A 116380-nucleotide genomic window follows, 5' to 3' on the forward strand; every position below is an offset into this window, starting at 1 on the left:
GGGTTTTTTATATTTTATTTTTGCATTCATGGCTGATCAGATGAATGATTCTTTTATTCTCGAACTGAAGAAGCTGCTGATCACAAAATTGCATTCTAATTTAAACAGAAAACATGAAGTGACTGATTTAATGACTTGTAGTTGGATTTTTTTGTTGTATTTTTTGAAAAATGTAAATAACGAAGAGGTTGCAGCTGAGCTTTGAATAAATTTATTGTTCGATTGATCAAATAAACATATCTTTAGTTTATAGCCTGTATTTGATTTTCCCACGATCCCACGGATACCGAAAGGGGCGGCAATTGCCATTTAATTGAATTTCTGTCAGGCCGGAGGCGGGCCAAAGACTTTTTAATTAGTTTTCTCAGTTAATTAAAATACTTAGCGAACAAAGACCAGATTTAGTTCCATACGCACTGAGGGAAAAAAAAAAAATAAATGAATGAGAAATGAACTAGGGTGAGGCCGTAACTAAAGCCTGAAAGCCAGCCTCCGAATGTCAAAGGCATAGACTTGTACCGCACCAAAGTCGGGAATTGTCAGTTTCTAGATAAACAAACGCAATGCACAGCCAATGCAAAAAATCACTTAATTCAAAATAAAAAATAAAAACAAAAAAAATGGTTAGAAAAAATATCAGAAATCAACCCACGACGGCAAGAACCGCTAGCGGACAATGACCATGACTGTTTGGACGGTTTTTCGTCGGGGCTTTGGGCCGGGGCTTGCGTTTGCGGTTCGGAGTGGTAAGTAAGACCAGCAGTCTGGCCAGTGGCCACTAGCATTACCGTTAGCCATGACGAATAGGGGGCACAGTGGTTCTCATGCCACAAAAACTATAAATATTTAGAAATTATTAGGCAAGCTTATTTGGAAATTTAGTTTATTCCTTTTCAAAATATTTTATTTGCTACAATATCGTATATTATATTTTTAATAAAATAGTACATTTTTATACAAAATAATATAATTTATATATACAATTTAATACAAAGAAAAGGAGTTTTGAAAGGAGTCTACTCACGTAGGTATTTATGATAAGAGAAAAGAAAAAATAATCAAGAAAATGCAAAAGAGGTACTAGGCATTGATCTTCTTATTTTTAATATCTTAGTTTTATATTATGAATTTATAAAACATATAGAAAAGAATTAATCAATGAATTAAAAATCTGGTTAAGTACTTAATAAACCCAACAAATAAATAGTAATAATAGCTTTTAATAATTTATTGTTCCGAGAATTATGCCATCAATTTGTTTATGTAATTTATGTCATAAAATTACTAATTTAAATACCTATATTTTAAAATATCTCAGCAAATATAATTATGGCAACTAATAGAGTTCAATAAATGGGTAAGCAAGCTGATAGCCTCGTCTAATTAAATAATAAAAATATAAATAGCCATCGAACAGCCATTTCCGAGCCATTAACATGATAATAAAATCACAATCCAGCCCAGCGGAGAGACAATTAAAGTGATGTGGCTAATGAGAAAATGAATGGGTTATTAAAATTCATAAGTATTTGTATCATTATTGGTCCGTATATCCAGAAACGTACAATGACATACCAGTGAGCCACCGTGCCACTGTCGCCGTCTTGGACAGGTGTGGTGTGAAGTTTAGACCAAGTTTAGACCGACAGACGCCCGGGGCGGGTAATTAAATCATTTGCCGGCCGTTTCACTTTTGGCCAACTTGGCAGCGGGGCGTTAACAAAAAAATATCAAGAGACCAACAAATTGTACTTCTTTTTTAGAAAATTAAAAAAAAACCTGGCCAATTATAAGTTTTCCAAGTCCTTCACGGAAAAGGACACTTAAGATACCCAGCCTTCAGTTTCAGTCGAAATGTCAAAGCTAATCGAGGTGTGTTTGAGGAATTTGTGGACTCAGCGGGTCACCTTCGCCAGGATGGGCCTGGAGCTGCAGCCCGGCAAGGGTCAGCGAGTCCTGCGATCTCCTCTCCTCTACGGCATCATGGTCCTTGCCACCAGTTTCGAACTCTGTACGGTGTGCGCCTTCATGGTGGAGCATCGAAATCAGATTGTTTTGTGTTCGGAGGCCCTGATGCACGGTCTCCAGATGATTTCCTCGCTCCTCAAGATGGCCATCTTTTTGTTGAAGTCCCAGGACCTGGTAAGCCTGGTGCGGATGATTCAGGATCCGTTTCAGGGGGAGGACATCGGACTGGATCAGTGGAGAGTGCAGAACCGCAGAGGCCAGCTACTGGCAGCCGTTTATTTCATGATGTGTGCCGGGACGAGTGTATCCTTTTGGGTGATGCCTTTGGTGATGACCCTGCTGAGATTCTACAACACGGGAGAGTTTATCCCAGTCAGCTCCTTTCGAGTGCTGTAAGTTCAGGACTCTTTTTCAAGGACTTCTTCAGCAACTTAGAATAATATTTGTTTCTTTCCAGCCTACCCTACGATGTCACGCAGCCCCACATCTACGCCCTGGACTGTGGCCTCATGGTGTTCGTCCTGATGTTCTTCTGCTGCTCCACCACAGGCGTGGACACCCTCTACGGATGGTGTGCCTTGGGCCTGAGCTCCCAATACCGTCGTCTGGGCCAGAAACTGAAGACCCTTTCCCAAAACCCAGATCCATCTCGCAGCGATTTGGGATTGAGTGAACTATTCTCGGAACATGCTCGTCTGCTCAAGCTGGTAGGATTCTTCAATGCCAGCTTCAAAGAGATTGCCTTCGTGGAGGTCCTGGTGATCTGTGTCCTGTACTGCTCGGTGATCTGCCAGTACATCATGCCGCATACGAACCAGAACTTTGCCTTTCTGGGCTTCTACTCGATGGTGGTGACCACCCAGCTGTGCATTTATTTGTTTGGAGCCGAGCAGGTGCGTCTGGAGGCCGAAGGATTCGCCAGGCAGCTGTACCAGGCGATGCCCTGGCAAGGACTCGGACCAGTTCATCGGAGACTACTGCTGATTCCATTGCAACGCTCGCAGAAGGACACGGAACTGGGGGCCTATTTCTTTCAACTAGGAAGACCTCTTCTGGTTTGGGTGAGTATTTTATAGCATTTTTATTTATATTTTTAGTTATTATATATATTTTTTATATATTTCATTTTATTTTATTTTTTTTTACTAGATTTTTAGAACAGCTGGCTCATTTACAACTCTACTAAATGCTCTCTATGGCAAGTATGAAACTAACTAGTATTTTTGGCGGCTATTTTGGATTAATTTTCATTGTTGGAAGGTTTTGAAAAAATTTGGTGAAATATAAAATATTGTTTTATATAAATTATGGAATTTTTTTGAGAATAAATATATGTCTACTTGTCTTAAATATGTCTAAAATAATAGCTACACTTTTCATTAAAAGTTCAATAAAAAGAGTGTATCCAGACACGTAAAAATGTAAGTTCCCTCTAAATATTTTACTCTTAATAGATGTCTCTGGATGCCTTCTTATAATATTTAAAATTTATTTACACTATTCTAAAAAATATATAATATTTTATTGCAATTCTTGTTTCTTATTTAAATTTTGAACGATTTTTCTTACCATTTTATTTTCTCCCTATGTCAGAGACCCTTTTTAAAAGCATTCCTCATAAAAAAAAACCATTTAACTTGTTTTTATTTCGTTTTTATTTAGGTTTAAAATTACATTTAACATTTCTCGTTTTATGTACACACACATTGAGCATAAAATTATGCTCAATTAGACAAAAAATAATTACATTAGATACGCGTATAGAGGCATACAGAGCACGCCATGGTATATATACTATTCATCCGATGTCGGGACACCTATAGAGTATATATCGAGTAGACTACTGGCTAATTTTAAGTATTAACAATCGATGCGAGACAAGAAGCAGACAGAACAAAAAAAAAAAAAACACACACTCTTGGATTAATGAATGAATTACGAATATTTTGTGGGAAGAAAGTGAAGAAAGATTTGGAAGAAAGACTTGTGGGGGTGAACTAAAAGAAAACAGAACTCTCTTTCTTTTTTTTGCTTTGTGGTAGCTTGCATTCATCTCGAAATAAAATAAATAAAATCTAACAGTTGGAAAACGATTGAAAAGTCGGAAGCGAGTCCTTTGAATTTAGCTGAGAGCCAGAAGGGGCTCCAGTTCCAGGGGATCCTGGAGCGTCTTCTTGGCCGCCACCTTCTTTCTGTACTTCTTCTGCAGCTTCGTCTTCGCCAGCTTGGTCTTGGCCTTCGAGCTGGCCTTGCTCTTGGCCAGCTCCTGCTCCTTCTCCTTCTCCCTGTCCAGTAGCTCCAGCTGCTCGAAGATGTTCTTCGGATGTGGATGGGAGTGCGGTGCTGTCGCGTTCTTCGCCGCATAGACCACCACGAACTGCGAGAAGGCCGAGTCGGCCGGCGTGTTTATGTCCGCAAAGTCCCTGAAGTTGGCGAACTGCTCCTCAGGATACGTGTACTTCTGGATGAATCCCTCGGAGGGACGACCGTGCCCGTTGTTTGCGTCACCGTAGATGTAGTCGCTGTTGTCCTCCGGATGGTAGGGCATCTCCTCCTCCGGATAGAAGGTGCCGCCGCGCAGCACCCCAAAGTCTCCGCTACCCAAGATACTGGCATCGAAGTTCCGTTGCTGCTGCTGTTGCTGATGCGCCTGCTGGGCTTGCTGCTGCTGCGGGATCGATGGCTGCTGAGGACCCAGGAGCGGCAGGGGCAGGGAGAGGGGAGTGCTCTCCGAGACAGGACCATGGCCGAAGTAAGGACGAGAGTGGCCCAGTGGTGGGGCCTCGTGGTAGAAGGGCGGATAGAAGTTCTGGGCCGCCTGGGAGTGCGAGTCGGCGTCGGAGGATCTGGCCAGGAGCTTGGCGTTCGGATTGGCGATGGGCCGGAACTGCTCCTCCTCGGGATCCTGCTGCTGGCTGGGGGACTGGAACTGCCTGGGCTGGGCCCTCGGCAGGATCGCGGCCTGCTGATGCTGGTGAGTCTGGGGCTGCAGCTGCGTAGTCGGTGGCATGTGGAAGTGCTGCTCGTGGGAGCGCAGCACTGTTATTGGCGAAAAGTCATTCGGCTCCATCAGCATGTCACTGTCCTCCTCCGGGAACTCAACTGCAAGACACAAAAAAAAAAGACAGTTTTTAAAAAGAGAAATCAAGGGTGTTCAATAAAAATCATCAACCACTTCTGGCCGCTGAAAAGGCCTCAAAAATACTGTCAAGAGGCTGTCGGAGAGACTTGCTTTCGGCCCGAATGTGAAATGTTTGACGTCGAGTGGAGAAATGGTTTGCCGGACATCCTCAAGTGATCATCAAGCTCGAAGTCTGGCTTCAGGCTGAGCAGGAAGCACGAAGATGCCATTTCCTACTTGATGGACAGGAAATTGGGGGCTCATAGGGGGTTTCTTTATATTTTTTTTTGAAGCTCTTAGGGCCATCAAATAATTCGACAACAATTCATCAAAAACCCTAGCTTACTGCCCTTTTCAAGTATAAAATAAAAATTAAATAGTAGGGGAAGTATTTTAAAAATCTTGCGAAGAAATCAAATGATTAAATTTTTAAATAAAATTAATTCAAACTCTCTACTTAACTTCTAACCTGTTGAAAAACCCCCCACAAAATTAATCCAAGATCGCATTCTTTTTGGCCACTTGGACGGCCAAGAAAAAAATCGGTTAACACGATGCGAAGTCGCCTGCCAACTCAATTACACTTGGCCAGCATTGGCCAGCTTTTTATGTTACTGATTTTTTTACCCCTTAACTCTATTTTTTTTCCCCTGGTTTTTGGCCAACAGTCAAATGTCGTATCGATAAAAGTCGATAATAATGTGAGCCGGGCAGCTGGCATAAATTTTGTGTGCTTTTCGGGCCGAGTTCTAGGCATAAATGTTTTGGCCCCAAACAGAGCCCCACCCTCTTGGCCGGGAGTATGAGATTTTTTATTTCAACACAATTGTGCCGGCTACTCCAACGCTTGTTGTTTATATATTTTTTTTTTTTGGGATTTTTTTTAGAAACATTTTTGTTAAAGTTTTCACTGCATGCAACACCCGCTGGTAGTTACATTTTTGCGACTGCGACTGGCAGCCGAACATAATGAGTTTGTTAAGTGTAATTGGTAGTACGGATACTTGGCTCAAAGCAAAAACTGTTTGATTTTTGGCTCTTGATAGTGAGCCGCTGCCCGAAATGGGTCAGACACATAGTGGGGCCAGAGCATAGATTACTTTATTATTATTTATTTGGTTGGTTGGTGGTGGCACGTTTTGGCCATTCGATTTGGCTAATTTACGAAATTGTTGCCGCTGCTGGACGGATAATCGATCACGGCCACAGGACAAGTCGAAACAACAGGACAACATTGTTTTCATTTTCAAAATTTACAAAATAGTTGCCCAATTTTGAGTCTTTCAGTCTCCGGAGTTCATCAATCATGTTGAACTTTCTCTACTCAAGTATCTTTGATTTTTTCCATTGGCCAAGTTTGTTTTGATTTCGTAAAGCAGCTAGTTGCCTTTAATTATGCATTTGAGCCACAGAAACAGTGGCTAATAAGTTCAAGTTTAAGAGAACAACTTTTCAAACAGAAACATTTCAATAAACTAAATTAACTTGTTGAACTGAAGGTGACATATGCCGGCGCCATAAAAGATAATGTTTATTCTAGAATTATAAACAAAATTCCAAAGATTTTTAGATCAAAAATGGTAGGGGGTTTCAAGAAGGTATTTTAAATATTTATAGAAAAAATTTTAGAAAAAATATTAGTTGAGGGAAATAATTGTTTTTAAAGAGAGAAGGTTTAAAGAAATTTTAAACTTTAATAATTTAAAAATTGTATTATTTTCTGTAAGTATTTTTCTATAGATTATATACTATATATTTATTTTGTTCCCTTCTATAAGTTTGTCAAAAAAATTAACGAAATGTAGTTGCCGAAAAACTGTACTCTGGTCTGATTTCTTAACTCTTTTTTCTCTTAAATATTTCTTTGTTTGCGAATTATGAAAGTGTTGAATAAAATATGGAAAAAAATATGAGAAAAGTAGAGTAAACCCACAACATGATGACCCTGGTGACGATGGCGATGTCGATGTAAATATAGATGTTGCTGCACGACAGCTGAGGTACCACGGGGCGTATGCGTTAAATTGAGCGCGTCGTGCCCACAGAAATTACAAAAAAAAAACTAAGAAATATATGTTAAATAAAAAATAAGAGACTATACCCCTGGGTGTGTGTTTAAGAGCTCTCCAATCCCCCAAAGTATATATGGAAAATATATACACATAACAGCGTTGTGCGATCACCATGACATGAGCATGTGTGTCTCGACACTTACAACGAAAAAAATTGCACATCGTCATGGGTCTTCTTCAGTTTCATGTACATGTTGGAGTACAGTGCGGTACGGGAGTATAAATGCGATGCTATCTGATTGCGATGTGGGCGTCAGCCGTATAATTAACACATTGTTATTGTTCGCTCTATTGTTGTGTTTGTTGCAATGAGTAATGGAGCAATGGGAAGCGTGTCTAAGTGGGCGTTAAATGGCCGCCTCAATGCGTCCATCATCATAATCATCATCATCATCATGGTCTCCGAGGTAGTCATTACTTTTATCATCATCGCCATCTGCAATCATCTTGGGCAGGCCCACTTATCGCGCCCCACCACCAGCTGTAAGTGCAACTCCTCGAAAAAAGCAGACTCTTAAATCAAGGCGACATACCTTTAAAAATATTACGATGTTGAATTTATAATTTTTAAATTAAAAAAATTATATTCTGATAAAAAAAAAGAGTAAGGGGCTCGATTTAAAATTCAAACAGGCATTAAAGAAATCAACTTTAATTAAGGTCTGACTTTGATTATAGTTATCATAACCGACCAGCCCACAAAAATATCTCCACTCGATCACTCACGGCACTCACTCATGATATTCATTCCATATATTTTTTGTCGAATTTTCTTATCCATTTTCCCCATCGCTTGTGGCCCAAACGCCTGTGGGGCACTCCCCACTTTTTTTTTGGGTGCACTGGAACCACTGGAGCCACAGGCAGACCTCCTCCCCTTTCGTGCCTCATTATCCGCACGGCATCTCCTGTGGCAACTCATCAGCTGTGGCATGAAATTTTCCGGCACTTTTGTGGCACTTACAGCGGCGCATGCGTGTAAACACAGATCAGGTCGTGGGTTGTTTCGTGTCTCGCCAGCTTTTCAGTTTCAGTTTTCAGTCTCTTGCTTTTCCAAATCCAACTTTTCCTTAGCAGCTCATAAATTTCCAAATCAAAAGAAAAACTTTAAGCCTTTACTTTCACAACAGGTTGGGGGCTTACATTTTTTATATTTTTTAATAAAGAGGTTGCTGGGGAATGGGTGAAAAAATCAAATCCCGTCAGTTGGTTGTCTGGCAGTTGACCCTTGTAAGTCAATGTCAAAAGTGATGGATTTTTCAGCTGGTTTTTCTTGGGTTTTCATATAAATTTGATTGATATTTTTGAAAGTGTGGGCTAACATATTGGTCCTTCGAGGCTAGTCTTATTCGTTTATAAGTTTCTGACACTTATGGTCTTTCATTTTAAAAATGATTGACTTGTAAACTTAAAGATACTTTCCTTTAAGCTTCTTGAAGATCAGATGATCTCTTATTTAAAAACGAAGCTGCAGAATCTTTCCTTTAAGATATAATATTAGAAATATATCTACACCTTACAGCTTCTTGCAAGTACAAGTCTTAACATCCGCCTAAAGCCAGCCCACTCATATTCATAATTATACTTTTTAATTTTTCGCCGCCTTGTGATTAAAAAGCTCCTAATTAACCTTTGCCATTTCGCCTCTAGAGTTGAGGGTGTTGTGGGTTTTTTTTTTGTATTTTTTACCATGACAGTTGTCGTCGTGTCGATTTGTTTATTTATGGGATCGTTCCAGCCGCTTGAATACATAACTAAATGTTTGCAATTAGCTGCTTTTTATGTTACATTTTAACGACAGCTTCACCCCGCGTGTGTCTCTATTTCCATTTGTCCAGTTTTTATGTGTTTTTTATTTTTACTTTTTTTTTATTATTATTTTTCCTGCAACTTCTTGTCATGTTTTCCGCATTGAGGCGAGGCAACCTTGAAGTATGTATGTAAGCTGCTGCTGCAGCAAGCCACTTCATTTGTCTTCATTTGCAATTCGATTGCACTTGACTTGCGGCCGAAAAGAATCTGGCCAGCATCTGGGCATTATATGGCTATAATGATGATGACTCAGCTCTAACAATTCTTAACTTTAAGCCGGCCGGCGATCCAAACGGTCAATGTCAGTTTTTTTAGCTTGCAGTTTTCGGAGACTTTGGTTAAAAAATAAAATACAAAAACGAAAACTTACAAGTCCAGTCGCCGTTGAGAATCGCATTTCAAGATAAACCACTTCGAGCCAGCACATGCTGACCATTAATTGTCAATAGTAATTGCTGGCAAAGATGCTTACACGATCTGCTGATCGGCAACACGGCGTATACGCGATGCTATAAATTATCAAAGGTTGTTGTTTTTCCACTGAGTGGGTGCGCTCGGTGTTCATTATGTTAGAATATATCGTTTCTATGCCATGGTCTGGGACAGCTTACTAGTGACACACAAAGACAAAAATTAATAAAAACTCCACAACAATCAACACACAACAAAGCCACAAAGCAACACAGCAACAGAGCAACAGCCAAACAAACAAAACATACAAATAAACTTGACTGCCATTTACGATGTACGATGTTTGTTGTGCGGTTTTGGGGCATAATTAAATTTGCATTTTTCTCATCGCCTCTGGTGGCTGCTAGCCGGCTACTAGCTGGCTGTGAAAATCCGTCGGTCGAGGTTGCCACAAGCGAATTGCTTTTGCCATTGGGTGGGGCACGCCCCAAATAATAAACTAAAAATTAAATAAAATATAATAAAAAGTGAGGATGAGCACAAGTACGATTCAAGATCTATCCTTGGCTTGCAGAGAGAGAAAAAGGTTTAGGGAATAATAAATATAATAAATATTATTATACAAAATAAATATGTATTTTTTCCTGTCTAACTCCAAGCTAGCCTTGAACTTAGTTTTGGTAATTTTTTATTTCTTCCCCAAAGACCCAGTCCCCATCCATCAAACGCTTCAATTGGGAGTGCTCCACTTGCCTTGATCCACTAGCATTTTAGCATCACTCCCTATAGCTCTAGAGTTTGCTTCCGCATTGGTCAGTTGATGTTTGATTTGTTGGCAACAAGACAACAAAGCTGCGGGTCAAAGGTGGCCCAGCCCATCTCCACGAATAGAATATTAATATTGTTATTAATAATCGAGGGGCTCAGGCACACTTGAACTTTAAAGTTCAAAGCAAGTGGATGACATTTAACTTGACCAACAAAGGCAGAAGAATTCTTCTGCTTGTTGCGTTTAAAATAAGCCAAAATGTCAAGCCGCCAAAAAAAAAAAAGAATAAAAATGAAACAGAAACGGAATCCAAAAGCTAAACAAAAGACTTAAGACACGAACGTGATTACAATTGCGAAGCCACAAGGACAAATGATCTAGGGGGTGGTTGGGTTGGTGGGTTGGCTGTTCGGGTGGTGGGAGTGGTTCAATTATGCGCTGCACATAACCCACCATCAAATCGAGTGGAGCAGAGTTTATGGCATGAGTAGCCATAGCCATTCGGCATGCAGATGGCAATTTTCAATTCGCCGCCAAAAACAAATGACATAGAATTAAATTCATTTCATTTTAGCTCCGACTCTGTCTTCGCAATCATTTAGAATGTCTTTGTTTTGTCGATTTGTATGTGTTTTTTTTGTATGTTTTGGTTTCGTTTATGGCAAAGACAATTATGGCAGAGAAGAGGTTGGCTTTTGATAAATGAGCTTGCTCCGATTTGAATAACGTGCTCTAACTTTAGCATTGGAGTTAATTTCAAGACACATGTCTCTCGGCAATTAGCCATCTTTTAGCCATGAGCCAAGTCAATTTGGTTTCAGTTTCGCTTTCAGCCTTTTAGCTTTTCAGCCATTTAGCCTTTTAAGCCTTTTATACTTTTATTTTATCGCTGGCTATGGTCTTAGTTAGCTGTGAGTTACAGTTTCGTGCCTGGAATGAAAACAACTTCGGAATGATCGCCGTCAGCTCAAAACTATGCATAAACAATCCGACTTTATGCACTGACTTTGTATAAATCTTCCACTCAACGGTGTGCACTGTCTCTGATTTATGGGTCTGGCGTAGTGCCCCGTCTTATAAATAGCATCCATAAAGTGTCGTCGTGCCTCCACCACCACCACCACCACGCCATGTCCCTTCTCTTAGTCCCCCCGAGCTCCAAACTGTCTCCGGCTACTGGCTTTATTTATGACAACTTCACTTCGCCGCCTGAACTTTAATTGAGTTGCCTTGTATCGTATCTATGTATCTTTGTATCTATCTTTCTTGCTGGAGAAATATGATAAATCAAAGTTAGTCACAACAGCCTTTAATCCGGGAAATAGATTATCTGTCTTATAAATAGGAATGGGTCTTGGGACTTGGTTCTAAAAATCTCTAAGGTCTCTAATCTAATATCCACAAAAATTAATTAAAATCTCCATCATAGACCCCAGACTTGATCAAATTTAATTATGGGTATAGCATGTTTTAATTCCAAGTACAGCCAATAATTGCTTTGTAATTATAATTACTTTCCCGCCCCAAAAACTCAAATCCAAGGTGACCCTAAACCCCTAAGCGTTCAGCTTTAGTTCCAGTTACCATTCTTTGGAGTTCTCCGCACTAGACCCTCGACTAACTTGGCTAAAAAGTGTTATCATTAAGCCGATTTTGACCCCGGCATTGTCATTGAAGTGATTCATTAAGCTGCAGTTTTACGCCAGACCGCGTTTTAGTTGTAATTAGAGCCCCCCGGGGCTATATATTTCCGGCTGACATCAGGGCTATTGTCTGGGTTAATGGCTTACAAAGCGTCAAGTGTTGTAATGGCCCAAAACGGCTATAAGCCCGAGGGCCCAGAGGGCAAGAAACCTTAGGAAATGGGGAATGTGTGTTAGCCATTTATGGTTTATGGGAATGGGGAAAGGGTAATAGCACCTGCTACACATATAGGGGGCTATTGGGGGAACTATACCCTAAACAGCCACGATCTTCGCCTGACATTGGCCATTAACCTGCTATCGATCGACTAATTGAACATGACATTTTCCAATAAACAACAATTACTTAATGCCTGACCTTAGACAAACTCCAATATTTTTTGTGGAGCCGAAGAAACGTTGGCTGTGAAAATGCCATAAATTATTAGCAGAGTTAACCTGTCGAACGATCTCTCTGGGTTTTTATTTTTTCACAATTTTTTTTCCTTCTCAACTTGGCGATGAGCTTCAATGTCAAAACCAAGCCAAGAACAACAATGCTAAATGTCAGACATTTGGTTCGTGTTCTTGGCTTTTTTTCTTCTACAGTTTTTCTGTTTTTTTTTTTTGTCTGGAAGTAGAAAATGATTTGTTATGCCTTTTCACGAACATCAAAATGCCATCGTATCGTGCCGGAGAACACACATCAGGCCAGCCACATCCATTCGATCTGATAAATCAAATTTGTTTCTCATTTAAAGGGTACTTGGGGCCAGATGGGGCGTGAAAAAGGCATTAAAAGATATATGTGATCTTTAAGTAATTAGGAATTATGGGGAATAAATTACATCAATTCTTTCCGAGTCTTAAAATAATAGAGATCCGTATCTGATGTCATGAGCGGCCTTGAATCGCTTTCACTTCCCTAATAGACTTTCAAAAAATGAAATAAAATGAAATCGAATCAGGAAGTTCTTTTTCTAATTCGCCAACAATTGATAATCCCCTAGAGCCCCGGCTCTCAGATCAGATCCAATCTGATTGCAGGGTATTATTGGCTGAAAGCCAAAAGCCCCCAGAGCACTTGATCTCCATTATGTGTATTTGTTACCATTATTAATCTAATGAAACTGCCAGTTAGTCACTCACTCGGTGTTGCTTTGGTGGTTCAGTGGCTCGGTGGCTCAGCCAGTGGTTGGCTAAGCGTTCAGTCAGTGGTTGCAGTTTTCCTGAGTGGCTCGGCGGCACTCGCAATAATAGCATTTAAATGGCTCTTTTAAATATTATTTATGACTCGACTAACTATTGCATGACATAAATGTGTACGACCCTCAGGGTCTTCCACACCACACACTATTTCTACACTATACTATATCTTTTAAATAATGAAAATAAAAGTGTATTAAATTTAATAATAAAAGGAGCAACCAGACAGACTTAGAGACAATTACCTTATTTGTAAAATTATGTTAGATCCGAGATTGCTGTGGCAATAAATTATTATATCGCAATCATTCTCGAGAGAACACTTTTCCCATCATTAAAGTCTTTGTCTTCTAATTCTTCCCTATCGCAGACTCATGATCATGAAGAATTCGTAGATATAATTATATATAATGCCGTCTGGCCAAGGACGGGCTAGTTAGTTGCGTTTTGTTTCTGAGGTTTTTCGCATTTTCCATACTTTGTTCTACTGGCTCACTGGCTGAATGAATGAATACCTGAATGACTCAATGACTAACTGACTGACTGAGTGAATGACTGACTGAATGAATGACCAAACTCAACATCATGCCCCACTGATCATTGTGCAGTGACTGAGCGCTTCGCTGGGCATCGTATCTCATGAGTGCCATTGGCACATACTATTAGATACATAGCTTTGGATATTTATTCTCGTTCAGATCGAATCGAATTCTCCAGCTCGGCTCGGGCTTCTGACTTTTGCAATAATCACCGAGCTGCGCCTTGGAGTGGGAGCTGTCAGTCGGAAATCGAGTTGGTCGGTCGGTGGGTGCGGTGGACTGCGGATTGTACTGTTTGGCTCCAAGAATCGATATCCCGACGATTTCATGTGCCAGTCAATCAAGTGCTTAGGCACACAACACCGACTGGTGTTGCAACCTTGTTAGAGTTGCTATTTTTTTAATAACAACTTGGAAGAACAGAGTGTGGGACTTTAAATACCCGGTACTTCTATTAGAACTTGAAATATGAGTTTTAAAGTAAGAAAGTTTTCTGCAAGATGGACTGTAATACCCGGTACTTGAGCTTCAGGATCTATAAGCTATAAGTACTAGGCCTGTTAAACTCCATCTACATCCATCAATATCCCTTTCAAAGTCAAGAACAATCTCTTGTTTCTAAAAATAAAGACCATTACCCGCACGTGCTGCATCATCCACGCCCAAAGAAATTCCGCGGGCTAATTAACGGGCGAGTAGAAAGGCGCTTTGGAATCAAAACCAAATCAAAAACACATCACAATAAATTCACAGACAATTGGCCTCTTTTAAATGTGCAAAATCCCGCAATGATTAACGATGCGGCTTTTTTTCACTATCCTATTGCTATTATTATTGTTATATTGTGTGTCTGTTTGGGGATTGTGAATCGATTGCCGGCGAGACCCTTTCAAAATATTTACAGACAAGGGCGCACGCGCCCTAAGATCTCCGTCTCCAATCTTGGCAATTTCTGTTTTGACGGTCAGCGGCAAGTGAAATGAAATCAAATCAAATCAAATCGAATCAAATGTAATGGAATACAGTTTCATTTTCGTTTGCGTTGTTGGCTTGCCTGTTTGTCTGGCTGAATGGTTAATTAGGTTGCAATTGCACACTTGGCGTATGCGTGATATATCCATGATAACTCATTCGCCCCGTTGGCCGGCGAACAGTAGTAAGCATTCGAGCTTTATTGGGAGCACTGAGTCAGCGGCAAACACGTTTCCAGGCCAAAAGCCCAAAACTGGCCAAAAACTCTGGCCTGGAACTGTGGGGGCCAGAGCCGTGGCACGTACAACGGACAGGCGGACAAACGGACAGTTGGACAAACGGACAGGCGGACAGTTTCGAACGTTATTCGCGCAATACGTTTTATTTTTGTCATTTTGGTCAACAAGGTTAAGGTTGAGTTGTCCAACAAAAAAACCAAAAATAAAAAGAAATGAGACCTTTAAATTAATTTATGTAATGAAGAAGTTCTGTTATGTTTATGGGTATATTTTGTGCAGTGTATCTAAGACTGTAAAATTTAAGATTTTATTTAATTTAATTTATTTTTCTGCAGATTGAGCTAGAAGACTTGCATGAATAAATATTTTAAGACTATAAATACCAGGTACTTGGAGAAATAAGTCTGTTTTATTATTTGTATTTTATGGATATAATTTTGTGCAGTGCATTTTAGGCTACAAATACCCAGTACTTTTGTTTTTTTTATCTAAAATGTCATATATCATATATATATACTTCTGAAGCCTATTTCTTGAGCTTCTAAGCATGAAATAAATACTCTAAAAAGTCAAGTATCAGAAGAATAATCTTTTATTTTTATATCTTATATTTTCTTCAGTGCATTTAAATAGAAATCCCGCTAGCTGACTCTCTTTTCTGGGCAATTACTCGGTTTTATTAACTCGCCACGTCTGAAACACATATAAGTGGCCATATGTATCTGATCCGATGGCCAATACCTTTTCCGCTTTGCCGTTTTGTCGCTCTGGCATTTAGTGGTAATTTGTTATGCAATTAATCTAATGGTCGAGCAGCTAACAAAACCAAGAAAAACACCAAATTGCTTCGAGCCAAAAAAAAACAAAAAAACGAAAAATTAAAGACCAAAAGTTGGCTTTAAAGTGTCGAGCTAAAAGATCTTAATTTGGTTTAATTTTCAATTTGAAACTGAGAATGCCAGGTGGTATAATATTAAAAATCATTACTATATACTACGGATGTTTCTTTTTTCTTCTTTTTCCATTTAATAATGATGTATGTTTTGGTCTTTGGAAACATTGTAATCAGAGCTTGAAGTGTGGTACTTGAGGCCTCAGGCCTAAGGGCTCCATTTGAAAAAAAATCAATTGACGGCCTGACAGCTGCAATGATTATAATGATGATGATTATAGGTGATTATGATTTGTTTGCCCAACGGTTGGCTCATCCTCCATACCATCTTCATCCCAGCATCCCATCCAAACTCCCCATTCCCCATTCCCAATCCCCAAAATTCCATTTCCAATTCCAAAATTTGAAATTTGAAAAAACCATAACGAAAACTGATTTCTGATTGATTTTGGTTCGAGGGCTTTGGAGTTATTACAACATTCCCTAACTGATCATTATGGCCATAACGCAATTTGCATTCACCTCTCCAACGATCCATCCATCCATCTATCTATCCATCCAACCTGCGTTTTGTTGTCTTTACAGTTTTATTATTTATTTTTGTTTCTCTATTTTTCTGATTTTGTTTTTTGGCTTTCGGGAAATGGAACTTTGGGGTGATTGATTGCAATGGGCAGCGGTGCGTGTCGAAAATGGCCAAAATGTCAAGTGGGCCAAACGCAAGCAATTACGCTGTTTAGGCCATTTTCCCCTGCGAAAGCCAAAGAAGACATCATTAAGTTCAAATTAGTCTATTGCCACACCATCCCCGACACCGTCGTTTTGTTCAACAAATTGCGCCAAATATCCGAACAACACAAAAGCCATTCCAAAAAAAAGATCAAAACTTAAATAAAACTAAAAGTTTAAGGCTTGTAACTGCAATCCCAGGCGGCCAAAAAAAAAAAAAGAAATAGAAACAATTTTTGAATGAAAGCGAAATACACAAAACGCAATTAATCAGCTGGAGGAAGTCATTGGTGTTGAATGAAAGTCAGCTCTACGAAATAGAGATACTCTAAATAATATAATTAAATATATTTGCCCATATATTCTATTTTTGTATTAATTTTAGACATTTAAACTATTTATTTATGTTTTTAAAATAGCCTGTAAGTTTTTCTGTAAAGCTATAAGGCTATAATTTTATTTTCAGGAATACAAATAAATGATTATTAATTAATGAAAAATTTGGCAGTACCAGGAAATAAAATATCCCATAAAAACTCTTGTAACTAAAATCTCCCGAAAACCCCTCCAAAAAACTAAAGTGTATTTTTTAGATAGGATTTATGTAAAAGCCAAAAAAAGCTCAAAATCGCACCCAGCATGTCGCACATTTTCATTAATTTATTTTAATGTTGCAAATAAAACCAATCAAGAAAATAAAAAATAAAAATATGCAAAATAAAGGGTGAAAAATAAAATCAAATGCGCCGCAGTGGGACTTTTGATTTTGATTAATTTGCGCCGCCACTTTCGCCCAATGTAGAGCAGTGGTTTTTTTTTTATTAATTTGGCCAACAGGCGAGCGATATTAATGAGCTGGGGCTATGGCTAATTATGCGGCCAAAAAGCCACCCACCCCCCTGGGATCGGATTATGTAAACGGTTTTTCTGGACCAGGCTAAAAATTGAGGATCGAGATATAATTTGCATAACTCGATGATCTATCTGCCGATCGGTTTAATTTTTGTCGAACTCGAATCGATTCGATTTCGGGTTGTCGCTACCGTTTGGCGATGTCATTTATTTAAGCCATTTGCCGCCCATTGGCCAAGTTTGTTCAATTGATTGATGGCGGCATTTCTTCTCCTAGCCTTTTATTTAGATTTTGGCTTAGATTTCGGATTCGAATTCGGATTTCGGCCAATTGCTTAATAAACCAATACGCTGGCAAATGAAACGCAAACACAGTGTAATTACACTTTCGGCGCAGAGCGTTTCCCATTCAAATTTAAAGGTTAAGACTCACCATTTTAACTTAACAGCCGTCCCAGCACAATGGAACTTTGGCCACCAAGCCATCGAATTTGGGGCTTTGTTCCAATTTTTTTATTGCTGGCAAAAAGGCGAAACGCCTTCGAGGCTCTTAACCGCACTAGGGGATTCCCATTCTATATTTAATAAATCTATTTAATTTAAAAATTAAAATTAGGTCAAGTATGCAAGATTTTAAATAAATAGTTCCCACAGTAATCAGTCGGGAAAATACTGTCTTTTCTTTATTAAAACGAAGCCCCCATCTTGGGGCAATCAATTCAGATTGGGCCATAGTGCCACCCCCTGGGCCACCTCTTGCCACAACCACAAACGCCCACAGTCACGCCCACGGTCATACATGCCACAAAAAAAAAAAAAAACAAAAAGAAAATATAAACCAGTAGTCTGTGGTATGATTTTTGTAAAAATTAACAAATAATAAATCGAAGTCTTTTTTTTCCTTTGAACACATAACATGGTCAGAGTCGGTAGTAAGTTGCATGCCACATCGATTTTATGGCTTTTGGTTGTGGCTTTTTTCGGCTCCGACTATTGCGTTATTTTGTTAAATTTTATTTTCAGTTTTTTGTGTCTTGGGGAGGCCTTTTCACTTATTATTTCGCATACTTGTTATTATTTCTGTGAGTATTATGCGCGCTCATTAAATTTCATTCATTGTGCAAATGAATGGCAATTGTTGTTCAGATTTAGCTTCGGCTTCAGTTCGCTTCGGTTGCATTTTATCGCCTCGTTTCTTGGATCATTACAGTGATCTGGGGGTCTGGGGGACTGGCGGTCTGAGAGCCGCCGAACTTGCCTCTAAATTGGGGGCGTCATCATCAAAAGCCCGATTGTTCAGCCCCGGTCATATAGTTTTGACAGGGCCCTGGGCTTTCGGTCGACTCTTCAGTCTCCAGCCTCCAGTCTTCAATCTTCGGGCCTTTGGGCTTTGGGCTTGGGGCCTGGGAAATTGTCACAAGGTAGTCTCGAATTTGCGGTCTCGTGATGCAATCGCCTCTGTGGTCTCTGACTTTGGCCCAATGAGTTGCTAAATATTGAGACACATCTGCGGTGCACAAGTCTCTATAGCTCTATAACTCTATAGCTCTATATATCTATGGCTCTTTATCTCTGAATCTGTGTATCTTACAACCAGACTTCGTGTCTCAATTGCCTGGTGGTCGGATCATCTTTATTCGAGGTGGCACAGTGGCAGCAGTGCACAGTGGTTGCAACAACGATCGTTGGAGCTTTTCAGATATATATATAAGCCTTAAGGGCTTTTAAAATTTAAGACATTTTATGTTAACAGATCATAGTTTATAATTAATAAAAATATATTTTCTATCAGAGTCCATCATAGAATTATTGTCAGAATTTTGTCATTCCTTCCTACAGATTCTTCCTGACTTTTAATTGGAATTGTATTATTAGTCTGTCCATATTATTCTTAACATATTGATAATAAATAAATGTACAGTATTATTCTTTACATAATATATGCTAAAACTTATTTACTTTTTAGGGAAAGAGTTTACATTTTTTTAAAGATTTAATAATTCAAACTGTAGTCTATCATGTAGTCCATAAGTTATACTATTAAAGGGAACTTGAGAAATATTTCCATTTCCTCTTTTAATACCTAAACAGTTTAAAATAATTTTCATTAAAAAACCCCCCATTTATCCACTTGCCTTGTAATCTTAAACACTTCCCCCTAAAATTCCAAGAATTACCATTGGATTCCCACTGACATTTCATGCCTTTCCCATTATTTTGAAACAAATGGCCGGGCATTGTTTTGGTTTTCACTTGACCAGGAAAATGTCACAGTCTCCCTCAGACCTAGTCCCAGTCCCGGGGAAACCTTTCCACAAAATGTTGCATGGCCTGGCGTGGCACGGTAAATGGCACAGGCGACAGCAAGCAGCTTCATGACATAATGACACAAAGAAACGAAGGGAAAATGTTTTGGAAGAAGATGGAGTTGTCTTGCCATAACAAAGGAAAATTAACTATGAAACACACATCTCAGTAGATATATATACGGAAGTTGGTTGGAAAATGCGGTCTGTGGGTCTGTCCATCCTACCAGCTTCAGGTCTGCCATCCAGTAATTGCTGAATTGCCAGAAGATGTTGTAATCCCCGGAGAGATGTCTCTGGGAAAATGTACACTATGGGTTTTGTCTTTCAGCCATTTCGCTGTGAGAGTGTGTCTCTCGGCTGTTGGTTGATTAATTTGTTGGCTTTCTTTTGGGCCTTTGTTCAGAGACGGCTTACTCAACTCTGCCCGACAAATTAACAACTCGAGCTCGAACATGTGAGATTTTAATTGAAACAGAAACTGAAACGGAAACTCGAAACTCTAAACTGAAACTGAAATCATGTTGTAATCGCTTTAGCGAAATACGATATGTGTAATTTTTGTCTATACTTTTTTTTCTCTTAGTTTTTAGATAGAATTAACCTTCAAAACGAGACTTGATGGAAGCCGAAAACAAAATAGATGGAGAGATAAAGTGAAAGTCTTGGCCACAAATCACAAAATCAAAGCCATTGGCCGGCAGCGGCAACAGCAACAGCAACAGCAACAGCAAAGGAGGCAACGGTTGATGACTTTAAGCCACCAACTCCATAATTCTCAACTCTCCGCCAAACAAAAGCTCGGCGAATAGTTTCACTTTCACAGCTGGCTAATTAAGTCACAGATACAATTTGAACTGCCAAGCTATCAAGCTACTGCCAGATACAAGATACAATATACTCGTTTGTAACTCACCATTATGTTGGACGTGTGCTTCCTGATCCGGTGGCTTGGCCGAAACCATCGAAGTCTGGGCCAAAACCATCATTGCCAGGAAAATGCAAATCAGCCAATGGCTCGCTTGTAATCCTCTGCTAGTCCGGCTAGTAGTATCTAAAGGTTTTGTGTTATCCGCCGGATGTAAAGTATCTGAGGCCTGGCTGCTCCTGCAGCTCCTTTTTCTTAAAGCCATCTTTCGGTTTTTAGTCTTTTTTTTTTTTTGGAAGGGAGGAGAGAGGGAGGAAATAATTCTAATAATATTAATATGATTTCACTTTTCTTTTTGTCACTTTTATCAAAAGGGCCACAAAAGCCACAGCTTCAGAGGCAGCTGCAACCAAAACAACAACAACAATAACAACAAACAGAGACAACTGCAAAGTGAAATTTCACTTTCGGGCTTTCAAGTGGACTTAACTTGGCTCAGTCAGGCTCTCAATTCGGTTTTGGGGTTTCGGTTCGACTCGAGTCCGAGTCCGAGTCCGAGTCCAAGAGCAAGTCTGCTTAGCCACACACGGATACAAGCACACATGCCGCCGCAGATACAGATACAAATACGGATGCTGGCTTACAGATACAGGTACGGATGCATAGATACAAAGATACAAACTGCAGCCGGAGGCAACTTGGCTGGCTGGGGTCACGCACTCTAAAGCCTGCTTGGTAATAAATACCCTCTAGCTAAACGGGTGTATTGGTCTTTAAGGAAATTATACATATCCTTAGTTAAAGGGATTCAAATAAAAGTTATTAAAATAAAGAAGCTACAGAGCCTAATCAAGAATAAATAGAAAATAGTTAGCAGACTTCAAAGGAACTGAAATACTTTTTCTATAGAATTAAATATTATTGGAATATGATTAGAATATTGTTTAATATTTATTCTAAATTTATTTAAATAATTATTATTTAAATTTTGAACTTAAAGTGAACTATAAAGAAAATTCCCTAAACTGCAATAAATAGGGATATATAAATTAGAAAAATATTTAAAAAACTATGTATTATATTTATTAAAACCGAATCATTCAGAACCAAAAAATTATAAATATTATTGATGAAAAGTTAAAATAAATAGGATTTTTTAAATTCTAGAACTCAGATTTATTTTTAGAAAGAGTGCCAATTTTAGAATTCTTAGTTGAATAATCAGAATAATAGGAATAATGTTGCAGTATTTATTTAAAGCAATTTCAGTAATTCATATATGTTTTTAAAATACAATATTTTATGAAAATTATCCTTGTTTGAATATCATTCCTTGAATAAATACTTTTGTAAAGTATTCTTAATATTTTATTTGGCTAAAATTTAGAGTAAGCATAGGCCTAAAATAAATTAATAAAACATCTAAATTCTAAAGAAAATCCCAGTGCTCTCAGCCATCAAGAAAATGATATGTTTTAAGCTGTTTAAGGAGGGTATTAGCCAAAAAAAAAAAACCAAAACATTGGCCGTTGGCCACTAAAAATATGGTTTCTAAGTTGTGGCCTATTGTGTGGCAGCTTGTTGTTGTTGCAGCATATTGTTGTTGTTTCTGCTGGTTGTTTGTTGTTGGTATTGTTGTTATGGCTGTCATCTTATCGGTTTCGCATAAAAGTCATAAAAATAAAATTTATTTTGTTGGCTGTGAGCAGCAGCAACTGCAACAACAAATTAACTTGACTTGCAGCCAGTGGTGGCAGCTGTTTTTTTTTTGTTTTTAGTTTTTGTATTTTTTTTTTATATCTGCCACATGCAACGCAAACACTTTCGCAACAATTTTATTTGGCCAGTTAGCTAGTTTATTGTTTTTTTTTTTGTTTTCAGTTTTTATTGTTGTTCTTGTTTTTATTATTATGATGTTGTTGTTGTTGTAATGCAGGAAACTATTAGCGCGGAACCACAACACACACATACACACACACACACACACTTTTGCAGAGAAATCAAATCCGAAAACAACAAAATTATTTCAATTCGAATATTTTTTTTGTAATTCATTTGCATTTTGTTAGTGTTTCGAGGAGTAATTATTTCAAGCACTTGTTTTTTTATTTCTAATTTTTTGTTTGCAGTTTTTAAATGCGGAAATAGTGCCCCATCAGCTTGAACACTTAAAAAAAAATGTTTTGAAAAACAAAAACGCAAAAAAAATGAAAGCAATGAAGCGAGGCGACAGGAAACGCGCGTGAAACGCGAGCCAAACGCACCAAAAAGGATTGCTTACGCGATTCGGGGTGGTAGGGGGGAGCAAGGTGGTGGTGGCAAGGTGAGGTGGCAAGGTAGTGCCTGTTAGCACTCAGTAGTCGTTGTTGTTATTGCTTTTTGTTACAGTTAACGGTGGCGGTTTAAATCGCGCTTGCGGCTAAAATCGCGACGTAGACCAAGCGCTCGCTTCAAGCGCCGTCGACCAAATGAGCGGCGCGCAGGCGCTGTGTAAACTTTTAAGCCGTTTACAGCTTGGCTAACACACACACTCTCACACACACACACACAGACGGTGCGGCCGAGAGCGCAAAGTGGCCAAAAGAGAGCGCCACTTTTCATGAATGGAGATCGCGCGCGATCCATCAGCTGCTTTTGTCGCCTCAGCGGCAGTGCGTGCCCCACAAAACCGGTAACTGTTGTACAACTAACTGTTTCGCCTGCTACCGATACTCGCTGCCTGCTACCGCTCCGTTGGGGTCAGCACGTGACGCGGTGAACAGAAAAAACAACTATGCTGCAAAATAAACAACATTTCCCAGAGACATTGGTTCCACCCACGAGAAAAAAGGATCATAACTGGAAGTTTTATCTTAAAACTCATTAAACATCTTTATCTCTAAGAAGAAAGGCATGGATCTGAATATTTTTAAGGGGGGACCTCCAAGAAATGGTGGGATATCCAGATATTCCCTTGTCCCTCAGTTCCGATGGCCATAACTCTACCAATTCAATTCCGATTTTGAAGTGTGGTGCCATTCTCCGATCAGGGAACTAGGTACCTCCTTTCCTCATTTAAAATATTCCTTAAATATGGTTTTTTAATTTTTCGATTTTTCCCAAGGGATACCCCTATAAAATTCTGCGTTTTCACGGTATCCCCCATTTTGGCCCCTTCCGATGTGCATATCTCTGCCAATTCTTGCTCAATCTTAAAATGGCGTACCATTCTGTGATCAGGGAACTAATTACTTCCTTTCCTCATTTAAAATATTCCTTAAATATGTTTTTTTAATTTTTCGATTTTTTCCCAAGGGATACCCCTATGAAATTCTGCGTTTTCACGGTATCCCCCATTTTGGCCCCTTCCGATGTGCATATCTCTGCCAATTCTTATTCAATCTTGAAATGGCGTACCATTCTGTGATCGGGGAACTAATTACCTCCTTTCCTCATTCAAAATTTTCCTTAAATATGGTTTTTTAATTTTTCGATTTTTTCCCAAGGGATACCCCTATAAAATTCTGCGTTTTCACGGTATCCCCCATTTTGGCCCCTTCCGATGTGCATAACTTTGCCAATTCTTATTCAATCTTGAAATGGCGTACCATTCTGTGAGCAGGGAACTAATTACCTCATTTCCTCATTTAAAATATTCCTTAAATATGGTTTTTTAATTTTTCGATTTTTCCCAAGGGATACCCCTATAAAATTCTGCGTTTTCACGGTATCCCCCATTTTGGCCCCTTCCGATGTGCATATCTCTGCCAATTCTTATTCAATCTTGAAATGGCGTACCATTCTGTGATCAGGGAACTAATTACCTCCTTTGCTTATTCAAAATTTTCCTTAAATATGGTTTTTTAATTTTTCGATTTTTTCCCAAGGGATACCCCTATAAAATTCTGCGTTTTCACGGTATCCCCCATTTTGGCCCCTTCCGATGTGCATATCTCTGCCAATTCTTATTCAATCTTGAAATGGCGTACCATTCTGTGATCAGGGAACTAATTACCTCCTTTGCTTATTCAAAATTTTCCTTAAATATGGTTTTTTAATTTTTCGATTTTTTCCCAAGGGATACCCCTATAAAATTCTGCGTTTTCACGGTATCCCCCATTTTGGCCCCTTCCGATGTGCATATCTCTGCCAATTCTTATTCAATCTTGAAATGGCGTACCATTCTGTGATCGGGGAACTAATTACCTCCTTTCCTCATTCAAAATTTTCCTTAAATATGGTTTTTTAATTTTTCGATTTTTTCCCAAGGGATACCCCTATAAAATTCTGCGTTTTCACGGTATCCCCCATTTTGGCCCCTTCCGATGTGCATAACTTTGCCAATTCTTATTCAATCTTGAAATGGCGTACCATTCTGTGAGCAGGGAACTAATTACCTCATTTCCTCATTTAAAATATTCCTTAAATATGGTTTTTTAATTTTTCGATTTTTCCCAAGGGATACCCCTATAAAATTCTGCGTTTTCACGGTATCCCCCATTTTGGCCCCTTCCGATGTGCATATCTCTGCCAATTCTTATTCAATCTTGAAATGGCGTACCATTCTGTGATCAGGGAACTAATTACCTCCTTTGCTTATTCAAAATTTTCCTTAAATATGGTTTTTTAATTTTTCGATTTTTTCCCAAGGGATACCCCTATAAAATTCTGCGTTTTCACGGTATCCCCCATTTTGGCCCCTTCCGATGTGCATATCTCTGCCAATTCTTATTCAATCTTGAAATGGCGTACCATTCTGTGATCAGGGAACTAATTACCTCCTTTGCTTATTCAAAATTTTCCTTAAATATGGTTTTTTAATTTTTCGATTTTTTCCCAAGGGATACCCCTATAAAATTCTGCGTTTTCACGGTATCCCCCATTTTGGCCCCTTCCGATGTGCATATCTCTGCCAATTCTTATTCAATCTTGAAATGGCGTACCATTCTGTGAGCAGGGAACTAATTACCTCATTTCCTCATTTAAAATATTCCTTAAATATGGTTTTTTAATTTTTCGATTTTTCCCAAGGGATACCCCTATAAAATTCTGCGTTTTCACGGTATCCCCCATTTTGGCCCCTTCCGATGTGCATATCTCTGCCAATTCTTATTCAATCTTGAAATGGCGTACCATTCTGTGATCAGGGAACTAATTACCTCCTTTCCTTATTCAAAATTTTCCTTAAATATGGTTTTTTAATTTTTCGATTTTTTCCCAAGGGATACCCCTATAAAATTCTGCGTTTTCACGGTATCCCCCATTTTGGCCCCTTCCGATGTGCATAACTTTGCCAATTCTTATTCGATCTTGAAATGGCGTACCATTCTGTGATCAGGGAACTAATTACCTCCTTTGCTTATTCAAAATTTTCCTTAAATATGGTTTTTTAATTTTTCGATTTTTTCCCAAGGGATACCCCTATAAAATTCTGCGTTTTCACGGTATCCCCCATTTTGGCCCCTTCCGATGTGCATATCTCTGCCAATTCTTATTCAATCTTGAAATGGCGTACCATTCTGTGATCAGGGAACTAATTACCTCCTTTGCTTATTCAAAATTTTCCTTAAATATGGTTTTTTAATTTTTCGATTTTTTCCCAAGGGATACCCCTATAAAATTCTGCGTTTTCACGGTATCCCCCATTTTGGCCCCTTCCGATGTGCATATCTCTGCCAATTCTTATTCAATCTTGAAATGGCGTACCATTCTGTGATCAGGGAACTAATTACCTCCTTTGCTTATTCAAAATTTTCCTTAAATATGGTTTTTTAATTTTTCGATTTTTTCCCAAGGGATACCCCTATAAAATTCTGCGTTTTCACGGTATCCCCCATTTTGGCCCCTTCCGATGTGCATATCTCTGCCAATTCTTATTCAATCTTGAAATGGCGTACCATTCTGTGATCAGGGAACTAATTACCTCCTTTCCTTATTCAAAATTTTCCTTAAATATGGTTTTTTAATTTTTCGATTTTTTCCCAAGGGATACCCCTATAAAATTCTGCGTTTTCACGGTATCCCCCATTTTGGCCCCTTCCGATGTGCATAACTTTGCCAATTCTTATTCGATCTTGAAATGGTGTATCATTCTGTGATCAGGGAACAAAGTTCCGCAAATCCCTATTCACAACTTAGCTTTAATGTAAATGGAAAATTTTTGTTAATTTTTTCAAGGGTTACCCTATGAAGTTGTGAGGTTCATACCTTCATTAAAGCCCACAGCTTGTTAAGGGCCCAAAACATATTAACCGTTAACATAAAAGGCAATCTTTGCCCTTAAATATCTATTAAGCTTTATAGTTTACAATTTAAAAAACTGTTTAAAACCAAATTGCATACGTTAGTTTGTTTATTTACATTCACAGTTTTTTGTACATTTTTCTTGGCCCATTATGAGATGGCCATTAAAAAAATAGCCGTAGGGATGCTTTAATTAGCCAATCCAAAAAACCTATTTCGCCATTTAGAGCCAGAGGCTGGAACGCCACCTCTTAGGCCGCATTTCTCCACCTGATCAATCTTGGCCCTAACCCTAAGCAATATTGGTTTTGACAGCTGCTGTTGGCCAAGAAACGCACGCCGATAGGGACAAGTTAACAGGGCTGCGAAACTTTTGCATAAGATCATGATCATGTCCGATCGTTGGCCAGCAAACATGGCCAAAATCGATGGCCTTAACGAGCCGGAGAGGGTTAATTAATCGACACGGCCAGATGCGCCATCAATTGCTGTGTCTTGCCTTATCTAATCGGTCTCGGACTTGACCGTACGGGCCATCAAACTGTTTGGGCCTTTGAGCCTTCAGTTTTTAGACTCTGTCGATTACACACTCCAGATGTTGAATCTAATCTTCAGTGAACTTGGTCTAGTTCGATTGGGCTTTAATGATTTTTTTTTTAAATAATACCTCAAAGTGTTCTAGATTTTGTATTAAAGTAAGACTTAAACTATGTTTTTTGAGGGGAATTATTATATTAAATTAAATAGTTAAAATAGTAAATCTCTTATTAATTTCTTATTAATCATCTTAAAAGATAAATAAAGCTTTTCAAATATTCTCTCTAGTAAAAGCTAACTAAAATGGAAAGCATTAATAACATTTTTAATATCTAGTAATGTCTATTTCCTCAAAGTCTGTCTCTTGTGCTCTTAAAGTTAATAGTTTCTTGTAAATTTTCGAATGACACTTTTGCTTTTGCAGACTTTATTGACACTTTCCCTTTTTTCCATTTATTTTTTTTTTTTTTGACAACACCCAATTTCCCTTTGATTTTTTCCCCTTTTTCTGTCAAATCATAGTTTTTATGTGGGCGGTCGTTTGGTTTTTTATTTCTGGCCGAGATGTATGTCTTTGGCATATTTACTTGGCCGACAACACGGCGACATCTCTTCCGCCAAGGCGCCGCTATCTAATAGTTTTTGGCCCGGCTTTTAGCGTTAATAGCGAGTATTTCCCAGGGGCGGGGCCGGGGCCAGGGACAGCAGTATATTACCTGGAGAAAAGCAGCCAGGGCGTGCCCCAAATCAGGCTTAAAAAGCAATTACGCACTCTTCGCAGTTGTCGCCGATGTCGATGTCTGGATTGGAGTCTGGATTTCTGCGGCCAGGCCATATACTTCCTGCTCCGGGGCCTCACAAATCTACGTATTTCCCCACTCCCCGGCCTCTTATTTTTTTAAGGCTGTCATTAAAAAGATAGTTTTCTTTTCTGCCATAGTTTTCCTTCATTTTTACAGAGACTAGTTTTTTTTGTTTTTGGGTTTATTGCCTTCCTCGGGGGCCATGTATCTGGAACTTGCCAGATACATTTGTATCTTGTCAGCCCTACGGATACGAGTGTTAAGGCCCGCGATTTATGACACTGTCCTGGTTATAATTTAAAAGGCTCAGAAAAGACACGGAAAGAAGTCAGGTACTCTAGTAAAGAAAATGGTCTTAAAAATATATATTTTTTAAGGACTATAGCTTAATTTTTTGTTGTTTAAGTTAAGCTTGTATTAATATATTTATTATAGTTTCTTTCTGTGTATCTTTTTGGGCGAAAAAAAGTGCAAAATCAGCTTGATGAGAAGGAGTCCACAATCAAAGTAGGAAATCCATCGAATGCAAATCGAACGCAAATTGAAAATCAAACTGGAAATGGAAATCCAAGTCCAACTGGTATCCTGAGTCTCTGTGTGGCATAATCATTACACACACAGCCCCAGCATCCTTTTCGCAATCGAATAGTGCGAAATATTAATAAATAATTGTGGCAATATTAATGAACCAACGATGGCGAGCTGAAAACGATTAGAGACTCCAAGTGGGGCGAAATTTATGAAAGCTGACTCAATATTATTAATTATTTCTGGTTGGTTAGATAAAATCTTATAATTGATAACATGCGATTAAACAAATTCGAGATTACCGAAGAGTTATTAGAGACAGGTGTGATTTTGATTTTAAAGATTGCAATACTAATTAATACAAGAGTATTATATTACAAATCAATAATTTAAAAGATAGAGCAAAGCTTAAATATTATTTTTAAATTTAGCGCCATAAAAAATAGTTTTGATTAAGACTTAATTTTACAATTTAAACGTTTTCCAATACATTTTAAATTAGCTTTTATGATGTTAGCCAGAGCCTGAACCACTAGCTGGTTTTGAAACCAAGCTAGGCTTAAGTGGCGCCATCTGTTTGTGGTGGAAAGTTTTAGTACCAAGTTTGGTGAGTTGAATTTTTGTTTTAAAACTAATTGGCGGTTGTTTTTAAGTTAAAAAAAAAACGAAATCAATTTTTGTTATATACCCACTCGTTTTACAAATAAAAAGAGCCACAATTGAGGAAGTTTTTTTCAATTACCACTCGGATATGCAAAACTTGCCACAAAACCTGCTCCGAACTCTTTTGTCAGTTGTTGCAACATTTTGTGAGTTTCTGCCAACCGGCGACAGTTTTGTGGCGTTGACAAGTCCATTAACATTGCCATAGACATTGACGAGTGCGGCTCACTCGATCGATCTATCCAGTCATGAGTCATGCCGCCCGTGCCCCTGCCCCGCCCCCACTGGCAACTGGCCAAGCAACTTGGCCGAAAGGAAAAAAAATATCCAAATCGAATAAAACCGATTTCTGCATACCCTATTGGACTGAGGGAAGGGGGCGCTGGCCAAACACGAGATCCGCATTCGAAATCGGGTAATAAAATCCCAAGTAACGGCAAATGAACACACTCACACGCACACACAGATAGCCAGCAACATGCAACACATATGCGACAGTTGCCAACAGTTGCAACAATTACAACATCAGCCATTCTGGTCGCGACTCTCTGGCAGCAGTTGCCACTTTTTTGGTTTTTGGTTTTTAGTTTTCAGTTTTATTTTTTTTTTTTAATCCCCAGTCACAAGACTTTGCTGTTGCATGCCACTCGGCGGCGGCACCCACACATAGGCACTGTTACACCCAAAAAAAAAGGGGGGTATAGTGGCGGAGGAGGTTGAATAAAGACAGCGACTCCCCCATTCTCCATTCTCCATTTTCCATTCCAGCTGCAACTCTGCCCCATTCCATTCCAGTGGCTGCCCCTTCTGCCGCCCTCCTGCCACGCCTTCCTCCTAATACCCTAAGAAACTGTAAAGTTTTGGATTTATTTGATTTTTTTAACGTTTTTTTTGAAAAATTATAAATTGCAAAATTTGTATTCATATCCAAAGTTTTTTGACAAAACTTTCTCTTTCAAAAAATGGCTTTAATTTCGTTTTAAATTAGAAAACAAAACACAACACATTTTTAATAAAAAGTTATGTATTTTGAGCACATTTTTGTATTAAGTTATTTAACATTTTATTCAATTACTTATCTTTTAAATTATTTTATTTGAAAGGGTATCCTAACCATCGGCTTGAAACAATAGCCTGAGAGCCTTTTCTTTCTTGTTTTTCTTTTGTTGTTTGTTTTTTTGTTTTTGGCTTTTCTGCCGTGAGTTTTTCGAAATTCGAAACATTAACGGAAAGTCTGTGGAGGTAATTGGACGCGTTTAAGGCGGTGCGTGGCGGGTTCATGGGGCACGGGTGGCAAGGGGCCTGAAAGAGGGTGCCAGGATCGGAAGTCCTTATATCCTCTTAAACACTAAAAAGAATACATTTTTGTTTCAGTTTTTATTTATAATTTTTATTTTATTGTTTTTAACATATTTTTTAATTTTTTTTTTAAAAACAATGTGTAATATTTTGTGAACGGAAAGTGAAAACTTTGAAAAACATAGTGTGTTTTGTGCTTGTGTCTGAAATTCCATTAAATGGCTTTAAAATTCAGGTAAAAAGTTAAGATTCAACTAATAAATTCCCCCAAAAATCTAGTTTGGAGAATCTAATTTAATATCTACTTCAGAACTTTATTAATATTTTAGCAAACCAAAGTGTGAAGTAATTTAACGCCATCTATGACTGGGAAACTAGTTTTTGGATTTGATTTGTGAAATTGGTTAATATTTCCGAAAATATTCGATGAGTTCTTAGCCGGAAATGGAATTTGCATTTATTTTTTGTATTTAAACCAGTGATTCAGGTTTTCCTTGGCTATATACTATATATATATATTTATTATAATTTCTTTTCAAGATTTTTTGTCGATTGGAAAAAAAAAAATAGAAAACATTTGCGTGAAGAAATAAAACTCGAACCATTGTTCAATCGGCAGACGAATAATGAAAGTAGTTTGTAGTTTTCTGTTTGATGTTTGTTTGATGTTTCTCTGTTTGTTGATTTTTGATTACAATCAACAAGCAACTGCAACTGCAACAAGTTTTCTAAAATATCACATAAACAAGAGCCAGGCTAATTGGTGTCGGAAGGTAAATAAAAATCGAGTCGATAGGCTGAAGATGAGTGCTTTTGGCCGGCATTTGGCTGGCGCTTTTGGCCCGGCCCGGCCTGGTCCACTATTTAATCGATTCCGGCAATTCCAGCGATGGCATTTCGATTGGCCAAGCGATGATTTCTTCGGGGAACTGAACAAAAATCCAAATCAAGCCATAAACGTTACCGGGGGATGTTGGGAAATCTAAGTGATCGTAAATCGTGAATCGTAAACCGCTCTATGTTTTGTGTTCAGTTATCTTTTCACTTGTTATGCTGACTTTCGGATTATCCCTAATCGATGTCAATTTCAATTTTTGGCTTTTAGTTTTGGCCATCCACCAGCAGCCATCCGTCATCAGCCATCCGGCATCCACTATCCGCCACTCACCTATTACAGCTTTCATCGCAATTAGATGTGCCCGAAGACGAGCACTTTCTTTCCTCCAATCACTCTCTGCCTTTTCGGTTTTTGACTTTTTTCCGATCCATACCTCCGATCCATTCCGATCCGAAATAGTGCCCTTCATTTTGGGGCCTTACGTCAGAGCGATCGCATAATTAGTTATCAGTGTGCCCCGCATGCCAAATGCATAACTGGATCCACCAAGCCGATCCGATCCAGCGATCCACCGATCCACCGATCCCCTGATCTCTGATCACTTAAGCCCCCACACGCAGAGAAATCGGTGGTTAATGGGATAATTGCCATATATGGTATCATAGCTGTGGATTTATCTCGTTTTAATTAAGTAATTATTGTATCAATTATATCAGTTATAAGGTTGCGATCTCACGTACCATAATTATGCATTTTTTAGAGTAGTTTAGATAAGGAAATGATAATTTTATTTATTTATTTGCTTCTTATATAAAATTCTGTTTTAAAAGAGAATTATTATACTATTATTCTACTATATTTTTTATAAATATTTAAATAAATAGGTATATTTCTTTAAAGAGGAATATTTAAACCTTCCATCTAAATAGAAATATACTTCAATTTTTTAAGAAACAACTTTTGATATGCAAGCATTATAATTATTAGTTGTTTTTTATATTTATTATATATTTTTTCTCTTTTGATATTCATTGAAAACTGCCCTTTTTCTGCAAGTGTAGCCAGGCAAAACGAAACTGAAACCAAACCGGAACCACTCGAGACACTAAAATACTCTGAAGGCATGTGTAGGTGTTGACAAGTAGATCACGAACGCGAATTGGATTGTGAGTTTGATTTTGGCTTTGATTTCGAGTTCGAGTTTGATTTTGAATTCGCATCGTCTCGATGGCTCTTACTCACCGCCCAATCATTCTAGTACTAATTCTCCGGCAAAAGGTGAAAAAAATGAATAAAACCACTAAAGAAATACCGGATTCGATCTAGTTCAACTAGTTAGTTAGCATATATTGGGCTCTTGACTTAACCTTGACGGCTGCGGCTTTGGCTTCGGCTGCGGCTGCGGCCATTAAGCTTGGCCATAAAAAATAGTCCAACAGCGTTGTTGGCCATCTCGGCCACTTGCCAAAAAAAAAACCGAAAAAAATAACAAAAATTATTTAATGAAGTTGTCGGACAGAGGCTGAGGCGTTGTCACATTTGCCGGCCCATGATCGACAATCAATAATCAATAATCAGTCAGATCAATGATCGTCGTTTCTGTGGCAATAATGTCAGAGTGTTAAAATGCCAGCCAGCGTTCGAGTTTGAGTTTTAGTTCGAGAAAGGTGAGCCATCAAAAATGCAGCAAAATAGTAATAAATAAATAAATAAGGCTGTTCCGATGGGGGCCGGTAGGGAGCTGAAAAAATGTTGTTCACCTTTCAGTCGGGGTCTGTCTGTCACTTGCAGCTCATGTCGTTTATTCGTTTATTTTGTAGCTCTTTTATGTTCACCTGATGGCAGTCGACAAGGCACACATATGCTCAGAAAAATAGGTATACAAAAATATTAAAATAAAATATATAACAATTCTAGAAAAGAGAGATTCTTTAAGAAATGATTCCCTATTATTCCCATAAGACTCTTGCTTAATTATATTTATTTACACATTTTCTTAGTAATAATAATCTATACTATATATAACCTGGTTGACCTTTTCCTGGCAAACTTGACCTTTCGCCAACACTCTCCCCCTAATCCTTGACATTTCTCTATTGAGATCCCCTGGGGTGTGCTGCACACACACTTGTATGCAAATGCCAAATGGTTGTTCGTCTCGGTTGCTTCAGGTTTTGAGGCTTTGGCTGACCTCCCCCTCCCAGTCACCTCATCCTTCCATTTTGGCCGCCCCTTTCGCCGTTCGATCTTTGAATCGTTTTAATGCCAATTTATGTAACTTTCGGGCAGTCTCCCCCCCCTTTTTTTTTATCTTCGATTCGAGTTGATTTTTACTTTTTTTTAACATTTTTTTCCCCTCAATGTCTGCGTCGACGTCGTGACTCAATTTCAAGTTAAACAGTTTAAAATTAAACAAATTTTCGTAATAAAATAAGAGCCACCAAAAAAGTACACCAAAGTGGGTCAAAGATGATTACAAAAATAAAAATTAAGACTTAACAACTGCATATGAAAACACGATCATAACTTGGGCATTAATATGTGATTTGGAATTTTGTATTTTTTTGATATTCTGGTGATTTTCGATGCATAATTTCAATGGCAGACTGATTGATTAATGGACGGATGGGCGTACTCTCCGATGGAATGATTGAAGGTTGACACTTTAGTCAGAGTTTCAGAGCTTCAGATTAATTAACATAAACAAGCCTCTAATAATTACACAAGTATTTCAGATCTTCGAGTGAGGAAATCCCAAAAAAACCCACTGATTCTTCCGCCCACTCTCCGGCTATGATGATGATGGGGCTGCACTCGAGTCATCATCATTACTATGCATGTGAAAAACCAAACAGATACTTAACAAAAATCCACTTTTTTGAACCGGAAATCGCTGGAAGGTCAAATGCAAATAAAAAACTTCAAAACTAAAAAAAAAACGAGAAAGAGCAAAAACCGTTCAAAGTTCTCGATAAAAAAATATTTAATTGCAGCCTACGTGGAAGCCATTCGTAATACTCATCATAATAATAACATTTCAATCTTTATTGAAATGTCTCTGCGTGATCATGATTGAAGAAGGCGTTCTTCAAAAGGCCACCACTTATTGGAGTTTTTTTTTTTTTTTTTCGCCGGAGGGGTCCATTGAACCTGGCCCGGGACACTCCTCAGAACATGGCCGAGAAGCCAGAGCCAAAAAGGCATTAAAGATATTTTCATTATCCGCAGCATAAAAGTTATTGTTGTGGTTAAAAAAAATATAAAAAAAGGAAAAAAAATGGGTAATTTTCGTAGTGCCACTAAAGTACGTGTTCCGATTATGCGAGTGCCTCCCGGAGGAGGGGACAGTGGGCTGGAGATCGGTGGCAGAAGAAGGTGTTTATGGCTCCATGGCTCTACGGGTATTTCCTGATTGCTGTGCGAGAGGAGTCGCCTCTCCCTCTACCCCTGCCTCTGCCTCTGCCCCTGCCCCTGCCCCTGGCTGTCTCTTAAGTGCCCCTCCCCTGTGGCACACACAGCTCTTGCATAATAATTGACAGTTATAAATTTTACTTGGCTCCAACATGCGCGCCCAGTCTGAAAAAAAGCACCACTGACAAAACGGAGAAAAAAACGTCACTTGTAGTACACTGAGAGAAATAGCCGGAAATAGAAATGAGAGTCATAGGCATTTTTCTTTTTAAATAATGTTACTTAAAATAATAATTTAATTTAAATTAATATAATTTCTTTAATATTCAGTTGAAAAAATAAGAACTCAGCTCTTTCTTAAACATTACCGATAAAAAAGGAAGGACTAACTGGCTGTGATACTTATACCCGGTACTTTTGGAGTTTTAGAGGTCTTTTCTCTAAGGATATCTTATAAATAGTTTCATCTATAAATCCTTAAATGAAAGAACCTTTACATGGAAATTATAATCTATTCAAAAATAATTATAAAATTTTACAGAAAATAGTAACACTTTCTTAAGAACCTTTAAAATAAAAGATATAAGAAAATGATTGTGTTCTTTGGAACTTAATGTGGAAATAATCATAAAATTCATAGTATAGTACTTTCTTTATAAGTACTATATAGTACTATAATGGTTAAATCTTTAAAAACCGCTTTCTTTAAAATGAAAATCCCCAATTTCTTCAAGTGTAGCGACCGTGGATGATGAGGAGGCGGAGGAGTACTTAATTCTTTTGGCCCTCGTCCAGCTGCTGGACAGTTATCGAAGTCGCCCTCCGTCGAAGTTCACGTAACTTGGCCCGGAGAAAGAGACAGCCCCAAAGCCAAAGAAAGGGAGAGAGCTAGAGAAAGAGAGAGAGAGGGGGAGAAAGGCTAAGAAAGAGATGGGTATATAGCCGGGCCTACGTGGAAGTCTCATGTCTTCTGTATTTTTTCGGAGTGGCTGATCGGGGAACTGTTTTTTTTTGAGTTTTGAGATCTTGGTAACGCCAACGACTGCAGGCCGCATTAACATTCCAAGTTGGCCACTCCTGTTTGGCTTACATCTGTATGCAGATATGACTCACACACACTCTTACACACACACTCAGGCAACACTTGAAATGTTGAATAACAGTTGTTGTTTCTTTTTTTTTTGTCTTTGTTTTTATTACAATTTTATGAGTATTTTTTTTGTGTAAAATACATAAAAGTATCGGGTCGGGTACCCGAAAAGTGTTTCTTTTCTCCCCCCATCTGAAGAGTGGGTTCCTGCTTTTTTTTTTGTGGATTCCTTTGAAATGCGTCTCTTTATTTTTGGGCCCAAAACTGAATTGGCAAAAAGGCCGAAAGGCTTATGGCCCGGAGCGGTATTGTGATGTCATCGTATTTGGCTCGAACATCCGGCGACGGCGACAAAAAGCTACGGTTAATGCTCTTAAAGACTGTGATCTTGGGATTACACCATTAAATTCCATAATCAACGTCTCTTTTTATTTTTGCACTTGAAATATTGCAGTGTTTTTTCTCGAAATCGAAAGGCGATTAAAGTTGGAGTAGATTTTGTTGATTTTTTGATAGGATATTGCTTTTAATATAGTTGTTTTCAGGGAAATTATTTGGTTATTAAAAGATTTTATTGTTAACGAGAGTTACAGGCATACAGAGTTACAGTAAACCTCTTTTAGCTCCTTGAAAAAGTACCGGGTATCATATAGCCTTGAACCCACATTATTTCCTTTAGTTTCTGGCTTATGTAATTACCAAGCTGCCCACTCCCCGGCCTCAATCACGGCCATTGTAATTACCAACTGCAGTATTAACATCCAATCATTATATCCCCATCCCCATTCGCCAGTTCCTGTTGCCGTCCTTGGACCACGCCCCTCATTCAGCCCATTAGCACTCCCCAAACCCTGATATCTTGTGGCATATGACCTCGGGGCACTCCCCGCCATGATGCATCCTGTTTCCCCGCTGAAAAAAAAATCACTTTTAAAGACTTATTTTTCTTCTTGTCTCTGATTACGAATTGTTTTCATTTTTGCTTTATATTTTTGTAGTTTTTTTAATGTCCGTATCGTGGAATCGTGGCATCCATAGCAATGTGATGGGTAACTTGATCAACGTGACCTCGGACATACATAGCCTGAGTCATTTTATTCTCCTTGTTTTTAATTTTTTTTTATTTTCTTGGGATTTTTTCGACCAAAGACGATCACTTGGAAACTCAATCAGTTTATGCAGCTGCCTGCCAAGGCCAACACAGCACAAAAATAAGTGCACAAGTGCGAAAAAAAGGAGTCGAGTCGAGAAGGTATACTTAATGATATACAGGATCGCTTCCTGGTTCGCTGGCCTTCTCCGCTGGCCAGGTCTCTTGTTATTTGTTTGCTTGTCCCTGTTTTGGTTACCAATCGACAAATATTTGTCATATAATGCACAAAAAATAAATAAATATATATCTGCGAGAGGGAAGTCGTTCCAGTTTATCGATCAATGCTAATTAGAAAATCGATTGATCAATCATTGGCAAAAAAAATAAATAAAGGCGAAAATAGGGGAGGAGAGAGAGTAAGACTTATTTAGGCCATTAATTTCACAATTAAATTCCTTAGTTAATAGCCAATAATAATCATCATTTTTCATAAACTGCCCCCCGATAGGCTGCCAGCAATGCCTGGAATTTGTAAAATGCCTTTGCGATTATAGCCTCGCAAAAAGCTAAAAGCCAAAAAAAAGGTGTCAGTTGGACAGACGCAGGCCCCACCTTTTTGGCCAACTCCCCGATCACCCCCCTTCCCCCTATCTATTTCGACCTGTCTCTCAGCTGGAATTGCATAAATATAAATAAGCAAATGAGCAGCAGCAACGGTTAATCAATAAGCCCAAAAGATTGGATAATATTTGCCGGGCAGGGAGGCAGGGAGGCTGACTCTTTGGACGGATGGATGTTACCACTGAGATAAAAAAAAAAAAAACCAAAAATAAAAAAAACAAAACTAGAGGTACCAGCCAAGACTTGTCTTGCATATGTTGCGTGCCCTGCTAATTGCAGTCGAAGCGGTTAAAACGGCCAAGACGGTCCGAAGCGGCCAACGCGGCGTATGTGTAATGCGGTTAATCAACGATGAACGAACGGCCTTGAGACCAGCTGCCAACCAGTTTCAGCTTATGAAATCAACAGCACTAACTTGGCCCAAAGCTGGGGCTGGGGAGGGGCGGGCTGCTGCCAAGGGGGACAGCCATATAGAAAGAAACAGAGAGACAGCGAGCGAAAGAGAAAGGTAGAGAGCGAAGCATCCCAAAAAAATGCAAGTGAATGTTGCTACACAAGAAATTAAATAAATTGTTAAATGGAAACATTTTATCAATTTTTTTTCTATTTTTTATTCAAAATAAGTATTAATAAAATATATAAAGTGGTAGAAAAAATAATAGTTATTATTTAAATAAATTAAAGTGAAAAGAAAAGGTATAAAATGTAATTATTGGGATGTCTTCAAAACATTTATTTAAAGTTTACACTTATATTTGAGTCCTTTTATCTTTTAGATTATTTTTTAATTTAAAACTAATTTTATTTTAAGTTTTGAGCTTATGCAGCTTAGTAAAAATTATCGTTATTTAATCATTTAAAATATATATACATAGGTATATGTTACTATATCTTGTTGAGAAAAACTAGTCAAGCCGCCTTTCAGAGGCTTTACGCAAAAATGAATTTAATTTATTAAGCTACGATTTATTAAATTATGAAAATAAGAAATAGCTCTTTAAATTGTATAATTGTATAATTTTCTTAATTTGTATATTTTTGTTTTTTTTTATAATATTTTTTGACATTTTTCGTAGATTTTAAATGATATTAGTTATATATATTTTTTGAAGACATAAGTTTTTATTTTTTTTCTTATTTTTGTTTTTTTTTTTAAGTAGTTTCATTTTTTAGGGATTAGTATTTTTTAATTTATAAACTACTCTAAAAAATCTTCAAAAACTTATCACAACTTGGCTAAAAAACAATTTTTTTCTGCCTGTGACTTTTTCCTTTTCATTTTGATCTCCTTGGCCGAAACTAGTGCAGTTTTGGTTTTGGTTGCAGTTTAAGCCAAAACTTCCTAGTGGCCGACGCCATTGAAACGGCCACAACTACAGCAACAACTTGGCCAGAAGCAGGTGTGAATGATTTAGTGTTAACATGGCCGTAACCAAGCCAGAGCGGCGGCGCTCCTGTCGATCGGGCCAAGACGTCTATGGTTCTCTGCCAGCAACTACCTGACTCTTTCCCGCCACCGGGCCCAAAAGCCTGGCCTAAAGCCGAAGCTGCTGTGTGGCTTGCAGTCGCTGCCTCTGCCTCAGTCGCTGTCTCAGTTGCTGCCGCAGCCGGCGTCGGCAGAGTGGCAACGGCAACGGTTTTCGATGGTTGGAGCGTTCATCATTTTGCCATTTCACGTTCAGCTGGCAGCGAAATCGAAAGTGACTGCTCCCCACACACAAGAAGCCAAGTTAGCAAGTCACCAAGGAGGCCCCCCTTGTATTGTATTTTTCTCATAAAAAAATAAATATAAATTTTTTGAATCTGCCACAGATCCTGTGCTGGGTCTGTCAGTGTGTGTGTGTGTGTGTATCTGTGTGTTGGTCAGCTGATGTATAAAAAGAGAGCCACCAGCCCGAAAAGAAGTTAAAAGCAAGACTCAAGCTCAAGCCTAAAAAAGCCGCAAAGCGGTTGCCGAAAAAGTGCATTATTTTTTTTTTCAATTTTTTTATGTAAGTTTTTTTTTTAGCCAGCCATGGCCCAGACACACACTCGCACACACACACAATAGACACCCCTCTGTCCATAAAATTTAAATATTGTAGTATTTTTTTTTGCCACCCCCCCACCACCCACCGACAAAAAAAAAGTGTCCAACTCGTAAAATAAAAGTGAAAAGTGAAAGTGCAACTCAAAAATGACCAAAGTGAACACAATAACAAACAAAAGCAACAAAAATACAACAAACAAATGTGGCTAATAATAAAATATAAAAAAAAACATATCACAAAAGTGCATAACAATTAAACAATTTAGTTGAAAATCAATTTCTGCCATTCAAGATATATTTATTTTTATGCCAAGATATACAATTTTTTTAATGTTTTTGTTTTGTTTTCTCGTTGAAGCTGAAGCTGAAGCAGGCAACTTGACTTTCAAAAAGTGTCAATAAAATTTATGTAAAAAATTGCAAATAAACGAAAAGTTGATATAACCGACCAAAGCAACAACAACAAAATAACACACACCACACAACAACAACAAGGAGAGCAACTTTATTAAAAAAAAAATAAAAAACATAAGCCGCCAAAGGAGCAAAAAAATAAACTAAACACATATAACATAAAAAATGCTGCTCAAAATGTAAGTAAAAAATTATGAAAAAAACTTTAAAATAAATTTGCAATTATTATGTTTTTAAGAGGAAGGGAAAAACTTAAAAAATAAACAATGGCTCAAGGTCAAGATTAAAGATTTTTGGCGAAAAAATAGAGGCTCTTTAAGAGCTTATTAAAATTTATGACTCTGAACCTTGACAATTGTTTTGTTTTTTGATTTAAAAACCCCTTATATTTTTATCCTTTTTTTAAATTGAATTTTTCCCCAATAAAGAGCTTATATAACAAGCATATTACGTATACGCCGAGTGGTCTCGTTTTTGGCCTGCAGCTGTTAACCTTGGTCTTTGGCTTTTCAATCGCTTTCCAGAGCAGTCTCCGTTTCAGTCAATCACTGGGCCAATATCCATGTCCAACCGAGGCGTGCCAATGAGTGCCACCTTTACCCAAAATGGTTTTTTTTTTTTTGGCCCAAAAGGTCAAACCCACAGCGATCTCTCTTTTTGGAAAGGTCAACTGAGGAAACTGGCAACTGGCATGGTGGAGAGGTGGTGGAAGGTGGAAGTCAACAAACCTTTTGGCAACACACGACGCATCCACTTAACAATGCAAAACTTACTTTACATTTACATGGCTGCCTAATATTGTTGTTGTTGTTGTTGTTAGTTGTTGTGTTTGTTGTTGCCACAGCTTGATGCTTCACTGCCTCTTGAATACGTCAATGGCCGCCCGAACTCCCCATCACGTTGGAGTCGGCTTTGAAGTCGAAATTGAAGTTAGAGCCTCAATAAGCCACTCCAAAAAAAAATAATACTTTTTTCTCTCCCTTTTTTTTTGGCCAAAATGAATTGCCAAATTATAATACAAATTGCATGCCACACCCGCTAACTGCCAAAAAAAAAAAAAAAGAGCAAAAACTGAAAGAAACAAATTAACAGCAGCGCTTTGCCAAATTTAGCACTCCCTTTCCATGGGCCGGGAGTTGCAAAAAGTGCATCCACAAGATGCAGACACAAAGGAGAGATACAACCCGATCTGACCAAGACAATGGGCCAAAAAACGACGGGGGTGTGGATGGCGGGTATGGGTATGGGTATATTATTCAGTCAGTCAGTCAAACACGTCTAGAGTTACACACATGGGAGTAGCAATAAAATCGTACACTGGGGGAAAAGAGAGATGCCTTAAAGGGGGAATATGTGTCTAAAATAGTGATATACATATTTGTCTGATATAGTGTTTGACATATTTTTAAACATTTATTTAATATAAGGTACCTTTTAAAAATTATTTCAAAAAATATATAAATTAAAGAGACACTTTGTTTAAATTATTATTCTTTAAATTATAATATCCGGTACTTGGAGACACCTAAAAAAGGGGAAAAAATAATATATTACCTCCTCCAGTACCGGGTATAATATAATATTATATAAACAGATAGTCCTTGATCTTCTTTCCCAAAAGATAATACCTAGTACCCAAATAATTGAGTCCTAAAAAGAAAATAGTATCGGGTATCGCATAGCCTCAGAGTTTCTTGCCTTTTTTGCTTGTTTTTCAAAAGGAAGAAAGAAACTTCTAATAATAATACCCATTAATTATTAATTAATTAACCCTTTACTGCCAGTACCGGGTATCATATAGTCTCCACCATTAACCCTCTCTGACGGCCAGCAATTAGAGTAACAAAATCAGCAGTTTGTTAACTTGGTTAGAGTCATTTGGGCTGCAGAGCCATGAGAGCCGACCGTTAAATGCCTATTATTGGCAATGAATGTTCAAAAAGTGCAGAAGGTGTTTAATGGGTTTCCGAGTCAAGGCGATCGTGGTATCAGTTCGATTCTTGGAATTGGAATTCAATTCACACCGTGAGTTCTGTGAGTCAGACGCCGCAGATAATTGTCTATGAAATGTGTTGAGTAATCAATTAATATTGCTCCAAATTGAGCTAATCAAAGTCCCATCTGACATTCAACAGTCAACTGCAAAAATAAATAAAAGTCTGAGCCAAAAATTGTGAATGGAAATTGTGCTGAGCTGTGCGCGTTGTCATCTCAAGCATGACTTGGTAGCCCAAAGCCCTTGCAATTGCAACTTCAAGCTGCAACATAGGGGGCATACATGTGAGGGGCATGTGGCATTATAGCCACATTGCTATGGCAATTTGCACGACGATGTGGCCATAATTATAACTTTTCTTGAAGGCAAGACTCGCCGAGAGTCGCAGACTTATGGCCATTGTTGAGCGGTTGCCCGTTTTGGGTCTGTTGCAATTAAAATAAGTTGAAGTTGTCTACCTTTACAGTACACCAGCAGCAGCAGCAGCAACAGCAGCAACAAGGTGTTGCCTGGTTGTTGGTTGTTCGTTCGTTGTTGGTTGTTTTGTGGCAGTCCCCGAAACTTGTTCGACCGAACCGAGAAGAGAAGTGAACGCAACGCTACTCCAGCGACTTGCACATAATTCAAAATGTTAAAAGTTATCGTCAAGAGCGCTCTGTCCCCAATATGCACTGGGAGAAATATCTATTTTCTATAGGAATTTGGCATTTTGGATTTTTGGCTAAAGAAAAATCTGTAAGAATCTTACTTGAATTAATATTAAACATCTATAATTGAAACTTGCTGTATTAAATTATAAAATATTTCTAATAAATCATAATAGATATTTCTGAAAATAATATACTATTACTAATACTATTTCTATATGATTTTGTAACTTATTTTTCCATAGTAGTTTTTGAATAGTAATTCAAGTTCGATGCAATGTGCTTTTTATTCAAATAAAGTTGCAATATCATTGAAAATTCTATGCCACTTTCACTTTCAAAAAATAATTGCATAAAAATAAATGATTCATAAAAACCTTGATTTTTAATTTAAAAAAAGGAGAATTGTTTAGAGTAGAGATAAAAATATAAGGCTATTTTCTAGACAAGAAACTGTCTTAACTTCAAATCTTCATATTTCTTATAAACCTGACTTCAAAGCTCCTTAAAAAAATGTCCTAAAAAACTGAAATAATCATAAATAGGTATAATTTTTTTTGCACTGTATTAGGCCAAGTGTGGAAGGCAAGAAGAAGAAAAAACCGGAGACTATTGCCACTAACCTGGGAACTCCGATTTGGTTTGATCTGGTCTGGAATCGAAATGGGTTAACACCTTTTGTTCGGATAAACCGGTTGGTCGGTCACTAAATTTGCGATTCCTGGGCTTTAGTTTCCCGATCGATCGCATGGAACAGTATTATATTTTTTTCTTTCATATTTTTTTTATATTTTTTGTATAGAGTTTTACTTTTGCTTTTGCGGTTTGCCTTGAGCATAGCTTTCATTGCATTGCAATGCGGATTCGCAGAGCCCAATGAACTATTGGTGTTTAGCTATTTATTTTTTTCATTTTTGTTTTTATTTTTGTTTTTTTTTTTTGCCATTTTGCGAATATTGCCGTTACCGGCGGAGTTGCACGATCCATTCCGCCAGTGGTGGCTATACCATATAGACATGACCAAATCGCATGCGCAATCGACTTTGCGGAGCTAATGAAATTGTGAAAGGTTTTTCATGCCAGATTAGAGACGCCGCATCGACGGAGATGAGGCGGCCGAAATGCCTGAAAAGTGAGCAGCCACCGAAGCCGAAAGTCACTGGAATCGGTTTAATATATATATACAGATATATCTTTGTTTGAAGATGTGGTGGAAACACTGGAACCGGCTAGCCGTGATGGCTGATTAAGAGCACGCGCCGATCACGCCGCCTCGCCGGCTGGGCTTTCCATCAACCACACCCCTGAATACCCTATCGTTTTTTAAGTTTAGCGGCAGTTTATTTTAGTTAATGGCTTAGACTTTTAAATATGGTTCAAAAATAGATATATCTAAGAGAAATCTAAGAGATATAATAGGTCTTATGAGTCTATAAACTAGTTTCCATAAAAGTCAAAGTATTTAAAGGTTATGAGAGGTGTTTTTGTAGAAGAATCAAATCTGAAGTTTAGGTATTTAAAATATATCTTTCCCTAATCAAAATAAAATAATAAAATAGTATACAATAATAATATAAATTTATAAAATAAATAATTTTTAAAGGGCAGATTTTGTAGACAGAATCCCATAAATAAAATATTTAATATAAATAAAATATAAATAAAAATTTGAAACAAATTAAAAATCATTAAAGAAAGCATCAAACATTCTAGATGTAATATCTACTACATAGATGTTTATTATCCTTAAAAATACTCACTTTTATTGGCTATTAAATATTTTTGAAAAATACCTGAAGCCATTATTTAATAATATTTAATTTGAAAGCCATAATACCCCCTCTCAGAGTATTGAATGAAAACCCCAAACCCGATCTTTTTATTAAGTTTTCGGGGGGCTGGGGATTAATTGGGTTAGACTTGGCTGAATGCGCCGAGATGGAGCTCAGGATAAAGCCGGCCTTCCCAGCCGCCCAGCCTATTTAAGCCGGGCTAAGACGTAAATGGGCTTATAAGAGAGATGTTGTTAATCACAATCGCTTTCCTACCAAATGGCAGACTAAATAAGCTCTTTAAGAAATGAAATTAAAAAGAAATTATGTTGCGGGGAGTTAGGATTAAACCATGTGGTTTTAAAAATATAATTTAGAGATAAAAAATCCTTTTATTTTTTAAACTTGCTAACAAGATTACTGTCTTATTTTTGCAGTTGCCTTTTGGCCTTCTTGGCCACCCAAACGACGGCGGAATCGGCAGATCCCCTGGCCACTTCCGCCAGCGAGAGCCAGGTGAAGCTGGCCGTGGAGAACCCCGGCGCCCCAGCCATTCCCTTCGAGACCTCCCACAAGAACCCGGATGCAGCGGACGACCGCGAGGAGGGCTTCCACACGGCCCACCGGATTAGCATACGGGCCACGGACCCGGCCGACTACTCGATGAACCTCCTGCCCACCAAGGAGCGCCCCGAACTGAACCCGGTGCTCAGTGCCCTGATCAACGAGGACGTGATGAAGAGCATCGAGGCCAAGCGGGCCATCGAGGAGGAGGAGCTGGCGGAGGTGCGCCGCGAAGTGGAGGCGGCTGCCCAGGCTGAGCTGGCCCAGAAGCGGGCCGTCACCGATGCGCCCATTCCCCAGCTGACGACCCTGCCGACGGCGGCCAAGAAGATCGACAGCCTGGACGACGACGTGGTGGTGGATCCGCACGAGGAGTTCGTCAACCAGAACTTCGCCCTCGAGGGAGCCGGCAGCGAGAACAACAAGAAGTCCCGCATCGAGATCAAGAAAGGACCCAACGGCCAGGACTACGAGTACGAGTACGTCTATTACTACGAGGAGGACGACGAGCCGGCCAAGGCCGAGGCAGCTCCCGCCGAACCCGAGCCGGAGACCCGCGGCAAGACCCGCTACACGAACATCGAGCGCAGCACCACGGCCACGCCCAGCGAGAACAGCCTCCAGAGCGGCAAGGCCAAGGGTCGCTCCTCAGAGACGGCCGAGGACATCGAAGCCGAGCGCCTGCCCATGATCACCCGCTTCCCCAGCCGCGGCAAGAACGTGGACGTGCCTCCCACCCCGGCCCTGGACTCCCTGGAGAACGCCGCCGAGCGCAAGAAGATCAGTGTGAAGCGCCCCAGCCTGGAGCTGGTGGACAGCGAGACCTTCAACACGGACGAGAAGCAGCCCAAGGGATCCCGCAACGCCGACAACGAGCTGAAGCCAGTGATTGCCATCGAGAAGGAGCAAGCGGCGGCAGCGGCGGCGGCCGAGGCTGCCCGTAAGAAGGAGAAGGATCAGGAGAAGCCGGCAGAGATCCCCGCTGCCGTGGAGGAGGAGGCCGAGCAGACCACGCCCTCCATGGAGAAGGCCGCTCTCGATCTGTACGCCATCCTGACCAACGAGAACCTCAACAACGAGGAGACCACCGCCATCGCCGACGTGGACGGAGTCACCACTCTGTCCCCCGACACCGCCAGCACCGACGAAGACGAGAACCTCACCACTCTGATCGACGAGATCTCCTCCAGCAGCACCACTACCACCACGACCACTACCACCACCACCACAACCACCACGGAGGCGCCAACCACCACCACCACGACCACAACCACAGCGGCTCCCTCTCTGTTCGGAGGTCGCAGGGCCGGAATCAATGGTCTGGCGGGACGCAACCGCTTCAAGCTCAGGGAGGGAGGAGCCGGCAGCACCACCACCAGCACCACCGAGGCACCAGCCAGTGAACCCACCAAGACAGGAAGAAGTAAGCTTACTTTTTTTTTCTTATTAAAAGTATAAAATATTAAATTGTTTTTTGATTTGCAGACCGCTTCTCTCGTCCATCCATCGGAGGACGCTCTCGTCTGGGCGCCCGCACCACCGCCAGTCCCGATGCCGCTCCAGCTGCCGCCGAGGAGGAGGTGGTGGCCCCCAAGGAAGTGAAGCCAGTCAGCTCAGGATTTGCTCGTGGCAGACGTAAGTATTCAGGGCTATCTTTTTGGAAATTAGTATATAATTTTTAATGAAATTTTAAGAGAAAAGTTCAAAGTCAACTTGTATTTCCCAATTTGGACCTTCAAACTAAGCCTTTAAATTCCCTAAAAATTAAATCACTCACTTTTAAGACTACAAAATATGCCTTTTGAATAATTAATGCAGATTTGATAAGCTGTCTATCTTTTTTATTGAAAACTAATCTAAATTGTGGACCAGACTTGAAAGACTCAGTGGGTCAAGGTCGAAGTATTTAGCATTTAAATTTGTTAGTTAATTTTTTGGCTCTTGAAAGTGGAAAGTCAAATGAAAGATAAAAACTAAATTAACATTTAATTTCAATATTTATTTTTAGCCCGTAACCGCTTCAACCTGCGCGGCTCCACCACCACCAGCACCACCGAGCGTCCCAGCGAAGAGGGCGCCCAAGCCGCCGAGGGCGAGGACTCCGCCGCCGGCGCCGCTCCCTCCACCACAGCCCGCAGCACTCTGCGCGGCCGTCCCGGACTGGCCCTGCGCGGACGCAGCCGCACCACCACCACCAAGGCGCCAGCAGGCGAGGGAGCCGAGGAGGGCAGCCCTGCCGCCGCCTCCGGCAACTCAGAGGAGGGCAAGTCCGCCCCCGCTGCCGCAGAGCCCGCGCGCCCGTCCCGCTTCAACCTGCACCGCGCCGGCGGCAACAGGCTGCTGCCACGCGGCAAGCTGGGACGCGCCGGTGTGAGCACTGAGGCGCCCAAGGAGGCGGCCACCCCGGAGGACTCCGCCGCCGACAGCACCAGCCACCACAACGACGTCAAGGAGGAGGAGGGCGGCGAGTCCGGCGACAAGGCCGCCGCCGAGGGCGCGGAAGGAGCTGCTGCCGCCCCAGCTGGCCCCGTCTCCGGCCTGAACCGCCTGAAGACCCGGCCACGCCTCAACGCCCTGCACAAGACTGATGCGGCCAAGCCGAAGGCGGCAGCCGCAGCCCCCGCCCCCGCCCCGGCGCCCAGGAAGATCAATCCACTGCTGGCCAAGCGACGCCTGCACCTGGCCGGTGCCACCTCGACGACAGGTACGGATGGGGATGAGCTCCTGCCTTCCAGTTAGTCATTTTATTTATATTTTTTTCTATTTTTTCAAAAAACAGAAGCTCCCTCCGAGGAGGAGCACTCCGGAAGCGACAACTCCGGGGAGCAGCCCGCCAAGGAAGAGGCGGGCGGCAGCGAGGAATCCGCCGCCGGAGAGGGAGCCGGAAAGCAGGAGCAGGACACCACGGAGACGGCGGAGAGCACCACCAAGCAGCAGGCCCGCGGCCTGGGACTTCTCGGCCAGCGCCGTCGCCTGCCGCTCAGGAAGCCCGGCACCATCCTGTAAAGCGGACACAGATCGTGTCCTGCCTGCCACGCCCCACTCACACACACACACAAACACACTCACCGCCATCCGCCCCAAACAGAATCCTGAACAGAATACTCCTCACGATTCGCTGCGGCAGCAAAACTCCTAATATATAATTTCTCTCTGGATGGCCACCAACACAAGCGATAATGTTTTGATATAAATGACGTATGTCCTTAAGTTTCCTCCCTTCCTTCTCCTTCTCCGCCGAGCTCCGACCTCTGACTTCCGACCTCCAACCGCCACAGCCGTTAGCTTTTTAACACATAACACTAATTAAAATAGCTGTTAGTGCGGATATACACTATATACCCTAACATATATATGTAAGCTATCCCCCCGCCAGCCAGGAGATATTAAGAAAGTCACCAAAATAGGAAACTCAAACTGAAACTGAAACGGAAGCGGAAACGGAACGGAAGCGGATATGGAGCGGAGGAGATCCAAGCCACTCGTAGATCACTAAGCACTTAAGACCCAGCTATATATATACTCTATATCATCATGTATATCCTGGGACATCCCTCGATATATGTGTGTATCCTTGCCTCTATATACCTGTTCCCCCGATTTCTGAATGGCGCTTCGAAGCGCTACCGTGTATAGCAGATACATTTATTATTATATTTTTTTTCTGAGATACAATTATAAACAACAAACACAAAAACGACAAAAAAATATAAAACAAAAAACGACTTTTAATTATACATATTGAATAAAAACGAAAAGATTAAAAATTAAATACCATCTTCTGAGTTGAATTTCTTTTAAAAATAGCCAAAAAGTATGCTATAAAAATGTGAGTACGAATTCTAAGAGATATCTTTTAGGTTGCTGGTAGGAAGTATCTTAAAACTACTGTACCAATTTTTATCTAAAGTATGTTATTCTTTAGAATCTCTTAGCCCCAACCTTGAATCAAATTGTGTTTGTTTTCTTCCAACTATTTATGTAACTTTTCCCAAACTGGCCAAACATTGACTCAACGCTCCGCTCCGAGTTCTGTGTTCGAGTTATTCAAACAGATGCTCGAACGGTGTCAAGACATTGAACCGATTATTCGAACAGATATTGCATTATCGTCGCCGTCGTGTGTTTGTATTCCACCCACTTGTCGTATAAAAACGAGGAGACTATCTCGTGGGGAGTTTAGATCGAGAGCTGGTAGCACTATGCCAGGGCGTTGGATTATCTTCACAGCCATTTCTTTGGCAATTTTTATTTACTCCCCGGCGGAGAGTAAAAACCAAACCTCAGATACACTCTTAGAGGAAGGCGACAAGCAATTGAACCTCATCCTGCAAGCCATCAACGAGCTGGAGCATCAGAAGTGGATTCAAAAGGGAAGCTCTCATAACCCGAATCAGAATCAAAATCAAATCAAACAGAGGCCCAACAGCAAGCGATTGAGGTGGAACCGGAGGCCAGTCCAGCCAGATCCCGAGGAGATCGATGAGGTCGAGAGCCGAGGCGTTGGAGGTTACTCCTCCTCGTATACGAATCCTGCCAATCCCACCTACCTTGATGTGGACAATTTTGGGCCAACCCCAGCTCCATGGTGGTTTAATTAGTTTCTAGTGGGGGACTACACTGTAAATAATATTGTAATCTTTTTTTTTATAGAATAACATATGATTTAATATTAAATTTAATAAAATTTGCAAATAATTGTAACCATGGCGTATACGTAATATGCAGAAAAATCACGTATACGCCTGTTTGGTTCATGGCCTCTAAAAATAATAACGTATACGCCCTGTGAAACTATCACAAAATTATTATTCAAAGAATATCTTAACTAAAAATGAAATAAATTAATATTACAAGTATCTAAATCAATAATATATTTCTTGAAAATATTTACATACTTTTCTTGTCAATAAATTGTAAAGTTTGGAAGTTAAAACCAATTTTCACACCGTGTAGTGACCGTCCTGAGCTTTGCCTTTAAGCCCCAAGACAGCTACCAAGTGGACCAGCTTTATATAACTTTTCGGCCATGATTCGAGCCAGTTGGAGCCCCAACCCCTTTTAGTGGGCCCGCCTTTTGTGGCTCAATTTGTTTGCTTTGATTCAACTCGATCGAATTGGATCGTAAAGTGAAATGTTAGCATTGATTGATTGATGGATGCAGTGGGTATCGGTTGGGGGCTCTGAGGGTCACTTCATAAAAAAGGGCGTGTGCTGGGTCACTCAGTCATTCGGACAGTTGCCTACTTTTGATTGCCAATTTGGCAAATTTTTAAGCAATTTTTAATACCCCGTAAAAAGGGGATATTGAGGAGAAAGAAATATAAGATAGTTATTCGTATAAAAAAGCTAAAAAAAAACGTTTAAAGAGTGAAGGAAACTTCTAGTTTGTTGGTTTTAATTTTCTAATAAATAATTATTTACCTTTACAGGTAATCACTTAGTCCATCAGGTTGAAAGACCTTTCCTTCCTGCTCACTATCCAATTGAATTTGGTAATTCGAGCACATTCATTGCGAGTCTATATATATATACGCTTTTGGAGCAAAATCACTGTTAGCCTTGACACCAGGGCGTATGCGTAATCGAATAGCCAAAGCGGAACTCTTGGCTTACGGTTTCCAATTTCATTCCTACACTTATTTCCGATTAGCAATTGGCCAACTATATAATACCAATTTCTGCCAAGCGAGTGCACTTTTCGGCTGTCGTCAAATGGAAGGAAGGAAGCAGAGCGTGGCAGTTGCAAGGTCGATCGTTTAGCTAGTTGGCTAAAACTACACAGAGAAACAGCTAAAAGCCAAGAAGCCAAGAAGCCAAAAAGCAAATAGCCAAATGAGTTGAAAAAATAGTTATAAGAACTACCCATCCAACACCGCACCCCACTTAGAACCACGATTAGCAGCAGTTGTTCAAACAGAAATTTACTGGCTGGCTGGTTCAGCTTCAGTTGATAATTAAATATGTTGTGGCCGGTGTGCCGTGGTCTTTTCTTTTATGGCCAACATTTTTAATTGGTCAAGACAAAGGCACAGTTTTTATGCATAATTAGAGGCTTGAAATTTTGGATTTCAGCACAGTCCTTCACATTGCCGAACTGGCCAATTACGATTAGTAATAAAAATTAGTGAAGAAAGCTAGTGGAAGTTGAGATACGCTTTTGGCTTAAAAGTGAACAAGAAGTATGTTCTTTTTAGGGGAAATAGGTATACCCCTTGGGAGTGTCTATAGAACTACTTCTAGAATTGGTCTAGCTTTTCATCACGATGAGCAATCGAAGCTTAGCCTTGAAAGAGTTCAACAACCAATACCATTTTCTAGACCCTTCTAATCGTAATCGTAATATCACCTATTAAGCCTCCAAAATCCAATTTAATAATGCCCCACTGTACAAAAGACATACAGCTTCCTGGAGGAGCTATTTCCCAAAAAACGAAACCCCATTAACCGGACTAGGAGGAAGCCCGATGTAGTAGCTTGGCCACTGAGATTTAAATAGTATTTAATTGATAACTAATTGCAGCGAGTCGAGTGCCAAATCTCGACAGTGAACGAAACGGCAGTGACGTTTTCAATGTTGCAACTTTTTAGCCAGTTTATTGGCAGACCACATCGACGCTGCTGTCTAACAAAAAAAAAAAGAGAAAAAAAAGCAACACTTTTCACCAGGAAATCAATAAACATTGCCCGAGAAAAACACGCAATGCTACCACGCACATCTCAATCAAGTAAATGATCGATTACATTTTCAATTTTCATTTAAATTATTTTATCCATTGACGTCTCCAGTCGTGGACCCCCTCAAGCTCAATGCGTCGTGTTAGAAAACCGAGAAAACTCTCTGTTAAAAAATACTTAGCACAATTTTACTTTAGTCACTAATTTTACTAACAAATGTGGGAAATAAAGTGACCCACTTGGTAGCGAAGAAATCCAGGCCACCCTTCTAGCCTATAAATAGTGCGACATTTGCTTTCGATTCTTCAGATCACTTTCTCCGCTCATTCAGTCTTTAAGTCGGAAACAATATGAAATCTCAATGGCAGTTTCTTTTGTGTTTGATGCTCGTTCTTGCAGTCCTGGCACCCATTGTGAAAGCAGAGTCCTGGGAGGAGGATACTGCGGCGGAGAATACCTCGGAAGACAATACAACGGAGGAGAATACCACGAACGAGAATACTACGAAGAATAATACTACCAGGAAGGATAACACTACGAACGGAAGTACCAGGGAAGAGAAAAAGGATACCTCGGATAAGGATAGCTCAGAAGAAGGTCCCTTCGACGACTACTGGTCCCAGGAGGAGGCTGTCATCAACCCAGGGGCAGTACAAACCCCAGTGGACTACCTAGATGTGGCAGACTTTACCCCAGCACCTTCTCCCTGGTGGTGGAATTAAAGAAGACTCTTTAATCCTTAAAAAAAGAGTAATTAAATATTAAATTAAATAGGCTTAATATTCTTTTTTTTAATAGTTTTAAGGCCTGTTTTGTATGCCTAGTACTGAGCATCATATAATTTCTAGAATGTAAAGATCAAAGCTCCAAGCCAATGCACCAAATCTTACCATTTCATTAATTTACACATCAAAGAAAATAAACGATAATATCAAGTCCATAATTATTAGCCACTTTTTCTGTTTACCTTTCATAATTGAAACAGAAAACTTGGTTGTTTTGACTGCTTGTTTAATTTATTATACGTTTCACCCGGCATACACTGAGCGGAACTGGAGCTGTCAAGCGGTAAACACGGGTTGTCCAACTAATTTACTAATCTCTAAATCAGTCCAATCCTCTTTGGCCACTCACCGCTAATGGAAGTGTTCACCAGGCTGGGATCTGGCGATTATTAATCGATTATAGTCCGATTATCACATTGGGCATCTCTTTAAGAGTCATACGAAATACAGCTTATGCTGTCTTAAGATAACCGAAGTCTTTCATAAATTTTGAACGCAACCAGCCGATTTATTCACTCTGCTAAGCGATCTCTAATCCCCCCAAACCCGATCACATTGTAACATTTTTGACTACTGACTTTTCCTCTTGCGTGACAAGAGCACAGCATTCGTAGGAAAATTATGCCCCAGGCAGTGCCATAGACAAGGCACTGGGAGAAATGGTTTATTATTTATTTAATTGGGGGAGTTCCATTTTTTTTTAATTTATGGCTATAGCTAAGAAGTGGAGGAGTAGAACCGGATATCATATAGTCCAGAAACTGCTACTAGTTTTCTTTTAAAAATATATGAGGAATTATTAAAGAAGAATATGGTATTAGAGTTCAACCGAGAATCATTAAGGAGAGGATACAAGTATCTCTCTAATCTCCCCCTTATAACACTAAAATAGTAATCCCCCTATAGATTTCCCAAAGTGCATCTGTTTAGTGCAATTGGGGACAGTTGTGATGGGTGCATGTGAGCAGGAAATCCATATGGCTTGTCTGATTTTGACCAAAACAAATAAATCCAGCTAGTGGAGTGCCGACGCGACGGTCAGGGCCATGGACATTGAACTTGAAAACGCAGACAACAAACAAAATCGAACGGAAAATGTTTTGGGGTAAAGTTATAGGGGATATTGGTGGAGAGGTTGGCGAGTTGGGCGACTGGTTTCCCATTGGCCTGGCCAAAACAAAAAGGCCTCCTGAATGGAAGATGAAAATCAAAAAGAGTTGGCTGCCATTTGCCATAAATGAAAAATAAAATAATTAAAAAAAAAAAAGGAAAAATTAAAACAAAAAGTGTAAACACGAGGCAGCAATGTCATTAGAGTTTGTTTCATTTTCCGCCCAAAGATCCAAGTGGCTGTTGCTGCTAATGTTGCAAGTTGCATAAGTGGCATAAGTTGGCAACGTTCGGCAATTATGTCAAAGAGTGCGGATCCGTTTCGTTTCGTTTCGTTTCGGATCCGTGGCAACTTTTGGCCACTTAGCTAGCCATTTGATAATGTTGTTTTGTATCGACGGTGTCGCGGCGGTGGCGTTGAAAACCAGAAAACAAAAACCGGATTCAATTATTGGGAAAAGCGCCCGTTGAACGTCGCATTTTTAATGCAACCATGCCACATGCATTGTGATGCGTATAAATCATCCGCAAGAGCCTCGGAGAAACTAAAAACAAACAAACTATAACAACAAGACACAAGGCGTCCCACAACAAAACCGAAAACAAGTCAATTCGATTTAAATGATAGGTTCAACGGCTGGCGATTGGATCGCATCATTAATTGCCTCCAGTGGCGAGTTATGCAACTTGCAACATCAACATCAACATCAACACCAACATCAGCCTGCAACATTAGCCCCACAAGCCCCACACAACTTGCAACGCACAATTAATTAATAAAACGCACTGGTTATTTTTCGAAGTACCTCTCTTTATGGTCCGACCAACTGTGCGTAATAAATTAAGCATTAGTCGTATGTAATTATGTAGAGCATATTGCGAATTGTGCGTGTTTGTCGCGCTTTTTCATTTTGATTTTTATTTTGATTTATTTTATTAATTATTGGCTGGTTTTCAGTGGGCGGGACTGCAGAATGCGGTCAAGGGTTTCGGTTTTATGGACTTAATGGCCTAAATGGAGCTTACAGAATAATATTATTCCAAATACTACTGATTCCTCAGAACAACAAATGGGAATAGCTTGAATTTCTTAAATATTTCTTGCTTATTCTATAGTAAAATGAATATTATGCCTTTTAATATAAATGTGTTAATAGAATTTTATTTATTTTTCTTTTATTTATTTTCTGCAGAAGTTTTTCTGCATTTCCTAAAAAGAGTCTCATACTTTTATTGCTAAACAACACAGTTTAAAATAAGTAGTGTTTAAAAATAATTTAATTAAATAAACAATTCTCTTTCTAAATAGTGCTTTAAATATTTATAATAATAATATAAAAAAATCGTTAACCCAAATTTTAAAATAAATTATATCTTGCTCTCAAAAACTCCCTTTTAAAAATGACAAATCTCTAACAGCCACATCTTAATTGTCACACATTTCAGTTTTTAAAGCGATTCTTAATAATCCCCAGCCCAATAAAAAATGCTTCTTAATTTGAAATACAATTTTTTGCTTTACTTAGTGAGTGGGTCTAGCCATTTAAGATTAATGCCAACCATTCTATCAGTGGAGGTCGCCGAAGACATCAAAACTAAATGAAAACTTCAAGACCCCTTCGGCTAAAAATATACCTCCTTCCCCTTCTCCGTTTTTTTTTTATTATGCGTGGTTAGTTTTTAAGCCAACTGCATTGGACCAAGAGTTATGCAAATGCATTTGAATTACTGCAGTTTGCAGCTTGCGGCGATGGCCATTAGAGCATTACCAGAAAATAACCATAGGCGCCTAGAAGCCAAAGCGACTGCGAGGACCACAAGTGCCGGCAGTTGCGTGAGTGCTTCCTGATCCACACACTGATGTTTCTCTACTGACTGATGTAATGGTTGGCTTTCGAAAGAGAATCCAGCCAACACGTGCCTCCACATCTTGGCTTTGTAATTAACGCCTGACCCTCGGACTGTGAATCATCGATGACGCCCTAGCGAGCCCCGAAAACCAAAGCAGTTCAATCGAAAAACTAGCTAGTAATTAGAAATATAATACACAGATATGGTGTTCCAGGTGATGCTCTATAAAACGGAGTAAAAAATAAATATTTTAATAGATATATTTAAAGAACATTATTCACTAGTTTTAGAAAGTTCTGGATCTGGTTTTGGATCTGATCTGATCTTGATTTGATTTATATTTTGTATATATTATATATTGTATTTTATTTTAGTAACATATAAAAAATTATCTATTATTTTAAATATGGTTTCTGAATATTTTGTAATTTGATTAAAATAATCTCCAACCTTTAACTTTTTAAGCGAAAAAGCCAGCCCTTCCCTTAATAATTTCTTTGAACAAATTGCAAATTTTAAAACTCATTGCAACTATTAAATTTATAATAATTTTTTTTTACTGACTAGGCACTATTATTTATAGATTTTCAAAGCCTTATTTTTAACCGTATACCCTTTCCAAAGAGCTAAAAAAATTTGCAAACTCAATCAAAGTGGCAGCGGCGAAAGGTTAAGGGGTTCGGTTAAAAGCGGCCCAGTGGTTGAGGGTTGGGGGCTACCTGTGTGCTTTAAACGGAATTAAAAAGGCCGCTAAACATGCGTGAAAATCAATCATGGAACACTCAAAATCCCCAAGCCCAACCACGCACAATCGCCGCCAAATTATAATGATCGGTGAAAAAATGAAACCACCCGAAAACCACCCGATATCCACCCGAAGTGCTGGTGGCTATGCTATTATTTTTGTGGTGGTTTTCAAACCCGAAGAGGCTAATACCACGCGTTAGCGCCTTCGGTTTAGGTCTCGGTTTTGGTTTCGGTTTCGGTTTTGGTTTCTTTTCGCTTGGAGCCCCCGCCTTCGGAGCAGAAAAGCCTCATATAAAACCTGGCCAACTTATTATGGCCAACAGTCGTTAGCGCGCCACGGTCCATACTAGAGGATTAAAACCAAAATACCACCATTGTCTCAATTTAAATACAAAATTTTCAAAAACAATTTCGAAATCTTAAGGAACTCAAGGAGTTCTTAACGCTTGTTTTTTTTTTTGATTTAATTGGCCAAGTGCTTAGTTTTTTGTGTGTTTTGTGCCATGAGCCAGGACAACGTTGGCATCCTGCAGCTGCTGCTGCTGGGCCTCCTGGTGGCGCCCGGTTGGGCGGCCTACAAGCTCCAGGAGCGCTACAGCTGGAACCAGCTCGACTTCGCCTTCCCGAATGCCCGTCTCAAGGAGCAGGCGATGGCCAGCGGAGACTACATCCCCCAGAACGCCCTGCCCGTCGGCGTCGAGCACTATGGAAATCGGCTTTTCGTCACAGTTCCCCGATGGCGTGATGGTGAGTCTACGGCCCATTGGCCACTATTTCATCCGGAATTTCCTTTTCCGGTGGCATGCAGATTGCCACCAGTCTCGGGACACTTTTGGGCATCATTAGCACTTACAAATTGGGAGCGGAATCGTGTGATTGAGGAATTGCTGTCAGTCCTAAAAGTATGGCCACTTGATGGTGGCTTTGATTGCCTATTTTAAGGCTTTTGGCTTGTAAACAAATTTCTAAAAGGAATGGGAGTTGTTTTTAAAGTCAAATGGTTTGTAGAAATTAGGATATTGGTTTCGGATATTGGATTTGTAACGCCATTTCCGTAGTACGATCTTAGGGTTGTATTAAGTTGCGACTAGGACTAAAAAGGTTTTGTCTAAGCCATAATAGTTCTAGTAGAATATATATCCTTTGCGTGAGTTTATAAGGAAATAGTTACTTTTTAATCAGGGTTTTCTTCTAAATTACTTTAAAAATTAAATAGGAAGTATATTTTTATGAATTCTTAACTATGAAAATTGTTTATGGAAGGTTACTACCTTTTAAAAATCAACTTTTATAAAGGACTAAGAGAACAAAGTTCTTTTTTAGACTTTTATAGTTTCTAGTCCTTTTTCTAGTTCTCTTATGGTCTCTTATATTAATTTTAAAAATAAAATAGAACAAGATTATGTTAAGCTTGATAATTTATTCAATAGATATAAGATATTAGTCTAGAAAAGTTTAAAAAAATCAGTTACTAAGCCATTTTCTTTTCTTAAAAATGTAAGCAAAGGAAGCCAAACCCTCGGCTTTAAATATCTTATAAATATCAATCTCTAAGAAATACTTGCCACTTCCGGTTTGAAAAGAATTCTACCCAAAATTAAGTTCCAGAAAAGTGACAAACCCTTGTGATTGTCTTGCGATCTATTGGCATTATTTGTGTGGCCATTGTGATGCGTTTTGTTGGCGATAACCTCTCGTAAATCCGGTTGATACCTCGTGGGGCGCATTCATGTGTTGCATTTACATTTTTAACAATTAACCGTTGTAAAGTGGAATCGGTGGCAATAGCGCGGCATTGGCATTATATGACCATCGGCATTATATCTTGGCAATTGTGAAGGCTTCTTCTTCAGGGTCGCCACAAATGAAATAAATAAAAGCCCGAGCCGTTACACACTCCAATGGAAATGGAAATGGAAATCCGATCATAAACAATAAAATATTATGGAATTATGGCATTATGCCATTAGCCCGCGATTAGCTTTCAGTTGAATCGAAGTGAGAGTTGCACAAAGCCAATAAATAGACAATGATATTGTGCCAAAAAATGCCAATATTGGCAAATTTTTAATCGGTTTTGTTGGCAAATATATTAACAAATATTAAGTTATATAAGTGCCTCCGAATTCTGGTCCAGCCTTGGGCTCTCTTACCTTTCCATCTCGAGAATGTCTAACAAAAAATTTAATTTTTGGGAAAGACAATAGCCAGAAGGCCGAATTGCCGCAAAAATAAAGAGACAAAAGTATGTGAAAGTACTAACCTTTTCGGTGGCTGGCTTCAATGGCCATCAAAGCAAATCAATTAGCCAAAGCCACCTGTAGTTGACAGTTTTTTGAGTTATGAATTAGCCATTCAAAGCCATTTAGACCACACACTTGAGGCATTTAAGCCGACGAAGGGCGAACCGCCAAGTGATCGAAAGATCAAAACAAATCTGACATTTATTGCAACATTTATTAGTGCGTTACATTAACAATTTATTGCCACAATTCTCACATAAATAATGGCCCCTCAATGCGACAGGATTACAAATTGAAATCGACTTTGAAATCGAAAATGAAAATTGAAATTTAAGCAGAAATCGAGACCAGAATGCGAATGTGAAACTGAGAATTGGCAACGTTAATTGGCCGGATAACGACTCAACAGCGAGACAGGCTCGTATTTCATATTAAATTCATTAAGCCCGGATTGCTCGGCCATTGAGCAAATGACTGAGTCAAGTCACTGAGCCACTGAGCCACTTGATCCATTGAGCCACCGTGTGGCTCACAAAAATTAGCCACTGGATGTGTGTGGCCCATTCCCAGACGCCGTTTTTGTTTAAAAAATAAGGCGGTGCCTCGCATTTTGATTTACAGATTCATTTTACATGAGTTTTTTCCCTGTTTCTTCAGACGTTTTTGGCTTTAAGTCTTGGCTTTTATTGATTATATTTTTCTTTAAAAAATAACTTGAATTCCTAGGTTTTTTAATTGGCTTTTTGACAGCATTTTTGTAAACATTTTCCTCACTTTTTTTCTTCAAATGCCATGGTTTACAAGCATTTCCCCATTATTAGGATAACATTTTACTTTTTATTTTTCTCTTAAATAGTTTTCTAACTTAATAGTTAAATAAATGTTAAATAAATAATAGTTAAATAAATGCGAAGACTACTCCGTCAGAGATATGATTCCCAATTTCCCTGATAATTTCCTACTCATTTTTTAATCTTTTTAATATCTAATATAGATATTAAATTTAAAAAGCAATAAAAAACTTGTATTTGAAATTTCCAATTTAGAGAAAAAACTTGAAGACACAATCATATTCATTTCAAAGCAAAAAAACCCAGGCATTTTCCCAACTATTTTGTTTGTCTAATCTGCGAAAATAGCTTGCTTATTTTCCCCAATTTTCCACACTTAATTACATTTTTTGCCCCAATCGGGCCAATCTGGCCGATCTGGCCAATCCGCCATCCGAAATCCGACAATTTGTAAATATAGACACGAGCCAAGAGGCGTTGATCGGGCGGAAAAATCGCTGTCAACAGTATCGCATAATCGCTGATGAATGAGTCTTGGACAGAGACAGGTGGCAGGGGGGGCCAGGGGACCATGCCACCAAGGCGGTAGTGTCAATAAGGGGCATTGCCACGCGGTGGTGCGCTATTGAAAAAAAAAAAAAATGTGGAGAAAATCGGCCTGGAAATTGGCCAAGAGCGGCAAGTTGGAGGAGCAGGTTCCACGGAGCTCGGGCCAATTGGAGCGGAAATCGCCCAAGACGATGTCGGCGACGACGATGATATTGATGGCGATGATGTCAGAGAGTTTGGTTTGTGTTGCTTCAGTTGGCTAATGACATCGGAAATTGCACGCAACTTCTGCCAGTGTACCGGAGTAACACTCTAAAGTGCAACAGCGAGTGACTCAAGACTTGGAGGACCGAAAAATATGAAATTCCAGAAGTGCACACATCCGCCTGGCATTCTTATTTAATTACGGTTCTTGTGATTTATTTTCTGGCTAAAGTTAATTTAATTTATGGCCAAGATTATGGCTTTTTATGGCTATATTTAAAACACTTGGGCAGAGTAATTGTTTGTAATTTGTACTCCAAGTGAAGCTTCTAAGTTGAAATTTTAATTGAAATTTTTTCGCAGGCATTCCGGCCACTCTGACCTACATCAACATGGACCACAGCCTGACGGGGAGCCCGGAGCTGATCCCGTATCCGGACTGGCGGGCCAATACCGCCGGAGACTGTGCCAACAGCATCACCACCGCCTACCGCATCAAGGTGGACGAGTGCGGGCGCCTGTGGGTCCTGGACACCGGCACCGTGGGCATCGGCAACACCACCACGAATCCCTGCCCCTACGCGATCAACATCTTCGACCTGGCCACCGACACCCGGATCCGGCGCTACGAGCTGCCCGGAGTGGACACCAATCCGAACACCTTCATAGCCAACATCGCCGTGGACGTTGGCAAGAACTGCGATGATGCCTATGCCTACTTTGCGGACGAACTGGGCTATGGTCTGATCTCGTACTCCTGGGAGCTGAACAAGTCCTGGCGCTTCTCGGCCCACTCCTACTTCTTCCCGGATCCGTTGAGGGGCGACTTCAACGTGGCCGGCATCAACTTCCAGTGGGGCGAGGAGGGCATCTTCGGCATGTCCCTGTCCCCGATCCGCTCCGACGGCTATCGCACCTTGTACTTCAGCCCCCTGGCCAGTCACCGGCAGTTCGCCGTCTCCACGAGGATCCTGCGGGACGAGACCAGGACGGAGGACAGCTACCACGACTTCATCGCCCTGGACGAACGTGGCCCCAACGCCCACACCACGGCCCGTGTCATGAGCGACGACGGCATCGAGCTCTTCAACCTGATTGACCAGAATGCCGTGGGCTGCTGGCACTCCTCCATGCCCTACTCCCCCCAGTTCCACGGCATCGTGGATCGGGATGACGTGGGTCTAGTGTTCCCAGCCGACGTCAAAATCGACGAAATGAAGAACGTGTGGGTACTTTCCGACAGGATGCCCGTCTTCTTGCTCTCCGACCTGGACTACGCCGATACCAATTTCCGTATCTACACCGCCCCCCTGGCCTCGCTGATCGAGAACACGGTCTGCGATCTGAGGAACAATGCCTACGGACCTCCCAACTCCGTTTCCATACCCAAGCAGGCCGTGCTGCCGGTGGGGCCGCCACTGTACACCAAACAGTACCGTCCGGTGCTGCCGCAGAAACCGCAGACCAGCTGGACCTCCTCGCCCCCAGCACCACCGCTGCCACCCAGCCGCACCTACTTGCCGGCCAGCTCCGGCCCTGTGGTGTCCAGTGTAAGTGTTTCCACCAATACGGTGGGTCCTGCCGGCGTGGAGGTGCCCAAGGCGTATATATTCAACCAGCACAACGGCCTCAACTATGAGACCAGTGGCCCCCACCTCTTCCCCACCCACCAGCCCTCGCCCCCCGGCGGACAGGACGGCCTCAAGACGTACGTGAGTGCCCGCCAATCCGGCTGGTGGCACCACCAGCACCAGGGCTAAGAAGGACATCTCACAACCCGGAGGAGAGCAGCTTGGGAACGGGGTTTCAATCGCTTGCTGTTAGGATATTCGAAAGCAAAACTCACACACACCAAACCACAAAAGGAGCAAGCAAGGACATCCAGAGAATTGCATTAGGTTTTCTAATTTAAGCCATCAAATAAAACTATCTATTTTTTTTAATAAACCCTAATACATACATTTGTTTTAAAGAAGGAACTCGAAAGCGATTAAGAATCATTGCTAAATAAATGCTCGAAAGATAAAATGTACATAATTAACCTTTAGAAGAGTTTCATTTTGAATTGAAAACTTAAATCTCTTTTACAAACATAATTATATGTTTAATTATTCATTTTAATAGCATACTTTTAGTTGGAAAAACAAGAGCTTGTCGGAGAAAATATTACTCGTTTGGCTTAAATCTGCTTCGTTTTTTGTAGCATACTTTTAAGCGCAAACTGAGCCAGGCTTAAACGCTCGTGCCATTTAATTTCGACGGCAGTTCATTAAGAATTAATTTGCCTTTAAATTTTGCCGGGCGAACAGTGATACCACACCATTTAAAAAGAAAAATGGTGGACCTTAGTGATGGACTATTCTAGCCTTTTTTAGCTTTTCTTTTAAATTTCAGCAGCACTGTTCGATAAGTGAATATCGATAACCATGTTATCGGGCAGTGCAACCACAGCCCTACAAAAAAGAAAAATGAATTGAAAATGAAATGAAAGAATTTGCATTAACTTTCTTTTGAGGTATTTCGATCCGGATTAGAAGGAAAATTGACAGATTGTAGCTATAGCACTGGGGCAAAAAAGCCAATTATGAAAATGCAGAAAAATCTGCATTCAAGAATCAAGTTTTTGGCGAATATCTTGACCGTTTCGCATCCGATTCAAAAACGGCATAGCATTTATGAATCAGGGAACTCATCCCCGAAGATTTGCATCAAAGGATCCATAAAATTCTCAAAATTCAATTTTGGCCCCATTTTCGCCCCAAACCATGATGGTACCCCTTGTAAAATCCTTGGAAAAATGCGATCAGCACTTTTCTCGCAGTTTTTGGCGAATATCTTGACCGTTTCGCATCCGATTTAAAAACGGCGTATCATTTATGAATCAGGGAACTCAGCCCCGAAGATTTGCATCAAAGGATCCTTAAAATTCTCAAAATTCAATTTTGGCCACATTTTCGGCCCAAATCATGATGGTACCCCTTGGAAAATCCATGGAAAAGTGCGAAAAGTTACATCAAACAGTGATACCACACCATTTAAAAAGAAAAATGGTGGACCTTAGTGATGGACTATTCTAGCCTTTTTTGGCTTTTCTTTTAAATTTCAGCAGCACTGTTCGATAAGTGAATATCGATGACTATGTTATCGGGCAGTGCTACCACAGCACTACAAAAAAGAAAAATGGGGGTCAGAGCTGCCACATTTAGCCAGAATTTGCATTAACTTTCTTTTGAGGTATTTCGATCCGGATTAGGAGGAAAATTGACAGATTGTAGCTATGCTGTACGATCTATGCTGTGTGGTATATGCTGTGCGGTATATGCTGTGCGGTATATGCTGTGCGGTATATGCTGTGCGGTATGTCTTGTACGATCTATGCTGTGCGGTAAATGCTGTGCGATATATGCTGTACGATCTATGCTGTGCGGTAAATGCTGTGCGTTAAATGCTGTGCGGTAAATGCTGTGCGGTATATGCTGTGCGGTAAATGCTGTACGATCTATACTGTACGATCTATACCATACGATCTATGCTGTGCGGTAAATGCTGTGCGGTAAATGCTGTGCGGTAAATACTGTGCGGTAAATGCTGTGCGGTAAATGCTGTGCGGTAAATGCTGTGCGGTAAATGCTGTGCTGTAAATGCTGTGCGGTAAATGCTGTGCGGTAAATGCTGTACGATCTATGCTATACGATCTATGCTATACGATCTATGCTATACGATCTATGCTGTACGATCTATGCTGTGCGGTAAATGCTGTGCGGTAAATACTGTGCGGTAAATACTGTGCGGTAAATACTGTGCGGTAAATGCTGTGCGGTATATGCTGTGCGGTAAATGCTGTACGATCTATACTGTACGATCTATGCTGTGCGGTAAATGCTGTGCGGTAAATGCTGTGCGGTAAATGCTGTGCGGTAAATGCTGTGCGGTAAATGCTGTGCGGTAAATGCTATACGATCTATGCTATACGATCTATGCTATACGATCTATGCTATACGATCTATGCTGTGCGGTAAATGCTGTGCGGTAAATGCTGTGCGGTAAATGCTGTGCGTTAAATGCTGTGCGGTATATGCTGTGCGGTAAATGCTGTACGATCTATACTGTACGATCTATACCATACGATCTATGCTGTGCGGTAAATGCTGTGTGGTAAATACTGTGCGGTAAATGCTGTGCGGTAAATGCTGTGCGGTAAATGCTGTGCGGTAAATGCTGTGCGGTAAATGCTGTGCGGTAAATGCTGTGCGGTAAATGCTGTACGATCTATGCTATACGATCTATGCTATACGATCTATGCTATACGATCTATGCTGTACGATCTATGCTGTGCGGTAAATGCTGTGCGGTAAATACTGTGCGGTAAATGCTGTGCGGTAAATGCTGTGCGGTAAATGCTGTGCGGTAAATGCTATACGATCTATGCTATACGATCTATGCTATACGATCTATGCTATACGATCTATGCTGTGCGGTAAATGCTGTGCGGTAAATGCTGTGCGGTAAATGCTGTGCGGTAAATGCTGTGCGGTAAATACTGTGCGGTAAAAGCTGTGCGGTAAATGCTGTACGATCTATGCCATACGATCTATGCTGTGCGGTAAATTCTGTGCTGTATGGTATGGTGTATGGTAAATACTGTATGGTATGGTGTATGTATGGTTTGCGGTAAATGCTGTGCGGTAAACCATACATACACCATACCATACAGTATTTACCGCACAGCATTTACCGCAAACCATACATACACCATACCATACAGTATTTACCGCACAGCATTTACCGCACAGCATTTACCGCACAGCATAGATCGTATAGCATACATAGATCGTATAGCATAGATCGTACAGCATTTACCGTACAGCATTTACCGCACAGCATTTACCGCACAGAAATGCATGCAATGGTAACAGCATGCATGCAATGGTAACAGCATTTACCATACAGCATTTACCGCACAGCATTTACCGCATAGCATTTACCACACAGCATTTACCGCACAGCATTTACCGCACAGCGTAGATCGTATAGCATAGATCGTATAGCATAGATCGTATAGCATAGATCGTATAGCATTTACCGCACAGCATTTACCGCACAGCATTTACCGCACAGCATTTACCGCACAGCATATACCACACAGTATTTACCGCACAGTATTTACCGCACAGTATTTACCGCACAGTATTTACCGCACAGTATTTACCGCACAGCATTTACCGCACAGCATTTACCGCACAGCATAGATCGTACAGCATAGATCGTATAGCATAGATCGTATAGCATAGATCGTATAGCATAGATCGTACAGCATTTACCGCACAGCATTTACCGCACAGCATTTACCGCACAGCATTTACCGCACAGCATTTACCGCACAGCATTTACCGCACAGCATTTACCGCACAGTATTTACCGCACAGCATTTACCGCACAGCATTTACCGCACAGCATAGATCGTATGGCATAGATCGTATAGCATAGATCGTATAGCATAGATCGTATAGCATAGATCGTACAGCATTTACCGCACAGTATTTACCGCACAGCATTTACCGCACTGCATAGATCGTACAGCGTAGATCGTATAGCATAGATCGTATAGCATAGATCGTACAGGATTTACCGCACAGCATTTACCGCACAGCATTTACCGCACAGTATTTACCGCACAGCATTTACTGCACAGCATTTACCGCACAGCATTTACCGCACAGCATAGATCGTATGGTATAGATCGTACAGTATAGATCGTACAGCATTTACCGCACAGCATATACCGCACAGCATATACCGCACAGCATTTACCGCACAGCATTTACCGCACAGCATAGATCGTACAGCATATATCGCACAACATTTACCGCACAGCATAGATCGTACAAGACATACCGCACAGCATATACCGCACAGCATATACCGCACAGCATATACCACACAGCATAGATCGTACAGCATAGCTACAATCTGTCAATTTTCCTCCTAATCCGGATCGAAATACCTCAAAAGAAAGTTAATGCAAATTCTGGCTAAATGTGGCAGCTCTGACCCCCATTTTTCTTTTTTGTAGTGCTGTGGTAGCACTGCCCGATAACATAGTCATCGATATTCACTTATCGAACAGTGCTGCTGAAATTTAAAAGAAAAGCCAAAAAAGGCTAGAATAGTCCATCACTAAGGTCCACTATTTTTCTTTTTAAATGGTGTGGTATCACTGTTTGATGTAACTTTTCGCACTTTTCCATGGATTTTCCAAGGGGTACCATCATGATTTGGGCCGAAAATGGGGTCCAAATTAATTTTTAGAATTTTTAGGATCCTTTGATGTAGATTTACGGGGATGAGTTCCCTGATTCATAAATGGTACGCCGCTTTTGAATCGGATGCGAAACGGTCAAGATATTCGCCAAAAACTGCGAGGAAAATGCTGATAGCACTTTTCCAAGGGTTTTCCCAGTAAATTTTAAGAATTTGAAAGATCCTTTGATGCAGATCGGTGGAGATTAGTTCCCCCGTAACTACTTGTTAGTAGTAATAGTTAATTGCTCACTATGATGCATAGTTTCAGGCTGAACTAAAATATTTTTAAATTTTTATTGGAGAATTAATTTTGTGTATCGATGAACTTTTTTAAAATTGATTTGCCCAAGGGAAGAATTATCAATTTTTCAGTGTATAAGTTAAATTCTAGCTCGCAACGTTTTCTTCTCTATTAATTGAAAGATTTTAGATTTTTAGTTTGATATTTTGGGCTCTTTTTCGAAACCACTCCGACAGATGGCGCTGCTGTTGGCCCAGCTGTGGTATAGTTTTGGGGTTAGTGGCAAGCGGTCTTCCGAAGATTGAAAACCCGTTCCGCTGCATGCAAATACTCTCTGATACATTTTTGGTCGGCCGCCCCCCTTAAGAGTAAAAATTTCACACATAATTACAAGTGTGGCTGGAGATCTCTGGGCTTTTTAAAAACCAACAACGATTATTCACAACGCCGATGTCCAGAGCGGTGGTAGTACCCACCCAGGCGATGATTTATGCATCGGTTTGGGGGCGTGGCATATATGTATCCATCGGTGGTGGGCTGAAGGCACAAAACTTTCGAAAAACAAACAGAAGGGCAGGCGAAAAAAAAAAATAAAAATCAACGGCAGCAGGCAACATTTATTTACTTTGTGATTATGGAACGGAACAGACACCCATCCCGGCAACCACATCCACATCCATATTCCAGATTCAGATTCCGAGTGAGATCCCTCCTTCTGTGCGAAACACTTAACGCCAAAAGTGAGCAAAACAACACTTGCTCTATTAACACGCCAGACTCTCCGACATAAGGGGAGAATCGCGGAAAAAATCGTGAATGGAGTGGCGTCCTCCGACTGTCTGAAATTTATTGAGAAGCATTAAGGCGGCTTAACGAGAAACGAGCCTGGCCTGGGTCCTCGCTCGGCCCGAAACGGGGTAGGCTCGATCTTGGCTCGAACGTGTGGCTAATTTGCGGTTAAGACCATGATGATTTACATAGCCAAAAAAATAAGATAACCGCAGCTCGGTCTGCGGCATTCAACCACCATGCAAATTATAGAAATTTTCACTTTTCGACTCGAAAAACAAATATTGAGATAACTCTCTTTTTTTTGGTAGCCTATCATTATGTCGATTTCTTGTTGTTTTTTTGTGTTATTCAAATGCCATAAATCGCACTAAAGCCAACGAGCTGATAATTTCATGTTAGATTCCCTTAATTTTACGCTGCCATTTGTGGCTTCCGTTTCGCATGAGTTTTTGGCGGCTTAGGATTTGCATTTTTCATTCAGCGATCCGGGCATCCTGCGGTTTTTTTTTCAACAAACATCCAGTTGATTAATAATTACCGACACAAAATGAGGAAAAAAGACGAGAAGACAAGCTTGCAGCTTCATCAGTGGCGGCTGACTTTAATTGAAGGCGCCAAACAAGCTGGGGCAAGCCTAGTTGCAACGACACCACCGCTGTGCCACAAGCTGTTTCACGAGTCAAGTTCGTTGCTTGAGTCTTTCGATTCGCGCACTGGCTGCTAGGGCCCTCGTGTTTTCAATTAAAAGCATAGCAAATCAAAAGTTTTATGCTTATTAATCAAAGGCTTAATTGATTCCAGAAGGTCACGGGAAGGCGTGAAATGCGAACTCGCCCACGGAGGGGGGCAATCATAAATACTGATTTAGATGTTGCTGGCAAGGGAGGGTTTTATTTTTATTAATAATGTGTGTTATGAGAGTTAAATTAACTAAAAACTAGTTAAAACCTGGTGCAATAAAGAAAACATTATAGGAATCAGATTATTTTGTAAAGAATTACTATTTTGTAGGATTTGAAAGAATATAGGTTATATTTTAAGCCCCTTGAGGGTATTTTTTAAGCACTTTTTCTTGCAAAAAATAACATGGTAAAATAAGAGAACCCCATTCCACTGGGAGCAGTAGGGAAAGTGCAGGTTAATCGCTCAATTCGCGCTCGTCTGGCCTCTTGGGATGCGATGATTATGCCGACGATGATGATGATTCGGCAGCAGCAATTGAAATTTCATTTTAATGGGCACAGTTTATGACATCAGAGCGAGTTGCACGCGAAATTGCATTGAACTGGACTTTTCCGGCGGCTCTTTGTTGGTGGCAAGCTCATAAAAATATAAAAACAGAACCAAAAAAATAATAAGAACCCACGAAGAGCCAGAACCAGAAACTGAGAACCCGAAAGATAGCGATATCGAAGCGTGTAGCGTGTAGCCGCACAAAAAGATACAATTTTGTATCTGTTGCAGGTAAGAAACAGAGCCAGGGACTGCAGCTGGAGAGAAACTAATGCACTTGCAATCCAATCTAATCGTTTGCCAAATGTCAAACGAGTTTCATTCATGAGCGGCCGTAGCGTCCGGATAAGGTGATATATTTTTTATTTTCTTTGACGTTTTTTTTCCCATATTAAGAGTTCATTCATCGGACTGCGTGTGTGTGCTCTGATAAGTCCGGTTCTTCGGAGATTAGTTTCCTTTTCTTCCCCCAGACTGTCTTCTCTTTTTTTTTTTTGAGGTTCAGTTCCGATATGACAAACACGCGTGAAGAGCGTCAAACGTTTCTTATCGACCGTTTCGAGGCCATGGTTTAATTAAAAGGTTATTCTTGTATGTCGCCAGTTGGGCAGGATAACGGCAGGACAACGCCAGCGTGGCAAAGGATAGTGGCCCGAAAGGATGCGATTGAGTTGTATTTACTTTGCTTTATCTTAAAGACTTGCCGGGCTCGATTTTCAGACCGACCTTGTCTCTGGGAACACAAAACAGACAAAAAAAACAAAAAAAACTGAAAGTCAAGACCGCAAGACAAGAGTAGTACTTCGATTTCGATTTCTGACTTCAGGATCTGGATCTCGAAACTCACAAGACCACAAAAATGTACGGCAGCACAGCCCAGCCCAGCCCAGCACAGGTGCCAGGTGAGAATTGACAAATTTCCATTTCGTCAATTCAATCAATAAAGCTAAAGCAACACCTCAGACTGGATTCGAAATAAAAAATATAAAAACAGAAGAGCAGTGGCAGTGGCAGTGGCAGTGGCAAGGGTGGGGCGTGGCAGACTGGGAAGACGCCAAGGCCGCTTGGAAACCGCTTTCAATTAAATTGGGGCACACTTTTGCCTGCGGTCGCCTGGCTGCCTCATCATCATCAACATCATCATCATAATAATCATCGCCCTCGGCCTTTCCGATGCGCCTCGGGAGTGAAAATGAAATTGTTGCCCCAGGCAGTGTGTCCAGTCTGAGTCTCAGTTTTAGTTTCAGCCCAGCAGCAAAAATGCAAAAGTCTGACAAAAAAAATATTAAAAATCAAGAGGAGATAAATGAATACTCTTTATAAGAAAAATTAATACATCTTGCCACATAGGATTTCTAATGAAAGTCTAAACTTCAAGCTAGAAACTTCATAAAAAAAATCAATAAAAAATTAATGAACTACTATTTCTCTGACATTTATTTCCTTAAAACCATTTATAGTCCTCAAAGTACAGAGTATCAATAAAAAATGATATAAAAAACTGAAACTAAATGAAATCAAAAGCCAGGAAAAACTGGTAGTTAGCTACTTTTACCCGAAGATTGTTGACAGTGGCCAGGGGATAGTATATGGTAGGATGCATCTTCGATGGATGGCTGGTGGCAGCTCTGGGGGGGGACTCTGTATTGAAATTGAAACTGTTGATGGAAAGTTATGGCAGCCATGGGCAGCATAATGATGACGAGCCCCGATCACTCCGATGGCAGAAGATTATGGGGCGGCACCGTCTATTCAATCGATCACATCTACCAGGATTCGAGAGTGCCTGGGCGATGGGCGAAAAGGAGCCATTAAAAAGGATGGCCAGGACAGGAAATACGAGAACGTGTGAATGCGAACTATGAGTCTAGCCATCCCAAAATGGCTTTTCATTAAATTTAAAATTATGTTTTCTATATAATAATATTTTAGATAAGATGGCTTTATCAGAGAGAGAGAGCTTGGCTGCTTGGCAGCTTGTATGTTTGGATAGTGGAGTGCAATTTAAAGTAAATCAATCAAAATGTTGTTAGTCACATCCTCTGCTCCAACATTTAATATTCAATTTGTGTTCCCAAGACCCTGGGAGACCTTTTTTTTCCTGGAATGCTGCTCGAACAACTTTGTTGCTCTCGTTTTAATGGCCATCCTCTATGGGACTACGGGGTCTAATAAACTTGACAGTGCCGACTTTCCGGGCTACTGTGCCAAAAAGATAGCACTGCGTGACCCTGTAAGAGGATGTCTTGTAATGGATTTTCTCAGTTACGCGAGGATTGCGTGCAACACCCAAAAAAAAAAAAAAAACAAGAAAAGGGTTACGAAAGGGGGAGATATATATTCCGATACTGAGACCTTGCGTGCCTTCTGGCAGCTCCGGGCCCTCTTCTTCCCTTTTGGCCACAACAATTTGTTAACAATTAGCGCCCGTTTGGCCCGGCAACTCTATGCCAAAAAGTCAGAGCCACTTGCCTTTTGGGGCAAGTGCATTAAGAGCTCCACATTCCACATGTCGAGGTGAAACCACTCCGGTGGTCCTGGTCCACATCCACATCCATATATGAGAAAATATATGTGAGGTATGTACTTGGCCATATCCATATCCATATCCATATCAATCATGCCGTCGTTGCCGTATGCTAATGATGGCAATTAATCAATGAGAATCAGTTAAGACCTGCAACCTGCAACCTGCAGCACACGAGGCGCACGCAATCGGCCCATTCGAGCAACAGAAACTGAGGCAAATGGCTAACTGAATGGCGGGCACAAACATAAAAAATAAAATTAAAACCAAAAGGGAAAATGAGAAAAATTAAACAAGATCTGCACTCTAATGATGTGCTGAAACTGCCGATCGCTGGGCTCTGGAAAATTAATAACCTGGCAAATGGAAAAACATTTGTAATTGCCTCAAGTGCCTCGGGAGTGACCCACATTAAATTGGCCAAGACGGGGCAGGGCCAGGCCAGGTCAAAGGAGGCGGGTCAGGAGGTTGCTTTGGTAGGATAAGGTGCAAAATTTTGTTTAAGGAAGCAGGTTGTTTCTTTTTAGGGAGTTTTTAATGAGGTTTTTAGTGCCAATAGAATTGGTGAAAAATTATTTTGAAAAGAGAATTTCTTATAAAAATTGTTGGTTTAGATTTAAAATAAATTTAAATATTTTTTGTGTTGAAAACTATTTTCTTTTGTTGATAATGATTAGTATCTTTAATAGTATCTAGTCTAGAAATAGTTATTATTTATAAAAAATTAATATTTTACTTTAAAGCCTTGTTAAGGCCTTGAAAAATATTTAAAAATTTAACTATTATCTTAAAAGACAAAGTATATTTTAGCACAAAAATAGCCGAACTTCAGCCACTAAAACCTAAAAACAATTTGTAATTGGCTTATTTGAAACAAACCCAAATTAAATTGGCCGACATGGGTTAACGCCTTCCTGCAACCACTCCCACTTTTCTGTGTTTTTTTGGCCAACTAATCCCCAGACCCTCACAGCGTGTCACTTTGGCTAACGAGCTCCTCGAACCTGAAACTCGAACTGACCCCTGAACCTGACCTAATTGTCCACGCCCACAAGGACTGCAAAAAAAAAATGTAATTCCTCCTAGACTATAAAAACTAGATTATTTATTATTATTGTGTTTCTTTTTAGTCTGACTTGCACGTGGCTCGCTTCGCCATTTTCGTGTGCCTGGAGGGGGGAAACCAGTTCGACGCATGCAAATAATATAAGTTACTGTGTCAGCGGCCATGCAACAGGTGAAATTGTCGCCCCAAGTCCACTGGCCCCCACTCCCTCTCCAGCTCCAGCTCCACGGCGAGGAAGCTTAAGCCCTGAGACCCGGGGAAGTCAATGTCAAGTGTTGCCTGACTTACTACAAAAGTTAATTGCACTGCACGCGCACGCCAAAAGGCCAGAAGACCTCAGTCTGAGGCTGAGACTGTGGCTGAGACTGAGTCTGTGGCCAAGACGACGACAGGCTGGAGTACCTGCAGTAGTAGTCCGAATAAAAATCCCATCCCCATCCCATTCCGCAAACCTCAAGACCTCAAAGACCTCAATCCCAGAGGCTCGGGCCAAGAGGCGCGTGTGTGCAATATCAGGTTTCCATGTCAACTGGCACAGTGGTTGGAGGGGATTTTTATAAAAGAAATTATTAATGCTTTAATTTAAAGTGTTTTAAAATATTATTTTGAATAAAAAGTCATTCATTTGTAGGCTTTATAATATTAATTTAATTTTAGAAATCCTTTAAACCTGCTTGGTAATATTTTAGTTTCATAAAAATAGACTTGAAGGTGGCACTTTCTGTGGTTATCAGCTTATACTATTTAAACTTATAATTAAATTAAAATATTCATGCCACTTTTTATATGTTTTTAGCTTAAAATTTATTTACTTTTTAAGCCAATGCTTAAATCTAAGCCATTTGAAACCCTTTTTTTAGTCAAGATAGGCAGTAACTAGAGTATGCTTCAGAGAAAAGTATTTCAGTTAAGATACAACTTAAAATATATATAAAAAAAAATAATAATAAAATGCTTAGCCTTGCCTTGGCTAAGAAATCTTAATAAAATTTGATTAAAAACAGTACCTTTTAGCCACTGTTCCGGGCCAACTGCCACCGTGGTTGTCATTAGTCCGCTGCACTTGCTGTTGTAATTGTGACAGGAGCAACGAGCATGGATCGCTAAAGGGTCGATCGCCGGATCGCCGGATCGCCGATGCAGTTGCTAGTGCAGTTGCAGTTGCAGGTTGAAGGTGCATACCTGGTCAACCCCCCGAGGTCCTCCGTGGGCGGGGGCAGGGCGGGGCAGCTAAGGAGGCCCAAAGTCGCCTGTCGACTTGTCTCGGACTTTCTGTGCCGGATTGGCGCGTCGTGATCGTGAGTGCCAGAAGCTGATTTCAGCGCGGCTACCGATAACCGAGAAACCCAGTCCGCTGCCGCATCCAGTTGCCTTTTTTTCGCTTTGACAGACGCGTTGATTGGTTTTGTTTGTTGGCCCCAGAGGGGGGGGTGAGGTTGGGCGGTCAACCGCGAGGGGGTATACCCCTCCTCTGGACTTCCAAAAGGCGGACTTGATTCCGAGACATGTAAATTGCTGAGAGAGCTTTTGCCGGAAAATACAAAAATAAAAAACAAACTGGTCCAATTTTTTCGGCAATGTTTTTTGTTGTAGCTTGCCCCAGTCCCTTGTGGCTTTTATTTTTGTTATTGTTGATTATATTTTGTTGATAGTCATGCTGGGCCACGCCCCATGCCTCCCGTATTTGACAACTTTTTGCATAATTGCAATTGCCAGCGGATGAAAGACCAAGATCTGCCGAAGCACTGGGGGAAAATCTTAAATATTAATGTCTTGAAGGGTTTCACAAAATTTTCAAATTTAATTCAATGATTTTTAAGGTATTGGGTATTTTTTAAATATATTATTCAGTCTTGAATAAAATATTCCAACTCACTTTAAGTATTAAATCAGTTATTGAAAGTCTATTTAGACTGGGGCTTCAAAAAAAAAGATCCAACACCTCCTTAAAATTCTATATAATTTAGCCAAGCCTTAATAGTAGTCTAGACTTTCTTTTTTAAATGTCTCGAAAATGTTCTTTAATATTTACTTGTAAAAAATATTTCTTCATGAAAACCATAAATAATATAAATTTTTGCTTAGTGTTTATATTTTTTGGTAAAGAAAGAGCCGCCGCCGCCACTGCCACTGATGGTCGAGGCCAAAGCCTCGTCGGCCATTCATAAATTTCTTACCAACTCATAAATACGGCAGCAGCGGTTATCGAGGTGTTGGCCTTACAATCTCACGCCGTGCTGGCAGCTCCAGCTCCCTCCCCCTTGCTGCCCCCCGTTTTGGCCACAATCTGTTGGCTGATTTAATGCAATGCCAAAACAAATTGTTATGTTGGGGCCGCTTGCTGCCCGCAATTAATCAAAGTTCTCGCATTACAATTAATCAAAAATCGCCATTGAGCTCGGCTCGCTCCTCGGCCAGGTACTGATGGCCGCTTTTGGCTTCTGGCCATAAATATCACTGCCAGCGGCAATGGAATTGGCCGAAATAGAATTGGCGGCGTCAAAACGCGCACCTTAGATGTCGCTCTGACAATCGACGGGCCATCCATAAATCACATATATATCTTATATATATTGGAGGCCGGAGAGTGGGAGTGGCGGCTTTTGGCCTTTCATCACTTGGCCTGGCCCTGATCAGGCGGCAATTTGATGGCCATGAAAAGTTGACAGTTGACTTCTGATTCGATTCGGATTCGGAATCAATAACAATTTCCAATGATCTCTAGGACGGCAGGAGCTCACAGGTCTTGGGGATCTGAAAAGATCAATAAACTTTTGGGGCATAGAGGGAATATATTTTTCAAATTCTGATTAAAAATTGAAAAGAGATATTTAAGGGACTTGTATTAGGTACGGTATAATATTGTCTACGTAAATTTAAAATTAAATAATTTTGATTTGATAATTTATTAAAAGATCCTCCAAATTACCTCTAAAAATACCACCGCTCTTTAATCAAAAATTACAAATCATAAAACATAAAACCAAAACTAAAAAGGATCGTGAGGCAGCAGTTTCTCCTTTCGGAAAGTGACACAAGTGGCAAGTGGCAGGAGTTGCAAGTCGCAGAAATGCAAAGTGCAGTCTGGTAAGAAGAGTAATGACTATACCACCAGTGACCTTGGACCGGGGATGGATTGGGGAAAAAAAATATTGGACTGCTCTGCTTAAATCGAGGCTCCACTGTGGCAAACAAAAAACACAAAAAGGGGAACAAAATACGAGTTGCCGCTTTAAAGAAGTGTGGAAAAAATGATGGGACGTCAAGTTATTGACAGGCCGAGTCGATATTAATGACGACTTCATCTTCATTCGAGGGATATGCCCCCTTCTCCATCTTTTTATTCGTTTTGCTGTCGCCGTGTCGTAGTAGCAATTATTGAACTAGTTAGTCGGCCCCAAGACAGAAAACAGAAAAGCAGACGATCGCCAGCCTCACAGTCTCGCTTCAATTATGCTCATAAGCAAAGCAGCAGGCCAGAGGATAGGGCCAGAAACGGGCCAAAAGCAAAGGCAAGAGCCAAAAGCCAAAAAGCCATACATATTTAAGCCAACATGTCAACATAATTTATATTAAATTTTTGTGTCAGATAATGATAGCGCCTTCTGCTTCTGCTGCCGACGATCGCACAAAATTAAAGCATCTCTGGCCCGCAGCTCCGCACTCAAATTTATATGAAATGGATAAAATACGGAGAGTGGGGGGTTATTACTGAAATTTATGGAAATTTAGATACTCTTATGCTTTAGATTATTAATTAAAAAATAGAGTTATAAAGGGCACTTCTCAAGGAGTGTGTTTTCGAAAGTGTTTTCAGGGAGATGTGATGTGTTTTTTTATAAAAATAATTTTGAAATCAAAGATATCTTTTTCGCAAAATTATTAAAGGCATACAGATCTTTGGAATATAATTTCAAGTCCTTTAAATGTTACATTTAATTATTATTTAATTTTTGAGATATATAGTCATGCTTTAAGGCAATTTCCCCCATAATAGTGCATTCCATTATTCGTATTTTTCCAAATAAAAACCCATAACCTTAAGCGTGCCGAACCAGATCTGAGGCATCCGATCCATAGGGAATGTGCCAGCCTAGAAACCCTAAATAATTTACAATTCATAATGGAAGGACACGCAACTCTTGGAGTATGTCGCCCCTTCCTTGCCATTTTATTTGGAATTCAACTGGGCCAAAGCGAATTCGTATTGCATCAACAGTGAATTTTGCATGACGGACCGGATATGTCGGGGCTGGACATCTGGTCGGAACCTGTGACCTCTGGCCGCTGCTCAGATGTCCTCAGAGATGTCCTTTTGTGGCATGCAGCGATGAGGCAATGCAAAAATCTCCCGCGGCTGCCGAAACGAAGTGTTAAATGAGGCCCAGCGTGTGCCGTGTTGTGGGCTGAAAAGGTCAATAGGTCGCATATTATAATGGCCCTACCTTCTGAATCGCTTTCGCCACGGTTGCCTAGCGTGCAACCAGCAAGGATCGAGGATCAAGGATCGGAGCAAAAACCAACCAGGAACCAGGATCCAACGGCGTTCCTTTCAATGCTAAATGCTTTCAAAATGCTTTCGACTTGGCCAGGATCTCCACGTTCCTCGTCCTTGGCGCAACGGGTGCTAGGAATGGCCAGAAACGTTGCCCAGAAAGGACCCCGGGGCATTAGGAGTGTTAATAGAATAGTGCCTCCGGCTGATTAGGGATTCTATTGGATTCTACTGATTCTACTGGATCACCGTTTGAGGTGTTGACGAGTCCTTGGAGTCCGCAGAAGGCGGCAAGTCCTTGATGGATCATAAAATTTGTTCAAGGCCTAGGATCTTCGTGACTTTAAGGTCGTTTGGAAAATAAAAGAACGAGTTTCAAAAGGAAATGATTTCTTCTAGAAACCCTCCCCCATAACTCCCATAAAAATTATAGTTTCTACTTTTAATTATACAACCTCGGCAACACTTGGACTTTTAGATTTGATTTGTTTAGATGGAAGTGTTGACGAAGTGCTGGGAGTGCTCCTTGGGAGCAGCCTCCTCAGCTTTATTGTGGCTCCACTATTAGGGCCATAAACGCTGGCCGGCCACCTTCATTAGGGGCATGCTCCACTCGATCCGGCCTGGCCGAAAGGGGATCTGGGATTTGGAGTCGCAAGCCGCCAAGTCTCAAGACTCCGAAGGCTGGAGGAAATTGGAAACCGGTTGGCAGCCGGCACGCGACTTCAGTTTCTCGACTCCAGACACCAGACGGAGCAGCTGGAAATCCAAGATCCCCAGAAAACTCTTCCCACTCGATAGGAGGGAACACTCAAAACTCACAGGCAGCTGCATTTTGAGTCTCACTCTCTGGAGTGTTGCGCTCTGGAGTGATTTTTGAGGGTTCTCTGAGCTGGATCCTTGAGTGATGCTGTTGCACCTTTTATTTTCATTTGTTTTTGTTGGAGGGCCGAAAGGCCAAAAGGCAGGTAGGTAGATTAAATGCAGGTGAGATCCCAGAGGGCTCAATCCCTGGCCCGGTCCCGGGCCCGGGCCCCTATAAATAGCCCGAACGGCACGGGGAAGGGCATCAGAACGGAGCCAGCGCTCGTGAAGAAATCATCTCTAGAATTTCTCCACAACTTCAAAATCAAATCTAATTCTTACAAATCGTAACCATGGCTCTGGGAAGCGAGAATCAAACGTCTCTGTTCTACAACGATAACTCCTTGTCGCCGGCGAGTGGTGGCGCCTCCGTTGTCCGGCGGAATGCCCGGGAACGCAACCGCGTCAAGCAGGTCAACAACGGCTTCAGCCAGCTCCGGCAGCACATACCCGTGGCCGTAATTGCCGACCTGAGCAACGGTCGTCGGGGCATCGGTCCCGGTGCCAATAAAAAACTCAGCAAAGTCAGCACTCTGAAAATGGCAGTCGAATATATCCGGCGACTCCAGAAAATGATCGACGAGAACGACCAGCAGCAGCAACATCAACAGCAACAGCAACATCAGCAATTGCAACAGCAACACATGCACTTCCAGCAGCAGCAGCAGCAACAGCAACAGCAACACCAGCAGCAACACTTCTACAACTGGCAGCAACAACTGCAGCTCAGTTCACCCACTGGCAGTGTCAGTTCTTGCAACAGCAGCAACAGCTCGTACTACACTCCTTCTGCAACATCCGCCACATCTGCAACATCGCCCGTTGCAGTTGCCACCAAATTGGAAAACAGCTACGAAGATTACCGCAACAATTCCTGCAGTTCCGGCGCCGAGGACGACGACATCCTCGACTACATCTCCCTCTGGCAGGACGATCTGTGAGCAAGTCCCAAAGGACTCACCATCCTTTGCTAGTCGCATTCCACACAAACACACTACAAACCATTGATTGGCCAACAAGAAGTATTACCTCAGCCGCAAAGTATTTATTATCCAAAACACCTAACAACATACAACTTTTTTTTTAACCTGTACAAAGTATTATGTAGGAGAGCGCTGTATGTGCCTGGTTTTTATATAGTTTATAAGAAGCTTAGCCCTAATCTAGTTCATAATGGAAGACAATGTAGTTTTAAGATTTATTTTTTTTACAAACAACATGGAGGACATTAAACTGATAATTATAAAAGAAATTTTATGAGATTTTTTACTTTTGGGAGGTGCTTGGGAATTTTGGATGCGGGAATCTGCTTCTTTTCTTTCATGGACAACAGTATAAGAATTGAAAATTCTGGAATAAACACAAGTTTTTAAAGAAAAATCTAGACTTGCAAAAATAATTATGATTTCATTGGACTACTCCTTGGGAAAAAATCGAAAAATTGAAAAACCATATTTAAGCAATGTTTTGAGGAAAGGAGCTATTTAGTTCCCTGATCACAGAACTGTTTACTATTTCCAGATCGGATGAGAATTGGCAGAGATATGCACATCGGAAGGGGCCAAAGTGGGGATACTGCGAAAACGCAGCATTTTATAGGGGAACCCCTTGGGAAAAAATCGAAAAATTAAAAGACCATATTTAAGAAATGATTTGAATGAGGAAAGAAGCTACTTAGTTTCCTGATCACAGAACTGTTTACTATTTCTAGATCGGATATTATTTGGCAGAGATATGCACATCGGAAGGGGCCAAAGTGGGGATACTGCGAAAACGCAGCAATTTATAGGGATACCCCTTGGGAAAAAATCGAAAAATTAAAAAACCATATTTAAGTAATGTTTTGAATGAGGAAAGGAGCTATTTAGTTCCCTGATCACAGAACTGTAGACTGTTTCCAGATCGGATATGAATTGGCAGAGATATGCACATCGGAAGGGGCCAAAGTGGGGATACTGCGAAAACGCAGCATTTTATAGGGGAACCCCTTGGGAAAAAATCGAAAAATTGAAAAACCATATTTAAGCAATGATTTGAAAGAGGAAAGGAGCTACTTAGTTCCCTGATCACAGAACTGTTTACTATTTCTAGATCGGATATTATTTGGCAGAGATATGCACATCGGAAGGGGCCAAAGTGGGGATACTGCGAAAACGCAGCAATTTATAGGGATACCCCTTGGGAAAAAATCGAAAAATTAAAAAACCATATTTAAGTAATGTTTTGAATGAGGAAAGGAGCTATTTAGTTCCCTGATCACAGAACTGTAGACTGTTTCCAGATCGGATATGAATTGGCAGAGATATGCGCATCGGAAGGGGCCAAAGTGGGGATACTGCGAAAACGCAGCATTTTATAGGGGAACCCCTTGGGAAAAAATCGAAAAATTAAAAGACCATATTTAAGAAATGATTTGAATGAGGAAAGAAGCTACTTAGTTTCCTGATCACAGAACTGTTTACTATTTCTAGATCGGATATTATTTGGCAGAGATATGCACATCGGAAGGGGCCAAAGTGGGGATACTGCGAAAACGCAGCAATTTATAGGGGAACCCCTTGGCAAAAAATCGAAAAATTAAAAAACCATATTTAAGAAATTATTTGAATGAGAAAAGAAGCTACTTAGTTTCCTGATCACAGAACTGTTTACTATTTCCAGATCGGATATTATTTGGCAGAGATATGCACATCGGAAGGGGCCAAAGTGGGGATACTGCGAAAACGCAGCAATTTATAGGGGAACCCCTTGGGGAAAAATCGAAAAATTAAAAGACCATATTTAAGAAATGATTTGAATGAGGAAAGAAGCTACTTAGTTTCCTGATCACAGAACTGTTTACTATTTCCAGATCGGATATTATTTGGCAGAGATATGCACATCGGAAGGGGCCAAAGTGGGGATACTGCGAAAACGCAGCAATTTATAGGGGAACCCCTTGGGGAAAAATCGAAAAATTAAAAGACCATATTTAAGAAATGATTTGAATGAGGAAAGAAGCTACTTAGTTTCCTGATCACAGAACTGTTTACTATTTCCAGATCGGATATTATTTGGCAGAGATATGCACATCGGAAGGGGCCAAAGTGGGGATACTGCGAAAACGCAGCAATTTATAGGGGAACCCCTTGGGGAAAAATCGAAAAATTAAAAAATATTTAAGAAATGATTTGAATGAGGAAAGAAGCTACTTAGTTTCCTGATCACAGAACTGTTTACTATTTCTAGATCGGATATTATTTGGCAGAGATATGCACATCGGAAGGGGCCAAAGTGGGGATACTGCGAAAACGCAGCAATTTATAGGGATACCCCTTGGGGAAAAATCGAAAAACTAAAAAACCATATTTAAGCCATGTTTTGAATGAGGAAAGAAGCAACTTAGTTTCCTGATGACAGAACTGTTTACTATTTCCAGATCGGATATTATTTGGCAGAGATATGCACATCGGAAGGGGCCAAAGTGGGGATACTGCGAAAACGCAGCATTTTATAGGGGAACCCCTTGGGAAAAAATCGAAAAATTGAAAAACCATATTTAAGCAATGATTTGAATGAGGAAAGGAGCTACTTAGTTCCCTGATCACAGAACTGTAGACTGTTTCCAGATCGGATATGAATTGGCAGAGATATGCGCATCGGAAGGGGCCAAAGTGGGGATACTGCGAAAACGCAGCATTTTATAGGGGAACCCCTTGGGAAAAAATCGAAAAATTAAAAAACCATATTTAAGAAATGATTTGAATGAGGAAAGAAGCTACTTAGTTTCCTGATCACAGAACTGTTTACTATTTCCAGATCGGATATTATTTGGCAGAGATATGCACATCGGAAGGGGCCAAAGTGGGGATACTGCGAAAACGCAGCAATTTATAGGGGAACCCCTTGGGGAAAAATCGAAAAATTAAAAAATATTTAAGAAATGATTTGAATGAGGAAAGAAGCTACTTAGTTTCCTGATCACAGAACTGTTTACTATTTCCAGATCGGATATTATTTGGCAGAGATATGCACATCGGAAGGGGCCAAAGTGGGGATACTGCGAAAACGCAGCAATTTATAGGGGAACCCCTTGGGGAAAAATCGAAAAATTAAAAGACCATATTTAAGAAATGATTTGAATGAGGAAAGAAGCTACTTAGTTTCCTGATCACAGAACTGTTTACTATTTCCAGATCGGATATTATTTGGCAGAGATATGCACATCGGAAGGGGCCAAAGTGGGGATACTGCGAAAACGCAGCAATTTATAGGGGAACCCCTTGGGGAAAAATCGAAAAATTAAAAAACCATATTTAAGCAATGTTTTGAATGAGGAAAGAAGCTACTTAGTTTCCTGATCACAGAACTGTTTACTATTTCCAGATCGGATATTATTTGGCAGAGATATGCACATCGAAGGGGCCAAAGTGGGGATACTGCGAAAACGCAGCATTTTATAGGGGAACCCCTTGGGAAAAAATCGAAAAATTGAAAAACCATATTTAAGCAATGATTTGAATGAGGAAAGGAGCTACTTAGTTCCCTGATCACAGAACTGTAGACTGTTTCCAGCTCGGATATGAATTGGCAGAGATATGCGCATCGGAAGGGGTCAAAGTGGGGATACTGCGAAAACGCAGCATTTTATAGGGGAACCCCTTGGGAAAAAATCGAAAAATTAAAAAACCATATTTAAGAAATGATTTGAATGAGGAAAGAAGCTACTTAGTTCCCTGATCACAGAACTGTTTACTATTTCTAGATCGGATATTATTTGGCAGAGATATGCACATCGGAAGGGGCCAAAGTGGGGATACTGCGAAAACGCAGCATTTTATAGGGGTACCCCTTGGGAAAAAATCGAAAAATTAAAAAACCATATTTAAGCAATGTTTTGAATAAGGGAAGGAGCTACTTAGTTCCCTGATCACAGAACGGTACACTATTTCCAGATCGAATGAGAATTGGCAGAGATATACAAATCGGAAGGGGCCAAAGTGGGGATACTGCGAAAACGCAGCATTTTATAGGGGTACCCCTTGGGAAAAAATCGAAAAATTAAAAAACCATATTTAAGCAATGTTTTGAATGAGGGAAGGAGCCACTTAGTTCCCTGATCACAGAACGGTACACTATTTCCAGATCGGATGAGAATTGGCAGAGATATGCAAATCGGAAGGGGCCAAAGTGGGGATACTGCGAAAACGCAGCATTTTATAGGGATACCCCTTGGGAAAAAATCGAAAAATTAAAAAACCATATTTAAGCAATGTTTTGAATGAGGAAAGGAGCTACTTAGTTCCCTGATCACAGAACTGTTTACTATTTCCAGATCGGATATTATTTGGCAGAAATATGCACATCGGAAGGGGCCAAAGTGGGGCTACTGCGAAAAAGCAGCCATTTATAGGGGTACCCCTTGGGAAAAAATCGAAAAATTAAAAAACCGTATTTAAGCAATGTTTTGAATGAGGAAAGGAGCTACTTAACTCCCTGATCATAAAACTGTACACTATTTCCAGATCGGATGTGATTTGGCAGATCTGTGCCCACCGAAATGAATGAAATTATAAATTTATAAACCCACAATTTAGTCTGAATTACGAATGGATTTTCTGGTAAATTTAAAGCCGTTTTGTTTTGTTTATCAATGTATTATTCGGAATAAATTATTTACAAGAAATAACTGATATCTGATTAAACGAACCGTTAAGTATTTATAAAAATGGAAGTAAGCAGGGAAAGCCATGGAATTATCCTAACAATTTGTCAAGAAGTTTCGCGTAAAAACAATCCAATCTGGCTTGAGTTGGGTTAACTAAAGTAATTTACTTGCTGCATTTCTGCATATTTGCATATTGGCCAAGAGCAAGTTATTGGCCAAGTTAATCAGAGGCCAAATGCCGACAATTCCCAGCGATCGATCGATCGATTTGTGCGTTACTTCTCCGCCAATTGTCCTCTACAGGTTGTCCCACAGACTGTCCTACAGGCTGTCCTCCAGTTGTTGAACTAATTTTGAGTTATTCCAGAAATGCTGGCAAAACAGGCAAACGCTGGACACTGCCGCTTCTCAGATCGCCCCCGACAAAAGTTGAAGGAATCCGATGGGGCTCCACGGCCACATTGCAACGGAAGCTGCTGCGATGACTCTGGGCAAGATAATGTATTTAAATATGTATATATGCGATTTAATTTGTGTACATACATATGGTAGTTTTCTTAGCCACTTCCTCTTGATCTAGGTATTTTTATTTCTTTGCCATTTTGTTGGACATCCGTTGGAGTAGCAACTCCCACGCGTATTTCCTGTTTCGGCCACTGAACCTCATTAATAGATAAACGAATGGGGGTCTACGCACTTCCGTTAATCGGCGGCGGAAGATATATGGCCCTGGCTATAACCGATCCCTGTCTTCTGGCCAAAGTTTCCAGCTCAATCGATTCGCCATGGAGTGCAAATAAAGAAGCGATTCTGCAAAAAAGGTTATACAGTGAGGAAAAAATGTTATAGAAATGAATAAGATTTATTTTGAATATTATAAAAAATTTACTAATTAAAATGAAAATTAAATACTTCGTAGAAAAATACTTCATAATTACTTCATATATCCTGAAGATATATATTCTTCAAGTGTTCTTTTTTTTATTTTTAAGACAAAGATCTGTGGCTCTAAAAATCGAACGGTTCTGGGGCTTCGGGCCACTTCATGGCGCATTTATCGAATTATTATTTCCGGCTTTTTCCTGTTTTTGCATTGCATATGAAGTGGAGTGAAGTTGGTCCAGGATTTCCAGTGAGGGAGACACCAGGAGGCAACAAAGGATGGGGGATGTATGGAGTGAGGGGCATGTGGCAGGGTCTCCTCCATTGGCGGTCGATATATGCGACATACGACAATGTCCCGGCGACAGCAAACGGTGCAAAATCGAACGCTTTTTGTGTGAAGTTAATAATACGTTTGACATGGCCCCTAAAAAGGGCCAAAAACGTGGCTAAAACGGTGCTACAACGGGCCGAAAGCCCGGGGCTTCGAAACGCCATCGAAAATATATGCAGAAATATGTGTATCAGATCCTCAATGCCCCAGAGCTGTTCCAAAAAAGCCCTCTGGCTTGCCAGACTTCTTTACATGCAAGTTGCTGAGCTGCAAGTGGCTGTGTTGCAAGTGCCTGTGTGCTGTGGCTCTTTCTGGGCGAATAAATTTATGATTTATTAAGGATGCTCTGATTACAACACAACCGCCTCACGGCCCCTGAGATGCCTTTCAGACACCGTCTGATGCTGACTGATGTCTCGTAAATAACTTTTGCCACAAAAGGGGGCAAGGCGTCCAAAGGCCGTGCAACAAGTTGCAACAAGTGAGTTATTTGTTTAACATGAACGCGTTTTTGACTCACAAATGTTGACAAAGAATAATGTAATTTATGTTCGTCCCTGACATCTTTCCAGGATTTCTCTACCCCAGCCAAAAGAGACGGCCCCATATCGTTGTGAAAGAGACGGCGAAGGGCGTGAGAGTGCTAGAAAAAGAGACCGCACTGCAATTAGAGATATTCGCACCGATATGCATCGCACTGCGGACAGATCTGTATCTGGTGAGGTGGGCGTATCTGAGAGATGCATCGGCATCTCTTCTAATTTCAATCGCGTGCACAATTGTCCACCTAATTGTGATGTTATGCAACTTCTGGCGAAAGACAAGTGCAACATTGTTGAAATAATAAAAAGGTATCCGCCCCCACAAAGGTGCACTTGTCTTGCCGGCACTTGTCTCGTAAAATGTGGGCCCTGCCATGTCCTTATTGTTATAGATTTTTAGGGGTTTCCTTTTCTCTATTCTCTATTTTTTTCAATTTCCCCGTCCTGGCAATTAAAAACGCCCACCACGCAGGATACTCACAAGGATACAAGGACAATTGCGTGAGCATCCTGAAGTTTTCTTTAGTTAAGCTGATTATTTTTGACAATGCAGCTGAAATGATAATGATACCTTTTTTTTCTGAAAGAGAGGATTATTATATTTCTGTCTATTATTTTTTCAGGCTATTAAATAATTATTAAAGTAAAGTAAAAGTGTATAAAAAATGGATTACCTTTCCTTCACTTTCTTTTGTAATTCTTTTCCTCCATTGAACAAGAAACAGAAAGAAACTTTGGAAATGTCTTAATTACCAGTTGAAAATGTCTCAATTCCACCGCAAGGCTTTCACTTTGCCAAATTATTTAAATTAATTACCTGGAGAAGCGGCTTAAGTCAAAGGGGTTCTGTCTTCTGTCTGATAATTATAGAGAAGTGGCTTTCTTTAATTGCCAGAAAGTAAACAATTTAGGCCACTTTCCAGGCCTCGCCACAGAACCCATCCCAAGAACTGAACAGAAATTAAGGTTAATAGGCTAGAAGCCATCAAAAGTGTTTCATATTTTTTAGCACAGTTTTTTTTGTATTGTAAACTGTAATGCTCTGAAATCCCCCCCAGGTTCTTATAATCAAATTTATGACATTTAATTGGATCGGGAAAAGAGCTGAGAACAAGCAAAGTCTCGAGGGGACTAGAAGAGGACGCGTGGCAGCAAAAGTATAAACTTTTAAAAAATAAATGCATTTCGTCAGAGGGACTTGGAAGCCCATTCACTGCGTGACTGGACTAATTAGTCGTCATGCACTTTATATATATTTTTTATATACATATTTTTTATATCATTTTTGTTTTTATATGCATGTCTTCCCCTCTCGAAATTCACTTTTGATTTCATATGCATTTCATCAAATTGCCGCTGCGCACGCGCATGCCACAAGGTACCAGAAACGAAGAAAAAAACGACTGCCCAGATAAGACCGACGAGACCTTGGTTTGATTTGAAAATTACTCAAAAATAAAAAATTTATAAAAAACAAAAAACTCTAAAAAAAACTAAATAAAGCTTCGGCGAAAAAAAAGACAACAAAAGTGCACAAAAACAGCAAAAACGGGTTGCAACGTTGCCAATTAAATGTGGTCCAGTCTGTGGCCCCTCCAGACCCGTAACCCCCATCTGGTAGACCGATATGAAGCCCCCCTTCGACTGCCCGCCTCCGTATCCCCCAGATCCCAGATCCGAGGAAGCCAGTCTGCGGGTTTCGTTGTCATTGCCGCCGCGGTTTACTTCAAATGGGAGACGCGCGCGTCCAGCGCCAAAATGGCAATCTTTTTGAAATTTATGATGAAAAAATGAACACTGTCGCTTTTTTGAACATTTTAATTATACACATACAGAAGCACACGACCTGGTAGGCTATATATATCGTGGATATATATATATATATATTATTTTTTGGAAGTGGAGGAGATTTTTGGAAGATACCAATATGTTAAACGGCGCCCAGACCCAACCGGTAGCCTTAAGCACTGCAATAAAATTTGTTTTTTAGTATTTGTAGATCTTAAATATTATAAAGAGGGAAGGGAAATATATAAAATTAAGTTTTAAGTTATATTTTGATTAAATTAAATAATTCTTGGTTTAAATAAACAACCTAGAAAACTTACAACTTATAAAAACCATATAAAAACACAAAGTTCCTTTTTAATATTCAATAAATTATAAATTTAGTTTCTTAAATATATTGTTCAATTTTTTTTTAAATGAAAAAAACTTGAAAGAATTTTTAAAATATTTTCTACAAGTTGTAACCATTAATACCTTTGAAATATCATGCCTTTTAAGAATGTACATATGTTATAAGTATTTCCCTGACTCTTTTCAAAGTTACTCCTTTTTTATTCAAGTGTTATTTTTTGATGGAAATTGGAGTATAGAAATTAGCGATTCCGGGCAAGTCAAGTGAAGTGGCTGGCTGGCTGGCTGCCTGGCTGGGCTGCCTGGCTGGGCTGCCTGGCTGGGCTGTCTGGGCATTTGGCGAGTAATTAATAAATTCGCAACGCTGCCACAGGATATTTGCATAAGAAATTATGGCAATGAAATGTTATGACCGCGCCCGTGACAGACGACTTCGGAGACTTTTATAAGTAGTCCAATATGTTTTTGGGCCACAACTACTTCTGGGCCATCAAGGTCGGCCAAATTGCGGCTACTTTGAAGCTCCTTCCGTTGAAGATGCAATAATGGCAATGGAAATTGCATAAGCCAGTTGGGTTTTCTTTGGTTTCATATATATTTTGTGTTTTTAAAGGATGTGTAGCCTCCAGCTGGGTGCTGATGAACAGCGAGAGAGAGAGCGAGACATTTATGCATATAATTTTTCAGATGGACAATGGAGTGTCCTGGCCCGCAGGACACTCAGCGTGTGGCGAATGTCCGAGAAACCGATTGGCACAAAACAAACGCATCCTTTTGCACGTGTCGGGTGGGAGTTCTGCAATTCCTGTTACCCATTGTCCTGCCAACAATTGATAATGAAAAGTAGTCAACGCAAATTACATAAGGCTCTCTAAGGATCTGACAGGACACAGGCCAAAGTGGGAAAAGAATAGTGTTTGGGCGCTCTTGTAAGCCTCTTCAGAGGTTGCGCCCTGTGCCCTCCCCGAAAATGTGATTCTAATTGATCGGACTAGGAGTCCTATGTCCTGTAGTCTATTCTTTCCATTCTTGGGCCTTTCTTCCTTTCCGGCCAGGACACGCGGCAGGAGCAGAAGCCACAGCCGTCATCAGGCCGGCACTTTCAAGTCAACCCAACGCGTTACCTTCGGCGGAAAGTCAGTGGGTAGCCCCTCCATTGAATGTCTATTAGGGATTCCGGGAGTACTTGCTGCCAGAATCCATCTAAAGTTTCTCCGAAAATGTGGCAACTAAATGGGCCAAGAAATATCAAAGGCAGATTCCGCAAGCGCCTCTTGCCGAATTTATTTTAGAGATTTTTTTTGAAATATTTTTACTTCCACTTTTGGAATGTCTGTTGCCGTTAGCAACCCCTGTATCCCTATTTGAATATTTTTGCTAATCTGGGTATACACTTCTCAATACATGTTTATTTTTATAGCTCTTGTAGCACCTTCCTATATAGGAGAACCTCCCCCAAAAGAATCCCGAAAGACCTGAGCAACGTGCGTGTGAATCTATTAAGCCAGCAGCCGTCAGATCCTCTCGGATCGGCCAGATCCTCCACCTGGTAGACGAAAAATTCAATTAAGAGCAAATCGAACGCATTCGGAATCGATTTCGATGCAGAGTAGTAGAGCGTTTCTACGAAAAAGTCCTTCCTTAATGGGCACAGGTGAGTCGAAAGAGTGGTGTGAAAAAAAAATGCGAGGGGAAGTGGCGAAAAAGGGTTTTTTTTTTTCGAGGGTCTGATTGTTATGCTGATGAGCTGTTGATTGTTTTTGAATAAAAAAGAGACGGTCCTGGAGGCGTAGAAATCAATTTCGAGTCAGTTCGATCGATCCAAAATCTGTTGCTTGTCTGGATCTGAGTTGGATCCTTTTTATTTTGATTTTTTGATGTGGGTGCGATCTGAGGCACTTCCTCTATTCCCTCGTACTTTTGACGTTTTGTGTTTGTTTAGCTGTGAAAACCGCTAGTAATATTCTTTTCCATTCCATTCGATTCGATTTCCGGTTTCCGCAAAGGCTTATGCAAATATTTGGCCAACGGACTGGATAGAAATCCGCTAGTTGGGTCAACATCCTGAATCCTGGGAGGAGAGAATCCAAATCCTGAATCCAAATGAAAAAACCCTTAGCCGTGGGAATCGATTTTCAATGGTGTCATTAGCGGCTCAATTTGGGGTGGGGGCGTGCAAGCGTTCAAGGACAATGAGTCCTGTATGACCTAACGAGCAGCGCTGCGGCTAGGATCAGACTTCAAAGGACCCGCCTGCACCTGATCCGCCACAGAAAGGTGCTAAATGGGGCGTACTAATGAGATCAATTCGACAACAATTGGATATAAAAAAGAAATGGATTTAAAAAAGAAATGCATTGGAGAAATTTTTATATGAAACCCATGAAATCGAACACAAAGCCGCAGGACAACAGCAAGGATTCGGAGTCAGTCAATTGGATAATCGTGAATAATGACTTCATCCTTGCCGCTTTGAACAAGTCGACTTGTGCAACAAGTTGTAAGTATAACAATCAGGGATCCACTGCCATTGTCAGGAGACTAATTTTATTGGGACTAGAATAATATGTGGAAAATTAATGGAAATTTATGGCTTTCCCTCGTTATTAATTGCATTAATAATCACTTTTTTTTTAGAGGCAATCCGCTCACTTGTCACCCGGCCACTCAACAGCTTCTTAGTTCGATCGGAGACGACTGGGAACTGTCAGTAAGCGGCTCTGGAGCGGATTAGTGTCGATCACTCGCGGTGGCGATCTTGTAAGCTTGCGGCTTTTGGGGGCAGCCAACAAGCAACTGGACACGAAAGCCACCCAGAGCGGCATCAGCGGGCTATCATGGCTGGGGAAATTAAATAGTCGGCACTTGCAGTAAGAGTTTGTTGTCAGAGCTGGGCTGGGAGGACTGGAGAGATAATATTTATACCCGGTACTTGGAAAAGAAGAGGTTCTAAAGCTTATAATTCTTCTATATTATTAAATAAACAATTTAAGATCTAAAGAAACTAGCAACAAAAGTAGTTACAGGCTTTGAAGTTCTCAAAACACTCTTTTAGAAACAAGCTCTATGTCAGACCTTAAAAACCCCTTCAAAAACTAGTAATGCTTACCGAAAAAAACAGAATTCTATTTAAAATTATCATATCATTAAAACAGGCAAACTACAACTAGAGGGCTGACCGCATGATCAGGAGGAAGGAGGATGGAGGCTGGAGATCTCAAGAACCGGCACGGATCACTTGATTTCTTTTGATTTTTTTGCCAAGTCAGCAAGGTGCGAGATCGTTTAACGCCTCACCCCGACTCCGGCTTCGAATAGGAATTTCCAGGACGAGTTTTCGCGTTAATTGGAGGAGGGCGGTAGAGTGCGGGTCGCGTCGGCGGCAGGATTCGTTAGCACATTTGCGGTTGTTGGCGGGATAACAAGGATATGCCACTGGACTTCCAAAAAAGGCGGCTGCCTACAAAGGCCCACAAAACCGAAAGAAGTCGCGGCACTTGTTAGCTCAGGCCCAGGCCGTCGGTTCAGAGGCCTCTTGGCATCTTGGCACTGGGCTCTTGGAATTTGAAAATGCAACATAATTGCGCTGATTATGAGGCCGGTGCACCATAAATGCCATTAACAAGCCATCTCGGCCTTCCGAGAACGCTGGTATCCCCCACTCCTTATGGCTTCTTCCTCTATAAGGGATATACCCTTTCGCGATCGGGGGAAAAGAAAGTGAAACGTGAGGAATCCTTGAGGGGCGATCGCAGCGGGCGTGCCACATTCGAAATTGTTTACAAAACGTTTGTGCCGCTGCCTCGAAAACAGTCTTCAAAAATTATAAAAATTCTACAACCGCAACTAGGACTCGAACTAAGGACTATCTGAGGGTTTAAATCTAAGGATCGATCGAGTTTTTGGGGGGCGTGTGACTATTTTTATTATTTTGATTCGATCGGGATGAGAACTTTCACCAAATAAAGCAATAAATTCAAAAGTGTTGACATTGATTTAGTCCGCGGAGGTGGTGCGAGTGGAAAATTTATGATTTAATTATTGTTTTGGTCCTTGGGACCGAGAGTTGGCGGCGCTCCCGCTGGGCACTAAACGCTCTCTAATGGCCAAATGACCAAATGGCCATAACATCAAAGGCCCAATGCTTTGATCAGGGGGTATCAGAGGCATCAGAGGCATTGGAGGCATCAGAGGCCTGAGGCCAAGATCCTGAGTGGCCAGCGGATGCATAAATCGATATGAAAATCACCAATTATCTTATGCAATACTGCGACAGTTCTTGGAGCCAGGCAGGAGGAGTAGGAGGAGTGGGCTTTGTAGACTCTATAGAGTCCCCAACTTCTTATAAACATTGACAACTTGTCGCGAATCGGGAATCGGGAATCGGGAACTGGGAACTGGGAAGAGATGATGGCAGAGAATCTCGGACGACCGAGAGCCGCCTGGCATGATGATATACAATAATCGGGCAGCGGCTGCGATCAGAACATTGCGCTAAACGAGCAGCTAACCAGAAGAGGAACGAGTTTAAATCCCAGAATGCATTGGGTATTTGGGTGGAGAAAATATGCCTCGAACTGGTGACAATCTGATGCTCTACAAAGGGAGATTTTCAATTTAAAATTATTCACAAAAATATATAGTTTTTGTACAATATTTATGTAAATTATGTCTCATAAGAACTGTAACCTTAAACATTTTAGTCTCTTTTCAAGCCAAGACAATCCCCGATACCCTAACCAAAAATCAGAGCATCTTCGATCCGCTTTCAATGTCCAATGATGCAAATGGCAACTCGGCCAGAACGGCCAGATAACCAGCCATGTCCCATGTCCAATGGCCAGTGTCCAATCTTCGGAGCCACAAAGATGAGATGAGGCTGCTGCCACAAAAGCCCGTTAGTGCGGAGGAGAACGATGATGATGAGCTGGTCAGTGGCCCTTATTGGAGACGGAAGACTGAAAGACTGGCCGGCAAGCTTGGCTGGCTGGTAAATTGGAGATTGGAGGAGGAGATTCCGCGATGCGTTCATTTCCCTCTCAACGCAATTCGACTCGGCTCAAATATACAATGATATAATAAATTGAATGACATTCATAAATAAACAATATATAGCAGAAGACTGAGGCCTGGCTCAGGGGTATCTTCTGGCTTTCTTCTGTGTTGTAGCCTGTAGCCTGTAGCCTGTAGCCTATAGACTGTAGCCTGGAGACGGGTCTTCTTACAGCTTCTCGGGTAGCGTAATGAAGACATTAAAAACTTTTGCTGTTGCTGCCGTTCTGCTGATGCTTCCAAGTTGCAAGTTGCAAGTTGCAAGATTTTTTTTCCCACAGTTTCAGCCAGTTGTGGGAGCCCGAAAGTTCCCCTCTTTTCCCCTCTTTTTTTCAGGGTATTACATGCAAAAAAAAACAAAAACATCCAAAAGGTATCGGAAAGGGAAAAGGGAAAAGCCCAAACAGAGTACACCAACTTGAACATCATTATCAACAATAACAAGAAGCAAGTGCGCGCCCACCCAAATGACTAAAAGTCTTCAAGAATATATATATATATTTTGGGGTACACACCGGTAGCCAGGAGGTAATCCAGTTCGCCGCCAGGATGATGGGGTAAAATCCAATACCGGACTAAACCAAACTGATGTCTCATTTAACTAAGCAGCGGGACACCAATAACAACACAGCCATCCAGTCGGCCAGGGCCCAACATCAACATTTTTTTGGCCAAAATGCAATCATAATAAATGCGCTCGCTGCCTGGGTGGTGGATACATCCATATCCCGCATACCCATTCCAACCACACACATCCCATAAGATACATCCCAGGCAGTAGACTGGAGACTGCAGACTGGAGACTGTCGAGGAGCCAAGGTACCCGCTTCAGAAGACTGCTCCATTTGACTGCATTAACATATGTATATAAGATCTGGGATCGGAGCGATTGGAACGATCGGGTTTTCGGTTTCTTCGGCCTGATGAACTTAATTGACAACTTTTTGTCAGCGCTCAGTGTGTGCGGATTATGATTGCTTTTATGCTAAAACAGGAAAAGATATTGCATTCACAAGAACCAGAAGTCGAGAGAGGTTAGTAGGGGTAAGACTTGATGTTACTCAGTAGTTGGAAAAGGATATGGAAAGATGATATGATACCTGGTACTTTTAGAGAGTGGGGCATCCCAAGAGACTTTAGATTAGGGATAATGACAATGCATCTCTTAGTCTCTGATACAAGAAGACAAGTCCCAGTAGAAAAACTGAAATTAATCCCAAACCTATATACCTTTCAATATCTACAAGTTTTGTCCTCAAAAGGCCTCTACTTTGTTAGTTTAAATATGCTACGATCGAAGCGCATCAATTTGATTGATTTGATGCAGACGACGTCTGAAAGTCGAGACAGTATTATTATTTATTTAAGTCATGGATTTATTTTTTGTTGTATTCCAACCCCCCACCACCACCACCACCACCACTGATGAATGGAAAGGAAATGCAGAAATACCTTTCGAGGCAACTAGATCCTGCGACTTTGGACGACTTTCGGTTGGGCTAATCCGCGAATGCCACGCCCCAGGATGACACGAACTAAACCAGAAAATCGGATATAGATCAGGACGGCCTGGTGGTGAGAAAGTCAAAAACCAAAACCCTCGGCATGTTGACAAACCAACGAGGGCCGGACAATTCGTAACCCAATTTGGTTCAATTGCGATCGCTAACTAGATCAGCAAAGGCATTTCTAGATCAACCAGAGGATCCTCCGAGAGAATGGCGAAGAATAAGGTCCAGTTTTTCGCCCTAAACCGCTTTGCACGCCTTCGGTTAAAAGAATCCTAATTGCCTTTGACAAAAACCGAAGAAGAAAGAGTCCCGATCCGGGAGTAGGTGTAGGCTGAAGAAATCCGCCCACGAATCCGATTTCGAGTGGCAGGACAATGAATATTTTCCTTTCTGGACAATGGACACAAAGCCGTTTGACAATTGTCACAAATGCAAACAGAAATGATGTATCTATGTGGCTGCAAATGTATCTGTATCTGTAAGTGTAAGTGTATCTGAGGAGATGCCACTCACGCCCGGAGGCTGACCAGCTGGGATATATGGATAGTGGACAGCTCCTGGAATTTGCTTCGGCTTCGGCAGCGGCAGCGGCAGCGGCATCGGCTTCTGATTCAGCCAGGCATTGCCAAAAATGTAAAACAAAAGTGTAATTATGCGACTGGCATTGTCCGCCAAAAAGTGGGCGTGGCACAGTAGTCGCCGGCTGCCAACGCCAGTGAAAGCCAATGCCTTTAGCATTAGCACGCCACACGTCACAGTGGGTTTCGGGATTTATTCAGATTTTGGTTGCTTCGTTTTTTAACTTTTGTTTATTAAATTGAGTTTTTAATATTTTGTAGATTAATTGTATAAATTTAAAAAAAATATTTTTAAGGGAGAATATATTTTTGTGGAAATTGTATATTGATTTTTATAATTTTTATAATTTTTGAAAAGAATAAATATCATATAAAATATATATTTAAAAAATATTGTATAAATATTTAAATAAAATTACTATTGCCATACCATACCAACCATAATCATTATTATTTTGAATTAATTGTTTAGGCACTACGGACTTTCATCAAACAAAAGACTTAGGCAACAAACTTGAAAGCTGAAAGCCAAACATGCTCTGTTTTTTCTCGCTCGCTTGTTAAATATTTTTATAAAAATCCTAAATAGGCTACTAAAAACATCCTTTTCATAATCCTTTTTCGGCCACTGTGCTGCGTGCCGGGTGCCATGATGAATGTCCCATGGGCTGGACCCAGGGCACCCAAAACGAAATCACATTACAGAAATTATGCATTTTTCTCACGCTGCGCCTTTTTGGTATCTCCTCGTATGTTAAACTGTCGCTCGCAGCCAAAACGCAATTAAACAAATTTCGCGAACATTTTAAAGACGCAACAAAATAAGCAAAATAAAGAAAAAAAGTAAAATAATAAAAATAAAAGCAGATGAACACAGAGCCAAGAAGGTTCTGGCAAACGATTTGCAGAATTATTTAATTGTCGGTGGAAACGACTTAATTATTTTGGCAGCCAGCCCCAGAACGTCATTGCCCCGATGTGTCCCGATGGCCCGAGGGGTTCTCCCTTCAGTTGGCCAAAAAAAATAATTCCACTGGGGGAAGCCATGGGGGGGGGGGAATGATTTTGAAATTCATGTTGCAAGAGCCACTGACTCTTGTGGTCAGTTTGTTGGCTCGGTTTCAGGTTACACACTCTCGCACACACTCACAAATATACAAAACTGTTTTGCATGCAAATAATACAAAAAAAAAAGAAATTAAAGAAAACAGAATCTTAGGAGACACATATCCTGGCAGCCGTCAAAGGACCTGCAGAGGCCCGGGCCAGCAGAGGCCAGAGAGAAGAAAACAAAACCTTCGATCATTGTGTTTCTTAGGGCCTCCGTTTTCCCGGGAAAAGCGGGTTTTGAAATTTCGCCGACAGTGGGCACACACTTCCACACACACACACACATACAGTGGACACTCGCACAAACAGAATAGAAGGGCCAACCAGAAAGGAAACAACCAGATCGTAATGAAAATCTCACGCCTAAGAACATTGTTTAAGCCGCATTTAGTTGCGGCTAAGCCGCCAGGATCGCTGTTATCCGTCCTATGCTCTCTGGATCTGGATCTTTGGATCTTCTGGTCTCTGAGCCTCGTAATCTTGGCGGCAATCTGTAAGGAAATTTGCATCATTTGCGGCTGCGCGTAATGCAAATCCCATGGAGAGATATCAGACCACCGAGGCAACACCACAAGAGGCATAAAATCATCTCCTCTGCTCCTGCTCCTCTTGTGGCAATTATGACAAATGCTTCTAGACGGAGGAAGGCATCATGCAACCTGGACTTTGCTGCCTCTTTTTTGATCCATAAAAGCCAAACACTAACTTGGCCGGATCAAGAGGGAATGGTAGCTTTTTAAATACTCTATAAGGGAATTTTGAATATTTTTTTAAAAAAAGAAAAGATAAAGATTCTAAAACTCTCTGCCAAATAGCTAAGCTTCTATGAAGTCTAAGTTACTTAACTCTTAGAGTATGCCTACTACTCACATCTAGTCTTTATCACCCATTGTTGCTAGTTGCAAGTAGCAACATAGTTGTGGCAACAGCATATGGCTACCGAAACCCCTTTCCTTCGCTCCTTCCTGTCAAGATTTCGCATCAGATTCCTAATCGTTGCAAGCTGCAAATAAAAAAATTTGTGTGTTGCACATGTCGGGGGCGTCGTCGTCTAGCAGTTGCATCGCAAATACCTTGATTTCAAATCTATTTCCCCCCCAGATTCGATGCCGATTTAGATTTCTCGACTCTTATGTCACACAGGACAAGGTGTCTTTTTTTTATTGAAGGGGTTAGCAGTTGTTTCTCATATTTGTCCTTTATTTTTTGTGGCGTGCGTGCCAGGACTGCAGATGCCTTGATTCCGTTCTCTGATGCCTTGATTCGTGGCTCCCACTCCACTCCTTGCCTTGCATGCCACTCCACTTTACTGCTCCTCGCCAGGTTTATTTTTCTACCCTTTTTTCCGAAGACTGGAGGCAGCTGATACTCTGGCTCTAGTGTAAATTAATATTTTCTTCGTGTCCTTTCTGGCTGGGCTCCTTTGTGTGTGTTTGAGAACGCCTTATCGCCTCAGACAGGCGCACGCGTTGCACATTGGCACGTTGCACGTTGTAGGTTGCCCCGTCTTCCTGTATCCTCTTCCATGGCAGTTGCAGCTTGTCTAGGAAGCAGAGACACGCGTGTGTGTGAGTAGTCCTTCCTTGTCCTCCTTGCTACCTCTGACTCTGCCTCTGCCTCAGCCAGTCTGTTTGCATATCCTTGCCCAGGTCCTGTTTGCTCAGCTTTTGGCTTTGACAGGCGACGATATACGTATCTGCATATGTGTAACTATCTGAAGTGACAAGGAGTCTAAATATTCCAGAAATCAATAAAAATTGATGTCAGTTTGAAATATGGGGGTTCTTGAGTAAGAGTATCCTTTTTCTTTTCATCACAAGACTTTTAGGACAAGGACCACCTCTTATTTCTTAATATAATAATCAGAGATAATTAAACAATTTTACTTAATAATCAGCCAGTTCTATTTTAATATTATATATTTATATAAAAAATATCTCAAGTCCCTGGCAAGAACCACAAAGTTGTTTTCCCAGATCTCCGATCTCCGGCCGCTTCCAGCCTGTCATTATGGCCCATCCATGTATGGCGACCTTGGTCGTGCCACACACTTGATTAATATTTTGTTGAAATACTTTGTTGTTGTCCCCAGTGCCCCATGCCCCCCCTTCTGCCAGCTCATTTTTCACAAGGCAAATTGATAATGTTCATTAAAATCAATAAATTCATAATTAAGTATTTACGTTGTGGCTCGAACTGGACAGCGATGCGATCGATCTTGGATGGTTTCAGGCTGGTAGATTGGTAGAATCCAAAAACCCGATCCTCAGGACCTGCACCCAGAGCCAGGACCAATTACAGACTAATCAAACAAGCCTGACAACAATTGCCATTGAATGGAGGAGCGGCGGGCGCCTAATTGCCGACAGCAATGTGTCCTTGCGCTTGACAAATTCCATTGCCTTCAAGGCGGAATAGCAAAATAGCAGTTAACAAAACCGCCAGACCTGCCAGATCACTAAACTTGCCCAATACTGCCCCGAGTAGCTAAATAGCAAAAGCCACAGAGCCACAAGTAGGAGATCCAAGACCGACAAAAGCAATGAAATGCTTTTGTTCTCAACCGCAGCTGGGTGGGACCGACAAGTGTTTAATCGTTGCTAATTATACCAACTAGAAGGGCACTCGCAGATGCAGTTGGGAGCTTCAATAGGTTCGGGTCTAGAAGGCACAGTTAAAAAAAAGGGGAAGTTATACTTAAGATACTATATACCTTTGTTCTATACGATACCCGGTACTCAAGCTCTTTCCTTCAGTAGCTTATAACTCTCTAATACCCGGTACTTGCACTTTTTCTTTAAGTTTACTTATCTATAGAAACCTTAAACTTCTTCAGAATATTTTTAAAAATATTTAATAATAAAATATATCATTTTTAAAGTGCATTCAATATTTAAACCTTATTTAATTTCCTTAAGAAAGTTACCAAGCAAAACTTCCTGAAACTAAAAACAAACTAAGTCATTTATACAACATTTTTAGTACTTAACTCTTTTTTGAACTATTTCTCTCAGTCCAGAGGCTGCGCGTGTCAATGTCAGCCGCGGAGGAGAGCCAGAGCCAGAGCCAGAGCCAGAGCCAAAGCCGGCCTGGCTGGAATGCGAAGCGTCAATTTAATTATGCGAACAATACAAATTGCAGTGCATCGGGGAAATGATTATGTCGCCGGTCGGCAGTCTGGCAGGCGGTCAACAAATTGCCCTATACTCATAGTCCGGACTGTCCTCTATAGCCCGTAGTCCCCACATTGCTAATGGTCGCAATGCCCTGATAAGAGCAGCGGTAATAATAATCACAAAAACGACGAAAAAAGCCAGCCAAGAAGGCAGGAGATCCGGCTAAGTGGAGTAGAATCTGGCCAAGACTGGGGGCCAGGAATGGGGGCCCGGAGAGCTACGCTATGTTGGAAATAAATCAACAGTTGGCGGCGAGACAAATTAACACATAAATTCTAGCCAAGATCGCAGCTATGGCTATCCAATTAATAATATGCGAGTAACTGGCGCGATGACAACGCCAGATATACGTAATGCATGGCGCACACTCCCATATACATATATATAATATTATTATTTTTATAAATTTTTCCACTTTTTTTTTTGTTGTCTTTTTGTAGCCAGCAATCCGAGAGGAAAGGATGCCGATCGAGATCTTGGGAGAGAAGACGCGTCTACAGCATCTACAGCAGCGGCTCAACGATCATTGATCATCGTCAGTGGCAGTTGTTGCAAGTGGTTTTGCTTTTGGATTTTGGACTGGTCACTGGACGTTGGACCACTGGACGGTGGACACTGGGAGACTTGGAGACTGGAAGACTGGGCGGAATTGGTTGTAAACTCTTTGGCGGCAACTCTCTTACCAGTAATCACGATCAGCCCGCTGCCAAGATCAGTTATTCCCATGCCACATTCGAAAATTTCATTTTAATTAAATTGTTGAATGTGCAACTTGCCGCGCCATTTAGTTGCACTATACACTCCACGTACCACGTACCACGTACCACGTACCTGATCTCCTCCAGAAGAATCCGGTTCAACGATAAAATCGATGCAACGGTTTGTGGCTCTTTATTTCGCTCTTCAAATTACATTTTAATGAGCTGTGAAAAAAATATTTGCGCCTCTTGGCGGCCAAAATGGATATCAAGTAGAGGTATATTTTTGGGAATTTTTGAAAAGGGATTACCTTAAAAATAAATGAGGAGATAGGGACTATTTCGTTTAATAGGTTTTTGGTTAAATAAACTAAGAATTCTAGAGAGAAGCTTCTTAAGAAAGAATATATTCTTGATATCCCTTGGAAATCCCACACAAAAGATCTCTCGCTGCAACAAGTGAAGTGTTGTCATGCAAATGAATGAAGGATCATCGAGGGCTCATCAAAGGATATCAGGACAATGGATCGAAGGGGAACAAAGGGAAAGCCCATCAAAGTCTGGTTTGCTTTATGTTGCAGCCACAAAACAAAACAATGCCACGCGTAATCAGAAAAACAACAAATCGGCAGCAGCAACATCGGCAACATCGGCAACAGCAACAGCAGCAGCAGCAACAGCAACACTCGAATGTGGCACTTGGCATGATTGACTTATCAAAGGAAGGAGTTGGAGTTGGAATTGGAGTCGGAGTCGGAGTCGGAGGCAACAGGACCTGGCAAAAGCCAGGCCAAAAGAGGAGTAGTTGCTGAAATGAAGTGTTGACAAGTGGCAAGCCAAAAGAATGTGTGCCGTGTTCGAATCAATGAGCCACAAGTGATGACAGGTGTAGCAAGGGGGGCAGCCAGGGTTGGGCCAACCGGGCTGTTGCATGAATGAGTGAGTGAGCTTGCACGGTCGTGGCTGGCTACTACGTGTTGCATGCAACGGCAGCAGGCATCAGGCAACAGCCAACAGCCCCATATGGAGACGCAAAGCCCCAGACTCTGAATTATGCGCACGCATTGTGCGCACGTCATGACAGCAACAGCAACAGCAGCAACAGCAACAGCAGCAACAGCAACAGCAGCAACATCTACCTTGCAACAACAACAGCAACACAGCTACCAAGTTGCACATTCAGATTCAGATACTTGTGCAACTTCACAGTTTCGGAGATCAGAGTTCGGTGGAAATTTACAACAAGTGCAGCAGCCAGCCAGCCACAAGCCTCAAAGCCAAAATAAAAACTTAAACCCAAAGCCAGGAGCCTAAGGAGACACGAGCATGGACACGGACATCGACATGGAGATGGAGATGGAGTTGCCTCGGAGTTGGAGTCAAGTTGGAGCTACCAGGCTGGAGGGCCGGAAAAACTGCACAGAACAAAAAATATACTAACAAGTAGAGTTTATAGTTTATAGATTCTTAAAAATAAATCTTTTAAGATTACTTAAAATATAAGTTTGGTGTCAAGGCTTGGCTATTTTGGTAAATGATTCTATTTGTTTTCAGTGTAGAAATCGGGAGTTGGAAAGGTTGTCTCTTGGGTGATTTATGATGTGCTTCACACAGATCCCAGGTCCCAGGTCCCAGGCCCACTTCGACATCGAGTGAAATGGCAGTGATCGACCCAAAGCGCTGTTGTGACAGGCGGCCCAAGGAGGAAAGCCTTCCTCGGATGCCTTCCCCCTGGACTTTTCCTTAAAATTTTTTTTCCTCATATTGGTTTTTTTTTTTAAAGTAATTCCTTTGCTTGTCCTGCCGTTTTCTTTAATTAAAATGTAAAGCGCAGTCATGTAAAGCGCAGTGAGCTGAACGCGGATTGCAATTACATAACTCAATCAATTTGTAAGTCTGAGGCGGCGGCAACAGTGCGTTTAATGAGTATAAGGAGGGATAGTTTTGGGTGAAGGATTTACTAACCAATAGACCTCTTTAGAAGGGCTTAACTCCTAACTGGACTGAGGTAGTTTGTTTTTGGAGACCTACAATAGCGAACCGCACTGTCTCCAAGGTGGGGGACTACAATTTTTCGGCAATCACTTAATCTCAACCGCTACGGTTCAACAACAAGCTTAAAGTGATCGCTTTTAAATGATTTTGGCTGCCGCTGCCATGAGGACAGGGATGAGGATGAGGACAGGGATGTGGATGAGGACAAGGATGAGGCTGAGGACGAGTACGAGGACGGCGATAAACGAATTTATTGCAACAACGCACACAATAATTGGATCGGTCAGAGATCGGATCTGTGTCCAGGGATAGGGATCTTTAGTATTTTTGGGGATCTTCAGATCGGATCCTTAAATTTTATTATTGCTGCTTCGTTGGTGTGCCAATTGTGATGTTGTTCCAGCTCCATCTCCTTTGAGAAACTCCTGTTTTCCTGGGATGTTGCTCCCGTTGCTCCTGATGCTCCCGATGCTCCCGATGATCCCATTGTTTCGCTACAACACCGACAACAGAGCCATAACAATAACCGAATCGATTGAAATTAAGATGCTCCGAATGACCACCGGAGAGAGACTCCCGGTGGAGACTCCCAACGACTTTACGTGTAATATATCACGTTCTTTATTAGCAACCGAAAAAAAAAGACAAAAGCATCCAGCTCCGTTTTAATCGATTAAATCGAGGATTTCGTAAATTAGTGGCTCACAGAGATGAGAACACTGGCAGAGTTCCCTCTGCCAGTTCTGCTATTTTGGATCGTAAAAAGTTGCAACAACATAATCACTGATCGGACTATTAAGGGTCTCTGTCTGCCGGACTTACACGACAAGTGCCAATCGAAGATCGAAGATGCATGATCGTATTTTGGGGCTCGGGAGGCAAATATTTAATGAAACCCATAAACTGACACCCTTCCTTCTCCCAACAGCCCATACCCGTATGGGATCAGCAGTCCAGCGATCTTGGAACGATGGCTTGGCTCGGCCGATCAATCAATGGGATCGATCGCCAAAAGCCATGATCAAAGCCATCGTGATCGGCGACGACAAGCGGTGCATATAAAATTCATCAAAACGTTATTAAAACGTTGGCAAAAGGCAAAAAGTTGTAAATTTTAAATACAAATAAACGCCGAGGAGCCACAGAGTGCAGAGTCCGGAGTGGCGATGGTGATGGCGAGGAGATGGCCGTCCATCCGTCCATCAGATAATCTCAGATCTTGTCCCTGGCATACTTTTGCTAACGCTAATTTAAACAACCAACGATGTTGAGTATTTCATGTTGTTACTTTACTTAACTTTTTGTTGCATTCACAGGAATAAGCCCCGACGCATAATTTGCATATCAGCTTAATGTAAGCCCAGGATCTGAAGGACCGGAGGTTTATCGCATCGACGATCATGTCATGACGACAAAACTGCATAAATGCAGACTGCCTTGGACTGGGGGACAGTCGACTGTATATATATATACATATAAGAGAAGATTGTGGGCCTGGCCACAGGTTTGTCCCTGGACACTTTAGCCACAGGCTGACACTTTAATTTTCAATTACAACAAATTGCCTATAATGTCTATGCTTATCGCCCCGGAGTCGGCTCTGAAAAATGCTGCCTAATTGCGATCTTCGGATCGGTGGCAAGACACCAACTCCTCTCCTAATGACAGCTTCGCTACCCCTCCTTCTGGCCATCTCTGGTAGTCACTGGCCCCTCTTATCGAAATCACAACAATCTGAAATCAATTCATCAAAATCAAAACTTACAATTGATTTTCGCTTCCTTCTTGGGGCTTTGCTTTGGTTTTTCGAATTTTGGATTTTGTAATGTCCAAAGTCACAGGATCCCAGTATCCCGGGTATCCCAGGATCCATAAATAAATGTAGATCACTCTGCTGCGTGTGCAGCATATCCGGTCGAAGGCTGCAGCCTCATCAAAATGTGCAAAATACGGGGAGGAGGAGATCAAGTCGGAGGTGCAGAAACAAAACCTAAGCCAGGCCGAAGAAAAACCCAAGCAGACCGATCGCCGATCGACGATCGAGCGTGCCCTGTAATAATGAAATGGCAAAGGAATACACTTCAAAAAAATTATATACAAAGGTCTAGGTGGGTTTTCTATTTTTCCGAAGAAAGTAATTCCATTTGAAGACTAGCTATGGATACTACAACTATCTAGTGCTTCTAAAGCTCTAAAGATAAAAGGACTATTTTTCTCAGTGTCCAGTACACTTTCCAGTTCGCAGTTCTCTCCACCGATCGTGTGTCTCTGCCCCGGTGATCGATGTGGCAATAATTTTTAAATAAATGATCGTGCCCTGTAAATGATCGCCTCGTTCCTCGTTCCTGCTCCAGCTTTCTGGTTTAGGTTTTCCTTATTTTATATTTTTTTTCTTTGCTACCTAGCCGACTTGAATAAAAAGGGGGAACTGTGTTTTGTAGGTGTTGTCATTAGGTTGCCGGTTAAGTAATTTGCCATGTACAGACACAGAAACCATTAAGCCTCCAACCACTGCTCCACCATCCAGTATCCAACCATCCTCCGCGACGCCACGACCGAAGCCCCAAACAAATAAGTAATAAAGGGAAAAGTTTTCAACTTTTTTTTTTTCTTCACACCTTGGTGTTTTTGGATGGCCCGGGGCGCTACCGATCCGTAGATGAAATCCGACTCCAGAGTCTTAAGTCCCAAGACCCGGGCTTACAAAACTTTTTCTGCAAAAAAATAAAAAAAAAATAAAAACTGAAACTAAACTGAGAACTCAACACCTCAACGCCTCCGCATGCGTGACCCGACGACTTAATCCAATTTAGGCATATAAATTATGGCCACGAATACACAAATAACAAATCGCTTTATTAACCAACGCAAACATTTATCGCAAAAAGTATAAATATTTGTTATTGCATTAGGCGATCCATGGGTTATGGATTTTTTACCTTTCTGCCAAAGTTGGTGGAAGGAGGAAAGTTCCAATTCCCGGCCTGGTGATGACAATCTGGGAAGCCTTTAGACCCAGTGGGGAATTTTAAGGCTCATTTTATATTTTTTTTTTAATATACAGAATAAATATTACATATTTTATATAGTTATACATATATAGTAACAGTTGTAGCATATTTTATATTATTTTATATTTAATTTCCCACTCACCTCAAGCCCCAAAAAGATCACCTTAATTATATATGCAAGAACCGCAATGGCAGATATATCACCAGAACCATCCGCACACGCAATTCTCAATTCTCTGGAGATTCTTTGGGCATTTCGTAGTTTTTTTCCTTATTTTTTTATTTTTGTATTTTGTATATCCCTAATCAGAAATGATTTTGAAGGCAGTTCCTTGGGTTGGCCAACAGGCCCCCATAAACATTGCGAAGGTGTTGAAAGTTTCCCCGGACCAGAACCCGGAGGCTTCACTTATTCTTTTTCTTATTCTTTTTTTTTGTGCTCCCTGCCCTGGGTCTGGCTATCCAGTCGGTGTTTGCATATATTTTATACAATTTTATTAGTGAAAATTGCAAGAAATGCAGTCAGTCGCTATGTGTCCCTGTGGGTGATTTCGTTTGATTGATGGGCCCCCAAGATCCCGTCCAGAAATCTGCAGAGATTGGATGCTGGATGGTGGATGCTGGATGGAGGACGACCTGGCAGGGGGCATCACATTAAAACCTAAAACCCATCGCCATGTCAACTTCGTTTTGGGCATTGCGTCAACGAGCGTAACGTTTTAATTTCCCGGCAATCAAACGGACCAGACACCCATTCAAAGGGTCTCAATTTCGACGGCTACACTGAGAGAAAAATATTTCATTTTTTATTGAATAAAAATTGAAATATTTTACTTACAATAAAACGGAATACCATTTATGAATCAGAGTTCCAATCCCCATATTTCTGCATTAAAACTTTGCGAATATCATCAAAATAAAATTTCGGCCCATTTTTGTCAAAAAATCATGATGGTACCCCTTTGAAAAATATCGAAAATCGAGTAAAAAATTTTATTGCGAGTTTTTGATGAGAAATGATGCTACTAGGAATTCTAAGATCGGGAAGGTATAACATTCCATGATCTCTCCACTATTACCAGAGTTATGTACATTTTTCCCTTAACTTTTTGGCAAAAAATTTCTCTCAGTGCGGGGGCCAGACAGTGGCCCAAGTTTTTGCTGGCCGATTCCGGTAGACACCGGAGTAAATCACCCGAGCTTTGACATCTTGTGACAAAAGTTGGTTCGCTTTCGTTTCGTCTGGCTCTGTGGCACTTTTTATGGGTCTGAGCGATTTAAAATTTATAATGTGTGGTCGTTGAATAATTTGGAGGCACCTAAATTGGTGCATGTCTAGATTTAATGGTTTAATTGGGCTGCTGGATATTGAGTTTCCAGCTCGTAAAGGCCCTAGAGCCTAGAGACTAAGTAGAGCCTGGGAGTATCCTGGCTAGAAAGGAGCACAAGTCAGAAGTGTAAAGTCCAAGGTCAGTGGAATACCGAGATCCATTAACTTGGCGCCAGAAAATGCAGCTTGTCGAGGATCCTTGGACGGTCCTCGAGGGTAATTTCCATTCTGGTAGGCGTGAAATTCATAGAAATTAACTTTTGGGCTTGGCCCGGGTTCTGCCCTCAACTTCCCCATCTATACCATATATGCCAGCCCCTGTCCTGTCCACTGATCCTTTTTTTTTTTTGCCACGTCTGAGGTGCAAATTGGTTCGCACCTTTTTTTTGCGCCAGGACAGGCCAGGCCAAGACTGGCCAGGCAATATTTGGAAATCGATCTGGGGACCGTAGTTAGGCGGGTGATTAATGAGTTTTTAAGAGGCTCAGGCGAGAACTTTAATTGGAACATGCTGCTGCGTAAATCAGCTTAAAATTGCCACTAATAGGCTTCGTTCACTTGGTCATTGAGAGAACTCTGAATCGCACCTTTTTCGCACTTTTCTCACCTGCATTTGTCCCGCGCCGCTCCCGACCGTTCACACCTTCGTCTTCTAAGGGGGATTAACACAAATTAGATGCCCTCTCGGTGTCGAATTTAATGCTAATACCTTGCCTGATTGATGATTTGTTGGCAAATCTATTGGCCATTGGCTAGACGAGGATTGGCCTCCATCTATCCGTCTCTGGCAACTTGCAACATCGTCGAGGACGATCGCATGCCAGTCGCTTCATTAAAAATCAATAAACGGCTGCCGCACTCTACAGAGCAGACTTCACAAAAAAAAACTACAAAAATAATACGAAAAAAAAGGTTACAAACTGTCGAAACAAAAAAATTAAATACTCTGTCCTTAAGGTTGGCTTTTGACCATTTTTGAATAAGTTTGAAAAGGATTTTTAAGAATGTATTTGTTTATTTTCTCAACATTTAAATTATCTGTTTAGAGGCTTATTTATATTTAATAAAAAAAAATAACTAACTAATAGTTTTCTTACAAATATACTCGTAAACAATACTTTCCTAAACAACTATCCTTAAAAAAGTCATCTGTTTTGTGCTTCAAGAGTTCAATAATATTTTCCACCAAAAGAAATCACTTAAAAAATTCCTAAAATTTTTAAAATTAAATTTTCAACAAACTAAATGAATTAATTAACTATCTCCTTTAAAAAAGAGTATATATAACAGATAAACGAGTTCGAAATTCGCCTCCGTCGCTTCCAATAAAAGGCGCAACATGTCGTGGAATCCACAGATCTTGGCTAAACTGGGGAATTAAAATGGGAAATGATACGGAATGAGGAGGATCGAGGATTGTGATTGAGAAGGACTAGCAGCAGACGCGACATTGTTACAAAATTTTATGCGTTTTTAAATTAAACGTTATATGCCCTAATCCCGAACTAAACTGCGATTTACGGTCTACTCCGTGGAAGCGGAGCACGAAAAATTGATTAAAATTTAATGAGCCGCAACTGTGTAAGCCATAAATATGTTGGCCAAATGGCTTCATTTGCATGGATGCCAATCGGACTGGATTGGATTGGATCGGAGGATTCAGGATCAGCCCAAGAGGATGAGGACTAGAGGACAATCTTGTGTCTTGTGCCTTGAGGATCTGGATGTCTTTGGTGTCTTTTGCGAAGTAGAATCACTTTTCATTTCGAAAATGGCGCACGCCACTATCTCCCCCTCTCTTTCTTCTGCTTAGCCTCCATCTCTATCTCTCCTCCATTATTTTATATATATATACCTATATCTTTTTTTTTTGTTCTTGACCCCAAACGGAATACACAGAAGAGCAGATGTTTTCGTGTTGACCGCGTCTAATGGTGCGTGCTACTGCCGTTTGCTTAGCCATCTATATCCTTCTCTCTCTATCGACTACTGCCTGTCTCTTTCTAGTCGGATCGTCATTATCCTGGAGGCAATAATGACGATCGGGAGGTCTGGGACGATCGGGAACGAGACAGGCCAGCGAAATATATTCGAATTTGTATGGACAAAACACACTCCGCGCCGTTTAATGATAGTTATCAGTTCTGTCCGTCTGTCCGCGTGTCCGTCTGTCCGCTTGTCCGTCTATCGAACTTGTCTGGATCTGGATGAGTATCTGGATCGGAATCGGGTTCGGTCTTAGCCTGGCTTGCAGTTCAGTGGCAGGAGCTTATATTTTTTTTGCTTTTTGGCCCGCGACTGACTTCTCATCAAAGAATTTTCTCTAAAAAGTGAAAGAAAAGGTGTTTGAAGTTCGAATTTGAAATGCTCTATTTTTTAACAATTTTATGATTGTAATATTAATAATTTATTCATTTATATACTTGAATTAATTATTTTTTATATTTTTAAAAAGATTTTAGGAAAAATAAATGCTTTCTAGGATTATTTCTAAAAGGTTCTAAATTATTTATTAACCTTTTGAGTTAAAAAAAAGTATAACTTTAACTTTATAAGCTTTAAAATTTTAATAATTTAAAAGCACTTTTTCTATTAAATTTTATAAAATTTCAAAAGAGTGAGTTTCAAATCTTTTCTGTTGAAGATTTTTAAACAGACTTCCCTTCAAGTTTTAATTATTTAATAATAAATTATATTAATAGTTATTTTTTAGCATAGTCTAATAACTTAAAGCCTAAAGTTTAATTCTTGAAGTTCCGAAAAAAGAAATCAGAAAGCCATCCCCTCTGTTTGATTTTGAATGACGAGCTTTGGGGTTCACTCTTCTGGGCAAAGTTCAATGCGCCGTTGGCAGGTATCTGCTGGATGTATCTTTATCCCCCCGCTTTGTATCTCCGTATCTTTGTATCTCTGACTTTGACTTTGGGCCTGGGCTCCCCTATTTTGTGTCTCGAGTGGTGGATACTAAAGTGCATCTCGGGGCAAATGAAAGAATATACATTCGATATAAAGAAAAGGCAGTGAAGTAGTAGCAACCCCTAGCAAATGAGCCTGTGTTTTCATTTTATTTGTGTGTGCCGTCGTTTTATTTTTCAGCTGGCAGATCGGGGAAAGGTAGGAGAATATATATGTACTTCAAAATATATATATATATGTGTGATGGTTGGGTAGGGCTATGGCTGTCTAAGCCCGTGCCCCGTGTTTTTCCCTTCGGCGATCCCAATTCGGTCGCTTAAATACACCTGCCATGCGTCGCCATGGCTTTGTGGCACGATCGGGGGGCGACCTGAGAGTCCTGGCCAGAGGATTGGGGGGAACACAGAGCAGAGCAAGTCCTGCGCCTGATCCTGCATTTAATTAAAATATTAACTACGAAAAATGAGGAAGCCCAGAGAGCAACAACTAGCAACTGCACTTTCAGAAATAAATATTTAAATATTTCAAGATAAAAAAAATTAAATAAAATTTAGAAACTCATTTCCTTTGGCATAGAGAATAAAATAAGAAAAACAAACAATTTTTTCGAGTGTCCTGGCACGTGTAATACACACACATACATCCTCCCCACCACCTCTCGCTCCTTGGCAGGTCCTGGCCACGAAAACTCGTTTCAATTAACATTAAAACATTCATTTTTGCATTTCAAGTTTCGTTGGAAAAACGAAACGCACGCGTCGCTCCGCCTGTCCTTCCGATCAGGATGCATGCACACATATCCTGTTCCTGCCACTAGTAGTGCCATCTCGCTTGCACGCAATTAACGCACGCGCTGCTCCCCCCGCGCTTTGGTCCTTTTTGGCCATTTTTCCCGTTCGCGGCCGGAACTATGCCTCATATCGAAGTAATTACGCATTTAAATCTTCCAAGCGTTGCAGGACCAGCAACCAGAATAAAAAACAAAACAAACCCAAAAGGATATCAACAAAAAAGGATATAAAAAGTTGTTTACCGGTTGCCGAAGTTACAGGTTACAGGACATATAGGGAGGATTTCTTTTTTCTGTTTTCTGTTTTTTGGGGAAATAAAAATTACATAAACTGCTTAAAAATTATTACAGAGATCTTACCAGGTTTTTGGTTTAATTTAAGGTGTTTCGAGTAATATTTAAATAATGTTAAATTAGTAATATTAAATATAAAACATATAGTACTATTAAGAATAATATTACTGTAAAATATTTTCCTTGGGAAATTCTTATAGAAGATATATCTTGAATCAAAAATAATAACTTTTCTAAAAACCTCTCCGATTTACAGAAACTTTCAAATCCCATTCCCCTCGAAATCCCAGATAGATCTCTTGAACCAAAATAATCCCCAGCTACCGGTGATCATCATTATCATGATCATCTCCCGCAGCATATATGATCCTGTACGAAGGACCTGCGGCATAAGATTACACACATCCGGATCAGGTAGAATCCGATACGATCGCAAGGATAATGATCGGATCTTGGGATGGACACGAGCCCTGCAACTCATATGAGCCCTGAGATTTGCATGCAGGATCCATTGTGTCCTTAAAATTTTGACCAGGATTTGACTTTTGGCTTTTTGGTGAAAGATGCAGATAAGAAAGGATGTTCGAAAACAATAATTACACGCTCCCATGATAGCCTCGACTATCAATCATTGCGCAAATGGAAGCCACTTCAAAGGGACAGTGTCCTTTGGCCACAATAGCTCATCCCGCAAGGATCCTTCAGTCCTATTCTCCGCATTTCACCAGCATTTCTCCCCCCAGGACATCCTAGATCAAAAATAGGAAAAATGCAAAAAAAAAACAGTGAAAATTTGAATAGAAAGTTGGATGGCAAGGATGGCAAAAATTTCAGGACATTTCAGGACAATGAAAGTGTTAATGATGCCAAAATAATGGAACTCTAGCCAGGAGCATTACAATGCACAAAATTTTGATAGATGCAGCATGCAAAAAAGAAAAATAAAGAAAGGATAAAGGATCGCAAATGGAAATTGTCAAAGGATACAAAGTACACAGAGAAGCGCCGTCATGGTTTTGAAAAGGTTCTCTGGTTTCGGTTTCGGTTTCGGTTTTTGATTTTGAATTTTTGGGTTCGATTTTGTGGGGGTCCTGGGATTTTTGAATTTTGGCAAATGTTAATGGGCAGAATGTGCTACCGAATGGGTTTTTGTGGCCAGAAAGGAAAATGCTGGCAGACTGACTGGCTGACTGACAAAGGGAACGAGTTGAAATTTTTGCAAAACAATAAAAATGCAACGCCGCCAGACTTACACCTGGCCGCCAAATCGCTCTTTCTCTTACCTTTATTCCGCTGGCTCTCCCTTTCTTTCACCCGATTAACGATCGTGACAAAACGATGGGAAAGAGACGGAGAGCTGGCGGCAGAGAGAGTGCGATAGCTTGACTTTTGTCCAAAAGACCAAGCGGAAGTTGCAACTCTCGGCCATCAGTGGCTCAGATCAGATGGCTCAGATATATTTATTATTACAGATACAGTAGTCACTCGGAAGGGGATATTACATAGGGTTTTGATAGAAATAGATGGCATTTAAGAGGTGTTTTATGGAGGTGTCTGGTTAAGGTCTTGTAATAAAGGGGGGAGTAGCTTACATTATCAGATATCGGATTAGTCTGAAACTTTTCAAAATATTGTATTTTTAACTGGTTTTCTGTTTAAGATATGAATGATAATAGTATTTATAAAAGGTATATAGAAAATTGGACAATAATACATAATATATAGATCATAATGGAACCTTTTAGGAATCATAAATATTAAATAAATATTTTTATAAAAAGTATGATATATAAAATAGAAAATATATAAGACTAAAGACCAGAATTACTTGAATTAAAATATTAGAGATATATTTAATCCCCAATTAGACCCAAAATATATAAAAATAAGTATTTTATTTAAAATAAATCATAATCATGATAAAAATAGATCATAATAAAGGTTGTCATTACTTGGATTGAAAAATTCTGGCATTATTCGAGATATCTTTAAGCCCCAAGTATTATATATCCAAAGTAAGGTATAGCCCTTATCCACTGTACTTGATCAACTTTTCTATATATATACCATATATACAATACCTGTCAGATGTGGCGTGTTTTGGGTGAAAAAGTTGTGATCCTTTGATCATTTAATTAGAGGAATATGTGAAATTGTTCGAACACCTTCCAGGGCCCGGCTCTGAATGGCTAATAAGTTCAGTTGGACTGCGAGTCCTTGAAGGCAGCGGCGCTAATGAATAAAGGGGCGTGCGTGAGCTGCACATGAATTCAGCGGCGGCCCGCAGATCGCGACTTAAACTTTTGCTAAGTTAATTAACACGGAAATCAAATATCTGGCATGCCAGCCCCCAGAAGGAGCCACACTCCGAAGGAGCCACTCAGAACGCCAGGCCTTGAGTGATCTTTGAGTGAGTTTTTTTGCCTGCCTGAGTGGGAACAGTTTCTGCAGCCAGTCGGAGAAAGAGCGAAGAAAAGTGAGAGAAAGAGAGCAACAGGAGCGAACTGCAACTACCTGTGGCTTAAGGCCTCCCCTACCTACCTACCTGCACAGGTTACCTGCACTCTCTCTCGCTCCAGCTCTCTTCGGGCCAGCTCTCTCGCGAGCCACTCTCCGGCGAGCAAAAGGGTACAAAACATGAGGGTTTAGGACGAAGGGACTCATTCTTGTGCAAGGTGTCTTGCGATCAAGTTCAGCAGCCCTCGCCCATCAGCTCTTAGCTCTCAGCTCACTATTTTTTTCTGTTTTTTCGACCGACGTGCCTGTGTGTTTCTTGTCACAAAATATTAAATAAAAATAAAAAATATTAAGAAAATAAATAACAGTAATAACAATAACATGTCATCGAGTGTGATCGATCTGTTCCCCACCACCATCAACTCGGCCAGCAAGGCCTTCCGCTATCAACACATCATGCCGGCTCCCTCGCCGACCTCCAATCAGAATCAGAACCAGAACCCGAGCCAGAGTCCGGCTCAGATCAAGACCCGGAAGTACACGCCCCGTGGCATGGCTCTCGCCTCGGCAGGATCCTCCCCGGCGCCGTATAACGTGGACCAGTCGCAGTCCGTTCAGCGGAGGAATGCCCGGGAGAGGAACCGGGTCAAGCAGGTGAACAACAGCTTCGCCAGACTGAGGCAGCACATCCCCCAGTCCATCATCGCCGATCTGACCAAGGGTGGCGGTCGGGGTCCGCACAAGAAGATCTCCAAAGTGGACACGCTCCGAATCGCCGTGGAGTACATACGCCGGCTGCAGGACCTCGTGGACGACCTGAACGGTGGGCCGAGTGTCAGCCAGACGGTGTCCCAGTTGCAGCTCTGCCTGGACGAGTCGAGCAGCCACAGCTCCGGCAGCAGCTCGTGCAGCTCCTCCGGCCACAATCTCTACTATCCAGCGATGAATCCCGCCGCCGCCGCCTCTGCCGCCGCCAATCCCCTCCAGCAGCAGCAGCAGTTGCAGCGCCAGCAGTTCCCCCACCAGCCACTCACCGCCATCTCCCTCAACAGCAATGTGGCGGCCAGCAACTTAGTGACGACTACTCCAGTGGGCGCCACCACATCCTGCCACTCGCCCACCTCCTCCTTCAACTCCAGCATGTCCTTCGACTCGGGCACCTACGAGGCAGCTCCCCAACAACTAGGATCTCACCTGGACCTGGATCTGGACACGGAAGGGCACTCCCACTCGCACTCTCACTCCCACTCCCAGCTGCAAATGAAATTCGAGCCGTACGAACACTTCCAACTGGACGAGGAGGACTGCACCCCGGACGACGAGGAGATCCTAGACTACATCTCCCTGTGGCAGGAGCAGTGACCATCTCGCCCGTCCTGCCCCCTGTCCTGTTCTCTTCTAGTCAGTGTGGAGTCGAACCAAGTGCCTCAAATTGTAAATAATCGCTCCTCAGCCTCGAAACATCATCCTAGAAAATATCCTTTTTTTTTGTCAACTTAGTCTAAGGACCTTTTTTTTCGTAGATCTTAAGACCACGAGACCAGTATGAAAAATAAAATTATTTATAAAATAATCAAGCACTTTTTTTAAATTATAACTTAAGTTGTTGGCCGGAAAGTAAAGCAGAAAATAAAAAATCATAAACTTGAAACAAGTTTTTGGAAATATGGGGGTAGTCGCTCGAGGCCCGCTTCTTGTTTTTTGGCCAAGATTCTGCGGGTAGCACTTGGCCCTAACCAAGGGGCCTGGCTATTAGTGGCCTGGCTCCTGGCCAGGATGTGCGGGCTGCCGTTAATACTAATCCAAACAGCCAGATCGGCTTCTAACTTGGCCAGGTAATCGGGCCAAGAGCTCCTTCAGGTAGTGCCTCCATAGCCCTCGGCCTCCGAGACACGTGCTACAATCTACAAGAGTCTTCAGTCTTCACTCTAAAGTCTACAGAGAAGTGATTGTCGCGGGCGGGGGCGCTCTTTTCTCGGCTATATCTTATCTAAAACAAATTTAATCGCCGAGCCATCCCAGAATTCAATTGAAATGCAAATTCCCAGGCAGACACGTCATTTTTGGGTAAAAATAGAAAAAAAGAGGGGATTTCCTCAAAGAGGGATGATTATAAATAGTAGTAATATATAGTAGGAAGTATATAGTAAGAAGTAGTATATAGTGTAGTATATAGTATGTAGTATAGTATATAGTATCACTTACCATATAACATAGGTTAGACCATACAGAGGTTATGGTTACAATGTTTTATGGTTAGTGATATCATAGTATACAGAATATTATTTATATAGTATGGAATATAGTAATCTGGTAATAGTAGTAGTACTAGTATAGTATCTAATAAACGACTATCTAATAAAAATATATTCCTTAAACAAGGTCCTATTATTATTGTATATTTTTTCCAGATTTTATTTCTTATAACACTTTAATATGGAGAACTATAAAATACTTTAATTTAATAATCTTTAATAGAGGGTTCTTGTAGCGGATATAGAACATACATTTTAGATCTCATGGAATATGAAAGAAGTTTAGAAAAGTATAATAGTTTTCTACAAAATATAAATCAATTTTCAAGATAGAATTCTGTTATTTAAAACTCTACCCAGAAATCGTATAGGTCTTATAGATACAACCTTTTGGAAGATAAATTTAAATATTTCTTTATAATAACACTGTATAGTACATATTGCATAATATCTCTAATATTTCAAGTGTTCATAATAATAGTATTCCTAATAATATCTCTTTAAAGAAGTGGCATACTTAATAAAATGCATACAATATATATACATATGTGGGTAAATAAATATAAATCCCCACTCCTTTTCCCAGACTCTCCCTGATTTCAAGAACCTTTGCCCGCGTTTGCTCTACAAATTGATGTCTTTATAATATAGTCTCCTTGGAGCACTACTTGGCACTTTCCATTTCCATTTCCACTTTCCATAAAATACAATAAGAAAGAAAGAAAGCCTTTCTCTTCGAATGGAATCCTTCGCTCCCACGCACCCATATCCCAGATATCGCTGGAAGACAAAGCCCCGAGACAGACAATAAATCACTTTGCATTAGAAAAACAAACGGCGAATAGAATGCGGATCAGACTATATTTTGACACATTAAAGGGCAGCCAGGACAAAAGGAGCCTCGATTGTCCTTGGGAACTGCAGCTCCTCCAGAGCCCTCTAGCCTTTTATTTTCATTTTCTTCTGCCAGTGTCAGCGCTGACACTTGACATCTCAATGCAATTGTTGTCGGGGATCTCATGGAAATGGGTTTACTATTGGTCCTGTTTGAAGGGAAGAAGGCTTAGCCGGAAGAACTTTCACCTTTCCAAGACACCCTCCCCCACTGGGAATCTGACAAATGGCCATTTGATTTCGCCTCTTGCCCCTTTTTTGTCATTTTCCAGCTGCCCTTTTGGCGTTTCTTTAATAGATTTCTTGGCGCGCCACTCCAGCAACATTGTGGCTTAAAAAAAAAACAAGAAACAGACAAAATACAAAAACAATCAGGGCCGACCGGCATCAATCAGGGCCGAAAAATTTGACCAAATTATAGGCTCGACCCCAGGATTGATGGCCAGACTCAGTCCCAGTTCCAGTCCCAGTCGCAGTCGCAGTCGCAGTCCAAGTCCTGGCCCATAATTCAGCTCTTTAAGAAGTTGTTACCTGAAACATTTATTTTTACACCTAAGGCGCGATGCAAACGCCCCGATAGCCAATAAAAAAAATAACAAAAATGAAAATAAAAAGTAAAATAAAGTAACATAAAGCATCGAACCACCGACAGGAAAAACCAAAGCCAACAGAATTTAAGGGAAATTTTTGAAAAGGGCTAAGGGGAATAAGGAGATGCTCTTTAAAAATAGAAATTTAAAGTCATGTAAGTTACTTGAACTAAAAATAATTACAGTAAATTACACAAGAGTTCAGTTCATTTCAATTTTTAATAATTAAAATATAATAATATACTTTTAATTAATAAATAATCAAGGTACTTAAATGCTACTACTAACTGTACCTCTTTGAAAGAAGTCTATTGGCTATCTAAGTTTAAAGTCTAAAAATGGTTTGTTAATTTTATAAATTTGTAAATATTATATCCTTAAACTGTCCTTATTTTTATTAAAATTTAGCAATACCCCTTGAAAGGATATTCGACAGAAACAAGGCAATCAAAAGAGGCCACAAGTTGCAGGCGTCGTTCTGCCGTTCAGCGTTACCGATTTATTTGAATTTCAATAAGGTTTTTGGGGATGAGCTGGTTCTTAAGCCCAACTCTTAGTTTCTGGCTTATATATTCTTTATGCTGCTCTTATTTTTTGGCGGGGGTTCATTATCCTGTTAGGCGGCGGCAGTGTCGGCTTTTCGGCCTTTCATCTCGAGGCGCACGCAAGCCATTTGAACTGGGGCGTTATTAATTAGCGTTATGAATTATTGATGCCTCCAGAGCCTCGGGTGGG

At 40.8% G+C, this 116380-nt stretch overlaps 7 protein-coding genes across 12 annotated transcripts; 6 read left to right on the forward strand and 1 right to left on the reverse strand.

The window, feature by feature from the left end:
- Positions 1-1311: 1311 nt before the first annotated feature.
- On the forward strand, positions 1312-3308 carry LOC6504128 (odorant receptor 1a). Its single transcript, XM_001964204.4, has 3 exons — positions 1312-2360; positions 2426-3029; positions 3118-3308. Exons 1-3 carry the CDS (start codon positions 1855-1857, stop codon positions 3184-3186), a joined length of 1179 nt encoding a protein of 392 aa, XP_001964240.1. The 5' UTR covers positions 1312-1854; the 3' UTR covers positions 3187-3308.
- Positions 3309-3605: 297 nt separating this feature from the next.
- On the reverse strand, positions 3606-22924 carry LOC6503508. 2 transcript variants are annotated; one of them, XM_001964205.3, is made up of 3 exons: positions 22720-22924; positions 20487-20718; positions 3606-5070 (listed from the first exon to the last, which is right to left on the reverse strand). In XM_001964205.3, exons 2-3 carry the CDS (start codon positions 20701-20703, stop codon positions 4091-4093), a joined length of 1197 nt encoding a protein of 398 aa, XP_001964241.2. In that variant the 5' UTR covers positions 20704-20718; positions 22720-22924; the 3' UTR covers positions 3606-4090. The 2 variants fall into 2 exon arrangements, with proteins under 2 accessions (XP_001964241.2, XP_032308799.1); XM_032452908.1 differs by having other exon boundaries at positions 22703-22924.
- Positions 22925-30386: 7462 nt separating this feature from the next.
- On the forward strand, positions 30387-48720 carry LOC6504129 (mucin-19). Of its 5 annotated transcripts, none has more exons than XM_044716761.1 (6): positions 30387-30433; positions 39931-40165; positions 44839-46388; positions 46451-46600; positions 46974-47669; positions 47745-48720. In XM_044716761.1, exons 2-6 carry the CDS (start codon positions 40152-40154, stop codon positions 47969-47971), a joined length of 2637 nt encoding a protein of 878 aa, XP_044572696.1. In that variant the 5' UTR covers positions 30387-30433; positions 39931-40151; the 3' UTR covers positions 47972-48720. The 5 variants fall into 5 exon arrangements, with proteins under 5 accessions (XP_044572696.1, XP_044572697.1, XP_044572695.1 ...); XM_044716762.1 differs by lacking the exon at positions 30387-30433 and adding an exon at positions 39183-39272; XM_044716760.1 differs by lacking the exon at positions 30387-30433 and adding an exon at positions 39187-39306.
- A 382-nt stretch (positions 48721-49102) lies between these two features.
- On the forward strand, positions 49103-49745 carry LOC6504130. The gene has a single exon (XM_001964207.4). It carries the CDS (start codon positions 49168-49170, stop codon positions 49564-49566), a length of 399 nt encoding a protein of 132 aa, XP_001964243.2. The 5' UTR covers positions 49103-49167; the 3' UTR covers positions 49567-49745.
- A 6706-nt stretch (positions 49746-56451) lies between these two features.
- Positions 56452-61950, forward strand: LOC6508749 (protein yellow). The gene is made up of 2 exons (XM_001964208.2): positions 56452-56883; positions 60287-61950. The coding sequence occupies exons 1-2, from the start codon at positions 56640-56642 to the stop codon at positions 61681-61683; spliced, it is 1641 nt and encodes a 546-aa protein (XP_001964244.1). The 5' UTR covers positions 56452-56639; the 3' UTR covers positions 61684-61950.
- A 15665-nt stretch (positions 61951-77615) lies between these two features.
- On the forward strand, positions 77616-78696 carry LOC6504131 (achaete-scute complex protein T5). Its single transcript, XM_001964209.3, has one exon. The coding sequence runs from the start codon at positions 77738-77740 to the stop codon at positions 78383-78385; it is 648 nt and encodes a 215-aa protein (XP_001964245.2). The 5' UTR covers positions 77616-77737; the 3' UTR covers positions 78386-78696.
- Positions 78697-112079: 33383 nt separating this feature from the next.
- Positions 112080-113479, forward strand: LOC6504132 (achaete-scute complex protein T4). Its single transcript, XM_001964210.4, has one exon. The coding sequence runs from the start codon at positions 112288-112290 to the stop codon at positions 113266-113268; it is 981 nt and encodes a 326-aa protein (XP_001964246.1). The 5' UTR covers positions 112080-112287; the 3' UTR covers positions 113269-113479.
- The last annotated feature ends 2901 nt before the right edge of the window (positions 113480-116380 follow it).

This window comes from Drosophila ananassae, chromosome XL (assembly GCF_017639315.1).
Source record: "Drosophila ananassae strain 14024-0371.13 chromosome XL, ASM1763931v2, whole genome shotgun sequence".
NCBI lineage: Eukaryota > Metazoa > Arthropoda > Insecta > Diptera > Drosophilidae > Drosophila > Drosophila ananassae.

Coding starts and splice junctions, on each gene's coding strand:
- LOC6504128 (XM_001964204.4), top strand. CDS start 1,855: ATGTCAAAGCTAATCGAGGTGTGTTTGAGGAATTTGTGGACTCAGCGG. Junction 2,361..2,425: donor GTCAGCTCCTTTCGAGTGCT/GTAAGTTCAGGA, acceptor GTTTCTTTCCAG/CCTACCCTACGATGTCACGC. Junction 3,030..3,117: donor GAAGACCTCTTCTGGTTTGG/GTGAGTATTTTA, acceptor TTTTTTTACTAG/ATTTTTAGAACAGCTGGCTC.
- LOC6503508 (XM_001964205.3), bottom strand. CDS start 20,703: ATGGCTTTAAGAAAAAGGAGCTGCAGGAGCAGCCAGGCCTCAGATACT. Junction 5,071..20,486: donor AGCACACGTCCAACATAATG/GTGAGTTACAAA, acceptor TGTGTCTTGCAG/TTGAGTTCCCGGAGGAGGAC.
- LOC6504129 (XM_044716761.1), top strand. Junction 46,389..46,450: donor ACCCACCAAGACAGGAAGAA/GTAAGCTTACTT, acceptor TTTGATTTGCAG/ACCGCTTCTCTCGTCCATCC. Junction 47,670..47,744: donor CGGTGCCACCTCGACGACAG/GTACGGATGGGG, acceptor TTCAAAAAACAG/AAGCTCCCTCCGAGGAGGAG.
- LOC6504130 (XM_001964207.4), top strand. CDS start 49,168: ATGCCAGGGCGTTGGATTATCTTCACAGCCATTTCTTTGGCAATTTTT.
- LOC6508749 (XM_001964208.2), top strand. CDS start 56,640: ATGAGCCAGGACAACGTTGGCATCCTGCAGCTGCTGCTGCTGGGCCTC. Junction 56,884..60,286: donor AGTTCCCCGATGGCGTGATG/GTGAGTCTACGG, acceptor ATTTTTTCGCAG/GCATTCCGGCCACTCTGACC.
- LOC6504131 (XM_001964209.3), top strand. CDS start 77,738: ATGGCTCTGGGAAGCGAGAATCAAACGTCTCTGTTCTACAACGATAAC.
- LOC6504132 (XM_001964210.4), top strand. CDS start 112,288: ATGTCATCGAGTGTGATCGATCTGTTCCCCACCACCATCAACTCGGCC.